Below are 144179 nucleotides of genomic sequence, written 5' to 3' on the forward strand. Positions count from 1 at the left end.
TCAAAAATCAACAAATACCTATTCCCGTCAACACTCAGGAACTAGATGAACGACTATGGCAATTACAGAAGGAGGCATTGTCAACAAATGATGAATGGTTAGATGGAATGGACCTTCCCATCAAAGTACAACTGTACAATCAATCCTAGATGGCCGACTCCGGGACGACTGTGTGCATGGGTTAAACAATCGTTTCTAAACATAGCCTTGGTTGGCTCTACCATGCTTTGAAGTCAATGTAATTTAAACCATTATGCTGTGCAAGAATTGGGTCTTGAGTAAATTACTCAAGGGTTTTTGAGGTCGAGGTTTTATGTTGCAGTTTCCCAAAGAAAAAATCTTGTAGCTTGTGTGCTCTTTGCATTATTGTACTGTGAGGATGCTTTGGCACACTAATTTCCTGATTTGTCTGTATCATTAATGATGGTTCTTGAGCTTTAAGTCGCCATTGGTATCTTGGTTTTTCTTCAATGAAATGTTGTGGTTGAGTGTTTTGAGGCTTAACCCTCCACTGTTTCATCAGTTTTATAGTTTGTGGAGAAGATAAGTGCACCTTTTTGTTCCAAATCCATTTTGTTTTAGGTTCCCTGCTTGAAGATGCTCTTCTTTGTGTTTTGAACCTTGGAATCGTCTTTGGTACAGCAAATGATGTTTTGGACACCCAGATTTTAGTTGGTACCCAAATATGCTGACTCCTTGCATGCTACATGTAGCATTTGCTTGTCTATAGGATGGAGAAGATTGATTGCTTCGTGGTTTGCTCTGTTGGTAACCTCATTTCCATTCCTCTTTGCTTGGTGCAATTGGAACAATGAGTTGCCCGCCTTTAGGTGATAGCTTGAGCTGATTGGTATCCCAATCTGGTACTGCCATGTTTGTCCGCATCCATGAGATTCCAAGAATCATTGTTTCATTATGTGTTTATCTGGTAAGCATACAAATGGATGAGGGCATGAACATCCATGTATTATCACATTTAAGTTGACTACTCCCAGTGTCGGTGTTGGATTCTTAATGCATCCTTTAATAACCAATATTCCCGATGTCAAACACTAACTCGTTGCTTTCTTGTACGTGGCAATGTTTGAAGAGGGAGGAAAAAGTTTAATGTTCACGTGTGATTTTTTGCGAAATTACCTAATAATGCCCTTACATAATCATGAAGAGGGGATTTAACTAATAACATCTCCTCAATGAGTGTAAATAGTGTAGATACTATCAGAAAATCATCAAAAAATGGTGTTTTTGGGTTATTTTCATCATTTTTTCTTGATATTCGGAGTTAATAATGGAGAAATCCACTAAAAAACAATAAATCAGTGTTTTTCAATGGATTTTTCTATTATTGATTTTTCACTTTGCTTTTTTAGCGCGTTTTATTATTTTCTTTGATTTTTTTAATAAACATGTCAAAGACTAATAATAAATAGCAAATGAGCTTAGATGAAGAAACTAAAGATACACTGATGATCAGAAGGACAAGGCAAAGAGGCACAAAAAATTTCAATCGAATCGACGGATGGAAGCAAGAATCCTAAATTAGGCTGCCAAGGCCTACTTTCGCAAATTCTTGCAGAATGAGCTAATGGAATCCAATTGAAGAAATTTTTGAGTCTAGCATAGATTTCACGGCCTAGTAGGACTAATAGGGGAATTTGGAGAAAAATAGTTTAGGAAGCCCGAGGATAGATATTTAAGGTAGTTCAAAATCACCTCATTTTCACTAGTCACTCATAGAGGAGAGAGCTCTCGACCTTCTTCGCGTGCGATTTTCGGAGTCCACATTCGTCCATTTACAGCACCGTCTCACACGAGACATGAGGGGTAAGTTCTAAGCTTATCAATGAACAATTTTATAGGGCCGGGTAGCAAGTCTAGGCAGGAAAAAACCCTAGAAACCTAGCAGTGCACGAAATCCTACGACCCAAAATTGACCATAGCGGCCTGACGGCTTGACCAAATTGGACAAGACTTGAACTGTAACATACCCCTATATAATAGAACATTTCCTTATCACCATATGACCATTTGGCAGGGGTCAGGGGGGGTCCCAAGTAGATAATCTAGGTTTTTGTCATATGCCATAATTGGATTCTGACTTCACGGACAGCTTATAGACAGGGTCTATACACAATGTACCTAGATGGTTTCATGAAAACAATCAAGGCAAGCTCTCAAACAGCAGAAAACAGCTCGAAGGCTGCAAAATATAAAAAATTTGATATATGAAGTCAAACTGACTCCAAATGGGCCAAAACTGGATGGGTAGCATCAGAACTATGTAACGGACAAGTCCATAGCTTCCAAAGTGACCAACCAACTCCACATGTCACCTAGTCATAAAAAATCGGTGATTTCAGAGTCGACAAGAGCACGAAGTGATGCCGACACGACAAAACTTTACCAAATTCAATTTAGGACTTGTTTTAGAAGTATTGAATATATGTAGGTCATCAAATTGTCAAGTCTTGCAAAACAATTGACTCTTGTAAATAATCGTGATTATTTACTTTTGTGCTTATTTGGCTTGAAAATGATCCCTTCTTTTCACCTATCACTCGTACACATCTATTACATGCCACATTTCAAGTATGAGCCAAAATGATCAAGATAAACTTAGAAATTGTCAAAAAATGCACCAAAGTCTTTTCAGTCTAATTTTTCAGTTACCTGTCACATTTTTTAATCCAAATCACCCCATATCTCATACACAGAGTCTACATCATGCCTAGAACCAAGTTGCAACAAAAAAGGCATATTTTGATGCAAAATTTAATAATCGTGATTATTTACTTTTTTGCCAAAATAGGTAAAATCTACAACTTTGACCTTATGGGACCGAAGACATAATGTCCCAAGTCCACTGACCAAGTTTGAGCAAATTTGAATCTCAAAAACTCAAAATCTCTTTATATCTACTGTTTCAGAGTCTAAAAGCCTAAATCTAGCACCTTTTCCACCCAGTGCACTCAAATGAGCCCACACTTCACTCAGAGTACCTAAATGCCATATATTTCAAGCCTATCATGCCAAAAATACAAAAAAGTTGAAAAAAATCCCTAACTGTAAATAATCGCGATTATTTACTTTTGTTGCAAATTTTTGCCTGAACTGCATGATTTTGATCTCTACATGTTTTTATGCATCTATGCATGCTCCAAAACTGATTTGAAGCAAAATGGATATTATTTGTTAGCAATTCAGACTCATGGCATTTCAGAGCAGAATTTGCAGAATTCTCTAACTTTGACACTGTATTCTCTTAACAGGAGCAATGCAAGCTACCAAGAAGGCAAAGAAAAGGGTGTCCCAGAAAGAAAAGTTGCAAGAGTTACCACCTTATCAATTAGATTCGAGTTTAGTGAAGACGGAAAAGGCAACTTAATTGTCAAAAGAATAGCTTGAAGAAAACAACACCATGGTTTTCACTGGCAGGTTCAAGAGCAAAGAAGGACACCAAGTGGAACTGCAAATGCCACCAAAGAGAATATATGATGTAGTTGCAAAGCCAGACACCAAAGAAGCCAACAGAAGGCTAGGCCTAAGGGACTTGTACGACCAAGAACCATGCGGCGTGGATTTCCAGAAGGCATATGAATTATTGTCTACGATCAAAGAAGATGGGTCAGCCTAAATCACTGATCAACAAGGCCAAAAAGTAGAAGTGGTAATCACTAAGGAGATAGTGGTCGAGGCACTGAAGCTGCCTACTGAAGGTATGACGATGCGGGCCAGGGACAGAAAGACATCAGTCACTTTTACCGAGGATACTGCTGCTGCCACCTTTTCTGATCTCATCCAAAGGCAAGTGGAAGAACCAGCTCGCATACCATCAACACTTCCTCTTCTTATCAAACAAACCGCCTCGGTACACCACCCCAAATCATGCGGTTGCGACCACCTTCACCCAAGTATTGAAGCCTACAACCAAGTAGGCAAATGATCATGCGCAATATGTGCTTACGACACTGAAAGGCACAAAGAAAGAAGGCAAAATCATATATCTGGGCATGCCAAAAGTGGTGACAAGAATAGCATATCATGTTATTGGAATGGCCGATAATTTGCCGCCAGCCCCAAATCAGAACACCTGGATTGTGTCTGCTCAACCGTCTCCAAGAACCACTTGTTCAACAAAGAGTGTACAAGTCAAATGAAGAATCTGTAGAAATCTCCCATGAGTCTCATAGCAGTAAAAGCTCGGACGGCGAGGAAAGAAGGGCAAGAATTGAAGAAATGAAAAAGAAAGCAGTAGCCGCACATCAAGAAGAACCTCAGCAAAAGAAGGCGAGATTTGAAAGAGAAAAGCAGACTTATGAAAGGAGCCTCCAAGCTGCAGGTGAGGACCCTGAAAGATGAAGTCCAAGAGATATAAGAGGACCCAGAACCAAGAACCCTACAAGGAAAGGAGTAGAGGATCCCAAGGATTTTCTTGAGTGCATGTATGCAGAAGTAGAAGCCTTGAAGCTGAAGGAAGCTCAAGAAGCTGAAAGGAAAGTAAAAGAGAAGCGGCCGAACAACAAAGACAAGCAGAGGCTACTAAACAAGGTGAGTCACATCATGACCAGGGAGATGTGTCTCCAAATCCCACTTCACCCACTACAGAGCAAGAAGACCGCCCAATGCCAAGCCCAAACCCTTCACCAACTGCTAAACCCAATGAAAGCGAGGAATCAAAGGGAAAAGAGCATGGAAAACAGGAAGAGCCATATTTGAACAACCAAAGAGAACAGAACAAACTATGACCGGATCTTCTACAACAACCCGATAGAATCAGCTGAGGCATCCACGAAGCCTCAAGCAGCAGAATCATCCAAGGCAACCATAACGCCTCAAGGAGGAGAAGTAGAACCCCCTCCACAACCACAAGCATAAACCACAGCACCACCCAAAGAGCCAGATCTTGAAACGGCCAAAACCTCTAGAAAGCCTCTGGTAGAGCCGAAATAATGGGAAACTAATGACGAAGTCATCATGCAAGTCCATGAATATGCCAAGCAGATGCAGTTGATGACAGATAAAATGCGAACAGTAGCACTTAGCCACAGTGCTAAGGCTAGAGAGCTTGAACTTGTGATTGATGCTCTATAAGGAGAGCTAGATGACATGATGAACATTATTTGAGATATCCAAAGACAGATCAAAGAGATGAAAGATGAAGCAGAACAACATCAGCTTGCAAAAGAGAAATAGCAAAAAGAGATGGAAGAGCTAGGAGAGCTTCTAACTAAGTTATCCGATACCTGCAAAAGCAAAGATCAATAGTTGGCAGAAGTAACCAATGAACTTCTAACCACTACTCTGTCAGTACAAAAGATCCAAGTGCAGTTCAATGTAGCAAATGATTCTTTGTTGTACTCCGAGCAAAGGATTAACGATCAATCTACATTTTTGGGACGGATAAGAGAAAACCCTGTTGTCGCTTCAATCAAACGTACATATGAATTCTATAAGACTTTGGAAAAGAGGAACAAGGATCTCAAGCTAGAGTTGAAGCTAGAACAATCGCAAAGACGAGACCTTGCATTGATGCGGCCAAAGAGAAGAGCAACTGCTAAAAGAGATAGCCGAATTAAAGAGAGTCAATCAACTGCTGAGAGAGGGACAACAAGAACATCAAGGAGAAGAAGAAACATCTAAACAACCAACTATCAACATACCCTCAGTCTCATTTGTTGAGATGGAAACACATTCATCAGAAGGGCTAGCAGGAGAGTCGGAGTCGAACTTTCAAGTACCACTCGTTGAAGCTGAGCAAGTGCCCATGATCTAGCTTTCTAAAGTTGAGGAAGATGCACTACAAGAGCAGATTGCCCAGGAAACCTATGCTGAATGGAAAGCAGCAATGGATTGGAGTTGAGAGTTCTCCACTCGGTAAATGTAACTCAACTCACTCCCAACCAAATCAATGCTCAGTGGCATCAGCAATCACTGCCATACCCCTTGATCAAAGTGGAGCTACTATAGGTAAAGGAAAGACTATACAAAGATATGCAGACAGAAGGCTCAAAGGATATCCACCCCAAGTGGAGAAAGAACTGGTTGAACAAGAATTTGAGATATCTAATCTCGTTCACAAGAGCACCTGCAACCCTCCAAAAACACCCCACATTATGTCATGTACCAAGGGTAAGGACATGGCAGGCATACGAAGCACTAAAAAAGAAGAGGCCTACATGGCTGAATTACCGACGCCTACCAGCTCCAGATCAGGAAACACCAACAGGAGAATACATGGTGAAAACCCTGACAGGCACCATGACTTTCTTCAAGAGCCTCCCAGACCTCTCATGTGCCATGCTGTATAAGATTTGCAGAATGCTGCTTTACCTGCATTCAAGCTTTTCACGAGCCTGAGCAAGCCGGAGCACCATGGATGTCTTTCCTCAAAGACAATAAAGGTCTCTGTTATGACTTATGTGGCCAGCCTTCAAAAGAAGTCCTTTACGGCTTCTACGCCCGATGCATGTTTTTGCCCTCTAGCAATATGTTGGCATTTGAGGAAGCATCTATACAGGTTTCTTCACTTGGCGAATGAAGACATTTGGGCCAGTGATAAGTAACCTTACATCCATATTTGTTGGCTATTCAGCCATGAACTTAAAAACAGAGTCACCATGCAGTTCTTGTAAGTTCTTGACAAAGAAAGAAGACTTAGATATGAGAAGCACTACATGTACTTAAAGACTGCCTTACCAACCGCCAACCCAAAGACTACTTCAATCCATGAAGCTGTGTCAAGGAACGACACAGTCGAGGAGGGGGGGAATGTTAGCAACAAGCTAACTCAAATAACTGGGATAACTCAGATAACATTTTTTGGAGCTTTTATTTTGAAAACACTTACTATTTTGATGAATCAGGAATGTTGTAACTCCTACTTTCCAGATAAACAGTGTAATTGATGAGTCGGGGCTACAAGCTTCTAGATTGTATCAACCTGTCTTTAGTTAGAGATCCTAGATTATTAGATTTGACCACAAAAACCTTGGCTAAGGTATAAAAGCCAATTTTTGTAAGTATTTCAAAAAGTTTTGGATAATAGAAACACAGTGTGAGCTAACGGCGCTCACTTCTCTCCTTCTCGTGCTTCCTACTCCCTTCCCGGTTGTCACATTGCAGTGTCGTCTATTGCATTGCAACCGCAGGTAAGAGCTTTACACATTGACGTAAGCATTTCATGGTAATCCGTAGCTTTTGGTGTCACGGACCCTCGGCCTAATTTCATCATAAGTAAGAATTTAAGCTTCAAAATCATAAAATAAGTATAGGCGGGGCATTGGGGCATCATTGCTAAGCATTTAGATGCATTATGGGTCAAAATGACTAAGTCAAAAACTCATTGTTGTTAATAATCGTGATTTTTGCAATTGACCCAAAGTGAGATTTGAGACCATAAGCATGTGTGCTTAGGTCTTATAAACATGTCCTACAAGTTTCGTGACGTTTGGATGTCGTTTGATGCTGTAACAATTATGATTTGTTTGTCGATGAGCGACTAGCTTTTGGTGATTTTTGTCATTTGAGTGTAACTTGAGTTAGATGCGAGTTGTCTATTGTTTTCCAAGATATTGACAACCTCTTGTAGCCTCTATGTAGTAGTCGAGTCAGCTTCGTCCCATGGATTGACAATTATATTCGTGGTTCTTGCTATGTCTGCAATAAGATAGGAGTGAGGTTAGACACCCGTCCCACAACTCAAAACATTCATAACTCGGTACCTGAATAGTACTTGCCATCATCATTTGTGTAAGTGTTATCACCTTCATAAAAGATTATTGCCAACAATTCTACAACTCTATTACAACATAAATGTTCAAATGGTATTTACACAATTGTCATTAGCCTTGGGATGATGACCAACATTATGTTTTAACCCTCTTGAGACATATGTTATATATTAATGATACTACATGAGTATGATTGTATGCATATTTACCTATGTATGTGTGTGTATGCTTATGTGCTGATTGTTTGAGAGTATTTACATGTCTGTGTGTGTGTTGTGCATATCTGTGTGTGCATGCATGTGTGTATTTGTATGTGTGAGTGATTGGAATCCAAAAACCGCCATACGGTAGTTAAAAACTTTTAAATATGCGTGCAAATGTGTGTGTGTACGTTTTTGTTGTTGTATGACCAATCACCTGTGTCGTTATGACAACATACATGCTTCATAGACCGCTTGATATCACATACTCATGTTTGTGTGTGTGTATGGGTGTATAACCACAAGCCCATTTTCATCACATGCGTTCCTTTCCAATTGTGTATATGCGCATGCATTATGAGAGTTGGATGCATTAAAGCCACAATTTACCTTTCGTTTTATGCAGAGGAGTGGGGAATCTATCCGTTTGATGTCTTCCCGATTACAATTGGAGGTTACTGAGCAAGGGTCTTTCTTCAAACCTTCATATGTTGTCGAGAAGGTGTGTGTGTGTGTGTGTGTGTGTGTGTGTGTGTGTGTGTGTGTGTGTGTGTGTGTGTGTGTGTGTGTGTGTGTGCATGTTGCAGCACAAGGAGCCGATATATATATATATATATATAGTGTGTGTGTGTGTGTGTGTGTGTGTGGGAGTACTTATTAATAGTGCTAAGTGCTAAGAAATTGTTTGTGTGTGAGTGCTCCAGAACAAGGCATCGTCATGTAGAGTGTGTGATTCTATGGCCCTATAGTAGGTGTGTTAATTAGTTGGTAACACAACGCAAAGGAGTTTATATGAATGGATATTGAGCCAAGCTACCATGCGGTGCATTTAACGCACCTCCGTGGGGTTTTTCTCTATTTGCGAATGTCCATACACCGAATGCATGTGCCTGTGTAAAAAAACCATTTGCCATATAAGAGTATCACTTATCACTTAACATATATGAAATTAAGATTACAAAGGTATTATCCTTGACACTCTTGGGATTTTCTCATTAATTCAAAGTTTTTCTACATCTTTTGAAGAGCTTCAAAAATAAAGGAAATGTGAGATATTTACTCAAAAATGTTCGACCAAATGTGAGGTTTTTTCCGGGTGGACATGCCAATGGTATAATGCCATAACATATATTTTGTGTGTGTGTGTGTGTGTGTGTTCTCTAGTAACAATATAACATAAACACCAAAGAATTCTTTCAAATTACAAAGGACTCTAGAAACTATGTCAATGAAAAGGTGGTATAATTCCCATTCATAATACAGAACGGACTTTATACATAAGTACAAGAAGAGTTAAGTGCCTGAAGATATATAAATCCACCATCTTCAATCCAAGGAACTTTGAAAACCATAGTTGAGAAGGTAATCGTCACCTACATCCATGGAAACAACACAACTTTTAGTTAGCAATGGCACAATATGCAAGTGATGCATGGGTATCCCACATGTTATAGATGTCACCCAACTTAACTACTTTCAAAGAAAAATAATACTAAAGGTAAATCTAGTTATATATCTAGAGATGGTTTCAATTACAAGGTGGACAACCAACTGGAGCCCCTTGTGCTTTACAAGCTCTCATGAGATAAGGCCGACGACAAGTTTTTTGAGGCAATTTAGCCTCGAAGTGGGCCACATAATCCTTTTTCTTGCCTTTACAGAGATTTTGACATTAATCGCCGCTATTTTTTTAGGGTCAGTGACAGTACTCATACGTGCAGTCAATCTATACCTTGGAGTCACCTATAACATAAAAAGACATTAGTAAACAATCCCAACAACATTTAGTCGGAGTCGGAGACCTTATGTAAGGTAATAAGTGTTAAACCCTATATTCATTATTTATTCACAAAAGCCAGGGATGTGTGCCACAAATGCCCATATTCTCTATGTAATACGCGACCATGTATGCTCCTTATGAGCATCTTAATTTACAACTAAAATTACCATAATTCGCAACCCATCCTAACCATAACCATATTTGGCCACGATCCATTATAACCAACCAGCCATTCAACACATTTAATCAATTATGCCCAAGAACCATAGACGCAACAACATGGACCTTAACTGAACAAGAGTGGAACCCTCAATAACCAACCAAAGTCACATTACCTTAGTATAACCACCACGGCAAAATTACCAAATCATACAAGCAAGTAGGTTACCCCACTATTTAGGGTCATACACCAATCTTCCCCTCTATATAGGTACAGTAGAATAACCACTGTGGCCACCATCAATCATAACCTAGTACACAACCACCCAATCATGGCTAAGTGAGCATAATTTGACGGTATAGACTAAAATTAAGCACGAGTTTTGATTTCCAACCTAGAATCACAGACGGTATAGACCAGATTTGAGCTGAGTAGTAAGCTCAATATTCAACCCAGAATCACCCAATAGAAGCATACCTACTGCAGTAATATATAAAAATCAACCAAATTTACCAGGTCATGGTTTATTACCTACCAGTAGGTTAACTTTATAGGTTCTATCACCAAGTAATAGGTAGGACTTCAATCATCTTATTTTAATCAAAACAAAGATTCAAGTTAATAATCAACCAGTTCTGTAAGAGGAAAGCTTTATTCAATGATTTTTATTAAAAAACCATACCTATGACTAGTTCGTACCCATGCCAAGCCAATGATTATTCTCACCACATAGGGTGACATTACCATATAGTGTCTTTCACCAAGTTTGAAGCTTTTTAAGACACCACCCATTATTGTAGGAGGCTACTTTCCTTCCATGTGAAACAGTCCGAGTTAATGACAAGACCATCTATATGCATCGACACAAAAAGCCCTACATTTTGACAGGCAATCACAAACCAAGGCCTCCAATACACACTATCACACTTTTTTAAGAGTTACCAATAAAAGGAAAGCATTTCCTACAGGAACATAAACCAACCAACCATAGCCAAGAAAAGACTCAGTAGAAGTCACATTATAGTACAAGTATGAGGGATGGTATCATAGCATCAAATGAATCATACCACATCAATTGGACAGTAGTCCATAACTCACCTGAGATGGAGTTGGAGCGGCGAACTCTACAATAGCATGCTTATCCTTGCCTTTAGCCATATACCCGATTACTAAACCCGACACCCTTGCGGGAAAAAAACCTCACACTCTCAAGCACACAGGTACTCACACGCTCATAGAAGCCACACAGTACCAATGCTAAGTGAGTAGAAAACACTCACCTTTATAGTGATGGGAGCCCATGGACATTTCCCTTTACAGTAGTGTGGTATGTCAGCTTCAAGATGAAGATGATACAGCAGTGCCACATCAATAAGTGACCGCATTCCTTCTGAGTTAGTGAGGTGGGCCGAGTTTCTACATAAACCTCATCTCGTAGAGAGAACAGGAGACGGAAGAGATAGAGAGATAAGAGACGGTACAATAATTCAAAGAGCACACAAGCTACAAGATTTTTTCTTTGGAAACTGCAACATAAAACCTCGACCTCAAAAACCCTTGAGTTAATTACTCAAGACCCAACTCTTGCACAGCATAACGGTTTGACTTACATTGATCTTCAAAATATGGTAGAGCCAACCAAGGCTATGTTTACACACGATTGTTTAACCCATCTTGGCAAATGATTATTCTCACCAGGTAGGTTGACATTACCATATAGTGTCTTTCACCAAGTTTGAAGCTTTTTAAGACACCATTCATCCATTATTGTAGGAGGCTACTTTCCTTCCATGTGAAATAGCCCGAGCTAATGACAAGACCATCTATATGCATCGACAGAACAAGCCCTACATTTTGACAGGCAATCACAAACCAAGGCCTTCGATACACATTGTTACACTTCTTTAAGAGTTACCAAAAGGAAAGCATTTCCTAGAGGAGCATAAACCAACCAACCATAGCCAAAAAAGACTTAGTAGAAGTCACATTACAGTACAAGTATGAGGGAGAAAAAAAACCTCACACTCTCAAAGCACACAAGTACTCACATGCGCATAGAAGCCACACAATACCAATGCTAAGTGGGCAAAAAACGCTCACCTTTATAGTGATGGGAGCCCATGGCCATTTCCCTTTACAGTAGTGCGGTAGGCCAGCTTCAAGATGAAGATGATACAACAGCGCCACATCATTAAGTGACCGCATTCCTTATGAGTTAGTGAGGCGGGCCCAGTTCTACAGCAACCTCATCTCATACAGAGAATGAGAGACGGGAGAGATAGAGAGATGAGAGAGGGGAAAGAGGAAGGTAATGCGCAGTATTGCAGCCTTGCAGTAGGTCATAGAAGAGGGCAAAAAATGATAGAGCGAGCCCACCCGCCTTCCTTCATAGCACTTTAATTAGCTACTTATGGTTAGGTGTTTATTAAAGGCACCTCTAAAAATATCCCTACTGGTTTTACTCCACCAATAATTACCCAAGGATCCTTAGGTTAAATATTCCCCAGTTAAAAAACACCATAAGGATATTAACACATTATCCCTAGTAATGTGTGTGTGTGTGTGTGTGTGTGTTTGTTTGTTTATGTATGAAAATCCCCTAGTTTACATGACCCATACAAGATCAATTGTTTTAAATAATATAATATATAACAATATATTAAAACAAATTACAAGAGATTAAATGGAAAACTATGATTGAATTCTCATCAATATTCGATTACAAGATCCAAGTGTAAAACATGATATCCGTACGTAATGAAAAACTACAAGATATAAGACTGTAGTCCGTTAGAGAAGTAGAAGTTGGGTAAGTTGCTGTTGATCCTAGTTAAGTGAGAGAATCAAACTGTTACCTGCCACCATCCACAACAAACACTAAGTTAGTACTTAAAATGCTTAAAGTGGGAAGACAGGTGTCAACACTAGACTCTGGTTGTTATCCCTATCACACCACCCTAGAATTAGCAAACAACATATCTTCATAACACATTGTTTGCTTATTTTAGATCATGTGTTTGATCATGTGCACATCTTATGTACGTGGGAAATCACCTAAGTTATAGGCGTATTTATGTTAGACAATCATACTGTAGTGCCTTGAGAAAAAAAATTTATAAATAAGAATCAAATTCCAGAGTTCTATATACTCCAAAAGAAACCTTAGCACTCGCTTAAAAAAAACCATGCATGATACTATGCCAGACCTTAATACTCGCTTTAAAAGAACCATGCATGATACTATGGGAGAGAGTTACCTCATAGATGCAATAAGGTTAGGCAAGGGTCGGCAAAAGTGGAAGAAACCGCGTGCATAAGCCTGCAAGAGAGAGTTATCTCTCAAAGACATCAAGATCGGCCAAGAGCTAGATAGAGAGCGAGAGAAAGAGAGGGATTATTAGTAGAGAATTGTGTGTGTGTGTGTGTGTGTGTGTGTGTGTGTGTGTGTGTGTGTGTGTGTGTGTGTGTGTGTGCATGTGCATGCGCACATGTGATAAATTCTTGTGAATCATTCTCATCTCATGCATTAGGAGATAACAAGATGTTCTTAGCATGAGCGCACATGTGAAAAATTCATGTGAACCATTCTCATCTAATGCATTAGGAGATAACAAGATGCTCTTAGCTATTATATGCAGCATAATAATAAATGGGTTATGCTAATTGGGGAGGACAAGTAAGCGCTCAATGCCTCAGAGGTTGTGCAATTCCATCCAAAACATATGAAGGTAGGGATATAAAAGTATGCCCAGAGTTCCATACTAGATTCTCACAAGAGAGGTGTGTGTGCGTGTGCATGTGCATATCTAACACGTGTGTCTATGTGTGTGTGTGTAAAGTCATCATCAAACTCAGTGTGCATTTATCCAATCCATTGAAGCCATCATCATAAATTGTTTAGCATGCTATATACTCAAGAAATATATGTCTCCATAATGGGTATGCCTATGTAAGCCATAAAAGAGAGAAAAAATCAAGAGAGAAGACCCAAAGGGGGTTAGAGTAATGTGTGTGTGTGTGTGTGTGTGTGTGTGTGTGTGTGTGTGTGTGTGTGTAGCTACTTTACTTATATAATGTAATGGAAATGGCCTATGAACATTGAGAATAGCTAAATTAAGTTATACATTTTGGTCTTTTAATAATCCTCTCCGGTTAACTCACGTGATATCATACACATTCTAAAAAGTGACCACCCCGGGGGTCCCCCCTCCAAAAGGCTTTAGTATTATAATTTCTCCTATAAAGAGAGACTTGGTACAATACAAGCTTTGTGTTCCTTGAGACCTTGATGGTGCAATGAAGATAGAGAGCTTCATGCACCACAATTATGCCCGTAACTTAGCTAAACGAAAGCTTTAACTTGTCCTCGGCCTTAATCCCAAGACCTCAAACACCTTCAAAGGTGGAGAGAGCTAGGAAGGAATGAGGGTAGGAGAGGAAGGAGAAGCATTCTTATGAGAAAGAAATTGCTAAACCTGTCGACTATTGTCCATATTCCCGTATTCCCATGGATAGACTCGGGTATTCCAAAGATAAAATCCATCGATATACTTTCCCATGGAAAATTAGGGATGGGCAATGGTTGGAGTAATCCAGGTTGCTTCCCTCTATCATACTTGGTCTTTCACATTTTGAAACATACTCTTGTATGTGATTTCCTGTTCTCTCTATAGAGCTTGCCAAAGCTCTCCAAATCCCAACAGGAGTCGTTGCGTGCACGATTGGCCAGGGCTCGGGGTCGGATGCCCTGAGCTCTGATACCACTTGATGGAGCTAGTGCGGAGTGTGCAAGAGAGAGAAGGAGAAGGGGAAAGGAAAGAACACATTACACAGTATGTTAGTGGAGCTTGTGAGAGAATAGCTCTCACACTCCTTATCATCTTTAAGACCAAATAATAAGTGGACGGTCGCCCGCTCAGTCATAACCGGCCACAGGCCTGAAACCCAACAATGTCCTTGGATTGACATATTTATGTTGGTTTGAGTTCTCGCTAGGCTGCATCGTCCAATCACGAGGATCTGGCAACATTGACGGGATGTAGGACTTACACTAGCGGAGGAGGTCGTGGTGAGGTTCTTCTTTACCCAGTGCCCAAGTGTTATAGTTCATTACATTTATCTTTAGGTAGGAGAGTTAGTGAGGCTTGCTGATTTTGCAGGTAGACTAAAGGGCCGTGTGTTCTCTTTTGGTTGCCTTGTAGGTTAGGACGACCTTAGTTGTTGGTTTTAGTGCATTGAGCATTGAGCCTCAATGGAATGTGATCCCGAATAGAAGGAGCAATTAAGGTGTTTGTACCTTCACTTGGGTAAAGTTGGTAAGAAAACATTTTGAACATTTTTAAGCAAATCCTACAAGGAAGAACAAGCATTGCCAATGTGTCAATGTGCTATATCTTTTTAAAATTCAATATTTGATATCCCGTCCTGACACGTGTTTTCAAATGCATGATAGGTTCTCTTTTTAGGTTCAAGACAACCCATATGGCACATTCACGCTAGTGGTCAAATAATCCCAAATTGTGTTGATTTCGCTTTCAAAAATATTTTGCTTCATTCACAGATTATTTTGCAGTAAACGTTGTTTAATTCTCAATCAAGTGGGCCACCAATAATGAATAGAATTATACTTCTTGCTACAAACTCTTGACCATTTTAAACTTGTTCACTCTTGTACAATATATAATCTCATGTATATGTTATGAAAATGTAAATTAAATAATGGTTTTTATTTTTATTTTATCTGGGATATCCCATTCGTGAGAAATATGCTATGATGTGTGATTAATGTGTATTGGCAGATGAGTAGGTGAGAACATGAGAACTCATTCACTTTATAATAAATAGCAAAATATATTTAGCCCTCATGTATCTCTTAGTTTGTAAGAAACCCCTTCTAACTATGCAAACTCTCTTTTAAATAAAGTATTTTCCTTTTTGCTTGAAGCTTCTAAGCTCGCTTTTTGAGTTAGCTAATAAAAGTAATTACATGCAAGAGGGAGGAGGTCACTCGTGCATTGGGGCCAATTGGGACCATTCTATGCATATCATCTTCTTCATCTACTTTGTGTGTGCAACACTTTTGTGTCCATGTATTGCCGCACATAACAATGGTATCATATGATCATGTGAGATCCTTGTTTATTATTGATACATTTGGTGACCTTTTGTTCTTTTTTTCATGAATTCCTAAAAAACAGTTTTGTTGGATACAATTTTTGGACTTCTACGTGCTACTTTTATACGTTTGTAAATGTGAAAGGAGACATCTTGATCAATCAAATGGAACATTGCTAGCCATTTATATATATTTCATGGCTAATCTTCTCCCATAAGAATTGAACTTCCTAGAAATGTGAAAGAAGACATCTTGATCAATCAAATGAAGTACTGTTGCTAAGCATTTAGATTTTCCCATAAGAATGCACTTCCTTACTGACGTGAGTAAGAGATAAGTAGCAAAAGACATGTAATTGCTAACCATTTAGATATACTTCATGGATAATCTTCTCCCATAAGAACTGCACTTCCTTGAAATGTAAGGAGACATCTTGATCATTCAAGTGAATCGTTGCTAACCATTTAGATATACTTTTTGGCTAATCTTTTCCCATTAAAATGCACTTCCTTACTGACGTGAGTAAGAGATAAGCACGGAGATAAGTAAGAAAAGACATTTAATTTTCTCAAATAAGTTCAAATCAAGTAGTCATGTGATCTCATGCTCTTAGCTGTACTATTCAACATCTTGTAGAATGGCCACCTACCTCGCCATGGGCCCTTTGCAATATAGCCTTGTGTGCAAGAACTTTCCTCCAAAGAGATGCCATTTGCACTCAAACATCTACCCTAGATGGGCTTAGTAATACCTATTAAGCAAAGATATTGTGGAAAATGGTGTCTTCACATCCTATGTTGCATGCACATACAAATGCTACAATGCATGACTAAAAGGAATTAACTAGTAACAGCAAGAAAATATTCAAATACAACCAATGGTAGGCTAGACTCACTACACTCAAGCCAATAGGTGGAATGTTTTAGGCATGCAAAGTTTGAGATTCAATACATGCCATAGGAATGCAAGGCTAATATGTCTGAAGTTATAAACTTTGTCCCTCTCATCCCATACTTATTCTTGAGTGCTCATATTAAAACACATCGTTTGTCACATGCTAGGAAAGGTATCGAAATAGTAAGGAGATGCAACTTTGATAATCCTCTACACTTATCATGGCATAAAAATTCCCCCCCCCCCCCCCCCCCCCCAACACACACACACACACACAAAAAAAGAACTTCATAGGTTAGTTCACAAACACACTCAAACCCACTCATGTGCAAAGAGAAAACAACTACTACATAAAAAAATGTTGACCGGTACAAATATTCTTCCCACAGTGACAAAACCATGAAAGTAGGTCAAGGTGCATAGTAAACACTAGTGGGTCAAAATTTTCTATCACAATTGCTACTTTTGACACTCTTGTGTTAGGTTTGAGTGTTTTATTGTTTGTGTGCAAGACTAATCTAGGGGCATGGGTGTGAAATTTCAGGAGGGTGTTTTGAGAAGCTTACTTTTTTAATTTTATAAAACAACCATAAGCGCATGAGAATGTATTGACAAAGAACAAATAAATTACAATTGTTGCCCAACAGAGTGGGCTTGGTTCACAGGGCTAGGATAACTTGACATCTTACAAAATAGTCCCATGACAAGGCTCCGCAGAGAAAAAGGCAAACTATTGCTCCACACATCACAATGTGCTTAGCAAATCCAATTGGGCATGTACCCTTGCCCAGAGGATGTTTGATCTTTCCAGAAGTGATATATAGTTTTCCATTTCATCAAATACTTCATGAAGCTACTTTTTTTAAAAGAAAACTACACTCTCATAAAATTATTATAATAACCTCCCTCGCTCAAAATTATTTTCCTTTGCCTCCAAATCAGCTAGAAAAACTCAACTCTCAGTTGGTTCCCAACATGAGAACATCAATTGTGTCTTCTACAATGCCTGAAAGGTCTATTCCCTGCGCATTTTTTACGCCTATTTTGCCCCAATCTGTCAAGCATAGGTACACACAATTTCATCATCTCTATCTTGTGGGCTCTATCCTATGTGCTTATATAAATATGTTAATTTTTCATTCCATGGAATTTTCTTTGACATGGGCTCAAAGCCTCAACCGTTCCGTTTCTTTGACATGGGCTCAACTGCTCCGCTCAAGTCAGAACTTTTAGAAGCTTACTTTTCACTATGTGTGTAGGCTGTCAGCTAAGGATGGGTTGACCTCGTGGGGTGGAAAAGCTGAGCTTTTATCGTGAGCCAATAAAAAACTCTCTCTTTGCCTACCCTGTTCCCATAGGGCAATGGAAGTTGTTGACTGGGCAGCCACGTCAAGGAAGAGAAAAGCTTTTTCTCTTCTAACCCCCCCCCCCCCGCCCCTCCTTTCTTTTTTAGCACTTCGACCATGACACCTTTCTTCTCAAGACTATGGGACATTGCAAAGGGAGCACATATGGCTGCCGTCTGGTGTGAATACCCTTGTCACTATATGGCACGGCTCCAGCCAAGGGAGATCTATGGTGGGAAAGAGAAGCGGAAATCGCAATGCAATCTCAGCCGTCCGTCGACTCGGTGAACTAGAGGTGAACTAGGGGGTGAACTCGGGGCAAAAATGGTGCCTCAAGTTCACTCCTACTTCACCCCCCTAGTTCACCCTTAGTTCACTCGCCTCGCGGGGTGCGGGTCGAACTCGGGACGTCTCGGTTGCCACATTAATGCCCTACCACCACGCTAATGCGCATCTCTGTGTTGGCATGGCACATGATCACACCCTAGTTTACTGCCCCTAGTTCACCCTCAGTTCACCTACCCCTACTTCACTCTTTTCACCGCATAATCCGTCGTCTGAGATTAAAGCCTCCTCGCACCCTAAATTTGGGCTCTAGATCCCCTCTGAGCCATAGCCGTGCATTCTGATTTGGGAGGCCATTACATGGAAAAATTTTTATTTTCGTATGTTTATTTCTCAAATTGGTAGTCTCTAAACCACAATAAGGTCTTATCCAGAGAGTAGCGATGGCAGGGACACAGGTCCCGTGGCTAACTCACAGCGCACCTTGTCTCCCTCAGCTACTCAGCAGAGCTCGCGTTTGTATCTCTACAGGCTCTTTTGCCCGATTTCCTCTCGTTCGGTTCGATTTACTCCCTGGAAGCAGCTTCGGAATAAACAGAAGTCGTAAAGATTCTTCTCTCTTATTCTCTCTCTGCATCAAAGCGTACTCACAAACCAGCAATGGAGCTCCAGAACAGAGCCCAAACTTGCAGAAGCAGAAGCCGTCGGATGTACGAGTACGCTTTGCTCCTTCTCCAACTGGAAACCTTCATGTTGGTGGTGCTCGAACTGCCCTTTTCAACTTCCTTTTTGCAAGGTGCACTTCTAGTGTCAAGTTGCTGCTTTACTTAAGATGCTAGGTTTCTTGGTTTGGCCCTCCATATTGATCTTCATTTTAGAGCTGGTGCAAGAAGAAAAAAGACTTAGCTCGATTATATCCCTCAGCAGAACTGTGTTGGACATGGGTGTTGGAAAAACTTAGTAGAAGATGCGGGAGTGTAATAGTTCTTGGCAGGGGTACCAACAACACATCAGGACCTTCCATAGCATGTTGGCGCACTTTTAATACAAACTAAATGATTGAAAACTAAGTTGAGACAATAATTGGCACCAGATAGTAAGAAGTTAATTTGATAATAACACTTAATAATGTTTGCAATGGGTTTGTCGCAAGCAATGTAAGGTAACATATTTATTTTTCTCATAAACATGTCCCAAGAAGTGGGACATCAGATAACCGTGGTGATCTCACCTCTTCCACATGTGACATTATCCTCTCATGCCATTTCCCTTGGACTTGTTTCTTGTCGAGGAGCTGAGAGGGGGTGTTAGAGATCAGATTCCTGTTTGGTGGTGGCTTCAGTATCTCCGAGGAGGAGATTAGGAATGGTTGTATCCGAGGTAGATGTACCTCTTCTCGGTAGTGCATTCCATGGTATTGGCCACGTGGTAGGCTGGCAGGAGGCGGGACCCCTGTTCCTAGGGTTTCTTGGGGTCGGAGTCTCGAGTGGTCTGCAGTTGTGCTACTAAATGTGTGTCTTAGGTCACTTTCTTTACACATTTATTAGCATTTTTAGGCCATTTATGGGATCGTGGATTTTTACAGTAGGTAGAGCAAATATGATATTTACCTATACATGCACCCCCCTCCCCCCTTCTCCCTCCCCTACTTTTTTGGCATGTTGAGAGTAGAGCTACTAGTGTTTCACTGTTTTGGGCTACTCTCTCTAGCGTTTTTCTCTCTCTAGAGCGTATAGCATTTTCTCTCTCCCATCGCTAGTGTTTTTTGCTTGTTGCAGATCAAGCCAACTCTCTCTCTCTCAGATCCCTTGTGGTCTCTTTTTCTCTCTAGCACTCCCCTTTCCCCTCCGCTTGGACACCCTACACGGTGGGTTCCCTTGTGGTGTGTGTATCTATGCCCGTTCAGTGGGCGGCAGGAGTTCGATTACTATGAGATCTATTGCAACAGATATGAGATCCATTGGACTGGGTGCTAAGAGGAGGCTTATGTTGGGGTGCGAGTTTTGTTGCATCTCTTATGTGAACTTCCACCTAGAAAAGCCTTATGTGTCAAGCCATGTGAAAAGCCTCTTGTAACCTTTGTAAAGAGAAAGCCACTTGTATTGTGCATTGGCAGCCACCTTTTGTGCTCATGTCTCAAAAGGCTGCCTATTTGTAAAGTCTATATAGAGGCAGGTTCTGCTGAATAATATTAAGCTTCATCATTTGCAAGTTTACTCTATATTGTATTGTGTATTAGTTTCTCTCTCAAGCTCTACACTAACCTCTCCAAGCATGCTTATGCCATGAATGACACACTAACTTATCCACCTTAACCCTACATGTCACAAAGTGATGACGTGGCTACGGACAGCAAAAACCCTAATATCTGCCAGAAACCCTAAAAATCCTTCAAACCCTAATTTTTGCCAGAAACCCTAATTTTCGAAAATCGTGGAGGTGATTTTTTTTTTGTGGAAATTTTGAGCGACGCAAATCTCAGCTTTTTACTATGATTTGGAAGAAAGAGAGAAAAAGAGAACTTGCTTTTTACTGACTCTCATTGAGAGAGAGAGAGAATCTGCTTTTGCTTTCAAGCTTTTGGGGCTCTTCTTTTGGGCATCCCTTGTAATCTTTAAATTAGTGGTGAGGGCCTCACTTCTCAGAGCATCTGAACGCAGAGTCTGAGAGTGAAACCCTAGCCACTCTCTTGTACTTTGATCTGATCAATATAAAAAGAAATACTGAAAGGGGCGCCAGTCATTGGGGCCAAAATCTCTATGCACGGAACTCCGCCGGGCCAGTGTAAATCTATTGTGATCTGTGACTTGTTTTGAAGTGGTTATTTGGTGCTGTCGCGGTTGATTCTTGACTTGGAGAGTCCAAGTCAGTTACACTACAACTGGTATTGGATCAAAATATTGACAACAGCAGCATCACAATGTGACAGAACAACAACGACATATTGGCTACTACAACAACTGGCAAAGAAAAACTACCACGACTTTTGCAAATTTGTGCGGGGGAGAAAATCCTCCAACACACAATGAACAACATGTGCTGTGAGCATTATCTCTCGTGTACCTTACCCTCTATTTGTGCTAGGGGATGCTTGTGTGTGTCTACACCTTGATGTTTTGTGTGCCTATACCCTTCGTGTCTAGGGGAGGCAATTTTGTGCTCAAGGGGAGGCTTGTGAATTGTGCGCTGAGGGGAGCTTTGTGTGAGTGATATGCAACCAAAACCCACATAGGGGAGGATTGCCAAGATGCGAGTTTTGTTGTATCTCTAATGTGAACTTCCACCTAGAAAAGACTTATGTGTCAAACCATGTGAAAAGCCTCTTGCAACCTTTGTAAAGAGAAAGCCACTTGTATTGTGCATTGGCAGCTACCTTTTGTGCTCATGTGTCAAAAGACTGCCTATTTGTAAAGCCTCTATATAGAGGTAGGTTCTGCTGAATAATATTAAGCTTTATCATTTGCAAGTTTACTCTATATTGTATTGTGCAATAGTTTCTCTCTCAAGCTCTACACTAACCCCTCCAAGCATGCTTATGCCATGAATGGCACACTAACCTATCCACCTTAACCCTACAGTTTGCTCGCCGTTGGAGATGCGCCGTTGGAGATGAGATCACCACCCGGCTGATCCTTTTCCGTTGCACCTTTTACAGATCAGCCATGCTGAGTCGGCATGCAACTATTTGACGAGAAAAGGTGATCTATCATTTTTGGGCTTGAGGGTGTCACAAAGTGATGATGTGGGCTATTCAATCAAAGAGAGCTTGTTTAAAGCACTGACTAAACTGGTGAAGTCCATTTCTAGTGGCCAAACGTGATGACGTGGCTGATTATATGGACAATTTGGAAATATCGCCGTGAATCATGGAGGTTGCATGGAAATCTCGGATTTTACTGAAATAAGGTTTTTGGTGCCAACTTTTGTATTTGATGCTTTTTGGGCATGGAGCCTTTAAATATGTGCCTCGGGGACCTCTCTAGCATTTTGGTGTGTAGATTGTAGAGCAGGATCTCCCCGAGATTTGTACCTTTGTCAGAGCAATAAAAAAGAAATCTCGAAAGGGGTGCCAAGGCTTTGGGGCCAGTGCATATGGGAATGGAACTCTGCCATTCCGTGTCTACGGTGTGGATTCTCTCTCTCTCTCTCTCTCTCTCTCTGTTCAATTGTGTTTGAAGTGCTAAAGCTATTTCAATTATGTTCTTCATTTGATACGTGGTGCTCGTTGCTTACAGTGGTATGAGAGCTTTAGTCCTTTGCTGTCTTGACAAGCAAATGGGTTTTGTCAGAAGAGACAAAATTTGCATTTCTTGATTGCACGGAGTACTTGCAATTCCTCCTTGATGAACTTGCGACATCCTCTTGAAAAATTCTCAACATAATCTACCTATTTTGCAAAGCCTCCACAGCTCTTGAACTACATGTTGTGCACTAGATAGCATAAGAGTTTGTTTTCGATAGCCCACATAATCTTCTATTCCTGTGGGGGAGTCTTACGACTCATGGTTGCACCGTCTGACTTCTTACCACAGGTGCCGCCTCCTTTGCCGCCACCTCCTCCACCGCCACATGTATTTCACAATTGGAGCCCGTATGCCTAGTTGTATTATCCACTCCTATACTTGCATCCAATCAGCCCAAAGATTTCAAGTTGGTGGATCTATTTTCCCTTTTCGAGAGTGAAAGATCGGAAGAAAGCATTGCAGTTCCAAGGACTGAGCAAGCTTGCAAGAATATTTTTACTCGAAGGTTTGAAGTACAGCTTCTAGCAGAATGGTCCATGGGGTAACTTGATAATACTGGCCACTAAAAACATAGATGACTATGATCAAAAGCTTTTGGACATCTACCTTTCGGTCTCTTTCTTCAAACTGATAATATTGCAACCAATGTGAGTGCTTCACCATCGGACTACCGTCACCACTTCAAGAATACAGTTTGTTCAAGTAGGTCTACCATACATGAGCTTTACCATACAAGAGCTCATGGACCATGTTGCGGTTGGTTATAACTTGATGAAGGGAAGACTTGAATTCACAACTGGTGACCAACTGACATCTACACAGAATCCTCGACCACAACGTTCAAATCTCGAGATTCTCGTGACACTTCGACTCACCCTCCGCGACCTCGCTTGACTACTTGCCAACGAGATACTCTTCAACAAGAAGGTAGGTACATTTCCTATTTCTGACCCCACAAAGGAGATAAACCTGTTGAGCAACCTCCCGCCGAGAAAGTTAGAATCAAAGTGGGACTTGCTCGAGACATTTATGCAATTCTGTACCCGATGCTTCTAAGGAATTGTGCAGAGCGTATGGAAGAATTCGTGGCCACAAAGCGCTTATCTTCTTTGATTTCGGAGCCACCGAAAATTTCAAGCTCATGGACTTTGAGTATGACCAATTTGTTTAAGGCACTAAGGCAGAGCTGGCTACAAGTGATACTAGTATAGTTGTTCCGCTTATTGGTACTCTTGTCCCCATTCTACGGTACCATGGTAGGGCTGACTTTCACATCATGAAGTTGGGGCACTGCGACGCTGTCACAAACTGCTGACGTGTCAAGCCACTGAAGAACGGAGCTAACCTACATATTCCAGCCGAGAAGCCTAACCCTCGAAGCAGTAGAAGCAGCAAAAGAAGCTTCACCAACTTGCAAAGTTTGGCTGTGTGGCCTATTTTTAAAGGAGAGTTCCCGCTAACTTATGGGACCCGTCCGATGGTGCCCAGAGGGCCTAAAGGCATTAAAACTCCCGTTTTGCACTGCAGTGCCATGTGGCAGATTGTACGGATTTCTGCGCTTTACGTTGATGACGTGGCAAGTGTACGGATTTCCTAAAATCACACTGCATAGGGCTCAGTCTTTGGCACGCCTCCACATGGAGGTGCAAAGTCTAGAGTACCGGCATTATACTGAGTTCAAGCATTATAAAGAAATACCAAAAGGGACGCCAAGGTTTGGGGCCAATGCTCTCTTGGGATGGAATTCCGCCACTCCCCGTCTCGTGTGTCGTGCATCTCTTTCAGTTCAGTAGTTACTGAAGTGCTAAAAGTCTATTCAGTTTGTTCTTTTCCGTTGGCATGTGGTGCCCGTCCCGTGACAATTGAAGAGCGGATAGCATCAAATCCAAATCGCGCCAGGAGATGTCTACAAGACAGCTTTTCGGACAACCTTCGGTTTATTTGAATTTTGGGTGATGCCTTTTGGCCTTACCAATGCTCTAGCGACCTTTAAGCAAATGATGGACCGGATTTTCCGAGAGTACAAATCTTTTGTTGGCACTTTCTTCGATGACATTATTGTCTTCTCGAAGGATGAGGCATAACATAGAGAACATCTGCTACAGGTCTTTCAGGCATTGTGGAATCACAAGTTGGTGATCAATGCAAAGAAGAGTGAATTTTTTATATCAGAGATACACTTTTTGGGACACATCGTCTCAGCAGCAGGAGTGCAGATGGACCCGGCCAAGATTGAGACTATATGTGATTGGCCCGATTTAGGAATGTCCATGAAGTTAGAAGCTTCTTGGGCTTATGTTCTTACTATCGGCGGTTCATTAGAAAGTTTGCAGAGGTTGCTTCCCCTTTGCATATCTTGACACAGAAAGGAGTCGCTTTCTCGTGAGGACCCACAGAGGTGACTGCCTTTCAAACATTGAGACTACAAGACCAATTTTGACTTTGCCGGATTTGCAGAAGTCATTCGAAGTATATTTTGTGTCACAAGACGGGCACCACCTGCCAATAGAAAAGAATGGACTGAACAGACTTTTAGCACTTTAATAACAATTGAATTGAGAGAGAGATGACACGCGACACGGAGTGGTGGAATTCCACCCCAGAGAATATTGGCCCCAAACCTTGACGCCCCTTTCGGTATTTCTTTATATTGCATCAACTCTGTACAAGCCGGTACTCCAGACTCTATACCTTCTCCAGGAAGCATGCTAGAGAATGAGCGCATGGCCTCATATTTAAAGGCCCTAGGCCCAAAAGCAGTTTACATGAAAAGCCTCAAACTCAAAAGCATATGGTGTAAAAGCAACTGTTTCAAAAAGCTGGTGCTGGAAATCAGCCTCCGTAAATCACGGAAATCCGTACAAGTTGCCACGTCAACACAATCAACGTGAAACGCGGAAATCCGTACAGTTCTTCCACGTCAGTAATCAGCGGAAAATCCGGAGTGTCCGTATTACTACCACGTCATCAACTGCACAATTCTTTGTGTATGTGTGTGCGTCTGCTTTATTTCCTTTATGTCACTTGGGCCCCATTGGATGGGATCTCCATAAGCTGGTAGGACTTCTTCTGCTGTCACTTGTTCTTCTTAGGGTTTAGCTGGGACTTGCAAGTCGGGTCATTTCTTTAGTGGCTTGACACACCAGCAGTTTGTGACATCTGCCCTTCTTGAAAGAAAGTAATCGTCCGCGATTACAGCATATCTGCAAAACAACTCAAGTTAGCTCAAATTTTTTTGAGGGACATTCAATTTGCTTGTTTTTTTTGGTTAAGGAGTTGGCTTCTCCTTTCGGCCCTTTTGTTAAGGAGTTGGCTTCTTCTTTCGTCCAAATCGGAACTCTTGATATTCCGGCGTAGTAAAATTAGCCATCACACCCAGACCGCACTGATCTTCCACGGGTGTCTTGATGCACTAAAATTACATACCCAGGCAATCTCATCCAATTAAGAATATTCAGTGGTTGGCACATCACAATGCAACACAAATGCTCACATATGCATGTTACAAGACATAGAAATATAAAGTCGCCGATGAACACTCCTCTCGCATAACCTAACAAGATCCGGGCCGGGAGATATTCAACGACTCCCTCATCACTCGTCCCGCATAACCTAAAAAGGTCCGGGGCCGGGAGATATAGAGGCCTTTTACAACCAAACGCTCTCCAGACTGCAGCCTGCGTCGTTTGTAGGTGCTGAGAGTAACCATTGCTCAGACTTCTTAATACTCCTCCCGCATAACTATCCAGGTCTGGGCCGCGAGTCACAACAACAATATTTTTCAAGCATACAACCAAACGCTCCCTAGACATCTCGTCTGTGTCGTTCAAAGGTTTTCTAACATACAATGAAACGCTCCCCAGAAATCCCGTTTGCGTCGTTCTGAGGTTCAAACAATACCAAAACAACATTTCTCACCACTCCACTCGGGAGTAAAAATCACCAATTAATGAAACCCAGTATCAAAACCAGAGTCAAACATTTTATATCGGCATCAAAACAGGTTCAAAATAGATAGTATCCATTTTAAACAAATTCCAAACAGGATCACCAAACAAGTTCAAACATAACTCAAAATTAAAAAGCAACATTTTAAACAAATTCCAAACAGGATCACCAAACAAGTTCAAACATAACTCAAAATTAAAAAGCAATCTCGAGATTAGCGGAGCTCGAAAAGTCGACTGACTTTCTATCCTGAAACCTTGTAAGGTGCAGCGGAAGTGAATGTTGAACTTTGCTCAAAATGAGTGCTCCGACTGTGCTCAAGGTTCCTTTTACTTTGGGAAGGTGTTACATTTAATGGCCTAGTAACTTGTGTGTAACGGAAAATAGCATGAACATAGTGAGCATTTCATTAGAATAGGTTCCTAATGAGAATAACAAGAGTGCTAGGGTGGAGAGAGCAACAAAAAGTATAACACCTAGTTAGATAGCATGAACAATACTTCAAAAGAGAGAAATTAAGCTATTGATAACAGTTGAGGACCGGATTTACATGGAGCCGGTCCCCCCCTCCAAAAGGCTTTGTAATATGGTTTCTCCCATCAAGAGAGACATTTTACAATACAATTTTTTGTGTTCCTTCAATATTAGCTTCAAGATGGAACAAGGTGGAATCCGTACGCACGTACCTTACGATTCCGTACGGTTACGGTTTTTTTTTTTTTTTTTTTTTTGTTGGGCCATCTTCTCCACGGACCACTCGCGCTAGAGCTTTCAGATTGGGATAATAGGGTGAAAGGGAGAGAGCCTTAGGCTTTTTTAATCGACCAAGATTACAAAAGACTCTCTTTTGAAAGGTATGTGAACTTAAATTTGGTCTAATTTTCTTTTTTTACAAATGGTACGTACCTATCACGTACCTAAAGGTTGGTTCAGTACGGAAGTACGTTCCGTACGTACCTAAACCGTACCGTACACTACGTACCTTTCCACCTTGAGATGGAAGATGGAAACTTCAAGCACTAAGCAAAACACTTATTAAACACAACATCAATTTCCCTCACGGTCTCAGACCCAAGACCTCACACACCTTCGAAGATGGTGAGAGCTAGCGGGGTATGAGAGTAGATTGAGAGTAAGGAGTCGTCTTACGAGAAAGATGTACATCTCCTCACATAATCACTCATATTAGCATAGCATAGCTTAGTAATTAGCATGGTAGAGGAGATGAGCATGCATTGAAGCTTGGCTCTTGGTTGGATTTGCATCACAAAGCCAAGAGTTGTTGGTGTAGGCCTCCCTTCTCACTGTAGGCCTCCCTTCTCACAAGCTTGGAGTAGGTAGTAAGCTTTCCATTAAAGCTTGAGAAGGAGAGAGAGAGTCTTCTTGCTTCACACATGAGTTAGTGTGAGTGTTTATGCAATAATGCCTTGTAAAATTCAGCCCCCTCTCTCTCTTGGTTGATCCCTCTTGCTATTTGCTCTTGCTAGCACCTCATTGAACCTCTCCCAGCTTAGCCAATGAAAGTCAAGTAGCATAAGTGATAGCCTTCTGACATGTGTCCCCGTTTTCCCTTTTGTGAGAGCTTTAGGTAATCAATTAATGCAACTAAACTCTCATTGGAACCTTTGTCTCCCGGCCAATAGGAATTAGGCAAGCCATTGGGCTGTTGAATGCTCATTGGAGCCTTTGGGAGACTGTCCAATAGTCTTCTAGAGAGCTTAATTCTTATTGGTTCTTTTATTAAGTGTTTTTAAATTAATCAAACTAGATTTACTCTAGCCTAATTCTCATTGGTCCACCTCCATGGCCATCCAATAGGATTTGAGTACACCTTGTGGACATCTGGGCTAGGGAGCTGACGTGTCCCTCATTCCCTTTGTGTAAAGGAGCTTGTGAGTGTGCGTGTTTCTCTCTCATCCCCTACTTCCAGGGCTCGCCTCCTCCTATGTAGGAAGCATGAAGACTTTTTGGTACACACACAAAGCATCCAATTTTCCTAGTGTTTGACCTTTGGACACAACCTTTGAATTTTGGAAGTCTTAATGGGCCGAATCTTAGGGTCTTTTAAGCCTATTGTTGCACCTTGCTCTTTTGCAGATGGCCCCCCCTTTGGATCCCTATTTTCCCTCCTTTGGATCCCTATTGTGGCCGGTCTGCCAGCTTAACCAATATTCTAGCTTTTTCTCCCCTGGCACTTCCCTATATTAAATGATCAGTTTAACATGAGAAAATCATTTAGGAGAATTAGATTTAGTTATTATGACAGAAGGGAGAACCTTTCGTCCTTTTATGAGAGAGTGCAAGTGATCACAAACAAAGTGGATAAACACTGTGAATGAAAATGCTGAGAGTGAGAGATAGAGAGAGAAGAATACGACAAGTTGTCAAACCCTCCTCCGAAGTCCCCACTGTCTATGGCGAGAGCGGTCTACTATTGATTGCACAAATCTCTACAATGCTTTGGACTTGCCGATGATGTCGACGACGATGAGGACGACAACGAGACGGGCTGAAATCTGAACACGCTAATGGCTGAAATCTGCAAATCTTTATCTGTTGAATTCCGACTCTATGTTGGTGATGACGGCGATGACGACGCGCTAAAAACGCAAATGCTGAAATTTGCGTTTTCCAGGCTGAAACTGCAAACTACGTTGGATCTGACCGTGTGGCGAGGATATGCTGCGGGAAGGTGAGATCTGCAAGGTTTGGCCCGTTCAATCCAAAAAGGGCGGTAGACTTTACTTCAAACCTTGATTTAGCTTTCGCCCATTAATTTGTCGTCTATTCTACCTATACTTTCAAGACACAACGAAGGGGAAAGGGATACAGGCTGCTAGATTGCACCTGTATGAGAAGACCGACACCAGATTGGCCCCTAACTTAGGCGCCCCTTTTGGTATTTCTTTATTGTTCAAAAGAGGGAATAAACGCTGTGGATCCCTACAAGCTGCCCCACACAAGCTCGGCTGAAGATGTAACAAACTGCTGACGTGTCAGAGCCTAAAGAATGGAAACCCTAATTTCTGCCAAAAATCCTAATTGCTGAAACCCTAATTCTGGAAACCCTAACCCAAAAACCTGCAAACCCTAATTTCTGCCAGAAACCCTAACTGTTGAACCCTAATTCTGGAAACCCTAACCCTAAAACCTGCAAACCCTAATTCTGGAAACCCTAACCCTAAAACCTGCAAACCCTAATTCTAGAAACCCTAAGAAGAACAAGCAACAAAAGAAGTCCTACCAACTTATGGAAATCCCGTCCGATGGGGTCCCAAGTGGCATAAAGGCATTAAAAATAAAGCAGAACACACTCAAAAGACTTTGCACATCAAAATATGATGATGTGGCACCTGTACGGACGTCTCGGAATTCGCGGCGGATTTTTAGGGAAATCCCGAAATTTTAGGAAAGTGATTTTTTGGAGTCAGCTTTTCATATTTGATGCTTTTAGGCTTTGGGCCTTTAAATATGAGCCTTGGGGGCCCTCTCTGGCACTCTTCAGCGCGCAGATTGCAGAGGAGGTGCTCCCCGGCTGTTGTACTTTGCGAATCAGCAGTAATATAAAGAAATACCGAAAGGGGCGCCAAGGTTTGGGGCCAATACTCTCTGGGGTGGAATTTCGCCACTCCGTGTCGCGTGTCGTCTCTCTCTCTCTCTCTCTCTCAGTTTTGTTGTTATTGAACAGTTGTTATTGAAGTGCTAAAAGTCTGTTCAGTCTGTTCTTTTCTATTGGCACGTGGTGCCCGCATTTGTGACAGAGCGCTCATCTTAAGCAAAGCGCAAACAATCATTCCGCTGCACCTAACATTTGGTGACTCTGACAGTTCATGCTCTTCCATCCACTTTGCATCCATAGGCGGATAGTTCTTGAACTTCACCAAATAGCGTCTTGCAACTTGTTCTTTAACTTTTTTGTCCTTATGTGCCAAAACTTGTTTAGGTACCAAGATCTCATCAAGTTCCTCAACTTCTGGCTGATCCTCATCTGGCATATCTTTTGGCACATCGCCCATGAAGGGTCTTAGAAGACTCACGTATTATGAATCTTCCATGCATCAGGCAATTTCATCCTGTAAGCCATATCGCTGATCTTGTCAAGCACTTGAAAAGGCTCATAGTAATGCATGCTGAGCTTAGGAAATAGCCGTTCCTTGCCCTTCATCTTCTTTAACCTTGCCTTTTCGAACCTTAACAGAACCCAGTCACCAGGTGATAGTAGCGTTTCACGACGGTGACGATTAGCCGCCTTTTTTTGCTTTGCATGAGTCTTCTCCAAGGCAACTTTAATTTTCTTATACATCTCATCGATGTTCTCAACATATCGATCTGCCTCAAATATCTTGTCCTTTGTATGCAGAATGGGAGGAACCTTTTTACCGCCTTCAACAATCTCAAAAGGTGCTTTGCCAGTGGACGAACGCACCGTATTATTGTACGCATACTCAAGCATAGGCAAATACTGTTCCCACTTGCCTTTATTATCTGACACATAGCATTTCAGCAGATCTAAGACAGTAGAATTAGCCTCTTCTGACTGTCCATCAGTTTGTGGTAGAAATGAAGACGAGAACTTGAGCGTAGTGCCCATGTTCTCAAACAATCCTCTCCAGAACAAACTGGTAATGCGAGGATCACGGTCATTGATAATCGATTGTGGCATACCATGGTACTTAAACACATTGTACATGAACAAGCGTGCCATCTGATCAGATTTTATCTTCGGTCTAGTGACACAAAGTCTACCATGCATCATCATAAAACCATCTCCGAGGAGGTAGTGCTCGTGATGTTGCCCCTCTTGGAACTGTTCAAAGATCCTTGCAAAATCTTCATCAGTAGTATACCGTTCCTTCATGTCATCTAACTCATGATGATAAGGAATTGACACAACTGAAATTTGTGGCTTTCTTGATAACGCATCAGCCACAACATTCTTCTTGCCTTCCACATGCATAATCTGGAAGTGGAACATGGAAAGAATGTTTGCCTATCGCATATGCTTTTCGGATAACTTTGACTATGTCAAGAAGTATCGCAAGGCCTGATGATCTGTTTGGACAACAAAATCAGCACCTAAGAGGTAGTGTTTCCAGCTAGAAAGCGCATGAATCACGGCCAAGAGCTCTTTCTCATAGACTTGCATAGTCCTCTTTGGCCCTTGCAAAATTCGGCTTTCATAAGCTACTACCCGTCCATCTTGCATTAGCACTGCTCCGATGCTAGTGCCACACGCGTCACACTGGACCACAAATGACTTCCTGAGATCTGGCAAAACAATAACTGGATGTGAAGTCAACTTTTCCTTCAAGAGACTAAAAACTGAAATCTCTTTTTGGGTCCATCTGAAAGTGACCTCTTTCTTTTGCAAAGCGTGAAGAGGCGATGCTATCTCTGCAAAATTTCTGATAAACCTTCTATAGTAGGAACACAATCCCAAGAAGCTTCTGACATCGTGCACAGTTTTCAAGTCTAGCCATGTCTTGATAGCTTCGACCTTTGTGGGATCCATTCTAACACCATCCTTTGAGACTATGTGGCCAAGAAAGTGGATCTCTTCGAGGAAGAATTCACTTTTCTTAGGATTAACAAGTAACCTGTGACTGCGCAACTCTTTGAACACAAGAACACAATGGTCAAGTGACGCCTATGCTCCTCTTCATTCTTGGAATACACTATCATGTCATCGAAGAACGTCCCAACAAACTGTAGATGCGAGCGGAAAATCCGGTCCATCATTCTGTTGAACGTGGCAGGAGCATTTGTTAGCCCAAACGGCATCACTAGAAACTCATAAAGACCAAATGTCGTTCTAAATGCAGTCTTGTGCACATCCTCTGGCCTTATACGAATCTGATGGTACCCCTCTTAAGGTCTATCCTGCTGAAAATTGCAGCACCCTCTAGACGATCGAGAATATCATCAATTCTAGGAATAGGAAACCTATTCTTGATGGTATTCTTATTCAACGCACGGTAATCAATACACATGCGCCATGAGCCATCCTTCTTTTGCACTAGGAGCACTGGGGAGCAAAAGGGTGAAGAACTAGGCTGAATCAGTCCCTTCTCTAATAACTCCTCAACCTAGCCCATAATCTCTTTCTGCTGCGCCGCACTAACCCTGTAGGGAGGTCTATTTGGTGGGCTACACCCTGGAACCAAATCTATCCGATGGTCCTCAGGTCTCTTGCGGCAATTGCGACGGTAATGAATCAGAAAAACAGTCACTAAACTTTTGCAAAAATGCTGACCTTTCTTTATCTAACACATATAAATTTGATTGATCACTATCTGAGACATCACGTGCAAAAATCAAGTACACAGAAAGATGATTCTTTATTACAGAAGTGATAGTAGAAGCAGATACAATAGGGACTGACTCTCCTTTAAGCTTTACATCCAAGGTGTGAGTTTTGTCCCTATGTTGTACAATGATCTTTTTGTTGTAGGCATCCAAGACTCCATGCACTCGGAACATCCACGGGCATGATGCAGAACTCTTCTGTGTCCACATACGACTGAATATGCAGACCCAATTTTCCAATGATGGGAGTAACACACTCTGAGTGGCCAGGACATGCCAACCCTGCCTCTGCTGTGTACCCCATCTCTTCAGCTCTGATGCCCAGCTTCCAAGCTAATAAAGTTGGCTTTTGCACCTGGATCAAAGAAGATGAGTGCTGTCTGATCCCTAACTTTACCCCATGCCCTGCATAACTCACTGGCATCTGTGCTGGGCCTGTCACCCACCATGTCTGGCACTAAACCTGTTGTGGGTTTAGGCTTCTTGGCTTTCTTGTCTTCTTTATCCTCTGAGTCAGTTGGTCTTTTCCTTTGTGGACAATTCATAGCAAAGTGACTAGGCTGCTCGTATATAAAGCATTTGTTCTCAGCCATTAGGACCTTCTTTTCCTCGAGCGACTTGCGCACAAAAGGCTTCCTTTTCTGTTTCTTTGCCTGCGCTCCAGAAGTCCCGGCTGAATCCTTGTCTTTGGTGGGCCTTTTTTGATCCCTGTGACGCATCAGGAGCCGTTTTCACAAAGAGCTTCTTCGTTGAATTTTTCTTTTGTTGCCCTCCTTTGTCGTTGCTCGGAAATCCACTGTCCTCTTCTTTCAACAAGGCAAGACCAATGTTTGCAACTTCCATAAGCTGAGTGAGGGTAGCCACTCTGTTCTTTGTACAGTAATCATGAAGCTCTTTTGGCAACCCACAACAGTACTTCTCTATCTGCTCTGTCAATGGCACAAATCTGTAGGAGGTCACTGAGAGTAACGCTTTACAAAACCTCCTATTGTACTCCAGCAAGATCTTGCATGAAGCTGAAGTAAGCTGGTGCCAATCTGTCATGACGTCGGCTTCAAATTCATTTGATAGCCAAGCAGATGCAAACATTTATCTAGTTTTGTTTCGTAGCAAACAAAGTGATTTAGTTTGTTTGTTTGTTTGTTTTTGTTTTTCTTTTCTTTTCGTGTGTCCTTTGCTTTTATAGTTTTATGAGTGCTTTATTCCCTCTTATAATTCGTGAGTTCAGACTATTCTGAACTTATGAAGGTATATATATAAACATTTGCTTGAAGTAAACCCAAGTGGTGGGTGCCTGTCCTTGCATTAACAATGTCGTCCACCATGTAAGCGCATTGTCCTTTAAGAAAGTGGCAGCTTTCTTGACCTTCGAGGCCTGTGTAAAATTCCCTCCCGCATAAGGTGTATCAAACTGCTGGAGGAAAGTGAGGGCCTTTGTCTTATCCTCGAAACCACTGAAAGTACTGAACTTTACAGCTGCACCACCTTCTTTGTAAGCCTTTGCCTTCTCTAGGGCCCCCAAGTTGTCATACGGAATGGTCTGCAACATGGGCACTGTAGTAGGCATGATCGGCACATCTTGGCCATTCACATTTTGCGTCAGAGGTGCGATATCTAGCTGCTGTCCAGAAAAACCAGCCATGCCAAAATGACCCTGTGGCACCCCAAACTGGCCGTGGTTGCTCTGAAAACCCTGCTGCATGCCAATACTACCATACATGGGGTTTGGCATAATGCCTTGCATACCCCCGAAGACTGTTCCTGGCATGTACGGCTGACTTTCAGGCGCATAACCAGCCATACTTTGGAACACTGATCCACCCCCAAAATACCCAGGATGTACCGTGGGTGGTGGAAAAACTGAGTGCATAGCCTGGTATCCTGTTCCCTGTCCATTCAAGACGGCATGCTGGCTCTGAAAGGTGGCGGACTGAACTGGCATAACCTGTGGAATAGGCGTTCTAGCCACTTGTTCAAGGACGGGAGGAACCTGTTTTGGAGCCCCTGACTCCGCAACATGCGAGTGTTCCTGTCACCAGCGTGTGATTACTATCTATCCTTTTTGTTGATTTCTTTCTTATTCTTTATTCAGTTTCACTTTTTGGAAACACCCCTCGAGAAATCTAACTGCCTTGCATTGCATAGCTAGTGTGGAACTGTTCAGAGGGAGTCCAGGCCCGAGGGTAAGAGAGCACTATGGCTAGACAAGGACTATGGTTAGCCAAAGTGAGGTCATTGACTAGCCAAAGTGGAATCCTTCGCTACAGAGGCTACATTTCAGTTCTTGGTGTGGCTATAGTGTACAAAGAGGGTCGGATGACCTAGAAAGATACAATTGGCAGCATCTCCTAAAATTTAGGGAACTGCTATTTTGGGACCTGAAAATGTGTTCGCGTCATTACCTCCGGAATGACAAGGGGAACATTTTATTACTCTGTCGTGAAGTCAACTAGGCAACCGGTCGGGAGATTTTTAGGCGGCAACCCCGAAACGGGAAATACCGTGTAAATGTGCCAAGTGGCACATTTCTGTGCACTTTCCTCATGCAAGAGAAGGTGGCGCTGAATTTAGAGGGAAGAGGCTCATTTTCAAGCTTCTGTCTCACAGGTTGAGAGATATGGAGTGCTTCCTTTCCCTCTTATGTACAGTGCGGTGCCAGGAGTGATGCCCTGCACGCTATGCACTGCTCTCTCTCTCCCCTATGGCAGTATGTTATGCCCCTCTAGTGGGCTTTTCAATTGACCAATGTACAGTTGCGTGGGTTCATGCGCGATTGCCGAGGCAAGAGCCTCTTGCACAGGTACTGGATTAGCTAGCGGCTAATCCCTCGCAGGTACAGGTGATTCGGAGAGGTTTCACGTGCGAAATCTCGTCCGATTCAAAGGGCAAGTAGCCCTACAGGTGTGGGAGCTCGAGGACTTGCTACGGATGCGACCGGCACGCAAAACGGAGCCCGCAACAGTGAATTACAGCCTGCTGTGTATTTTTGCAGGTTTAGGGTTTTGGCCCTAAACGGACCTAATACCCCCAGGAGGTTCGGGGACGCGAGGGGACCGCTGTACAGGTGATCTGGCGCATTTTCGGGGCAGAAAACAGAGAATTCAACATGCTGCAGATTCTCGCCAGGTTTTGTAAAGTGTCTGAATTCGTCGGGAAAGTCATCCAATGCGTGGGGATACTGACTGTGAAGGGTCCTAGTACAGTTATGTTTCCGAAATCGGGCCAGAACAGTTGAAATTCAGCCAAGACTGTGCGGGGCAGCTCGTAGGAGATCACAGGTTTTATTCCCTCTGTTAAAGAATAAAGAAATACTGAAAGGGGCGCTTAATTTAGGGGCCAGTCTAATGTCGGTCTTCTCATACAGGTGCAATCTAGTAGCTTGTATCCCTTTCCCCTTTGTTGTGTCTTGAAAGTACAGGTAAAGTGGGCGACAAATTAAATGGGTTAAAGCAAATAAGGTTTAAGTCTAAGGTCTACCGCCCTTTTTGGATTAAACAGGCCGGTTTCATGGTTCCATCACCGGGATTAAGTCACTTTTTCCCATAGAAGTGAGCCTTGGTTAGTTTGGGCTTGAAGACACGGGGGATCATAGACCAGACACAGGAAATTGCAATTATGGCTAACAGACCAGATGATGTGACTGAAGAGGTTTCCTCTTCGCAGGGTCAATAGACACATGAAGTGTGTGAGTCTTCAAGACCACCACAGACGGATGATGATATATTCAGGACTCAGTTGGCTACTGCTGTGGCTATGTTCACACAAGTAATGCAGATACCGAGGTTTTTAGCCTTTCTGCAACCTCCTCTTCTGTCTCAGCAAGTTGGGTCATTGGATCATATTCAAAAGCCTGTTAAGGCTCAAGCAGAGGTGATTCATACTGCAGAGTCAATGGAAACACCTGTTCACTTGACGGAGAACTTGCAGTCTTCACAACCTGTGCCTAAGGTGCAAGAACAGGTGGCTGAAATGCTAGTCTTTCAACTTGTACCAGTTAAGCCAACCACTTTTTAGCAGCCTATAGCTGGTTCTAATGGGCAGGGAAGCAACCTACAGGCTATGCAACAAGTCTTCCCACCACCTTCAGTACACCCTTGTTATTTTGGAGGTGGATCAGTATTCCAGAGCATGGCTGGTCATGCACCTGGAAATCAGTTTTATACGCCAGGAACAATGTTCGGGGGTGCTCAAACAATGATGCCTAACCCCATGTATGGTGTCACGGGCATGCTACCAGGGTTTCAAAGCATTCAGGGCCAATTTGGGATGCCACAGGCAAATTTTGGTATGGTTGGAATTACAAATCAACAGCCAAATATGGCATTTCTAGGTCAACTTAATAGTGACCAAGGAACACAGATGAACCCTAACAGTGTTCCCATGTTTCAGTCACTTCCATCTGACAACCTAACGCCGCTGGAGAGGCCAACTCTGTACAACGAAGGTGGCAAAGGTGTGACATTCACGACCTTTACAGGGTTTGATGACAGGTCGAAGGCTCTCTCATTCCTCTAGCAGTTTGACAAGGCCTATGCAAGGGGGAACTTTACAGAGGCTTCAAAGGTCCTCAAGGCAGCCACTTTTTTGACAGGGAATGCGGGACAATGGTGGACAACTTTATTGCTTCAAGGGCAAGCTCCGTCCACATGGATTTACTTCAAGCAGATTTTTGCAGCAGCATGGTTATCTGATGACTTTGAAACAGATGTCATGACAGAATGGCACCAGCTTAATGCTGCCACTTGCAAGAATCTAGATGACTACAATCGAAATTTTTGGAAAGCTCTACTTCCAGTAACTTCCTATAGGTTTGTGCCATTGGCAGAACAGATTGAAAAATACTGTTGTGGCCTACCCCAAGGATTGAGAAAGTACTGCACGAAGACCAAAGTCATTACTTTGACGCAGCTCATAGCGGTAGCAAACACTGGCAATGGTTTGCTCAAGGGAGAAGATTGTGAATTTAATATTGGCGTCAAGGAAGGATCAACCAAGAAAAATTCAGCGAAGAAGTACGTTCCCAATGAGGTTCCTAAAGCGACTCAGGAGCCGGCCAACGTAGGGAAAGGCAAAGCTACGGCTGAATAAAAAAGGGACCAACAAAGAAATGGAAAAGACGTTTTCCTCGCAAGTCGGAAGAGCAAAAGAAGGTCCTGAGGTCAGAGAACAAATGCTTTATCTGTGAGCAGCCTGGCCACATTGCTTACAATTGTCCTGAAAAGAAAAGGCCAGCTGATTTTGAAGACAAGGAGGACAGGAAAGGAAAGAGGCCCATGGCTGGTCTAGTGCCAGATATGGTGGGCGACAAGCCAAATTCAGATGCAAGTGAGCTTCTCAGAGCATGGGGAAAGGTCAGGGATCAAACAGTGCTTATCTTCTTTGATCCAGGTGCCAAAGCCAACTTCATTTTCCCAGAATTGGCTTCAAAGTTGGGAATTAGACCTGAAGAGATGGGGTATACAGTAGAGGCAGGTTTGGCATGTCCTGGCCATACAGAGGCTGTGACACCCATCATCGGAAAGTTGCGCCTACATATCGAGTCCTATGTAGATGCTGAAGAATTTTACATCATGCCACTGGACGAATGTGATGTGTTGCTAGGTATTCCTTGGTTGTTTCGTGTACAAGGAATCATGGATACCTACAACAAAAATTTCACTGTACAGAGCAGGGGAAATACTCATATTCTGGATGTAAAGCTTAAAGGGGAGTCTATTCCCACTGTATCAGCTTCTGCTATTACTTCTGTAATGAAAAAGCATCTTTCTGCGTACTTGGTTTTTGCACGTGAAGTGTCAGATTTTGATGAATCAAATTTATCTGTGTTAGATAAAGAAAGGTCACTGTTTTTATAACATTATAGTGACTGTTTTTCTGATTCATTACCGTCTCAATTACCGCCAGAGAGACCCGAGGACCATGCGATAGATTTAGTGCTAGGCAGTAGCCCACCAAATAAGCCTCCGTACAGGGTTAGTGCGGCTCAGCAGAAAGAGATAATGGGCCAAGTACACGAGCTGTTAGAAAAGGGGCTGATTCAGCCCAGTTCATCTCCATTCTGTTCTCCAGTGTTGTTGGTGCAGAGAAAGGATGGCTCATGGCGTATGTGCATCGACTACCGTGCACTGAACAAGAATACCATCAAGAATAGGTTCCCTATACCTAGAATTGATGATATTCTGAACAAATTAGAAGGAGCAGCTATGTTTAGCAGGATAGATCTAAAGAGTGGGTACCATTAGATCCGCATTAGATCAGAGGATGTGCACAAGACTGCTTTTAGAACAACGTTTGGCCTTTACGAATTTTTAGTGATGCCCTTTGGTCTCACAAATGCTCCTGCTACGTTCAATAGGATGATGGACAGAATTTTCCGTCCACACCAGCAGTTTGTTGGTACATTCTTTGATGACATGATAGTCTACTCAAAGAATGAAGAGGAGCATATGCATCACTTGGCCATTGTGTTCAAAGAGCTACGCAGCCATAGGTTGCTCATCAATGCAAAGAAAAGTAAATTTTTCCTGGAAGAGATTCACTTTCTGGGACACATTGTCTCAAAGAATGGTGTCAGAATGGATCCTGCAAAAGTTGAAGCAATCAAGTCATGGTCAGATTGGAAGACGGTGCACGATGTCTGAAGTTTCTTGGGACTATGCTCCTATTAAAGGAGGTTTATCCGAAATTTCGCTGAGATTGCTTCACCTTTACATGCTCTTCAAAAGAAGGCAATCACCTTTAGATGGACACAAAAAGAGATTTCAGCTTTTAATCTCTTAAAGGAAAAGATGACTTCAGATCCAGTCATTGTGTTGCCAGATCTTAGGAAGTCATTTGTGGTCCAGTGCGACGCCTGCGGTAGTAGCATTGGTGCAGTGCTAATGCAAGATGGCAGGGTAGTAGCCTATGAGAAAGAGTTACTGGCTGTGATTCATGCGCTCTTAAGTTGGAAACACTACCTGCTAGGTGCAGATTTCGTTGTCCAAACGGATCATCAGACTTTGCGATACTTCTTGACACAGGCAAAGTTATCTGAGAAGCATATGCGATGGGCAAATATCTTGTCGATGTTCCATTTTCAGATTGTGCATGTAGAAGGCAAGAAGAACGTTGTGGCTGATGCCTTGTCAAGGAAGCCACAAATTTCAGCTGTGTCAATTCCTTATCATCATGAACTTGATGATATGAGGGAACAATATGCAAATGATGAAGATTTTGCAAGGGTCTTCGAGCAGCTAATGGATGGCCAACGTCATGAACACCATCTTCTCAAAGATGGGTTCATGATGAGCATGGCAGATTGTGTGTCACAAAGCCATTGCGACGCAAAGTTATGGAAGAGAGTCATGTCCCACCGTATGCAGGGCATCGTGGTATCGATGCTACAGTTAAAGCCGTTGAGACCTTCTTCTACTGGCCTACATTGAGAAGAGATGTGGATGCCTTTGTGCGAGAATGCCTAATATGCCAGAAGGTCAAGTTTGACAGGCAAAAGGCACCAGGGTTATTGCAACCACTACCTATTCCATATAAACCATGGGAAAGTATTTCTATGGATTTTATCTTTGATCTTCCGAGAACGCAGACAGGAAACGATGGTATTTGGACCATCATTTGCAGATTCAGTAAGCAGGCTCATTTTATTCTTGTCAGGAAGAAGATAAAGCCAGATCAGATGGCACGCTTGTTTATGAGCAATATTTTCAAGTATCATGGCATGCCACAGTCGATTGTTAGCCACCGTGATCCACGCATGACAAGTTTGTTGTGGAGAGGCTTGTTTGAGAATATGGGCACAACGCTCAAATTCTCTTCGTTATTTCATCCTCAAACAGATGGGCAGTTAGAAGAGGCAAATTCTACTGTCCTAGATCTGCTGAAGTGCTATGTGTCAGAGCATAAAGGAAAGTGGGAGAAGTATTTGCCATTGGTGGAGTATGCATACAATAATACAGTGCATTCATGAACTGGCAAGGCACCTTTTGAGATAGTTGAAGGTGGCAAGAAAGTTCCTCGCATACTGCATACAAAGGACAAGATATTTGAAGCAGATAAGTATGTTCAAGACATGGATGAAATGTGCAAGAAGGTCAAAGTGGCCTTAGAAAAGACTCAGGCAAAGCAAAAGAAAGCAGCTGATTGTCACCGTCGTAAAGTGGTATTTTCACTTGGTGATTGGGTGCTTCTACGCTTTGAAAGGGCAAGGTTAAAGAAGATGAAGGGCAAGGAAAGGTTGTTTCCAAAGCTCAGCATGCGTTACTATGGGCCTTTTCAAGTATGCGACATAATCAATGATGTTGCAGATAGGCTGAAATTGCTTGAGGGTTGGAAGATTCACAATGCGTTTCATGTGAGTCTTCTCAGATCCTATGTGGGTGATGTGCCAGAGGATATGTCAGCTGAAGATCAACCGGAAGTTGAGGAACTTGACGAGATCTTGGTCTTGGAACAGATCTTGGCACATAAAGAAAGAAAAGTGAAAGGCAAGGTTGCTAGGCGTTACTTGGTGAAGTTCAGAAACTATCCACCAATGTATGCTAAGTGGATGGAAGAAGGTGAACTTCCAGAGTCACCAACTGTGTTATCACTTTACCTTGAAGCCTTCGATTTGCAACCTACCTTGACCCCTTGACTTTCAAAGCCACATGGTTTTTCAGTGTGACAATGGCTTTTGAAAGAAATGATGTACATGGTATTTAAAGTGAGCTCAAATCAAGTACATGTTACATGAATGTTAGAGCTGTACAGATTGTCATTTTGGCAATTGCTCTTACGGAAAGTCCAAAAGTTTGGTTAGTGCTATAGAAGTGAGTATTTCTTGTCAGTTTGTCAAGGATACAGTAATTGCTTCTATTAAAGGGTACATGTGTAACTGCATTCTTAAACTGTCGGTTTGGGTATGCTTGAAAGTGTTACGGGATCCAACGTGTACTAAAAGACAATGGCAAAATGCGTAGCTACCATTTTGTCATTGGAAAGTTAATCACTCAAAGCAATGGCAAAGTGCGAAGCTACCACTATGTCATTGGGACAGGGTTCACAAGCAGGCAATACATGTGTCGACGAGGTGTTGAATACACCAAGGTTGACAACGAGCATGTATGTGTCGTACATGTGTTGACAAATGTTGAATACACCAGTGTTGATTGTCAGCATGTACGACATAGATGCAAACGAGGACGTTTGAGATTTCAAGAGGGGGGTATGTCACCAGTGTGTGACTACTATCTATCCTTTTTGTTGATTTCTTTCTTATTATTTATTCATTTTCACTTTTTGGAAACACCCCTCGAGAAATCTAACTGCCTTGCATTGCATAGCTAGTGTGGAACTGTTCAGAGGGAGTCCAGGCCCGAGGGTAAGAGAGCACTATGGCTAGACAAGGACTATGGTTAGCCAAAGTGAGGTCATTGACTAGCCAAAGTGGAATCCTTCGCTACAGAGGCTACATTTTAGTTCTTGGTGTGGCTACAGTGTACAAAGAGGGTCGGATGACCTAGAAAGATACAATGGCAGCATCTCCTAAAATTTAGGGAACTGCTATTTTGGGACCTGAAAATGTGTTCGCGTCATTACCTCCGGAATGACAAGGGGAACATTTTATTACTCTGTCGTGAAGTCAACTGGGCAACCGGTCGGGAGATTTTTAGGCGGCAACCCCGAAACGGGAAATACCCTGCAAATGTGCCAAGTGGCACATTGTGCACTTTCCTCATGCAAGAGAAGGTGGCGCTGAATTTAGAGGGAAGAGGCTCATTTTCAAGCTTCTGTCTCACAGGTTGAGAGATATGGAGTGCTTCCTTTCCCTCTTATGTACAGTGTGGTGCCAGGAGTGATGCCCTGCACGCTACGCACTGCTCTCTCTCCCCCTTATGGCAGTATGTTATGCCCCTCTAGTGGGCTTTTCAATTGACCAATGTACAATTGTGTGGGTTTATGTGCGATTGCCGAGGCAAGAGCCTCTTGCACAGGTACTCGATTAGCTAGCGGCTAATCCCCCACAGGTACAGGTGATTCGGAGAGGTTTCACGTGCGAAATCTCGTCCGATTCAAAGGGCAAGTAGCCCTACAGGTGCGGGAGCTCGAGGACTTGCTACGGATGCGATCGGCACGCAAAACGGAGCCTGAAACAGTGAATTACAGCCTGCTGGGTATTTTTGCAGGTTTAGGGTTTTGGCCCTAGACGGATCTAATACCCCCAAGAGGTTCGGGGACGCGAGGGGACCACTGTACAGGTGATCTGGCGCATTTTCTGGACAGAAAACAGAGAATTCAGCGTGCTGCAGATTCTCACTAGGTTTTGTAAAGTGTCTGAATGCGTCGGGAAAGTCATCCAATGCGTGGGGATACTAACTGTGAAGGGTCCTAGTACAATTATGCTACCGAAATCGGGCCAGAATAGTTGAAATTCAGCCAAGACTGTGCGGGGCAGCTTGTAGGGAACCACAACTTTTATTCCCTCTGTTAAAGATTAAAGAAATACCGAAAGGGGCGCCTAATTTAGGGGCCAGTCTGGTGTCGGTCTTCTCATACAGGTGCAATCTAGCAGCCTGTATCTCTTTCCCCTTTGTTGTGTCTTGAAAGTACAGGTAAAGTGGGCGACAAATTAAATGGGTGAAAGCAAATAAGGTTTAAGTCTAAGGTCTACCGCCCTTTTGGATTAAACAGGCCGGTTTCAGTTCCCTATCATCTTGAGCCACATGAAGTACGTGGGCTTGAGCCTCAACAAGCTCCGTACGCGGCGTAGGTTGCCTATTTTGCTGTTGCATTGGTGGCGCTTGCAAGAACTCCATAAACCTTCGATTCTGCACCAGCTGCGAAAAGACATTCATCGTGGCAACTAATTGAGTCTTGAACGCATCATTCTCAAGTTGCCCAACCCTGTACTATTGGAGGGACATTCACATTGACAGGAGGTACAGACTGACGTGGCCGTGAGCTCTCGTCAATCTCGAAATCCATAGGGATCTCTTGCTTGTCCTTTGAAGAGGAACCCTCTTCCATAATGCCCTTCCCCTTGTCGGCCATAGTGTAATCCCACGTTCCTGCACTCGGTGTCTTTACCCAAAACAACCGAGGCTCACTCTTTGAGGAAAAAGTGATTGATGTCTCGGCAATGGAACCATGTAACCGGCCCGTAGGGCGGTAGGCGTTGGCTTTCACCCGAAATTCTTTACATTAGACACACAGAGTACTTTGCAAAGGTAACCTGTAACGGGGATTAACACCTAAGTACACACACGGCCCGGAAGCTAGAATGCTCCGAGCAGACGCCGACAACATGTAGGCCCCAAAATTGGCGCCCCTTTCGGTATTTCTTTATTCTTTAACAGAGGGAGTAAACCTGTGATCTCCTACGAGCTGCCCCGCACAATCTAGGCTAAGAAACACCTGTTCTGGCCCGATTTCGGCAGCATAACTGTACTAGGACGCTTCACAGTCAGTATCCCCACGCAATAGATGACTTTCCCGACGCATACGGACGCTTTGCAAAACCTGGCGAGAATCTGCAGCACCCTGAATTCTCTGTTTTCTGCCCCGAAAATGCGCCAGATCACCTGTACAGTGGTCCCCTCGCGTCGCCGAACCTCCTGGGGGTATTAGGGTCCGTTTAGGGCCGAAACCCTAAACCTGCAAAAATACACAGCAGGCTGTAATTCCCTGTTTCAGGCTCCGTTTCGCGTGCCAGTCGCATTTGTAGCAAGACCTCGAGCTCCCGCACCTGTAGGGCTACTTGCCCTTTGAATCGGACGAGATTTCCCACGTGAAACCTCTCCGAATTCACCTGTACCTACGGGGGATTAGCCGCTAGCTAATCCAGTACCTGTGCAAGAGGCTCTTGCCTCGGCAATCGCGCATGAACCCACATAACTGTACATTGGTCAAATGAAAAGCCCAGTAGAGGGGCATAACATACTGCTCATACGGGAGAGAGAGAGCAATGTGTAGCGTACATGGCATCACTCCTGGCACTGCACTGTACATAAGAGGGAAAGGAAGCACTCCATAGCTCTTAACCTGTGAGACAGAGAGCAAATGAGGCCTCTTTCCAGCTTAAAAATCAGCGCCCTTTTTTCTGTAGGAGGAAAGTGCATGAAAAATTGACACTTGGCGCATTTACAAGCATTTTCCCGTTCGGGTTCGTTGCTTAAAAATCTCTCGACTGGTCGCCTAGTTGACTTCGCGACAGAGTTGTAAATTGTTCCCCTAGTCATACCGGAGGTAATGACGCGAACACATTTCACGGCCCAAAATAGCAGTTCCCTAAATTTTAGGAAATGATTCCGTTGGGCTCCCACTAGTCGTCTGACCATCTATCCTCATTGGGACCGCATCCAAAAGTGCAATGTGGCCCAACTATTAGATACTTTCCGTTGGTAGTCACACCTTGACTTTAGGCCTTTATTAAGTTCACTCCCTAGTATCCACCAACTTGCTAAGTGCGACGGGGGGACCTATATGATCTTGCTCTGAGCCTAGACATCCTCTTAGTATACGAATTCCGGTGCCGACCACTTCCCGTCTACGGGTGAAACTACCGTTCACATTGGCCATACAATCTCTGACCGTTTGCTACTTCAAGAAGAGGGTCTTAAAAATAAAACAAAACCCATTGGAAAGAAACCGACAACTAAAGTTAGCTGTTGCCACGTCCTCGTGACATAGTTAACAGCTGTCATTTCCCCGTGACACCAGCAATGGCAAATACATAGCCACTGGTAGATTTCCTTGTATCCATGTCACCTGCCATGTCTGCATCACAAAATCCCTGCAACTTTAAGTTACTTTTGCCATAACAGATACACTTTGATTGTGTACCTTTCAAATATCTCAAAATGCATTTGACAGCTTCCCGATGCGCTGTACCAGGATTCGACATGTATCGACTAACAACTCCCACTGCATAAGTAATGTCGGGACGAGTGGCAACCATAGCATACATAAGAGAACCACAAGCTGATGCATGAGGGATTCCCTTCATTGCTTTCAATGCCACCTCATCCTTTGGGCAATCTGCTTTGCTAAGCTCAGTGTATGGAGGTAAAGGTACCCCAAGAGACTTAGCATCAGTCATATTAAATCTGTCAAGTACTTTTGCAATGTACCTTTCTTGAGATAAAAACAACAATTTCATCTTTCTATCTCTTTTAATACGCATGCCCAAAATATGCTCTGTATCACCCAAATCCTTCATAGCAAATGCTGAATTTAGCTTATGTTTCAGGGCATCAAGACTAGTCTTATGTTTCCCGGCAAGCAGCATGTCATCAACATAGAGAACAAGTATGATGGGACTATTATCTTCATCCCTTTTCGTATACAAACAATGATCTGGATGGCTGCGTGTAAAGCCTTGAGACAGCATAAAAGTGTCAAACTTCTTATACCACTGTCGTGATGATTGTCTCAAACCATACAGAGCCCTTTGCAGTTTGCATACAAGTTCCTCGCGTGTAGGAACTACAAAACCTTCAGTCTGTTTCATGTATATATCCTCTTCAATGTCACCATGCAAAAGTGTTGTCTTTACATCCATTTGATTCAATTCCAAATCAAGCACTGCAACGAGAGCAAAGAGGACACGTAAAGTTGTAAGCTTTACAACAGGAGAAAAGATTTCTTGAAAATCAATTCCTTCTTTCTGTGCATATCCTTTTGCAACCAATCTTGCCTTGTACTTGGGTTTTTCATCCACGATCTTAATCTTGTATACCCATTTGTTAGGAAGAGCCTTTCTTCCTTTAGGCAATGGCACAAAATCTCAAGTATCATTTGCATACAAGGATTTCATTTCCTCTTGCATCGCAAGCTCCCACTTATTGCTTGACTCACATGATTTTGGCCTCTTTATATGTAAGAGGTTCACCCTCATCTGTCAACATTACATGATTCAAAGAGGGGTTAAATCTCTGCGGTTGCCTTCTCAAACGAGTTGACCTACGTACCCAATGATCTACATTCTAAGGCAACGGTTCTACATCATAAGGCAACTCATTTTCAGCTCTATCATGTTGCGGAAAATCATTTTCAGCCAATTCAGGTGGCTGTCCATCTTCATTAGGAGCATCAAAATCATGTCCTACCTCTTCTGGCTTAAGGTTAACCGGCTGATTACAATTTCAGCTTGCGGTAATGCATCACGAGGCTCTTTTTCAACATCAATGGGTGGCACGGAAGGCTGAAATCTCACTGTTTTCTTGTCAGCATCATATTTTGTAGCATTCTTAAGCAATTTTGCCTCATTGAATACTACATCTCGGCTGCGTATTACCTTTCTAAACTGTGGTAACCATACTCTATAGCCCATTTCACCTTCTTTCCCATTACCTAGGAAGACTCCTTTAATGGACTTCATATCAAGCTTTGTTCTTAAGTCATTGTGTACATGAACAAAAGCTTCGCAGCCAAATACTCTCAAATGATCATAAGAGGCAGGTTTGCCAGACCAAACCTCCTCTGGAATGTCATTTTTCAGCGTACTATTAGGAGAGCGATTGCAAATATGAACTGCAGTTTCCAATGCCTCCCCCCAAAACTCTTGGGAAAGATTAGCGGTGGACAACATGCAACGCACTCTCGCATAAAGTACGATTATACCTCTCAGCCACACCATTAGAAGACGGATTAAGGGGCTGTCAACTCCCTTTTAATCCCATTTTTATCAGAAAAACGCTAAAATTCAGCAGATACATACTCTCCTCCATTATCAGATCTGAGACATTTAAGCTTAGTACTCTTTTGCGTAGTGACAAAAGCATGAAACTTCTTTAAAGCATTAAAAGTCTCACTCTTACTTTTCAACAAATGCACCCATCCTTTCCTAGTACAATCATCAATGAATGTAACAAAATACAATGCACCACCAAAAGACTTAACAGGCATAGTGCATACATCGGAGTGAAAAAGATCAAGAGGATTAGCTTTGCGAGAGACACTAGAGTAATAAGAAGATTTCTTTTGCTTTCCATAAAGACAATCGTTACAAAAATCCAAGTTTTTGCCTTTTACATCAACTCTCTTCAGAGAGGAAAGCACATCAATACTCTTTTGGCTCATATGGCCAAATCTCTTATGCCACAGTTCCGTGTGTGAAGCAACTTTAGCAACAGCAAGAAACTTGCCAGGCAAAGCTTTGCATCGAAGATAGTACAAAGTACCTCTATTAGACCCTTTTGCAATAAGCATAGAGCCCTTAAGCAACTTCCATGAACCCTCAGCAAAGATGGTAGTATAACCATGTGCATCTAACTGGCCAACAGATAGCAAACTTTTCTTAATGCCTGGTACAAACTTGACATCATTTCTTAACCATTGTTAAGAGCCAAACGCATAGTACCCATTCCCTCAATATTGCAAGCAAAATTATCACCAAGGTACACCTTGCCATAATTGTCTACAACATATGTAGCAAAACACTCCAAAGATGGAAACACATGGAATGAAGCACCAGAATCCACTATCCATGACTGGGATAGGCCATCATTAGCATTGAGCAATGCATCAATGACATCTTTCTTCAAGATAAGCATGTCTTTTGCATTAGCTATCACCAATCAAGATTTCCTCAACGTCTGACAACTCCTCAATGACCACACTAGAGGATACATTTGCATTCTCAGCATCCCTGGAGGAATCATTTGCTGATTTTTCCCCTTTCTTCTCATCTTTCTTCTTCTTATCTTGCGTTTCCTTCTTCCGTTTCTGCTCTTTCTTGAAATACCTTCAATCGGGTTTCTTGTGACCCTTTCTGCCACATTGATAACAAGTGACATCCTTATCCTTTGTCTTGCTCTTACTTCTATTTTGAGTCCTGTTGCCCGCATCACGCTTGTGATTTCTTCCTCTTGCATTGTAGGCAGAACTGCCACCTTCCCCACTAGACTTGCGTCTAATCTCTTCATTGAGAATAGAACTTCTCACATCGTCATACGTGAGGGTGGGACTGTTGCTCAAAGAGAGAACCAAGGTTTCCCAAGTATCTGGCAATGTCATAAGCAAGAAAATAGCTTTCAACTTATCATCGAATTGCTGAAGCTCACTGTCCTGCATCTGACTCAACACACCTGTAAAAGCACTCAAATGCTCAGAAGCTGACTTTGAGTCATCAAGCTGCATATTCACCAACTTTCGCATCAAATGCACCTGGTTCACAGGCGTGGTGTTTTCATAATTGGACTTTAGCTTTTGCCATATTGCATAAGCAGAGTCCAAACTCTTGATGTCCGTCAAAACGTCATCATTGATAGCCATTTTGATGTAGGCCATAGCCTTCTTATTCAACTTGGCCTACTCTTTGTCAGACAAACCTGGCGGCTTATTCTCTACCAATGCATCTTCACAATCCTTTTAAGAAAAGGATACCTTGCATGCGTTCTTGCCAAAGGTCGAATCCTTGACCATCGAACCGTTTGATTTTTATCAAACTTTTAGTGTCAGATGCGGAAGAGGAAGAAGCCATTTTAATTCAACCACAAGTGTGTATACAAGAGAGATGCAATAGGCTGAAAATTTCAGCAAATAGGAGCACCCACAAGACTTTGTATACGATAGACCACAATTTCTTTACATGAAACTGTCCAAATCTGAAATTTCAGCCGAAAAGTGCAATTTCAAGCACCTGTACTCAGCTTTTCACTCAATTTGTCACGACAAACATCAATACATGTGATCCCACAACTTTGGTACACCTGCGTATTGCTGTTTTGACATGTTATAACCTGTAAATCACCTGTTTTGACCTAAAAACAGCCAAATAGCCTGTTTTGGGCTGTTTTGACAGTTTCGGTGACGTTTTCGACTCCGGAAGCAAGGGGCTTTGCGATGGAAGCGAAATTGATCGTGGGAGAGCAATTTTAACTCGCTGTCTAGCAAACTACACAGGGCTTTTTTGAAACCCTAGGGCTCTGATACCAGTTGAAAGCGCGAAGCAGAAGGTACCTGTAGGTGCGCGTCGCGATGTAGTGCAGGATTAGGGCAAGAAGCAGGAGGCGGAGTGCAACAGAGAGGAAGCGCTAGGGGTCGAAGCAGGGAGAGAGATAGAGAGCTCACGTTTTTGGGGAAAACTTACTTTTAAAAACTCAATAAGTGAGTTTTGGGTTTTCCCACTTTTATTATAAGTGACTTTAAAAAAATGTGTCCAGGTTCATATTGAACCTGGACAAAGTATAAAAATGTACAAAAAGGGGGTTATTTAGGCCTTTAACCCAACATGTTGAACTGAAGTTCCTGCTGCCTCTTCTGCCAAAAAGTGCTAGTGTTAGGTTTACTTATATACTTGCTTGCTAAAATTGCCCTACCTAGTTCCCAACAAAAGTCACTTAAAAATAATAAGTGAAAAATGTCAAAAATAGGGAAAATAGATCTATGCACTGTAAAAATGCTCCTGATGGGTTCTGATGGAAATCTGATGGTCATGCTGTGTGCAACCAGAGGATATGCATCTACTCTTAAGTGCCTGGACATGCACGGTCTGCGAACAGACTCACAAAAGTGCCATAACACTTTCTAATCTAGACTGACTTGACCGAACCGAACCGAAACGAACTCTAGTCATGAAGTAGCTTGCTTGTCCACATGCACATAGGGTTAGATGTTAACGTGACAAACCTGCACCAAATTAGGGTTACATTCCTTCCATAAGGTCACAGACGACCACATCATGGTTCTTCAGCTCTTGGACAGACAGTGTTCCTGTGGCGGTGATGGTAGTCCCAAGACATAGCAGTCTCACCGGACCTCCAAGGTCATCAACTCGTAAAGAGACATTTACTGAGAGATGTCGAGAAATTTAAGTTATAATCTGCTAGGGTTTCCATGGCAAGCATTTCAGGATACCCCACTATGCCAGAAGTTGCACTCCAAAGGAAGATGTCAGAAACCATATAACTTCGGACAAAATTTTTCTTGAAAGCTGGCCAAGTCCTTAGGGTGTGCGGCTTGGTAGCTATAGATATTAACATCTGCATGGCATTGCTTCTGAGAAAAATAGTGACGTGAAACAAATCTGGATCCTTCTCTTGCAAGTGATCTTTTGGCTTATGCCTTGTACGACATGAGCGATGAAGACGGGGGCGTGCCCGATGCGCGATGTATGAAGGGTGGGAGTCTCTAATATGCACGGGGTCGGGTCTCAAAGGTACTTCAAATAAAATTCCATTAGTCTATGGTTTGCTTTTGCTCCTCTTTGGTAGGACCGATATGCCGAGGTCAGGTCCGGAAGATACTTCAAATAAAATTCCATTGGTCTCTGGTTTGCTTTGTCTGCTCTTTGGTAGGACCGATATGCGTTCAGAAAAGCACACGACTGATGCTCTGATACCACTGTCACAAGACGGGCACCGCGTGCCAATAGAAAAGAACGGTTTGAATAGACTTTTAGCACTTCAATAACAACTGAATTGAGAGAGAGAGAGAGAGACGACATGCGACATGGAGTGGCAGAATTCCACCCCAGAGAGTATTGGCCCCAAACCTTGGCGTCTCTTTCGGTATTTCTTTATATTGCATCAACTCAGTACAAGCCGATATTCTTGACTCTGCACCTTCTCTAGGAAGCATGCCAGAGAAAAAGTCCCCGAAAGCAGTTCACATGAAAAGCCTTAAAGTCAAAAGCATCTGGTGTAAAAGCAACTGTTCCAAAAAGCTGGCGTTGGAAATCAGCCTTCGTAAATCGCGGAAATTCGTATAGGCTGCCACATCAGCATAGTCAACATAAAACGCAGAAATCCATATAGTTCTTCCACGTCAGCAGTCAATGGAAAATCCGAAGCGTCTGAACTGCTGCCTCGTCATTAGCTGCGCAATTCTTTGTGTGTCTGTGTGGGTTTGCTTTATTTTCTTTATGTCACTTGGGCCCCATCGGCCCATAAGTTGGTAGGACTTCTTCTCCTGTTGCTTGTTCTTTTTAGGGTTTAGGCCCTTTGGCCGGGATCTGCAAGTCGGGTCCGTTCTTTAGTGGCTTGACACGTCAGCAGTTTGTGACATTGTGATGCTTGTGGTCGTAGTCTGGGTGCAGTCTTAATCCAAGAAGGCCATGTCATTGCCTATGAGAGCCGATTGTTTTCAAGGCCGGAATTGACATCATAGATATATGAGAGAGAGCTTTTGGCGGTTATCCATGCTCTTACTGAGTGGCGACATTACCTACTTGGAGCCGATTACGGTCTTCACAGATCACCAGAGTTTATTCTACTTCGTGTCACAGAAGTAGCTATCAGAAAAGCAGATGTGGTGGGTGAACATCTTGTCACAGTTTCACTTCCCGATTGTCCATGTGCTGGGACAAAAGAACTTGGTGGCAGATGCTTTGTCCCGGAAGCCGTTGGTCTTGGCTATTTCCGCGATACATCATAGAAGCGTCAAGGATATGGTCGATCAGTATGCCACAGATCCAAATTTTGCAGATGTATTCGGTCAAATACAGAATGGGGAGGTAGCAGCCGTATATTCCATTCGGGATGGCTACTTGATGAAGAAAACGATGTTGTGCATTACACGGCCGTTGAGGGAAAAGGTTATAACCGAATGCCATTGTCCACCATTTACGGGTCACCGCGGCATTGATACCACCTTGAAAGGTGTGAAGAGATACTTCTTTTGGCCGACACTCAAGAAGGATGTGGACGATTTTGTACGCAGATGCTTGTTATGCCAGAAGGTCAGCTTTGACAGGCATAAAGCACATGGATTGTTACAATCTTTACCCATTCCCACCCGCCCATGGGAAAGTATTGCTATGGATTTTTGCTGATCTCCCGAAGACACAGAGTGGGCATGATTGTTCTGGAGTGTTATTGACAGATTTAGCAAGCAAGCTCATTTCATTCTAGTGAAGAAAACAGTCAAGCCGGATCACTTAGCGAGACTGTTCATTGCCTAGATATTCAGATTACATGGCATGCCTGAACAATTGTCTCTGACAGAGATCCCTGATTCACGAGTTTGTTTTGGAAGGCTATTTGGAAGAACATTGGCACACAGTTGCAGTTCTTGTCATCTTTCCAGCCGCAGATAGATGGGCAATCTGAGATTGCAAATTCAGTCTTACTGGATTTGTTGAAGTCTTACATATTGGATCAGAAGACTCAATGAGAAAGGTTTTCACCTTTGGTGGAATTTGCCTACAATAACATGATTCACTATTCGACGGGAAAGGTGCCATTTGAGATTATTGAAGGTGCTCCGAAGGTTCCAACCTAAGATTTTTGAAGCCGGCCAGTACACGAGGGACTTAGACACTGCTTTTGCCAAGGTTTGGGAGGCTTTAGAGAAATCTCAGGAAAGACACAAAAAGGCAGCAGATGGACACCGTCACGATTTGAAATTAAAAGAGAACGATTGGGTGCTCTTACGCTTTAAGAAGGCACGCTTGAGAAAGAAAAAGGGAAAGGAGCGGCTTTTTCCAAAGCTTAGCATGAGATACTATGGACCTTTCTAGATAAAAGAAAAGATAAATGATGTCTCCTTTAGACTGCAGCTTCCGATACTTGGAGAATTCACAATGCTTTTCATGTGAGTCTCTTGAAGCCTTTTAAAGGCGATGTACCCGATGATGGGGAGCAAGATGAGCAACCTGAAGTGGAGGAAAGCGAGGAGATACTCGCTCCAGAACAAATACTGGCACATAAAGATAGAAAGATTAAAGTTAAAGTGATAAGGTGGTTCTGGGTTAAATTCAAGAATCATCCCGCATTGGATGTGAAGTGGATGGAGGAGGAGGACTTGGCAGATACTCCTCAGATTGTGAACTTTTACCTTAAAGCATTCGGTTTAGCATAGTCTACTCCAATAGAACCCCAATTTCAGCATGACCAAATCTAGTGTAGCGGGTATGCACAAGAGGGAGTCACTCCTCCTTTGTCGACAGATTTTCCTGATACTTTGATTTGATATATAGTCACGGATGTCCCTTTGGGTTTTAGGGATACTGCTGAGCTGACAATATTCTATTGTATGACTTTATGAACTAGAATTCTCGACAATGAAAATGATACTGATTGATTTGTACTTGACTTGTTTGAGTGCAGGAACTAATAGACGAAATGATTGCAACATTTCGGTCTAATAAATCTCTATAGACCTGATTGCAATATGGATTAGTTAATCGGGCATTTGTGAGGTTCCGACTAGATCTAGATGCGATTGCTAAATATGTTGCCGATTTAAATGGTCTGAGATTTGGAATGATTTTTGAATGTGATTTGTAATGTGATGTCAAGTGATGTGACTATTGATTGGTACATGTGCTAGATGTCTTGTTCCTAGTGCGTCGGTACTAACAGTCAGTGTCTCGTAAGACAGTTTATGGCCTCTGTCTATTTTGCAGGCGTAATTGAGGGCGATTACAATGCTTTCAAGAGGGGGGTATGTCACAAATGGGTGACGTGGCATGGCCTTGGACACACTCACAGAGTGGGGCAGAAGACCGGACATACACCCAGACTGACGGCAGTGACACGTGGCAGCTATACGGCAGGCTTGGATTTTCCGCCGCAAGTCCTGCTTACATGCTGACGTGGTAGGTGTACGGATTTCCGCTTTTTACAGTGATGTTGTACGGAATTTCTGCTTTTACGCTGGCTGATTTTGAAGCTTTTGGATCAATTGCTTTATTTTGAAAGAGCTTTTAAAAGAGACTTCTTTTGGGGCTCTGCTTTTGGGCATCCCTTGTAACCTATAAATAAGTGGGCAAGACCCTCACTTCTCAGAGCATCTGGACGCAGAGTTTGAGAGTGAGAACCCTCCCACTCTCTTGTAGTTTGAACACAGCTTAATACCAAAAGAAATACCGAAAGGGGCGCCAATCTTTGGGGCCAATACCTCTAGGCACGGAATTCGGCTGGGTCGTGTCGAATCAAGTGTGAATTGTGTACTGTCTTGAAGTGAATCTTTGCTGTGTCGCGGTAGAATCTTGACTTGGTGTGTCCAAGTTTTATATAGCCAGGCAACGTTTCAAAACGCATGGGAGAGAGCACCACCGACAGGAGCAAAGGGAACAGGGCGCCGCCGACAGCAGAGGGGAAAGTACACGGGCAAGCTAGAGAAAACGCTGGCGTTTTGATATGCCACTGCAAAGGGTGGTGGATGCTGACAATGAGATCTCTTCCTCTTCTCTTTACTTTGCAGCTGCGCCTCCACTAAGATTCTTCATGCAGGAGCTACACCAAGCTCTGATATCATGTCAAAGTGTTGACGATGCGGAAGCGTAGAGACCAAAGAGAGAGAGAGAGAGAGAGAGAGAGAGAGAGAGAGAGAGAGAGAGAGAGAGAGAGAGAGAGAGAGAGAGAGTCTCCTAAACCAACCAACCTTGGCAATGAATAATTGAAGTGTATACAATGGAGGCAAGGGGTTGCTTATATAGCAATCCCAGTAAATTGCCCTACCCAAGACTTTGACAAAGAAGTAAAATAAATATCTAAAAGCCAAACTAAATAATGGGATCACATTAGGCAGTTCACTGGAGATGCCAAAACTTTAATACCCTTGGACACCTATATATTGGGCCAGGGGATACACACTTCCACACCTCATCACACAGAGATCATCTGGTCATTGTGTATTGGGTCTCCTGCTCATGATAGTCATTGGGGGACTGATCGCCCCCTCTTCACCATATCTCTAGCGTTTGTGGTCTCTCTCTCTCTCTCTCTCTCTCTCTCTCTCTCTCTCTCTCTCTCTCTCTCTCTCTCTCGCTTCCGCACACGTGCACACACATTGAATGAGTCTGTTTAAATGTTATGGTCATGTGAAGGGTCAGCGTCTTGTCATATTGTTTGATTCATGCAGTATGCATAATGTGATTAGTGACTCTCTTGTAGAAAGAGTCCGCTTGGAGGTTAGCCTGACAACTCCTCTCGAGGTGTTTGATATGGACTCTCTCATTACACAAGAGTGCCTCAATGTGTTATTCACTCTTCAGTAAGCTTCCTTCCGTAGAAGATTTGTTGTGTCTTCTCTTTTAAGATGTGATATGATTTTGGACATTTGATGGTTTCGTGAACATAACCCTCTCATTGATTCGGCAAACAATACGCTGACTCTAAATGCCAAAAGTGACTCCCATGATCGTGCGTGGTGAGGAGGGTTTTCATTCTTTACCTCTCTTTTCTCATGTGCATGCTCAAGCGTGAATTACGAAGTGGAGAGCAAGCGGCATTCATTTATGCCTCTCCAATCACTCAGAACCTCAAGGCTCCAGAAAGGTATTCAGGTTTGTTTACCAAGCATGAGCACCTCTTTTTGCAGGATGATCTTTCACCCCGTCTCCCTCCCGAGTGGCCGGAAGACATCGCATAGAACTCACGGAGGGTGTCACAAGACGGGCACCGCGTGCCAATAGAAAAGAACAAATTGAAACAGACTTTTAGCACTTCAATAACAACTGAATTGAGAGAGAGAGAGACGACACGCGACACAGAGTGGCGGAATTCCACCCCAGAGAGTATTGGCCCCAAACCTTGGCGCCCCTTTCGGTATTTCTTTATATTGCATCTATCACAAGACGGGCACCACATGCCAATAGAAAAAAACAGACCGAACAAACTTTTAGCACTTTCATAACAATTGAATTGAAAGAGAGAGACGACACGCTACACGGAGTTGCAGAATTCCACCCCAGAGAGTAATGGCCCCAAACCTTGGCGCCCCTTTCGGTATTTCTTTATATTGCATCAATACAGTACAAGCCGGTACTCCAGACTCTGCACCTTCTCCAAGAAGCATGCCAGAGAATGAGCCCTAACCTCATATTTAAAGGCCCTTGGCCTAAAAAGCAGTTTACATGAAAAGCTTTCAAACTCAAAAGCTTTTGGTCCAAAAAGCAATGCTAAAAGTTACCAGCGTAATTTACGGAAAGCCGTACAACTTGCCACGTCATTAGCTAGCACAAATGCGGAAATCCGTACAGCTTGCCACGTCATCATGTCAGCGCAATTTTCGAAAACTACCACATCATCAGTCTGTTACATCTCCCCTTCTTGAAAGAGAGTAATCGTCCGTGATTACAATATATCTGCAAAACAACTCAAGTTAGCTCAAGAATTTCCAAGGGACATTTCGAGAGACAATCAGTTTGCTCTTTTTATTAAGGAGTTAGCTTCTCCTTTCTGCTCTTTTGATCAAGAAGTTAGCTTCTCCTTTCAGCTGTTTTGATCAAAAGCTTCTCCTTTTTGCTCTTTTGATCAAGGAGTTAGCTTCTCCTTTCGTCCAGATCGGAACTCTTGATGTTCCGGCGTAGTAAAATTAGCCATCACACCCAGACTGTACTGATCTTCCACTGATCACCCATGCAATCTCATCCAATTAGGAATATTCAGTAATTGGCACATCACAATGCAACACAAATGCTCACATATGCATGTTACAAGACATAGAAACATAAAACCGCGGATGAACACTCCTCCCGCATAACCTAACAAGGTCCGGGTCGGGAGATATTCAATGACTCCCTCATCACTCCTCCCGCATAACCTAAAAAGGTCCAGGCCGGGAGATATAGAGGCCTTTTACAACCAAACGCCCCCCAAATTGCAGCCTGCGTCGTTTGGAGGTGCTGAGAGTAACCACTGCTCAGACTTCTTAATACTTCTCCCGCATAACCATCCAGGTCCGGGCCGGGAGTCACAACAACAATACTCCCCCGTAAATAACCACAAGGGTCTGCGCCATGAGTAAAACAAAACAACACTTTTTAATCATTCAATACCCCCCGCAAATAACCACAAGGGTCCGGGCCATGAGTATGAACAACCATTCTCAAACATAATTTCTCACTACTTCACTCGGGAGTAAAATCACCAATCATTGAAACCAGTATTAAAACCAAAGTCAAACAATTCAAATCGACACCAAGACAGGTTCAAAACAGATACCATTCATTTCAAACAACTTCCAAACAGGATTACCAAATAAGTTCTCGAACAGATTTGAAATTTAAAAAGCAATCTCGACATCAGTCGAGCTCGAAAAGTCGACCGACTTTCCATCTTGAAACCTGTACAAAAAATTAGGGTTAGGTTCCTTCCAAGAGGTCATAGCCGAGCATAGCATGGTCCATTTGCTCTTGGACAGACAGTGTTCGTCTGGCGGCGATGGTAGTCCCAAGACATAACAATCGCACTGAACCTCCAAGGTTATCAATTCAAGAAGAGACATCTACTGAGAGATGTCGAGAAATTTCAAGATATAATCTGCTAGGGTTTCCATGGCAAACATTTCAAGATTCCCTTCTCTGCCAAAAGTTACACTCCGGAGGAAGATGTCAGGAACCATATAGCTTCGGGCAATTATTTTCTTGAAAGCTTGCCAAGTCCTTGGAAGTGTGCGGCTTGGTAGCTATAGACATCAACATGTGCATGGCACTGCCTCTGAGAAAACAGCAGCTCGAAACAAATCTTGGATCCTTCTCTTGCAAGTGATCTCTTATGGCTTATGCCTTGTAGGACGAGCGGTGAAGACGGGAGTGCGCCTGATGTGCGATGAAGTAAGGGTGGGAGTGGTTAAAGGCCCTTGGCCTAAAAAGCAGTTTACATGAAAAGCTTTCAAACTCAAAAGCTTCTGGTCCAAAAAGCAATGCCAAAAGCTACCAGCGTAATTTGCGAAAATCCGTACAGCCTGACACGTCATCAGCCAACGCAAAATGCGGAAATTCGTACAGCCTGCCACGTCATCATGGTAGCGTAATTTTCGGAAACTGCCACGTCATCAGTTTGTTACAGCATCAACACAGTACCCGTTACTCTGGACTCTGCACCTTCTCCAGGAAGCATGCCAGAGAATGAGCCCTAACCTCATATTTAAAGGTCCTTGGCCTAAAAAGCAATTCCAGTGAAAAGCCTTTAAACTCATTAGCATCTGGTTTAAAAACAAAGCCAAAAAGCTGCCAGTGCAATTTACGAAAATCCATACAGCCTGCCACGTCATCAGGCAGCGCAAAACGCGGAAATCCGTACAGCCTGCCACATCATCATGCGAGCGTAATTTTTGGAAATTTGCCATATCATCAGTTTTCGCGTGTGTGCGGGTCCTGCTTTATTTTAATTGTTTATGTCACTTGGGGCCCCATCTAATGGGGTCCCCATAAGTTGGTAGGACTTCTTCTTCTGTTACTTGTTCTTCTTAGGGTTTAGGCCCCTCGGCCGACTTCTGCAAGTTGGCTGCATTCTTCAGGGCTTTGACACGTCAACAGTTTGTTACAGAGGGGGCACAACCAGTCAGCAAGGCTCTCTACCGCTTGAACAAGACTCAAGAAGAAGAGTTAGAGCGGCAACTCACGGAGTTGGTGGCCAGAGGATTCATATACCCTAGTGTAGGTCCTTTTGCTGCTCCTATTTTACTTGTTCGCAAGAAGGATGGTTCGTCTCGTTTGTGTGTTGATTACAGGGCTTTGAAAAAGATAACCGTCAAGAACAATTTCCGATGCTTCACATTGAGTATATCCTCGATAGGCTCAACGGGGCAAAGGTTTTCAGCAAAATCAACCTCAAAAGTGGATACCATCAAGTAAGGGTATGTAAAGGCGATATCTACAAGATCGCCTTTTGCATAGAGCAAAGGCAATGGGAATATGTAGTTATGGCTATTGGATTGACAGGTGCCGTGGGTACATTCAACCGTCTCATGGTCGGTCGTTTTGGAGATATGATCGGCGTATGTGTGTTTATCTTTCTTGATGACATTCTCATATTCTTTGCATCGTGGGAACAATATAAAAAAGATGTAGAAAAGGTTTTAGTCCGTTTGGATAAGTTTTAGCTGTACATTGAAGCTAAGAAGTCGAATTTTTTCTAACTGAAGTTACTTATTTGGGTTATATCATTTCTGCAAAAGGTGTCAAGCTTGATCTTGCAAACGTAGAACAGGTTCGTAATTGGGATTTTGCGCATAGAGAATTTTGCATGCATTGTTGCATCCATGACTGATGTTTCGAAAGGGATAAAAACTCGTCGACAACGCGTTGTTTTGCCCGAGGCAGCCGTTGAGGCTTTCGTAGCTCTCAAGGTTGCTGTGACCGAAGCGCCGCGTCTCGTCTTTGCCTCTAGGGATGGCCCCTTTGAGGTATGGACGGATGCGAGCAATGTCGCCATAGGTGCTGTGCTTCAACATCATAGTCGTCCAATTGCATTTCTAAGTTGGAGGAATTATTCAGTTTATGACAAAGAACTTCTGTCTGTCATTCACCCTCTCAAGTATTGGAAGCATTTTCTGTATGGTAGAGAGTTCACAGTTCGCACACATCATCAAGCCCTCAAGCCGCTCCAGTCTATGCCTAATGTACATTGGAGTGATCGCCAAGCACGGTGGTCACGGTATTTTAAAGCAATTTGATGGTTTGATCGAGTATGTGACTGGTAAAGCTAACCTTGTTGCAAATGCGTTAAGTCGCAAAGGAAAGATTTTGGCTCTTGAGTCAAGATCCACAGTTTCTATTCAGGTTGTCTCTTTCGATAGCATGAAGAATCAGGATGCAGATTCCGAGTTTGGTAAGCAATGGTTGCAGGGTCTTGCTTTCCAAGGGCCCAACAACTATCTCATTTGTGAAGGTTTGTTGTATTTTCGTCACCGTCAATGTGTGTTGCCCTCTTTCAGGACAACATATTGCACGATACTCATGACTTTCTCACAGATGGGCACATGGGAATGAACAACATTTTGGAAAAAATAGAAAGATTCTTTATTGGCCTAAAATGCGAAAAGATGTGTTTCGTTATATCACACAGTGCACCATCTGTCAGAAGGTAAAAGCCCTTAGGGGTAGGTAGCAGGGTCTCTTGATGTGTTTGCCTATTCCCGAAGGACTTGCAGATCACCCCTAGCGTTTTGCAACTTGTAGATCAGCCCAGCGTTTTCAGTCTCCCGCAGTCTGAACCAGCAAAGCATGCCAGTGGTTTTCGTTTTCAGCCATCGACACTTGCAGATCAGCCCATAGCCTCGTAGATCTCACCCTTCTCGCAACAAATCTTCATCATCCCTTCAGTTCAGCCAGCGTTTCCAATTCAGCCCGCGGATTTCGGATTTCAGCACCTAGCGTTTTGCTAGTTGTCATCGCCGTCATCACCATCGTCGTCGTCGTCGTCGTCGTCGCCGACATAGTCCCAGTTCCCCGCAACAGATCAGCCCTTCCAGATTTCAGCATATCAGCCCTAGCGTTTTCAGTTTTCAGCCCGTCCTCGTCGTCGCCATCATTGTCGTAGACATTGTCGGCAAGTCCATTGCATGTAGTCCATTGTACCAGATTTGTGCAATCGGAAGCATAGACCTCTCTCACCATAGAGAGGGGGGCCCTTTGAAAGCCCAAAGAATTACAACAATTCAGTGGCGATTGCGTGATCAGAAAGCAGGAAGATTAAGGAGAAGATCAAGCAGGAAGTAAGCCCTCATGCTGTCCATGACGAGAATCATGTGATTTGTTTGCGATCATTGTACTTGCACTCTCTCTCTAAGAAGAACGAAAAGCTCTCCCTTCCTATATAAAAGGAACCCTTGAGCACAGCTCAAAGCATTGATCCTCAGCACTATCAACATGCACTTCCGCTGCACCTTACATTCACTTTTATAACTTGTAGCAACTTATAGGTCCTGTCCGATGGGTTAAAAGGACTAAAGGCTAGAAGGGAGCGTAAAAAGGGTTGATGTACGGACCCGCGATTCACGCTGCTGATGTGGTTGACCATACGCATTTCTGCGAATTATCATTTACGCTGTTGACCTGGCACTTGTAAGATTTCCGGGATTTACGTTGGCTGCTGGAGTGCTAGCTTTTGGGATCCAGATGCTTTTAGACTTGAAGCTCTTCATGTACATTGTGTTTGGACCAAGGCACTATAAATAAAGTGCCAGGGCCTCAATCTTAGGGAGATACGCTTGGAAACATTGCTGAGACGAGGACACTCGGACATTGTACTTTGTGAAGCATTAATAATAAGGAAATACCGAAAGGGACGTTAGTCTTTGGGGCCAATCTCTTTGGGCGTGGAACTTTGCCGTCCCGGTCGTCTCTGTCTCAGTTTTGTTCAGTTCTTTTAGTTTACTCACTTGTGTTGTGGTAGATTCCCGACTTGGAGTGTCCAAGTTTGTTATAGTATGTCACAAAGTGATGACGTGGCCTTTCCAACTAAAGAGGTTCTATTTAAAGCGCCCAAAAGGACCAAACTGACGAGGACTAGTTCCAGTGGCCAAATGTGATGATGTGGTTGACCGTATGGACATCCTTGAAATCACGCCGTGAATCATGGAGGTTGTACGAAAATCCCGGATTTTATGATAATAGGTTTTTGGTGCTAGCAATTTTATTTTATGCTTTTTGGGCCTAGGGCTTTCAAATATGAGCCTTGTAGGACCTCTTTCGCATTTGGGTGTGTGCAGATTGTAGAGTAGGATCTCCTCGATAGTTGTACCTTTGTCAGAGCGATATAAAAGAAATTTCGAAAGGGGCGCCAAGTTTTCGGGGCCAGTGCATTTGGGAGTGGAACTCCGCCACTCCATGTCTACCTTGTGGATTCTTCTCTCTCTCTCTCTCTCTCTCTCTCTCTCTCTCTCTCTCTCTCTCTCTCTCTCTCTCATCGACTTTGCACCTTATGCCCTCGTCAAGTGCGAGAGAGCGAGTACCACACACTACTTGAGTGCTCAGCTTTTGACCACATTAGGTCCTCTTTTCCCCATATATTCAGCCATGAGCTCTCCCTACATACCTTCCTCTCCCAACCACAATGTGAACTCTCTATTGCGACGCTCATTTCAGCCATTTTTGAGCATCAAGAGTCACTTATGACCTCCACTCACACCACGTGACATGTTCATTTGGTCCCATAGGCCATATTTGACCTCCGAGGACGATAATGGAACTCTCTCTCTCTCTCTCTCTCTCTCTCTCTCTCTCTCTCTCTCTCTCTGTGTGTGTTCAGTTGTGCTAGAAGTGCTAAAGTTTGTTCCAGTTTTGTTCGTTTCAACTCGCACGTGGTGCCCTTCGGTTACAGAGGGCGTGTCAGATGGGCCCTCTTACCCCCAAGTCAGCTTCTTAAGAAATGTGGCCAACTGCAAAAGTGGCCGTGGGAAGCATTTTCATGGGGTTTGAATGCTGACGGTCAACATCAAACGTGGACGCACTACCAGCTGGCCATTTTCAATCGATGAGTAGGGGCAGCCTACTTTTCTTAAACCAAGTGTGACCCCTCTACGGCTGTCAACAAGGAAGAGGTACGAGACTTGGGCACCTGCCCTAGTGTGACAGGGCCTTAGTATTGGACTATTCCTATCAGCTAGAGAGCTCATTGTACGCTGTTTGTATTATTCAATAAAGTAATTCCACCAAGGATGTTTGTTAAGGGGCCTATCTTAAGCTACACCTTCAAAGAGTTGTGAGAGGCACATGAAAAAGCTCTTCATTCTTTTTGTTTCAGTACTCAAGAGCACAAATATTGAAGCTGCCTTTATATCAGATAATCTTGCAAACAGGACAATTGCAATTGCTCTGATGAATCTGTTTGTTCGCACCAAAGCTAGCAAAGACTGTAGGAACTTAGAAGCTGTTAGGGTTTGGGTAGTAGAATTTACACTAATTAGCAATGCTTAGAAAGTAGGACCTAATTGAAATCAGGTTTTCTGTATGATGATTTTAAGGCAGATCAAGAATAGGGTATATGCTACTTTTTCTTCCTTGTGTTTTCTGACATTCATTCTCCTCCATTGATTTTCCATGTTCAGATCTCAAGGAGGAAAATTCATCCTTCGGATTGAGGACACTGATTTAGAGAGGTCAACTCGTGAATCAGAAGAAGCGGTGTTGCGCGACCTTACATGGCTTGGGCTGGAGTGGGATGAAGGTTAGTGGGTATTCACTCAAATTTTGTTTGTATATTGCATATACTTCACCAAATATAGGACCGTGTAAATTTGCTTAGTCACCTATCTCAACTAGTTGATCATTTATTCATCAAATTTTTTTCGTTGGCTTTAGAAGCTATGGGCAGATAAACAGCTGTATGCTCTTTGTGATTAGGTCCAAACAAGGATGGGGGTGTGGGTCCCTACCGGCAGTCAGAGAGGACTAGCCTTTATCTGAAGTATGCAGAGCAATTAGTGGAATCAGGTCATGCATACAAGTGCTTTTGCACTGATGAGGCAAGACTTTCTGCATGTTTACGTTTCTCTTATACCTTCCGTTTGCTGAAGGCTGTGAAGCTGTGCGTGTGTTTTTAGTTCGAGGAGGGTGAATCTTGGGAAACTCAGTAGTAGGATGTGAGCAAGATGCTCTTCCATCTTGTATTCTATGAAACTTCTCATCTCCTATGGTTGCAATCTTCTTATGATGTGCATCAGGAGCTTGAAGCCATGCGTGAGGAAGCCAAAGCCAAGAACCTGCCCCCAAAGTATAGTGGCAAGTGGGCAAAAGCCAACAAGGATGAAGTTGAGGCTGAACTAGCTAAAGGTAAACCTTATACATATCGGTTTCGCGTTGCAGATGAGGGCAGTGTGAAAATCAATGATTTGATTCGGGGAGAGGTATGTTTCAGACATTTTAAGCAGTTTACAACCACCTGTTTAATGAAATCTATCTCTGGTTGCGCTCATCGCCGCTACTTCTGATAATCTTTTAAGGTAGTATGGGCTCTGGATACTCTTGGGGATTTTATTATATTAAGAAGCAATGGACAACCGGTCTACAACTTCTGTGTGGCTGTTGATGATGCGACTATGCAAATTTCTCATGTTATTAGGTAATAAGGTTAATAATAACCAGTCCCTTTGCTACGATGCCTTTGATTTGGATGCTTCTTACAGTGTATTTTGTCAAAACCAACTTCACTCACTAAACAGATTGTTCCAAATAAACCTCTCTTTGATTTGATGATGTTAGTTATTCACTTCCAACCTAGGTCGGTTTATATTCTCACCATTTTGTTGTTTTATTTAGGGCAGAAGAACACCTCCCCAACACTTTACGCCAGGCGCTCATATATCAAGTAAGTCTGTCTTTTAAGAATGAAAATGTGGCTTAACTCTCACCATGCATGTGTGGATCGCAAGGCTACATTAATTATACCAAAGCACAACCTATGTTACAAAAGCTTGGGCATAGGTGGTCAGTACAATAATTTAAGACACAAATAAAGCTGGTACAACCATTGAAGAACCAAGGCTTTACGGACAAATGAAGGCTACAAACTGAGAAAAAACCTCTTCTTCAGGTGGTTTAAAAAATCCCTTGACAACATACAAAACAAGTGTAAAAGGGCAACAAGAAAGGTTCTGAAAGATGGTCCCTAAGAAGATCTGAACAGAGGTACCATAACCCACAAAAACTAGGAAGACCAGCCCCAAGATGAGAAAAATTGTTATGCCAAGGGATACAAAGCTGTGCTATAGCTTGCCAGGATGAGAGAGAAGAAGAACTAGGTAGACAGAAATGAAATGAAATGAAATGTAATAATTAACTTCTTCAAAAGGCCAAAATGACCTATGAGACCAAAAGGTTACATTTGGTGAATCTAATACCAGGTCTGGGTACAAAAAGTACAAAGAGCTGAAAAGAAAATAGTGGGTAGGGGTGGGGTGAAAGCTGATACACGGGGAATACAAAGGGGTGAGCTGATACAATGGAGCTCTCTGACAGTCGAGGCATCATATACATATACATCAGTATCCAAAATCAATGTCCTCCAAGGTAGGCACTCTGTCGGGACGGCTCCTATGTCACGCCAGTATGGTATGGATCCTCTGTCGCAGTCTGCGTCGATGTTGAGAGGGCCCCCTCATCCGTGGGTGATGGGACCTCAATAGAGAGTGGACAGCGGAGACCATGCACATTTCATGTACACTAGCAAGACATTTCATACATTTGACACATCAATGCTGCAAAATACAGAACATCTCAAGGGTCAAGACTTTGACTCCATTATTACCAAATGTTGTACTATTGGATATAGAGAAATGCACACTAGCAAAGTCTAGGTAGTGACACACGTCTTTGTCTCATGAAAGTAACAGAATTTGCAAGATATCTGTTGTCCAACTCAAAGAGAGTCTACATTGTACTATGTACACATGTGAACTTCCAATCTTAACGCCGTCATCAAGGTCATTACGCTTTCTATGGTTGAGCCAGACAACCTCATTAGCATGTCCTCAGGCAGGGTGAACACGTAGACGAATACTCTCGTGTTGTCTTTTTGGATCTGTAGTAGCAGGGTGTTCGAATGGGATACTACAGGCTCGACTCTCGAGGTTGGGGCTCGGGGACGCGGTGATCCAAGAGGCACATTGTCTAGCTCTCTTTGCAACTATCTTCTGTCTTCAAAGCATTGAATGAAATGTTGCATTCTATAAGCAGGAGTCTCCATCTATGCAACCTATTTTCAATCCTCATCCGCACCTTGCACACCTTGAGAAGCACAAGGTGCCTAGGAGAGAGGACCTGGAAGGCTTATGGAAGCAGGGCGACCCTCAAACTAGCAAAGTATGCAAAGAAAGTGGACCCCCTATCTAGCAAAGCATGCAGGAAAGGACACTTGTTGATACATGCAAGTCAACTGGAGTCTATGCATGGCAAGTAGAGTCCATGCATGGCAGGTGGCAGTTCATGCAAGCCAATTGGAGTGCATGCATGGCAGGTGGACACACATGCAAGGCAGGTGCACCAAGCGACCATACATCAATTGGGTGACTCATCTGCAGCTAGAAAAGGGCATTTTCAGCCACGGCGCTTCCACTCACAGACACTGCTAGCCAGGCAGGAGACCACATGTCCACCTTGCTCAGTTTAAACTCAGATAGAAGAGGAAAGTGTAGACATTTGGCACATTTGTTATGTTTAAACTTTAAAGAGACACACACACCCATCTCTATTTAAAGGGCTAGATAGCCGGTTGTACTGGTCTTTGGCGCACACACTCGCCCGGTCCGTTGTCTTATAAGCAAGTTGCCATCTCGAGTCTCTCAAGACTATTGTACTGTCACCGGCGTGTGACTACTATCTATCCTTTTTGTTGATTTCTTTCTTATTATCTATTTACTTTCACTTTTTGGAAACACCCCTCGGGAAATCTAACTGCCCTACATTGCATAGCTAGTGTGGAACTGTCCAGAGGGAGTCCAGGCCTGAGGGCAAGAGAGCACTAAGGTTGGACAAGGACTATGGTTAGCCAAGTGGGGTCATTGACTAGCCAAAGTGGAATCCTTTGCTACAGAGGCTACATTTGAGTTTTGGATGTGGCCGCAGTGTACAAAGAGGGTCGGATGACCTAGACAGATACAATGGCAGCATCTCCTAAAATTTAGGGAACTGCTATTTTGGGACCTGAAAATGTGTTGGCGTCATTACCTCCGGAATGACAAGGAGAACATTTTCTTACTCTGCCGTGAAGTCAACTGGGCAACCGGTTGGGAGATTTTTAGGCGGCAAACCCGAAACGGGAAAATGCTTGTAAATGTGCCAAGTGGCACATTCTGGTGCAGTTTCTAATGCAAGAGAGAGTTGGCGCTGAATTTGAAGGGAGGAGGGGCTGTTTTGCAGAAATTGTCACAGGTTAAGAGCTATGGAGTGCTTGCTTTCCCTCTTATGTACAGTGCGGTGCTAGGAGTGATGCCCTGCACGCTACGCACTGCCCTCTCTCTCCCCTTTGGGAGTATGTTATGCCCCTCTAGTGGGCTCTTCATTTGACCAATGTACAGTTGTGTGGGTTCATGCGCGATTGCCGAGGCAAGAGCCTCTTGCACAGGTACTGGATTAGCTAGCGGCTAATCCCCCCGCAGGAACATGTGAATTCGGAGAGGTTTCACGTCAGAAATCTCGTCTGATTCAAAGGGCAAGTAGCCCTACAGGTGCGGGAGCTTGAGGACTTGCTACGGATGCGACCGGCACGTGAAACGGAGCCCGAAACAGTGAATTACAGCCTGCTGTGTATTTTTGCAAGTTTAGGGTTTTGGCCCTAAACGGACCCTAATACCCCCAGGAGGTTCGGGGAGGCAAGGGGACCGCTGTATAGGTGATCTGGCGCATTTTCAGGGATGAAAATAGAGAATTCAGCGTGCTGCAGATTCTCGCCAGGTTTTGCAAAGTGCCCGTATGCGTCGGGAAAGTCAGTCAATGCATGGGAATACTGACTGTGAAGGGTCCTAGTACAGTTATGTTGCCGAAATCAGGCCGGAACAGTTGAAATTCAGCCAAGTTTGTGCGGGGCAGCTTGTAGGAATCCACAACATTTATTCCCTCTTTTGAACAATAAAGAAATACGGAAAGGGGCGCCTAAGTTAGGGGCCAATCTGGTGTCGGCCTTCTCATACAGGTGCATTCTAGCATCTGTATCCCATTCCCCTCTCTTGTGTCACTATAGCGCAGGTATAATAGATGACTACTAATGGGTGAAAGCTAAATCAAGGTTTGAAGTAAAGTCTACCGTCCTTTTTGGATTTAACAGGCCGGTTTCATGGTTCCATCGACGGGATTAAATCACTTTTTCCCATAGAAGTGAGCCTTGGTCAGTTTTGGGCTTGAAGACACAGGGGATCATAGACCAGACACAGGGAATTGCAATTATGGCTGACAGACCAGATGATGTGACTTAAGAGGTTTCCTCTTCACAGGGTCAACAGACACATGAAGTGGGTGAGTCCTCAAGACCACCACAGACAGATGACGATATATTCAGGACCCAGTTGGCTACTGCTGTGGCTATGTTCACACAAGTAATGCAGAATCCGAGGTTTTTAGCCTTTGTGCAACCTCCTGTTCCGTCTCAGCAAGTTGGGCCACTGGATCATATTCAAAAGCCTGTTAAGGCTCGAGCACAGGTGATTCATACCGCACAGTCAATGGAAACACCTGTACACTTGACGGAGAACATGCAGTCTCCACAACCTGTGCCTAAGGTGCAAGAACAGGTGGCTGAGATGCCAGTCTTTCAAGCTGTACCAGTTCAGCCCGCCACCTTTCAGCAGCCTATAGCTGGTTCTAATGGGCAGGGAAGCAACCTACAGGCTATGCAGCAGGTCTTCCCACCACCTTCAGTACACCCTGGCTATTTTGGAGGTGGATCGGTATTTCAGAGCATGGCTGGTCATGCACTTGGAAATCAGTTTTACACGCCAGGAACAGTGTTCGGGGGTGCTCAAACGATGATGCCTAACCCCATGTATGGTGTCACGGGCATTCTACCAGGATTTCAGAGCACTCAGGGCCAATTTGGGATGCCACAGGCAAATTTTGGTATGGCTGGAATTACAAATCAGCAGCCAAGTATGGCGTTTCCAGGTCAAGATAATGGCGGCCAAGGAACACAGATGAACCCTAATAGTGTTCCCATGTTTCAGTCACTTCCATATGACAATTTAACGCCGCTGGAGAGGCCAACTCCGTACAAAGAGGGTGGCAAAGGTGTGTCATTCACGACCTTTACAGGGTTTGATGACAGGTCGAAGGCTCTCTCATTCCTCCAGCAGTTTGACAAGGCCTATGCAGGGGGAAACTTTACAGAGGCTTCAAAGGTCTGCAAGGCAGCCACTTTCTTGACAGGGAATGCGGGACAATGGTGGACAACTTTATTGCTTCAAGGGCAAGCTCCGTCCACATGGATTTACTTCAAGCAGATTTTTGCAGCAGCATGGTTATCTGATGACTTTGAAGCAGATGTCATGACAGAATGGCACCAGCTTAATGCTGCCACTTGCAAGAATCTGGATGACTACAATGTGAATTTTTGGAAAGCTAATCGAGATAGCAAACATTGGCAATGGTTTGCTCAAGGGAGAAGATTGTGAATTTAACACTGGCGTCAAGGCAGGATCAGGCAAGAAAAATTCAGCCAAGAAGCACGTTCCCAATGAGGCTCCTAAAGGGACTCAGGAGTCAGCCAACACAGGGAAAGATAAAGCTACGACTGAATCAGAAAAGGGACCAGCGAAGAAATGGAAAAGACGTTTTCCTCGTAAGTCAGAAGAGCAAAAGAAGGTCTTGAGGACAGAGAACAAATGCTTTATTTGTGAGCAGCCTGCCACATTGCTTACAATTGTCCTACAAAGAAAAGGCCAGCTGATTCTGATGACAAGGAAGACAAGAAAGGAAAGAAGCCCATGGCTGGTCTAGTGCCAGATATGGTGGGCGACAAGCCAAATTCAGATGCAAGTGAGCTTCTCAGAGCATGGGGAAAGGTCAGGGATCAAACAGTGCTTATCTTCTTTGATCCAGGTGCCAAAGCCAACTTCATTTCCCCAGAATTGGCTTCAAAGTTGGGAATCAGGCTTGAAGAGATGGGGTATACAGCAGAGGTAGGTTTGGCATGTCCTGGCCATACAGAGGCTGTGACACCCATCATTGGAAAGTTGCGTCTACATATCCAGTCCTATGTAGATGCTGAAGAATTTTACATCATGCCACTGGACGGATGTGATGTGTTGTTAGGTATTCCTTGGTTGTTTCGTGTACAGGGAATCATGGATGCCTACAACAAAAAGATCACTGTACAGAGCAGGGGAAAGACTCACATTCTGGATGTAAAGCTTAAAGGGGAGTCTATTCCCACTGTATCAGCTTCTGCTATTACTTCTGTAATGAAAAACCATCTTTCTGCGTACTTGGTTTTTGCAGGTGAAGTGTCAGATTGTGATGAATCAAATTTATCTATGCTAGATAAAAAAAGGTCAATGTTTTTACAACAGTACAGTGATTGTTTTTCCGATTCATTACCGTCTCAATTACTGCCAGAGAGACCCGAGGACCATGCGATAGATTTGGTGCCAGGCAGTAGCCCACCAAATAAGCCTCCGTACAGGGTTAGTGCGGCTCAGCAGAAAGAGATAATGGGCCAAGTACACGAGCTGTTAGAAAAGGGGCTGATTCAGCCCAGTTCATCTCCATTCTGCTCTCCAGTGTTCTTGGTGCAGAAAAAGGATGGCTCATGGCGTATGTGCATAGACTACCGTGCACTGAACAAGAATACCATCAAGAATAGGTTCCCTATACCTAGAATTGATGACATTATGGACAAATTAGAAGGAGCAGCTATGTTTAGCAGGATAGATCTAAAGAGTGGGTACCATCAGATCCGCATTAGATCAGAGGATGTGCACAAGACTTCTCTTAGAACGACGTTTGGCGTTTACGAATTTTTAGTGATGCCCTTTGGTCTCACAAATGCTCCTGCTACGTTCAATAGGATGATGGACATAATTTTCCGTCCACACCAACAGTTTGTTTGTACATTCTTTTATGACATGATAGTCTACTCAAAGAATGAAGAGGAGCATAGGCGTCACTTGGCCATTGTGTTCAAAGAGTTACGCAGTCATAGGTTGCTCATCAATGCAAAGAAAAGTGAATTTTTTCTGGAAGAGATTCATTTTCTCGGACACATTGTCTCAAAGGATGGTGTCAGAATGGATCCTGCAAAAGTTGAAGCGATCAAGTCATGGCCAAATTTAAAGACGGTGCACGATGTCCGAAGTTTCTTCGGACTATGCTCTTATTACAGAAGGTTTATCCGAAATTTCGCTGAGATTGCTTCACCATTACATGCTCTTCAAAAGAAGGCAGTCACCTTTATATGGACACAGAAAGAGATTTCAGCTTTTAATCTCTTAAAGGAAAAGATGACTTCAGATCCAGTCATTGTGTTGCCAGATCTTAGGAAGTCATTTGTGGTCCAGTGCGACGCCTGTGGTAGTAGCATTGGTGCAGTGCTAATGCAAGATGGCAGGGTAGTAGCCTATGAGATCAGAATTTTGCAAGGGCCAGAGATGACCATGCAGGTCTATGAGAAAGAGTTACTGGCTGTGATTCATGCGCTCTTAAGTTGGAAACACTACCTGCTAGGTGCAGATTTCGTTGTCCAATCGGACCATCAGACCTTGCCATACTTCTTGACACAGACAAAGTCATCTGAGAAGCATATGCGATGGGCAAATATCTTGTCCATGTTCCACTTTCAGATTGTGCATGTGGAAGGCAAGAAGAACGTTGTGGCTGATGCCTTGTCTAGGAAGCCACAAATTTCAGCTGTGTCAATTTCTTATCATCATGAACTTGATGATATGAGAGAACAGTATGAAAATGATGAAGATTTTGCAAGGGTCTTCGAGCAGCTAATGCAAGGACAACGTCATGAACACTATCTTCTCAAAGATGGGTTCATGATGATGCATGGCAGATTGTGTGTCACAAAGCCATTGCGACGCAAAGTTATGGAAGAGAGTCATGTCCCACCGTATGCAGGGCATCGTGGTATTGATGCTACAGTTAAAGCGGTTGAGACATTCTTCTATTGGCATACATTGAGAAGGGATGTAGATGCCTTTGTGCGATAATGCCTAATTTGCTAGAAGGTCAAGTTTGACAGGCAAAAGGCACCAGGGTTATTGCAACCACTACCTATTCCAGATAAACCATGGGAAAGTATTGCTATGGATTTTATCTTTGATCTTCCGAGAACGCAGACAGGAAACGATGGTATTTGGACGATTATTTGCAGATTCAGCAAACAGGCTCATTTTATTCTTGTCAGGAAGCCAGATCAGATGGCACGCTTGTTTATGAGAAATATTTTCAAGTATCATGGCATGCCACAGTCGATTGTTAGCGACCGTGATCCACGCATGACAAGTTTGTTCTGGAGAGCCTTGTTTGAGAATATGGGCACAACGCTCAAATTCTCTTCGTCATTTCATCCTCAAACAGATGGGCAGTCAGAAGAGGCAAATTCTACTGTCGTAGATTTGCTGAAGTGTTATGTGTTAGAGCATAAAGGAAAGTAGGAGCAGTATTTGCCATTGGTGGAGTATGCATACAATAATACAGTGCATTCATCAACTGGCAGATAAGTATGTTCAGGACATGGATGAAATGTACAAGAAGGTCAAAGTGGCCTTAGAAAGGACTCAGGCAAAGCAAAAGAAAGCAGCTGATCGTCAGCGTTGTGAAGTGGTATATTCACTTGGTGATTGGGTGCTTTTACGCTTTGAAAAGGCAAGGTTAAAGAAGATGAAGGGCAAGGAAAGACTGTTCCCAAAGCTTAGCATGCGTTACTATGGGCCTTTTCAAGTGTGCGACATAATCAGTGATGTTGCATATAGGCTGAAATTGCCTGACAGTTGGAAGATTCACAATGCGTTTCATGTGAGTCTTCTTAGACCCTATGGGGGTGATGTGCCAGAAGATATGCCGGCTGAAGATCATCCGGAAGTCGAGGAACTTGACGAGATCTTGATCCCCGAACAGATTTTGGCACACAAAGAAAGGAAAGTGAAAGGCAAGGTTGCTAGGCGTTACTTGGTAAAGTTCAGAAACTATCCACCAATGGATGCTAAGTGGATGGAAGAAGGTGAACTTGCAGAGTCACCAACTGTGTTATCACTTTACCTTGAAGCCTTCGATTTGCAACCTACCTTGACCCCTTGAGTTTCAAAGCTACATGGATTGTCAGTGTGACAATGGCTTCTGAAACAAATGATGTACATGGTATTTAAAGTGACCTCAAATCAAATACCTGTTACATGAATGTTAGAGCTGTATAGATATTGAGTTTGGCAATTGCTCTTATGGAATGTCCAAAAGTTTGATTAGTGCTATAGAAGTGAGTATTTCTTGTCAGTTTGTCAAGGATACAGTGATTGCTTCTATTAAAGAGTACATGTGTAACTGCATTCTTAAACTGTCGGTTTGGGTATGCTCGAAAGTGTTACGGGATCGAACGTTTACTATAAGACAGTGGCAAAATGTGCAGCTACCATTTTGTCATTCGAAAGTTAGTGACTCAAAGCAATGGCAGAGTGCGATCACACGCAGGCAATACATGAGTCGACGAGGTGTTGAATACACCAGGGTTGACAATGAGCATGTATGTGTCGTATATGTGTCGACACGTGTTGAATACATGAGTGTTGACAGTAAGCATGTACGACATAGATGCAAAGAGGACGTTTGAGATTTCAAGAGGGGGGTATGTCACCAGCATGTGACTACTATCTATCCTTTTTGTTGATTTCTTTCTTATTATCTATTTACTTTCACTTTTTGGAAACACCCCTCGGGAAATCTAACTGCCCTACATTGCATAGCTAGTGTGGAACTGTCCAGAGGGAGTCCAGGCCTGAGGGCAAGAGAGCACTAAGGTTGGACAAGGACTATGGTTAGCCAAGTGGGGTCATTGACTAGCCAAAGTGGAATCCTTTGCTACAGAGGCTACATTTGAGTTTTGGATGTGGCCGCAGTGTACAAAGAGGGTCGGATGACCTAGACAGATACAATGGCAGCATCTCCTAAAATTTAGGGAACTGCTATTTTGGGACTTGAAAATGTGTTGGCGTCATTACCTCCGGAATGACAAGGGGAACATTTTCTTACTCTGCCGTGAAGTCAACTAGGCAACCGGTTGGGAGATTTTTAGGCGGCAACCCCGAAACGGGAAAATGCTTGTAAATGTGCCAAGTGGCACATTCTGGTGCAGTTTCTAATGCAAGAGAGAGTTGGCGCTGAATTTGAAGGGAGGAGGGGCTGTTTTGCAGAAATTGTCACAGGTTAAGAGCTATGGAGTGCTTGCTTTCCCTCTTATGTACAGTGCGGTGCTAGGAGTGATGCCCTGCATGCTACGCACTGCCCTCTCTCTCCCCTTTGGGAGTATGTTATGCCCCTCTAGTGGGCTCTTCATTTGACCAATGTACAGTTGTGTGGGTTCATGCGCGATTGCCGAGGCAAGAGCCTCTTGCACAGGTACTGGATTAGCTAGCGGCTAATCCCCCCGCAGGTATAGGTGAATTTGGAGAGGTTTCATTCTAGAAATCTCGTCAGATTCAAAGGGCAAGTAGCCCTACAGGTGCGGGAGCTCGAGGACTTGCTACGGATGCGACCGGCACGCGAAACGGAGCCCGAAACAGTGAATTACAGCCTGCTGTGTATTTTTGCAGGTTTAGGGTTTTGGCCCTAAACGGACCCTAATACCCCCAGGAGGTTCGGGGACGCAAGGGGACCGCTGTACAGGTGATTTGGCGCATTTTCAGGGCTGAAAACAGATAATTCAGCGTGCTGCAGATTCTCGCCAGGTTTTGCAAAGTGCCCGTATGCGTCGGGAAAGTCAGTCAATGCGTGGGAATACTGACTGTGAAGGGTCCTAGTACAGTTATGTTGCCGAAATCAGGCCGGAACAGTTGAAATTCAGCCATGTTTGTGCGGGGCAGCTTGTAGGGATCCACAACATTTATTCCCTCTTTTGAACAATAAAGAAATACGGAAAGGGGCGCCTAAGTTAGGGGCCAATCTGGTGTCGGTCTTGTCATACAGGTGCATTCTAGCATCTGTATCCCATTCCCCTCTCTTGTGTCACTATAGCGCATGTATAATAGACGACTAATAATGGGTGAAAGCTAAATCAAGGTTTGAAGTAAAGTCTACCGCCCTTTTTGGATTGAACAGGCCGGTTTCATGTACTGCTGAATTTTATCTAAAATTTAGGGGCCTATTGAGGGGTCAGTGCCGTGTAGGAGAGGAACTTTGCCTCTCTGTTTACGTCCATCTTTTCTTTTTGTTGACGTCAGACCCTTGTTTTCGTGGCTACTTTAGCCATAGCTAAATTTTAGCTCTAGAGGATTGCATCTGGCAATTTGTGTCGTGGGGTGTATAAGCTCACTTTGTATGACAAGTGTGGGCAGAATTTTGCAAATGCAGTTGTGGATTCAAAGGCTGTTGTTTCAGATGCAAAACTTTGGCAATGCACATTTTGGGCATTTGAATTTTGTTAGTTTGTTGTGTTTGCAAAAATGTGATATAGTTGCTTCTTTGCCGCCTCTTGAAGCACCTGTGAAGCATGTTTGTGAAGACTGGATTTGGATAAGTGTAGCGTTCGAAGTTTCCAAAGGATGGTTTAGTTAGGGCTACATGCAGATTGCAACTTGTCCATAGTAATGTTTGTGGGTCTATGTAAACTCTGTCCTTAGTCAATTACCTATTACTTCAGGCATGCATGGGTGTATCTGCTTAAAGCTAAGTCCGAAGTGTTCATGTGCTTCAAGCCATTTGTGGCTATGGCTGAAAATGTCTCTAAATGTACTATGGACACCCTCCGTTCAAATCGAGAAGGGGAGTATATGTCTCATGAGTTTAATGCACTTCTGGCTAGTCATGGGATAAAACACCAATGTACAGTGCCATATACACCTCAACAAAATGGTGTTGCTAAAAGGAAAAACACGTCGCTAATGGAGAGGACACTTTGTATGGTCAAGAGTTAAGCTTTGCCACATTCAGTTTGGCTTGAGGCCATCATGTGTGCTACTTTTTTTTTCCGAGAAAAAGATCCTTCTATTAGTTAATGAAAGCTGCCCATAGGGCTACAACCACCTCTGCAAGAGAGGGCTACAACAAGCATGATGGGGAGACTCTCCCAATGAAAGAACAACATATATACAATGAGGCTAAATCAAGGGATGGGAGGAGGGAAAAGCCACACAGGTGGTCGGTAGTGCCATCTGAGCACACCCTGGACAATGGAATAGAAAGGCCCAGGGCGCCAGAGTCGAAGGAAAGCCTCGCGGCGCTCCCGCATGCGGTTGGAGCTGCCCTGTAGTCCCTCAAGCTGTCCTCAGAGAGTATGGATCAGCTCTAGCCAGAAGTCACGAACAGTCTCTGTTGGCGGCACAGAGCGGGCCTCAAAAATGCGGAAACAGCGGGCCCGCCAAATGAACCACAGTGTCAAGCCACTGATGAGCTCCCAACACTCCTCTGCCAAAAGGCTGCGAAGAACTCAACTGTGAGGCCCTCCTCCTGCCAATGACGTGCTGCAGCGGGGTGGGCCTCTCTCTGTGCTGCAAGTATATGATGTCCAAGCCGAACAGTGTACTGAAAGAAGGGGACTCGTGGGTGCTCTGCAGAAGAGAAGGGGTCCCTCCATAGCCACTCACCAGGATCCCACTGTACTCGTGCTAGTGGACAACACTCCCAAGCCCATAGCCTCGAGTGTCGAGTCTCAAGAGCTGCTGGGTCAGGGTCAATGAGGCAAGTCCTCCCACAAATGCCCACAATTCGGATCCTCTGAAAACAGCACTCTGCTACCTGCGGGGCCTCTACTGCAACTCGCTGTAATCATCCCCCACCCTGAAGCTCAAAGAAAAGGGCTTGGACAGTCTCTGAGCACGCCCTGACTGAAATGAGAACCTCTTGTCCTGTGAAGGCTCCCATCCACCGTGGTGCTATTGGCTCGAGAGGCGTGAGCCACTCAGTTGGAATTGACTCTGAGATGTCCTGATACATGCTCTGCACCCCTCTCATGCCTTGCAACTGGAAACCCTGCACCTCCTCTGACAAACCTGTGAACTCTAGCCAGTCACCTAGAGAGCGCGCTGGACTTGCTGCAATGGGGCCTCTCTGAGTGCTAACCATGGGGTTCCAGACGAGGGGCTGCCGTAGGCGCTCCTCCGTGCACATCTGCTGTCGCTGCTCCAGGCCACGCCGCAAGAGCTCCCAAGAACGAAGCAAACTCATAGCGAAACGGTCCTCCAGTCTCCTTCTCAAACCAACTCGACGCATCTGGTCGAAGGTTGCCAAGGGCCTCCTGACCGAGGCACCCTGGCACGAAGCCTCTGCAACAAGAACTCCTTCCAGGGCTCCTACCTGGAAGAAGTCCTCTGACTATGAACTTCCCTAGAAGGGCTTTGCTCTGCTGTGCTGGATCAATGATCCCAAGCCCTCCCTAAGAACAAGGAAGCGTGATGACCGACCAAGCCACCTTGGCTCGGGCCATCTGAGTGTCACGTCCTGACCAGAGGAAGTTCCTGATCAGCCTCTCTACCTGGCTGATACAAGAACTCGAGAAGATCCAATTGGAAGTGATGTACCACATAGTCGCCAACAGCACCTGGTTGGCAACTACTACTCTGCCAGCCAGCGAAAGTCGTGCTGAGCTCCAATGTAACAGCTTTCTCCTGATGGATAGGAGAAGAGGAGCAATCTGCTGCTCGGGAGACAAGTCCAAACCAACCTGACAACCCAAGTACCGAATTGCAGTCCTTGGGGGAATCCACCTGAAACCCTCTCTTGGCATCCAATCTGGCACAGGAGCACTACCAACCGAGAAAGCCACTATCTTTCTCCAGTTGATCTGTGCGCCCGATGCACAGCAGAAGGTCTCCAAAGCCTGCTCACATCTGTGAAGATTGGCATCCTGGCCATCTAAGTACAAGGCTGAGTCATCGGCAAACTCAACATCCAGTAGCTCCTCTCCCGGAATAGGGAGTGCTAAGCCCTGAAGACCAACCTGCTGTGACACCAAAAATCTGCTCATCGCCTCCGCATAGAACAGAAAGAGAAAGGGGGCAAGAGGACAACCTTGTCTGACCGAACGTGTGAGCATAAAGCGCTCACCTCTCCCCCCTGCCAAAAGCACCTGACTGTGAGCCTGTCTGTACAAAGCTGACACCCCTCTGATCCAAGCATCTGAGAAGCCCATCCTGCTGAGAGTGCCCTCTAGAAAGTCCCAGTCAACTCGGTCGTATGCCTTCTCAAAATCGAGAAGAAGAATCACAAGCTCCTCACCACGGAGCCGTACCAGGGCAGAGGCCTCCCAGAAAGTAAAGATGTTGTCAAGGATACTGCGTTCCTTGACGAAACCTGTCTGAGTCCCATGTATAAGGCTCTCTAAAAGTGGCTGAATCCTCAAACTCAGAGCCTTGGCAAGAATTTTGTAGGCTGAGCATCTACCCTAGCGTTTTTTGCATCAGTAGACCAGCCCTCGTGGTTTTGTTCAGCAAATCAGCCGGCGTCATCACGACAGAGCGGATCAGCCTAGCGTTTTTCATTTGCAGAACAACTGGCATCAGCAGGACCAATTTCAGCCCTAGCGTTTTTGGGACAACAGAGCACCTAGTTTTTTGCAGTTCCTCCGCGACGGAATCAGCAGAAGCATCAGCGTTTTCAGTTTTCAGTTTTAAGCCTTTAGCACTCGCAGAAGAACCCCCGAACCTCGCAGATCTCACCTTCCCGCAGCAGATCCTCGCCACACAGTCAGATTCCACAAGGTTTACAGATTCAGCCCAAAAAACGCAGATTTCAGCATCTGCGTTTTTAGCGCGTCGTCGTCGTATCGTTGCCGTCGACATCGTCATCGACATAAGAGTCAGAATGGAGCATAAAAAGATTTGCATATTTCAGCCCTTAGCGTTTTCAGTTTTCAGCTCGTCTCGTCGTCGTCCTCATCGTCGTCGACATCGTCGGCAAGTCCGAGCATTGTAGAGATTTGTGCAATCATAAGTAGACCGCTCTCGCCATAGAGAGTGGGGCCTTCGGAGGAGGGTTTTACAACGTCTCTAGTGTCGTATTTCTCTTCTCTCTCTATCTCTCAGTCTCATGCACTTCCATTCACAGTGTCCATTCACTCTGTTTGTGTCCATTGCACTATCTCATTAAGAACGGAAGGCTCTCCCTTCCATAAGAAAAAGGAACCTTGAGCACATTTCGGAGCACTCATCTTGAGCAAAGTTCAAACATTCATTCCGCTACACCTTACATTGGTATCGAAGCTTTGGCACTGTTCTGTATCACTCAAGGAAAGAACCACATAATTTTTTTTTGCTTGTTGCGGTCGCACGAACCCAAGTTCGCTTGGGCGTGTCGATTCCTAATCGTGTTTTTGAAGAGTGATAGGAATCCAAGGAAAAAAGGGCTTGTCCAGTCTCCCCTTGTGCCTCTTTTCACTCATTGAGAGCGGATCGTGCACTTAGCGGTCGGCCAATCGATGTGAGGTGGGAAAAAGAAACCTTGGTGTGAGCAAAAGGCCGCCAAGGGGTGCGCCCGCGGAAAAGAGTAGAACGTTGGTGAAGAGAAGATCCTTCTGAAACACAGATTGCAAGCGAAAGAAGAACCTCAAGAACTTCAAGAACCCAAGACCCTCAAGAACCAAGAACCCAAGACCCACAAGAACCAAAGTTCCTCGTGCACTTAAGAACCAAAGATCACAGTGCATGGTGATCACCCAAAGCGGAATGGATACTTGGCATGGAGGTGATGGGCATGAAAGTAGTGAAGAAGAATTTCCTCACCATGGAGGTTTTCTTGACCCTCCCCCCACGCCATCCACGGCCGGGATTGCACAAAATTTTGTGGAGGCGATGGTCAAGTCGATGTTGGAGATGATGACACAACAGCATGAAACGACTCGCGTTGCGATGTCACAACTAGAAAGAAAAGCAGAACAACAAGAAGCGACTCGCATTGCTTTGGAACGCGAGCGCGATGCACGAAAAGAAAGAAAAGCACAAAGAAAGGAGGAAGCCGAAGCAAGACCAGCGGCCTTGGAGGCCGATCGTGAGGTTCAAAGAGACTAACGCACTCAAGAATTGGTTTGACAGGTTCTTGCCTCGAAGTCCGAACCAGCCAAAGATGTTGGTAGTTCCTCAAGCGGCGCAAGCTGTGATTCGGACTCCAACAACCCAGTCACAGAGAAGTTGACTTTCAATAAGTTTGATGATAAGATGGATGCTACGGTTATTCATTCTTGGTTGCATCAATTTAATGCTTATTTTGCGACAACTAAGAAGACAAGAAAAAGCAAGGTTTTGAGGAGAGCTATGTACCTTGCCGATGATGCCATCAATTGGTACCACGCATGGCAAGAGGCACAGTAGGCCGCACACCTAGAGGAAGCCGACGAATTCATGCGCCTTTCCTTCAATTGGGCTGATTTCCAAGACAAGCTCAAGGCGCGGTTTATGCCACCTCAGTACCTCGCACGATTGAAGGACGATTGGCGCGCTCTCAAGCAAAATGGTATGCCAGTTATGTCTTTCTCTAATCGTGTTTTGCAGCTAGGTACCCAATTACGCAAGTCGGATGATGAGCGCAAAGAGGCATTCCTTTATGGATTGGACGAGTATATCAAGTACGATGTCGAGGTGCTCGATCCAATCGATCTCAACAAGGCGGTAGCGATTGCTCTCGCACAGGACATGAAACACAACAAGGGAAAGCCTAAGGAGACCAAGACTTCGACAAGTACCTCCCAGACTTCTGAGAACCCTTAGAATGATAAGGACGGTAAGAATGGTAAGAACGGTAACTCTTCTAACCAATCTTCCAACAGTCTCTCAGAAAAGAACTCTTCCAATGAACCTAAGGGTAAAGCTAACACAATTGCTAAACCTAAGTCCACTCCAGATGAAAAGGTAGCACAAGGAATTTTAGGAGGATACATCACGTCGAAAGAGCAAAGCACTTATTCTAAGTTAGGTGCAGCGGAATGAATGTTTGCGCTTTGCTCAAGATGAGTGCTCCGAATTGTGCTCAAGGTTCCTTTTAGTTCTTATGGAAGGGAGAGCCTTCCGTTCTTAAAGGAAAGTGCTATGATTACAGACAAAGTGAATGGACAATGTGCATGCAAGTGTATGAGACTGAGAGATAGAGAGAGAAGAGAGATACGACACCAGAGACGTTGTAAAACCCTCCTCCGAAGGCCCCACTCTCGTCGGCGAGAGTGGTCTACTTATTGATTGCACAAAGTGGTACAATGACGATGCAATGGACTGATGCAACCTGTGACTATGTCGGTGACAACGACGACGGTGATGACGACGACGACTTTAGGGCTGAAATCTGTGTCTTCTTTCTGCTGAATTTCGGGGCTGTTTTGGTGGCTGAAAATGACTGTTTTGGCTGCGTTTTTAATGGCTGAAAAAGAGGTTCTTCTGCAACCAACTAGGGTTGAATCTGCTAATGTGGGGGATGCTGAAAACGCTGAGCTTTCTGCTGCGGAATGGGCTGAAAACCAAAATGCTGGCAGATCTGGGAGTTTCTAGCAAAAACGCTAGGCAATTTGGAACTACTGCTGAAATCCAAAAACTCTATGGATCTGGTGATGACGGCGATGATGCAAGCTGAGAACGCCAAGGCTTGGTGCTTGATGCGGTGGAAAACTGCTAGGGACAGAAAACGCTAGGCTGAATGCTAACGTTAGTGAAAAACGCTGGCCTTTCTTCGATGCTACAAACTGGAAAACGCTGGGCTGAGTATGGCGAGGATGGAGACCAAAAACGCCAAGGGTACTGATGGGGGTTCCTGTTCAGAAGGTGGCTGTTGAGCGGGAAGCTTCTGCTGCCTCTTCTGCGATTTAGTGCTAACTTGGGTCTGCTTATATATTAACTTAGCAAAATTGCCCTACCTACTTTTGTTGGAAAGTCACTTAAAAATAATAAGTGAAAAATAGCAAAAATAGGGAAAATAGGCTAAATGCACTGGAAAATTCCCCTGACTGAATCTGATGGATTCTGAAGGGAATACTAATGATCATGCTGTGTGCAACTAGAGGATTTGCATCTACACTAAGTGACTGGGCATGCACGGTCTACGAATAGACTCACAAAAGTGCCAGATCACTGCTAAATCTAGACTGACTGTCACAAAGTGATGACGTGGCGGACAACAAAAACCCTAATTTCTGCCAAAAACCCTAAAATTCCTGCAAACCCTAATCTCTGCCAGAAACCCTGATTTTCGGAAATCGCGGAGGCTATTAAATTTTTTTATTTTTTATTTGATAATGATGAGTGACGCAAATATTGCTTTTTCTCTACAATATGAGAAAGAGAGAGAATGCTTTTGCTTTCAAGTTTTGACTCTCTGTGGGAGAGAGAGCAATTGCTTTTGATTTGAAGCTTTTGGGGCTCTGCTTTTGGGCATCCCTTGTAACCTTTAAATTAGTGGTGAGGGCCTCACTTCTCAGAGCATCTGGACGCAGAGTCTGAGAGTGAAACCCTAACCGCTCTCTTGTACTTTGATGATTGATTAATACAAAAAGAAATACCGAAAGGGGCACCAGTCTTTGGGGCCAATATCTCTAGGCACGGAACTCCGCCGGGCCAGTGCAAATCTATTGTGATCTGTGAATTGTTTTGAATTGGTTATTTGGTGCTGTCGCGGTTGATTCTTGACTTGGAGTGTCCAAGTCTGTTACAGTGGTATCAGAGCACGGCCGATTTCTCTTCTACGGGAAATTCGATCCCCGAATTTTTTCCGCGGCACCTATGGCTTCAAGAATGATCGGTCGACTCCCTCTGCATCTGGAGATGCGGGCTGGGATCACAACGAAGATTCTCGCAGAGAGTATGGCCCGCCTTGGCCTACTTAGGCGGAGCGACGAGAGATAGAGCGTCGCCAGTTGTGATGCAACAAAGATGATGCTCAATTTTGCCAAGGACCCGAAGATGGCAAAATATATGAACCAGACCTCTTTGGAAGAGGTACAGATGGAGTGGCAGAGAACCACAACACCACTCCCGAAATCTGCTTTCAAGAAACCTTCTGATCCCAAACAATATTCAGAGAAGGAACTAGAAGAGGTGGTTGATGCACGGATTGCTCAGCTTTTTGACACACAGAAGAAAGCCAAAAAGCACGGCAAGAAGAAGAAGAAAGGCAATGACTTCCCGGGATATTTGGGTCGTCGGTTGACATTTGACAAGGCAAAGAAACTGAAGAAGCGTGTTCGATTTGAAGGAGTACCCAGTTCTTCTTCTTCTTCTTCTTCTAATAGTTCTTCTAACTCCTCGGATTCGAGCGAAGAAGACAGAAAAGGTAAAAAGCGAAGCAAGAAACAAAGCTTCGGAAAGGGCAAGAAAAAGGCAAAGAAGGCTACATCTCGCCCAGAGACTGACAGTCCTACTGAGGACTCTTCTACATACAGCTCAAATTCCGATGACGGAAAGTTTTATGCGAACAAGAAGAATTTTTACAAAGCCAACCAGTATGACTTTCTCGAAGATAAAAGCAAGAAAGTCCGAGAGTTTAAGGAAGGTGGCCACTCGATCAAGTTTGATACTTTTCAGGATACCCAGATGCTTCGAAGGCTTTGTCTTTTATACAGCAGTTTGACATCGCTTTCGCGGGAGGACGCTATTCAGAGCACTCCAAGATTCGGAGAGCTACCTCTTACCTTAAGGGGAATGCTCGTACTTGGTGGTCCACGCTTCTTTTAAACAGGAGTGCGCCAATTAAATGACTGAAATTTGAAAAGCTTTTTGTTTCTTCTTGGTTGACGCAAGAATATGAACGAGATATATGAGCTGCTTGGAACCATCTTCGGATGACCAAGAAAGATACAATCAATGCTTATTGTGAAAGATTTTGGAGCTCTTTTCTACCCGCCTCTTCATTCAAGAAGATCTCGTTCAGAGAACAGATTGAGCGGTTTACCTTGGGTCTACCTACAGAGATCTGAGATCACTGCTTGGAACAGAAGTCAACTTCTATTCAGGAGTTGATGAGTCATGCGAAGCGGGGCTTTGCCATTCATTCTGGCAGTCTGACCTACCTCACAGATGAGGCCATGACACAACGAGCCGAACAGACTTCTGGGAATGAAAGTAGAAAGAAAAAGAGCAACCTAGAGAAAAAAAGATGCACGACCCAAGCTTACTCCTCAGGAGAGAGCTCGCTTCATCCGAGAGGGGAAGTGCTTTGGATGCAGGGAACATGGACATATCTCCGCGAAGTGCCCTACAAAGGCACAGAAGGAACATAATCATAAAGATGACCACAGGTCTGAGAGTTTGAGAGCAACTGAGGAATGTGGCAGAAAAGGCAGATAGAAAAGCAGAACTGGTACCACATGGCGTGGGACCTGTACCGAATCTAATGAATGAAAGTACAAACTTTGCTGCTTTTGGGGCAAAGTGAAGGATCAGCAAGCTTTTTTGAAGGAGCCAAGGCCAACTTCTTTTCACTTGGAATTGGCGGCTCGATTTGGAAATTACGCCCAACAGACTGACGCCATAGGCGGAGGTAGTTCGACTGGCACCCGGATGGGATGTTGCCATTACACCGAGCATTGGCAAACTTTGTTTGCAATGACAGGGGTGTTCAGGGCACGCGAATGACGTTCTACTCGGGATCCCTTGGTACCACAAGAACTACGCTGTGGTTGACTACCGGGCCGAGAAAGCGACTTTGATAAATGAAGGGCTTAGAGATTGTACTTGATGAACTACAGTTTCTTACTCATTCTTTTGGGAGAGAATTGAACGCTAGATAAAGTTTGAATATGTTTTGACGTGATCAAAACAACGCCAAGATTTTTCTCCACACTCATGTCGATTGCTTTTCAGAGGGCCTGAAGATCAAACCATTGATCTGATACCTGGAAGCACGCCACTGAATCGGCCACCTTACTGTGTGAGCCGAGTACAGAATGAAAAGATTATGAACCCAGTGAAAGACCTCTTGGAAAAGGGTCCTATCCAGCATAGTACTTTACCGTATTGCTCTCCAGTGTTGTTGGTTTTGAAGAAAGACGGATCTTGGAGAATGTGCATCGATTATAGCGCTCTCAAGAAAATCAGCATCAAGAACAGATTTCCGATTCCTAGGATCGATGATATACTCGACAGGTTACAGGGATCCTCGTGCTTTAGCAGGATTGACTTGAAGAGTGGATATCATCAGATCAGGATAGCGCCAGGAGATGTCTACAAGACAGCTTTTCGGACGACTCTTGGGTTATTTGAGTTTTTGGTGATGCCCAATGCTCCTGCGACATTTAACCGGGTGGTGGACATGATTTTTTGAGAGTACAGGCTATTTGTTGGCACTTTCTTTGATGACATCATTGTTTTCTCCAAGAATGAGGTAGAACACAGAGAGCATCTGCTTCAAGTCTTTCAGGCATTACGAGATCACACGTTAGTGATTAATGCAAAGAAAAGTGAATATTTCCTACCAGAGATACACTTTTTGGGACACATTGTGTCAGCAGCAGGAGTGCAAATGGACCCGGCCAAGATAGAGACTATCCGTGATTGGCCCGATTTGAGGAATGTCCATGAAGTTAGAAGCTTCTTGGGACTGTGTTCGTACTACAGGCGGTTCATACGAAAGTTTGCAGAGGTTGCTTCCCCTTTGCATACCTTGACACAGAAAGGAGTACCTTTTTCGTGGGGACCCACAGAGGTGATTGCCTTTCGGACATTGAAAGAGAAATTGACTACGGGACCTATTTTGACTTTGCCGGAGTTGCAGAAGTCATTCAAAGTATATTGTGATGCTTGTGGTCGTAGTTTGGGTGCGGTCTTGATGCAAGAGGCCATGTCATAGCTTACGAGAGCCGTTTGTTCTCTAGGCCGAAGATGACAGCACAAATTTATGAGAAAGAGCTTTTGGCGGTTGTCCATGCTCTTACTTAGTGGCGGCATTACCTACTCGGAGCGGATTTTACTGTTTTGACAGACCATCAGAGTTAGCGCTACTTCTTGTCACAGAAGCAGCTTTCGGAAAAGCAGATGCGGTGAGCGAACATCTTGTCACAGTTCCACTTCCAGATTGTCCATGTGCAGGGACAGAAGAATGTGGTGGCAGATGCTTTGTCTCGGAAACCGTTGGTTCTGGCTATTTCCGCGATACATCATAGGAGCTTTGAGGATATGGTCGATCAGTATGCCACAGATACAGATTTTGCAGATATTTTCACACGGATACGGGATGGGGAGACAGTAGTTGGATACTCCCTTCGGGAAGGCTACTTGATGAAAAAGACTATGTTGTGCGTTACACAGCCGTTGAGGGATAAGGTTATGACTGAATGCCACTGTCCACCTTTTACGGGTCACCGCGGCATTGCTACCACCATGAAGGGGGTAGAGAGATACTTCTCTGAGCCGAGACTCAAAAAGGATGTGGAAAAGTTTGTGCGCAGTTGCTTGGTATGCCAGAAGGTCAAGTTTGACAGGCATAAGGCACAGGGATTGTTATAGCCTTTACCCATACCCACCCACCCCTGGGAAAGTATTGAAATGGATTTCATTTTTGATCTCCCAATTACACAGAATGATCACGATGATTTTCCGATTACATGGCACCTCTGAGACGATTGTCTCCGACAGAGACCCCAGATTTATGAGTTTGTTTTGGAAGGCAATTTGGGAGAACATTGGCACGCGGTTGCAGTTCTCGTCATCGTTCCACTTGCAGACTGACGGGCCATTTGAGATTGCCAATTCAGTGATTTTAGATTTATTGAAGTCTTGTATCTCGGATCAGAAGACTCAATGGGAAAAGAACTTACCTTTGGTGGAATTTGCCTATAGTAACACGATACACTCTTCGACGGGGAAGACGCCATGTGAGATTGTTGAAAGTGCTGCGAAGGTTCCATCCTTCCTGAGCACGAAAGATTAGATATTTGAAGCGGATGAATATTCGCGAGATTTGGATACGGCTTTTGCCAAGGTTCGCGAGACTTTGCAGAGTCTCAAGAACGACAGAAAAAGGCAGCGGATCGCCATCGTCGCGACTTGAAATTGAAGGAGGATGATTGGGTGCTCTTACTTTTGAGAAGGCACGCCTACGAAAGAAAAAGGGAAAGGAGAGGCTTTTTCCAAAGCTTAGTATGCGATACTACGGACCTTTCCAGATCACTGACAAGATAAATGATGTCTCCTTCCGATTGAAACTGCCAGATACTAGGAGGATTCATAATGCATTGCATGTGAGTCTCTTGAACCCTGTTAAGGGTGATGTGCCTGATGAAAGGGAGCCTGATGAGCAACCCGAAGTGGAAGAAAACGAGGAGATCCTTGTTCCTGAACAGATTTTGGCACATAATGATACGAAGAAAGGTAAAGTCCGAAGGCGGTTCTTGGTTAAATTCAAGAACTTTCATGCATTTGATGCGAAGTGGATGGAGGAGGAGAACCTAGCAGATACTCCTTGGATTGTGAAACTTTACCTCGATGTTTTGGTTTAGCATAGTCTACTCTAAACGGAACCCAGAAACTCAGCTTGGCCGAAGATTTGGTGCAGTGGGATGCACAAAAGGGGAGTTACTCCGCTCCTTTGTCAACAGATGCCTCGATTTTGATACTTAAGTCATTGATGTCTCTTTGAGCTTCAGGGATACTGATAGCTGACAATATTCTGCTGGATGACTTTATGAAATAGAATTCCTGATTATGATACTTATTTGTTCTTGACTTCTTGTGAGTGCAGGAACTGATAGACGAAATGACTGCAGCATTTTGGTCTGATTGATCTCGAATAGACATGGTTGCAATAGGGGTTAGTCAATCGGACATCGATGAGGTCCCCATTGGACCTAGATGTGATTGCTAGCTACATTGCCGATAAATCATGGTCTAAGATCCGAATGAATGTTGAATGTCATGTGATGTCCTGTGATGTCTGGTGATGTCCTGGGATGTCGTGTGATGTGACTGTCGATTCTGTACATGTGCTAGATGTGTGTTCCTAGTACGTAGGTACTAACAGTCAGTGTCTGCTAAGACGGTTTATGGCTTTTGTCGGTTTTGAAGGCGTAATCGCGGTCGATTACAATGCTTTCAAGAGGGGGGTATGTCACAAAGTGATGACGTGGCGGACAACAGAAACCCTAAAATTCTTGCAAACCCTAATCTCTGCCAAAAACCCCGATTTCCAGAAATCGCGGAGGCTATTAAAATTTTTTATTTTTTATTTTGAAAATGATGAGCGACGCAAATATTGCTTTTTCTCTACAATATGAGAAAGAGAGAGAGAATGCTTTTGCTTTCAAGTTTTGATTCTCTGTGGGAGAGAGAGAGCAATTGCTTTTGATTTGAAGCTTTTGGGGCTCTGCTTTTGGGCATCCCTTGTAACCTTTAAATTAGTGGTGAGAGCCTCACTTCTCAGAGCATCTGAACGCAGAGTGTGAGAGTGAAACCCTAACCGCTCTCTTGTACTTTGATGATTGATTAATACAAAAAGAAATACCGAAAGGGGCACCAGTCTCTGGGGCCAATATTTCTAGGCACGGAACTCCGCCGGGCCAGTGCAAATCTATTGTGATCTGTGAATTGTTTTGAAGTGGTTATTTGGTGCTGTCGCGGTTGATTCTTGACTTGGAGTGTCCAAGTCGTTTACACTTACTGGACTGATCGAACCCTGATCATGCTGTAGCTTGTCCACGGACACAAAGGGTTGGATGTGTCACGTGACATCCCCTCCTTTTCAAAGTGAGATACTGGTACCGAACTGTATGGCGTGGACGGAGATCGCCAATAGCATCCGGAATCCTAGAAGGGGCTCTTTGTCGGCCCACTCTGATGTGTGGGTCGTGCGGTACTTGAACTCCATAAAGGTCTGCAACGCTTGCTTCTTTGGGCCGCGCCGAAAGCGACACAAAGTCTTCTGTGGCTCCTTCAATGCTTCAACTTCATCTAGAGTCATGCTTCTTTCTTCTTCAAGAATCTCCATGGCTGAAAATTCCTGAAACCATTTCCAACACAAAACCATGAACATACCCATTCCATGTAAAGTGAAGGGAAAAAATCTTGTCTTCGCTAAAGACTGCGTCTGCAATGTAAATGAACGTAGAGACGGAGTGACAACCCGTTCATCAAACACATGCAAACAATGAGATCGAATCTTTCGCTTATGATCTAGAGCAATCAACTGTGGCAATTCACAACGGAAATGCCCATGTTTGGTGCTCATACTTTCATGTGCTCGTTCGGAAACTGTGTCATGCCAAGGAAGAGACATGGAATGTGACTTCCTTACATACATACTTTTCAGCTTTTCATGAAACATCCGCATACATTCGTGTTCATCCATGAGTGAAACGTGCTCAACATACAATATGTCATGCCTAGGAAAAGGGATCACATAATGACGCTGACTAAAATACAGGAAACGATCACGAATGAAACACTCGTACAATGTGAGGGTGCTTTGGACCTAGGCTCGAGAGCCAAGGTCGGTTCTGTCTGAGGGGGTTCTTTGGACCTAGGCTCGAGAGCCAAGATCGATCCTTCGTGATTGATCGAATTTGCAACGAGGTTAGCTTCGCTAGAAAAAGCATCAACTCACACATACAACCTTGTGAACAATCACATCTTGATCATGCAAATCATCACGCTCGTGAGAAATCACATCTTGATCATGCAAATCATCATGCTTGCCATTGGCATCCAAATCATCATGCTTATCATTGTCATTCAAATCATCATGCTTATCTTTGTCATCCAAATCATTGTGCTTATCATTGTCAATCAAAACATCATGCAAGTCATTGTTAATCAAATCATCATCATGCTTCACACAATCATGCAAATCCTTTGTATCATGCGTTGGAGAAGAAGAGACTGAGAAAGTCTCCGTCTCTTTAATCTCTTGCATCTGTGCCGGCACGTGAGACAAGAGTCGCAAGAACTCTTGCATGTTTCGGTCGCACTGTTCTTGTCTTGCCTTTCTTCCTGCTTCTCTTTCTGCTTTGTCTGCGTTTCATTTCTGCCATTCTTTCTGCATCTCTTGCTTCGCGTTCTAAATTTTCTTTCAGAAACAATTCTACTCCTTTCTACGGGCGCACCCCTTGGCGGCCTTGCGCTCACACCAAGGTTGCTTTTTCCCACCTCACGTCGATTGGCCGGCCGTTAAGTGCACGGTCCGCTCTCAATGAGTGAAAAGAGACACAAGGGGAGGCTGGACAAGCCCTTCTTTCTTGGGATTCCTGTCACTCTTCAACAAAACACGATTAGGAATCGACACGCCCAAGCGAACTTGGGTTCGTGCGACCTCAACAAGCAAAAAAAGTTCTTGTGGTTCTTGTGGTTCTTTCCTTGAGTGATATAGAACACTGCCAAAGCTCTGATACCAATGTTAGGTGCAGCGGAATGAATGTTTGCGCTTTGTTCAAGATGAGTGCCCCGAACTGTGCTCAAGGTTCCTTTTAGTTCTTATGGAAGGGAGAGCCTTCCGTTCTTAAAGGAAAGTGCTATGATCACGGACAAAGTGAATGGACAATGTGCGTGCAAGTGTATGAGACTGAGAGATAGAGAGAGAAGAGAGATACGACACTAGAGACGTAAAACCCTCCTCCGAAGGCCCCACTCTCGTCGGCGAGAATGGTCTACTTATTGATTGCACAAAGTGGTACAATGACGATGCAATGGACTGATGCAACCTGTGACTATGTCGGTGACGACGACGGTGATGATGACGACGACTTTAGGGCTGAAATCTGTGGTCTTTTATCTGCTGAATTTTAGGGCTGTTTCGGTGGCTGAAAATGACTGTTTTGGCTGCGTTTTTAATGGCTGAAAAAGAGGTTCTTCTGCAACCAACTAGGGCTGAATCTGCTACTGTGGGGGATGCTGAAAACGCTGAGCTTTCTGCTGCGGAATGGGCTGAAAACCAAAATGCTAGCAGATCTGGGAGTTGCTGGTAAAAACTCTAGGGCAATTTGGAACTGCCTGCTGAAATCCAAAAACTCTATGGATCTGGTGATGACGGCGATGATGCAAGCTGAGATCGCCAAGGCTTGGTGCTTAATGCGGTGGAAAACTGCTAGGGACAGAAAACGCTAGGCTGAATGCTAGCGTTAGTGAAAAACGCTGGCCATTCTGCGATGCTACAAAACTGGAAAACGCTGGGCTGAGTATGGCAAGGATGGAGACCAAAAACGCCAAGGGTACTGATGGGGGTTCCTGCTGAGAAGATCATTGGGGTCATTGCAAATGCATTTGGTGATGTATACTTGATGTGAGGTCGTTCTATGCGTTGAGTTTGACATGCTCAATATGTCATCTTGCTGAAAATTTTACTTTTGAAGTAAATTACAGCATTATATTTGCTCTTGCAAACACTTTTACAGTGTATATTTGCATTTGCTTTTGCGGTACAGTGATTGTACTTCCTGGCTGAAAATTATCAGTTTTTGTTTTGCCTCATTATGGCTGACACTTCGTCATCCTCGGACTCTAAGAGCCTCTTTGAGATCCGTAGGTTTGATGGTACATATTTTGATTTGTGGAAGGATCGCATACAGGGCATTCTTTTCTTGAAAGAGTGCGATGATGCATTGTTTGCAAATAAGCCAGAGGGTATGTCAGATGCAGATTGGACTAAGCTTAACAGGAAAGCCATTACTTACATCAAGATGGCTGTGACTGATGATATCCTTGTTGACATCAAGGGACTTGACACAGCTATGGCTATGTGGGATAAGCTTAAAGCTACTTATGAGAATACGACTCCTGTAAATCAGGTCCATCTCATGAGGAAGCTTGTAAGCTTAGAGCTTGATGAGTCCAAATCTGTCTCTGATCACTTGAATGCCTTTGGTGGGATTTTGAGTCAGTTGAGTGATTCAGGTTTGCAGGCTTTTGAGGATGATAAGCTCAAGGCTATTTTTATACTTATGACACTGCCAGAGTCTTGGGAAGCATTGGTTGTTTCTTTGAGTAATAACTCCAACTTGACCTATGATGGTGTGCGTGGTTCTATCCTCAATGAGGAGATTAGACGCAAGTCAAGTGGGAGTGGCAGTGGATCAGCCTATAATGTGCTAGACGCAATGAAAAAAGGCAAAATGTTGCAAATAAGCAAAGAAATCGCAGCAAAAGCAAAGAAAAACAGCAAGACATCACTTTCTATCAATGTGGAAGAAAGGGGCATAAAAAGCCCGATTGCAGGTATTTTAAGAAAGAGCAGGAGCGCAAGAAGCAAATGAATGCAAAAGGCAAGAAAAATGACAAAGAGGGCAGCTCTACCCCTAAGGAAAGTGAGCTTGAAAAGGCAAATGTGATCTCTAGTGTTGTCATTAAAGAGATTGATGAAAATTAAGACACTAGTGATCTTTATGTTGCATCTTTAGATCCACATGTCATGACTAGTTGAGGATATGCATATCACTAAGCATGATGTGATAGATGCTTTGCTTTCTACTCATGATGGCCTGTCACAATCTTGGATTGTTGACAGTGGTGCCTCTTTTCATGTAACTCCCTCTTTGGAGTGTTTTACCTCATACACTGTAGGAAACCTTTGAAAAGTGTATTGGGCAATAACTATGCTTGTGACATTGAGGGAGTTGGCACCATATACCTGGCACTTGATGACACACTCCCTGCGCTCAACAGATCCAGTCCGGACCTCATAGATACCCGATTGACGAACCCCTATTGCAACCATGTCTTTTCGAGATCATTTAGACCAAAATTTAGAGTGCTCTGAGTAATGCCCTCCTGCGAAAGCGATGTCAAACTGCTGTACAAAAGACAAAGCCTTGGAAGCATCTCTATATCCAGAAAACGTGTCAAATTTAATTGATTGTCCACCTTACTTAAACCCTTGGAGTTTCTTGCTTTTGTCTTCCAGAAAGTCATACTAGTTGGCTTTGTAAAAATTCTTCTTCTTTGCATGAAAGTTGATGTCATCATAGTCTGAAGTGTCTGAAGAGGAGTCCTCTGTAGAACTGTCACTCACGGGGCGAGATTTAGACTTCTTTGCCTTTTTCTTGCCCTTTCCGAAGCGTTGCTTCTTGCTTCGCTTTTTGCCTTTTCTGTCTTCTTCGCTCGAGTCCGATGAGCTAGAAGAACTGTCAGAAGAAGAAGAAGAAGAAGAAGAAATGGGTACTTCTTCAGATCAAACACGCTTCTTCTGTTTCTTTGCCTTTTCAAAAGTCGACTGACGACCCAAATAGCCCGGGTAGTCAGTGTCTTTCTTTTGCTTTTCGTCTTGCTTTTTAGCTTTGTTTTGCGCGTCAAAAAACTGAGCAATTCGTGCATCCACCACCTCTTCTAATTCCTACTCTGTATACTTCTTGGGAGCAAGAGGTTTCTTGAGAGCGGGTTTTGGGGGTGGTGTAGTGGTTTTCTACCACTGCGCGTGCAGTTCCTCCAAAGAGGTCTTGCTCATATATTTTGCCATTTTTGTGTCCTTGGTAAAATTAAGCATCATCTTTGTTGCGTCGCTGATCAATCGTTGACGCTCCATCTCTTGACGCTCCGTCGGAGTAGGCCGAGGCGGGCCATACTCGCGTGAATCTTCGTTGTGATCCCCTCCCGCATCTTTGGATGTAGAGGGAGTCGACTGATCCTTGTCTGAAGCCATAGGTGCCATGGAAAAAAAAAAATAGGGAACGGATTTCCCGTAGAAGAGAAATCGGCCGTGCTCTGATACCACTGTAACAGACTTGGACACTTCAAGTCAAGAATCTACCGCAACAACACAATTAACCACTTCAAAAACAGTTCACAGTTCACAATTGATTCGACATTGGCCCGGCGGAGTTCCGTGCCTAGAGATATTGGCCCCAAAGACTGGCGCCCCTTTCGGTATTTCTTTTTGTATTAATCCGAGTTCAAAGTACAAGAATGCGGGCAGGCGCTCACACTGAGACTCTACGTCCAGGTGCTCTGAGTTATGAGAGGCCAACCCGCGTATTTAAAGATTACAAGGGATGCCAAAGCAGAGCCCCAAAAAGCTTCAAAAGCGGAAAATCAAAAGCTTTCAAAATAAAGCAAAAGCTTTCTCTCACAAGCTTTCTCTCACAAGCTCTCTCTCTTGAGCCTTCAAAATAAAGCAAAAGGAGTTCTTTCTTCTCTTTCTTAGGCTTTAATAAAATAAAGCAATCCAAAAAGCAAAAGCTCCAAAAGCTACCGCAATCTGTTGCCTGTCCATGAAACGCGCCGCAAATCGCGGAGGTCCGTACATGCTGCCACGTGTCAGTACGGACGCCACGCTAACAGTGCCACGTGTCATTCTGCCCGTAATTTCTGGGACTGCTGCCACGGGTGTGTGTGTGAGTACTAGGCAGCCACATCACCGGTTTGTGACAACTCTTGCAGATCAACTTGCATAAAGTGCACTCCTTTAGCAGTTGTATTCTCTAATTGAATAATATAAAATTAGTACCAAAAGGGGCGCGAGGCCAATGTATTTGGAAGCGGAACTCCGCCGCTTTGTGTCACGGAGTTCTAGTGTGAAAGTTTCAGTTCTGTTCATGTTTCTATGAGTTTACGTCTTGTCAATGCCAAAGGGCTCGAGGCCAGTGCATCTGGAAGTGGAACTCGGCCGCTTTTTGTCACGGAGTCTAGTGTTAAAGTTTCACTCCTGTTCATGTTTCTGTGAGATTGCCGTCTTGTCAAGCGTTTCTCACCTTAAGCCGAAGGGGATGTTATGTTCACATAGCTCCATGTGCCATGTGGACATGCTACTACATCATCTTCAGAGCGAAGGTTTGCCTTTTGGTTTAATGGATTTTCTATCAGCAACTTTATGAGCTTAGTCACGGGACTTGCATGTCCAAACAAGTTTATTAAATCAAATCTTTTTAATATGGAACCCTCTTGCATAAATGGTTTGTACAAGGTGTTTGATGGGTGTTATTACACTTTGTTGGGCAATCATCGGCAGCATGACATAAGACCCAGCCATGTACTAGCTTTAGCCTCTCATCTCGATTGTATGAGCGACAAGTAGCCGGTCCTCAAGGCACTTTTCCTCATGTAGCCTATTTTCAGGCGCCCAATCCTGGAGCCTCATCAGCAGTTTTCCTGCCCTTCATCCTGGCCTTAATAAACTTCCATTGCCTGCCCATTACTGCCCTCAGCCATGGCAATTTGCAGCAGCTACATCAGCTCATCTCTACCCATGTTTTGGGACATGTAGGCAACCCCTGCTTTCTCCCATAGAATATCTATCATCTGATTGCCCATCTGTTCATTTTTGGCGATCATCAGTGCAGCCATATCTGTGATTTTAGTAGCCAGAAATCAGCCACGTTTATCCTCACACTTGGTGCACACATAAACCCCCAAACATACCCTTCTGGTTGCTAGACTGAAAAGTTAAAGATTGCAAATGGTTTTGTTTGATTGTGCTGGAGCATGAGGATTCCTAGAATGCCAGATAATTCTCCAAGGACATAAACGAACCCTGACAAGGAAAGCACAGTCAGGTACAAGGGCTTGTGGAAGTATGCTAAACAATGAAAAGTATTTTCTGAAACGCTGGGATGGAAGACGCCATTGCAAACAAGGCAACTGTGATTGTACACCCACAGGTTCAGGCATGCACACATGCACACACACATTACAGGACATGCATGCTTGCTCACATGTATTTTCAATGCTTTCAGCTTCATTGCATGTATGTCAGAATTTTTGTTATTGAATTTTGGTTAATTTCAACCTGCTAATGTCGCGGTAAATCTGTCCAGCCATTTCTTTATTTGAAGGCGACAAATTTAACTCTACCGAGACTCTACTGAGCACGGAGTGATTTGGGTAGACTACGTTTAAAATGTCTTATCCTCAAAATATTAATGATTGCCATCTACAAATGTGAAACATTCGTCCTGTCTTGTACCAGTCAAGGGTGGACCGTTTCGTTTGTGCGTTGAGACTGTGCTTTTGGCTGGTTGTGAATCCTTTTTCCTTTGGAAGATTTGCTGGTTTCTAATTTTATTTTATCTCCAGCTATGTTCATTTCAACTGGGGCAAAATGTAATTTTCTCTGCAATTTGAAGAGGGGACTTGTGGTTATATGTTCTGCTTTATTGCTACCAGTATTGGCTGGCAAGCTACTTTTAACCACACTCACATGCTACTTGACCCTTCGAATTGCAGGCCTTAGGGTTTCCAATGCCTAAGTTTGGGCACGTTTCCTTGATCTTGGCTCCTGATCGAAGCAAGTTGTCCAAGCGGCATGGAGCAACGTCTGTTGGACAGGTGATCCATTTAAAGTCTGGCTTTCCTTTTCATGTGTCAAGAGCTGAAGTGTTATGACTGGTATTCCAGTTCAAAGAAATGGGTTTCTTATCCCAAGGAATGGTAAACTACCTTGCTCTTCTTGGATGGAATGATGGAACTGAGGACGAAATCTTTGCGCTAGATCAACTCAGTATGTCCTTTCCTAGAGGCCAAAATATTTGTCTTTTTTCAAGATGGCAGCACGATCTGACGTTATTTATATGAATGTTTCAAGTTCTGCAGAGTCCTTTTTGAACATTCTTTAAATTACTATGTTTAATTTTTACAGTTGAGAAATTTTCAATCGAGCGTGTAACTAAAAGTGCGGCAATTTTTGACAACACAAAACTTCGGTCTGTCCTACTCAGCAAATTTCAGTGCAGTTACCAAGTGTGCTTGAAAATTTTAATATGTTTTTGGGATATATGCTTGTTTTGATGTCTGGTTTTTGGTGGTAAATAGCTGGATAAATGGACAGCATTTGAGAAGCTTGCCAGAGAAAGCTCTCACTCAGATGTGTGGAGAATTTTGGGAAAAAGCTAGCCTCTTAACTGTGCATGAAGGGCCCTTCGTGGAAGTAAGTATACCAAGGTATGTCTGCACTCCAATGTGCACTTTTGTGCATGTAGGGGTGTGTGTGTATAAATGTACACGCAATATTACTGCATCTGTAGGTATGTACGGTTTGAGTACGGATGTATTACTGTGTTTGTCTGATTATGGACTGAATAATTGTGTAGTTAGATTACTTTACTTGTGTTCATGCAATGGCTGAGTGATCGGAGTGATTGCGTGCATCTTTCTCCTAAGTCAAGTATCATGTACATATGTTGTGTTAACTATATGTGGAATATGGTCGAAGGCTTAAATTTCACAATTTTTGAGACACTTACCTCTTGTTTTGATCTGAAGGCTTTGTTGGCATTCTTTGATACTTTTGTACTGATAAAGCTGTCCTAATAGTCCGTGTCTGTTTGAGCAGGATGCAGTCCGTGTGCTTAAGGGTGGCCTGGAGGTGGTTTCAGATGCTGGAAAAGGGCTGAGTGATTTATTGTCTTATCCTTTAGAGGAGTCTCTTTGCAGGTGGGTTCTTTTCCATCAAGCGTCCAAAATTAGACTTCTGCTTCCTCTCACTCTCTTTCTTTCGAGTTTGTACAGCCCAGAAGTGAAGGAGATAGTTGATGACAACTTGAGAGAAGTGGCGGATGCCATTCTTACAGCCTACGACAGTGGCGATTTGCAAAATGCAATCAAAAGTGGGCATGATGAGTGGCAAAAGTGGGTGAAATCTGCAGGAAAATCTATGAAGAGGAAGGTTTGTACATATACACCTTGATACTAATGCAAAACCTATTGAATGTGTAGAAGAACAATGATCATCTTGCATCGGATATGGGCGGCTTTTTGCAGGGTAAAAGGCTATTTATGCCCATCAGGCTTCTCATTACTGGAAAGAGGGCTGGCCCGGACATCGGAAGTGCTGTGGAGCTTCTTTACAAAGCAGAAACCAGCGGCGTTGTTCATGCCCAGGCAGGTTTAGTTACAATAGCTGAGCGAATGAAAAGATTAAAGGAAGTAGAGTGGGACAGTGTGTCGGAGAAGCTTGCATCTACTGTGAAGGCCCCTGAAAGTGCCACCGTGCTAGCACATTGATTCCCAGGAAGATGTCCTTGAGATGGAAAGCACCCATTTTTTCTCGTTGGTTCCTTGGAGTAGTGTTGGGTAGGTTAAATGTAGTTAGTTTTAGAGTATTGGTTGAGAACTCGGCCAGATTTTCCAGTTTACCCTGGCTGAAGCTTAAATGTATAATTTGGGTATGTAATTGAAGATTTGTGAATTTTGTCATTTTGAGCATTGCAAAGATTGAGAAGATAACAATGTGGCTTACTGTACTTGTTCAACAATTCTCCTGCTTCTATTAAGTCCTTTTGTGCACAAACAAGTGTCAGCCTACTCCAAGTCATTTCATAGCTTTATGGGCCACCTACAGAGGCCATCCAGATTTTTAAACCATGTGTGTGCTGGCTTTCGTTCGGACTTTAAGCCATGCATGACTAATGCCTTCTTAATTTTTTAGTAACCATGCTACCTCCCGAGACATTGTCCATGTATTGTGCATTGTATTTCTATAGTTGGTGTTGCATCTCGTAGTCTCACTTCATAAATAAGCTGAAGGGGAGAATGCTGGTTAGCTTGCACTCAACCCTCTCTAAGCATAGCTTGAATAGTATGATTTGATGGATGCAAATCTCTCTATAGCAATACCATGCAATTCTTAGTAGGTCCAATAAAGATAAATTTCTAGTTAATTTATATATCAAATTGTGCATGATCGAATAAAAAGGAAAGATGAATAACTTCGATTTAAATTCTTGTATATGCATCGAATTGCGTATGATGTTCAGAAAAAGAAAATAAGAAGATCAATAAACCCATTTGATTCTTACATGTATATTTATTTTGAATGTGATGCAAAAAAGAAAAAAAAAGATCGATAAATCCAACATAGATATATTTTTATATGAAAATCAAATTTATGCACGAAAAGCAATTTGAAGATTCACAATGAGAAGTCATACATATGAATTAAAAAAAAAAAAGCCCTTACCTTTTGGAATTGAAGTGTCAACATTCCAAACTTGTTTGTTATATATTTTGAAGCATAAAGTTATAACAATTATATGTTTTGCTTAATCACAGATTTTCTTTGTATACGAGTTACCTGAAGCAGCAAGAGACAAAAAATGTCTCATGGTTATGAAGAATAAGTAACCATGCTCATATACCATGTTGATAAAATGATGAAAGAGAAGAACAGAGACGCAATACAAAGAGATTGCAACCCAAAGTGTGTATAATACTTACAGTAAATGATGTACATGTAGAGGGGACCTAAGCGCTATATACTGAGTAGCTTCATATATAATCCTTCACATGGAGTAGCTTCATATATAAGCTCAACAATAGGGACTTGGTTGGTTGAAGGGTCAATGTTCATGTCCACTTCTCTCTTCATGTACAGGGCTTGCATGGTCTAATTTTTTAGGTCGTTCTCTTCCTTTGCGTGATAATGGTATCAAAGTAGGTTAAGATTGCTTTGTGTTCTCATGCATGATTGTAATTTTCATAGTGGTTTTCTACAAGGAATTGTTAGGAAATAAGACGTAGCTAAATAGATAATTGAGTAGATTACTTAATGGAGAGAGACAGATTTACATACACGAGATTATAAAGTAGAGAGAGAGAGAGAGAGAGAGAGAGAGAGAGAGTACACACGATATACGTGGTTCACCCAATGTGGGCTACTTCTACGGGAAAGCAGCCACTCAATGGCTTTAGTACTTCAAAACAAGAAGTAGTTTACAAAGGGATTATACCCTTAATGGAGCTCCCGTCTTGCTTCACTCTCACCACCTCACACTTACTTTGTTGCATCAACTTCACACTGTGAAATGTGTGTAGAAATGGCCTCCTTTTATAGGCCAAAAGGGCTGCCCTCTCTTATGAAAGACAGCCATGTGTAGCCGCCCTTGTGCGAATAAGTCCAAATCGGACCCTCCAATCCACCCATGTGTGGCCGTCCTTGAGAAGACAAGTCCGCTTTTGAATTCGGCCACCGACCATTGACTTCCGACCACCGGCTATCGGTCAACCGACTGGTTGTTTTCCGACCACTTTCCGGCCGCCGTCCGGCCATAATATTTCGATGAAAAAGAATATTCCGACGAAGAAAAAAGTCTCGGGGGCCTCTGAAGTTGCCCCTGATTTTTGTCCGTGAAAATTTTGGTTTCCGGTGAGTGATTTTTCTTCACGCACGATGGCTTCTCCTCATAACGGGGGCCTTACAAATGTGCGCTTTTACCACAGAAATTTACAAAGGGTAAATCAAGCTCCATACTTAACAGGAATGGATCCTATAAGAAATTTTTGCATTCAAAGAGTATCTTATTTAAGTAACCTAGGGTTTTACTCTTTTTAAAATTATTTACAATGTGCATCTTTCTTTACCTTTGCTAAAATTAAACACTTCTTGAACAATTTCTTTATTATGTGTAAGGTACTGTATAAAGACCCTTATACTTACAGTGTACATTTTTCTTTACCTTTGCTAAAGTTAAATACTTCTCGAACAATTTCTTTCTTGAGAGTGATCATTCATCACTTTTGATATTTTTTACTACTATCATCACTCTAAGACTTATCTTGGACCCACACTATGGAATTCTTTTACATGTGAGACATGGCTACAAATTTGCGTCAACTTTTTGTGTCTAGATACTTCTTATGCTGCATATAAGGCATGATCATGCAACTTCATTAAGTACTACTCAAGTTTGTTTCTTAATGAAATCTAGTTTTAAACACATATGTGTGGTGTGCTTGTGATTCCATATCAATTTTGACTAAGTTTTGGTGAGGAAATGTCTTTGCATTTCTCTCTTTAAGTATGCAAGGCATGCATATGAATTTACATTGACAAACACTATGTTGTTGCCCCAAAGATATTTCTCTTGATGTATGTATGTCGTGCCTACAAATTAACACGAAAATCTAATCATAATTTTTCTAGTAATTCTTTTTCTTGCTACATGCAAGACATCACTGGTGGCCTCCCTACAATAAATTTGGTACAATATTTGCTGATGCTTTGATAGCATCACTCGCAAGGCATGTTGAAGTAAAAGTAAAACTTGTTTCTTATTATCTTGAGATGGAAGCTTTCTTGATTGCTAGTCTCTATTATCCAACTGTGGTTACGGTTCTTGTTATATTGACTTGATGTGCCTACTCTACAAATTCTTGCAATATGATTATGGTGCAATGGATTGCTAAGCTAGATATAAAAAAGAAGGTAAATGATAAGACAATTGAGTTTGGTTGATTGGCCCTTGCTAATAGGACCCTCGACGTGTTATTCATGGATAAACCAACAAAATGCCCATCATTTGCAAAGAATAGACAATCTTCACTGTCATTGTTAAATATTAAATAGGTCTACACACTATTAGTGGTTTGAAAATTGATGCCTATTGAAAGAAAATAAAAGGTAACAAGAGAGTTGAGAAGGCATGTACCTTAGATGTTTCATAGTAAGGAATGGAATGTGCAAGTTTGTGAGCCCATTCAAGACCAAACTTATGAGGCAATATAGAGAACATCTGAGAGGTCATATATGGTAGATATCCCCCTCTATATTCGATGCACAGAGTAACATATAGCTGAGAGGTCATATATGGTAGATATCCCCCTCTATATTCGATGCACAAAGTAACATATAGCTGCCTCCTCAGGAAAATTATGCATCTAACTCTCTCCCTTAGACTTGCAATATTTTGTAAATGTTTTTATTCTAGCTTTCTTGAACAAAGAAAATGGGGCAAGTAATTGATCCTGTAATACTTGAGAAGCAAAAGAGGACTTGAACTCTTGAAAGCACACACACATGCACGTGCATGTGCACGCGTGTGTGCGTGTTCACACACACAACAACAACAACAACAACAACACGTGCATGTGTTCATGCACATGCATGTGCACGCGTGTGTAATTGATCCTGTAATACTTGAGAAGCAAAAGAGGACTTGGAACTCTTGAAAGCACACACATGCAGGTGCATGTGCACGCGTGTGTGAGTGTGTTCACAGACACAACAACAACAACAACAACAACACAATGTTACCAACGAGCATAAGCTCTAAGGGTACTAAAGAGCATGAGCTCAACAAGATCGTACTTAATAGCCACTACGAGTAATTGCCTCGATTGCATTTAACATGCATCAACACATGGGTTGACCCAACAACTAAATGCTATTGAAGCCCATATGAGGAGCCATACTCCACATGGGAGAAACATGATAAAAAGAAAACTGTATGTGATGGACACGCAACTTGAGTACCACACATCTACTATCTCTCTATCTCTATCTCTAGCTATAAACCAATGACAAAGACAACAAAGTTTGGATACATTGAATATTTGGCCAATTTAAACGACTAGTCTTCTCAAGGTGCAAGGACATTTTCAATACAAGGAAAACATGTGAAAAACACATTGTCATATTAGTTGCTGCTCTCTCTCTCTCTCTCTCTCTCGCATGCGTGTGTGTACAAACACGTGCATGTAGACACACAAATACAATCTAGTGTGTGTGCATGTCCATAAATTAATCACTCTTGGACCCTTTTTCCATATATTAATAATGTGGCATCACCATATTTTTGGGCCATGCTCCACATGCTCCAGGCCCCACCTAGGATGCCATGTAGATAGGGGTGTTCTCACACATTCATTTTTGGGCTGGATCGAAGCCCACGATCCCAACAGTATAAAGTCCCTCCCTAACTCCCCCCCGGTGTGGTCTATTACAAACACTTGCAAAGGTATCAACACCCATCAATAGTAATTACATTGTACCCACCTACTCGATGCCATTAATTAGTTTGTTTCTTTCAATCTAATTTTTTCAAAGGTTTCTACTAGTGAGGTCAACCACAATCCAACGATGGATGGCAATGAACAACACGAGAGAGAGAGAGAGAGAGAGAGAGAGAGAGAGAGAGAGAGAGAATCCTGTGTTTAACCCCCACTCTGGCTCACTGTCTGTGCCCAACCTATTCATCTGTTCTTCTGATTGAGCTTATCACAAAGAGGTATAGTTTTATTCCATTCTACAAAATGTGTAAATGGAGCTTTTTATTACGCTCCAATCACACGTGATATAAAGGTGCACCCCCCAAGAAAGGTGCTTTCTTTTAATTAAAATTCTCAAGCATAGTACCATATTTAAAGGAATTCTACTTCGGAACATTTGTTGGGATTGGCAAAACAATTGCATGTACATGAAGCAATGAATATAGCATTATTGTGCGAGTGTTTTATGCTCCATAATAGTACATTGAGTATATAGATTGTGATAAATTGCCCCTTACATGTTGAGAAAAAGGCATTGTGCTAAGTGGTGGTGAGGGGAGTTGGGAAGTGTAAAACTGATTCCCCGTCTTAACACATGTAGAATGTTACAATAAAGTTTTGCAAGGCATAAATAAAGCCAAGCTAATCAAGAATGCTTTGAGAAACAGATGACTCAGAGAATGAAAGTAGGTGACACATTTGAATAGTTTACATTTGGGCCATGGAGTTCTAAGCACAAAGAATCAAAGATATACAAATGTTGGCTACATTTAGGAGTAATGAGGATGAGGAGTGGAGGAAGAGCGTCGATGATGGGCGGCAAGATATGAAGGTCCTAATTGCTCTTGCGCTTCTCTGTGTAGCTTGCCGTCATTGGCCGTGGTTGTGGGCGGGCTAGGACTACGTTCAGCCTCATCCTCTTGTGAATATTGCTCCGTGTTTAATCGACCTGAGTTCGAATCCTGGAAGCTGCTAATTCTTGAGACCTCCATGTCCTCTCTCTGCATTAAAACATGGATAGAATATAAGCTCAATCATTACTACAGATAGCCATCGCCGCTGTAAGAATTTGAGATAAACGGACGTGATGAGGGATAGAAGAGGGCGATTAACGGGGGATTGTGAGAGAAATCGGTTGTGGGCGATTAACTTCAATTGTGGGCGATTGTGACAACGCTCAAATGTGGGCGATTGTGTGAACAATCAAATGTGGGCGATGGATTTGTGGGCGTTTGTCAAGAACAATCAATCATGGGCGATTGTGAGGACATTGAATTGAATTGATTGATGGGCGATTGTCAGAAAAAAGAATTGACATGAAAACGCAAGCTGCAGCTGAGAATTATAACGCATGGGGGTGCAATATACCTGGCGGCAGCATGAGAGAGTAGACGGAGAAGTATGGTCAAGGTCGCCAGCTTGGGCGCAGTCTGGGACCAAAGAATGTTGTTGTTGCAGAAGCTTGGCTACTAGCACTCCCAAGATGATCACGTTAAACGATGGAGACCACATTTACACACACAGTTCTCTCTCTCTCTCTCTCCACCCACAGCGCTTCAGCTCTTATTGTGCAGAATTTCCTGTCCCTCTCTACTTTAGCTCCTCAAGTTTTTATGCTCCTGAATATTCTCACCTTGGAATATCCCCCAAGGCTTCCTTACGGATACAACACACACACTTCCCTGTATAAATTTTAACTCGGTGGCGCATAAGCCGCCCCAAACTAGAAAGAGCGCGTTTTGATTAATCTCAAGAGTCAAAAGTAGAGAAAGCAACTAGAATGAAACAACATGGAAAAGCAATAGAAAATTTAAAAAATGTGGAGGCTATGTGTGCGTATGCTTTAGGAAGACTTGAATAAATATAAATAAAGGGATAGATAGGCTACCTATAGGTGTATGTATTTGCTATGCGTGCAAGATAGTCTCTAATTGCCACCTCAATGCCACAAGACTAGTTCTCTTTGGCAATTCAAACCAGCCGACTTAGAGGTAGTTCACGTGGAACCATGGCTCGCAACGGGCTGCCGGTTGGCAACCAGCAACTACTCAGTTCCCATGAAAAGCGAAAATTCTGGAAATGCATTGAAAAATGGAGTATTTTTCCTCTGCGAAGCTCAAAAAGTGAGCAAAGTTTTGTCCTTTTCCATGGTTTCTAGCCTGCTCCACCTCCTCCCCTAGGAGCAGCATCGCAACCGGTTTGCAACCAATTGCTAACTTTTTCCTCGCAACACCTCATGGGAACCAAACTGGTTCGCAACTGATTCGCAACCAGTTGCAAACCAGAGCTCCATGTGAACTGCACCTTAGGAGGGCTTCCATCGGAGGAGTCACCCCCTTGATATATGAATGGTGATGTGGCAAGGGGGAAATCTTTGGGTGGGCTACACAAGTGTAGCAATGTGTTATACATGTAAGGTGGATTTGCACGGGTTAGAGGTTGACCCCAATCAGCCCATGGTGTGTAGCATAGCATTCACACGTGCTCGAGTAGAGAGGCAACGTCGAATGAAGACTTAGGAGATCCCACTTTGCCAAAAAAAACAAAGTTGCCATATGAAGTCCTCGTTAACCAGCAATGCACTGTAGGGCCTACTTTCCCATAGAGCTCGCATTGAAGAGGAACACGAGTTGTGGCACAATTCAAACTTTGAAATGGTTGTAGGTGGTGAATGGGCTTGCCATGTGGTGAGATCCCAACACGTGTAAACGCTCAACTAGGCAACAACAACGTTGGCGACAAAGTTAAGCTAGAGTGTAGAGGATAGGGATAGCACCCCGCGTAAGAACATGCCCTAAGAAGTAGGAAGAGAATGATGAGATGCGATGGGACTCTTTGATGGGGTGACTTTTGAAAATCTAATTGCATCTCAATTAGTGGCCATTCCCATGGCAAATCTCATCGTCAAGCTTATTCAAAATTCCACCTTGTTGTGAGGTGGAAAAGGTCCTCGTCACGTTGAAATCCTCCATTGGTTCTGTTGAATCTTGGGCCCATTTAGACACATGGCAACTTTGCTAACCAATGGCTCCATTCAATAAGAAACTATTCCATAACTTGCTATCATCAGTTCTAATTTTCACCTTAGACACGATGTTTGTGGTGATCCTTTGATCACAGCCTTTATTATTTACTTTATTATTCTGATTTTGTAAATCAACAAACCCCAACCCCCCCCACCCCCTTCCCCCTTCCCCCCTTCCCCCTTTTCCTCATAAGACACCTTTTTGTTCTTGAAATTATCATAAGAAATACAAAAGTGGATTTTTTTAAATGTTGGTTAAGCCATGTACACTAGAGGCTTTCTTCCTAAACTTGTAACTTTCTCAAAAAATTAACTTAAAATCCCTCGTGTAAGTGTAAATGTGATACACCTACATACCTGTAATTTTTTTATTTTTTATTTTGCAAAAACAATGGTGAGTAAATTATATTGACAACCACAAAAAATTACAACTTCTTGCCATGCTCATGTCGAACCATGACGTCTCTAAGAGGTCACTAATCATTGGCTAGTAGGGGAGCCACCCACGGGCAACATAGGGTCCTTATCAATGAGAGTCCATCATTGTGGTGCCAATTAGCGTGATAGTCCCCCTGCTTTCTTGTATTATCTCTGTGAACTTGGCTGTTTCCGTAGTGTTGTCAAATAATTGACCATTCCTAGCCTTCCAGACCTGTTTGAAGTAGCATAATCTAACAACTTTTGTTGTAGTGAAGAGGAACACTAGTTGTGGCTTTTACACCTACATACCTACAATTCTAAAGCCATCTAAGAAAGTTGGGAGCATATAAAGAAACCAAGGTGCACTTGTAGAGTAACTTTGGTGGAACGAGGGTAGAACCTAGCTTATGAAAGTATAAGGCTCTCTTTAAATCCTTTTTTTTTTTTTTTGCAAAACTCACAATATTGAGTGGAGAAATAGATTAAGAAAACAAAAAACTTATAATAAGAGACATGCTTCCCTGAGCCATGGCATCAACAAGACGTATATAATAACCAATTCAGATACATCAGCTGACAAAGGGTGTCACCCTATCACGTATCGTCCATAGAAAAGAGGAAATCTAAGTGAGTTTGTGGTTGCCACCAAGGAGATAACTCTGCCACAACAAACCCCTTGGTTGCTAAGACTACCCAACGGATCATAATGCCACATAGAGAAGTAACAAATATCACTTTTTTTTCATCCTTCTTTTTAACAGGCTGACCGTTTGGGTCGTAGCACCTAAGATGCTTACTATATGGCTAACAAGGTCTAACTTCTGGTTCTACAGTCCACTTGAATTATTGTCGGCCTGGATGGATTCATTTGTCATTTGAACCCCCTCGACGAGATTGATTGGCGGTTTTGATTTCTCTTGCATCTCAAGTGATGGAAACCCAGACTCTGGTTGCTCTGGTTTCTCCTGCATCTCATAGAAGGACAACCAAGCTTTGGCTCCTTAGGTTTCTCCTCACCTCGGTTCATTTCAATTTTCCATGCCTCCGATAGCTAATGCTGGCTTGTTAGAGCTTGAATGTGGCATGGTATCCCTGAACACCCACCTCCACATAGTCCTGACTGTTAGACCATGGGTAGTACCGACCTCATGAGAGTTATAGCAGGCATTGGGAAAGGAAGCAAAGATTAGTTCTTGCTGAAAGGCACCAAAGTCTCCCATATGCAGATCAAGGTATTTGGGTATGGGCTTGCTTATACCCACAGAATGCACATCTTAACATCCAAGCCTGAACTAACACGCTACATCTTCGAAATAAAAGATCCTTGGCCCATCAATAACATCCACATCTTCGTGGAGCTAGAGAGGAAGGCTTTTGAATGTGACCCACACTGGGAAAAAGTTCTTAAACTCTTCATTTGGACAGAAGTGCGGCATCCATGGCCCTAGCATAGACAAAATAGGAAGCCCTCCAGACACAACCTCCCAGATCCTGAATTGTGTGTTCAGACACTCTGCCACATAGAAACCTTGGCCGATATAGCAGCAAAATGGCTAATCACATTTTTACTATTCGTCGCCACTACCACCCAGTCCCACAGTCCCTAGGTAGACATCCGTCGACCCAGAAAGTACAACACCACCAAGTGTGAGCAACAGTCCCATGGGTAGACATCCATCGACCCATATAATACAACACCACCACATGTTTGCAATAGGATTCAAGACTCTATAGAGCTAGCTCATGAGCCATAATTTACTGGTCATTCTAGGATCTCTATCTGACATGATGAATGCTGGCAATCCATGGTGTTTGAAAATTTGAGATATGAAGAGAGTTTCCATTTGGTGTGCCTTGATATTATTTTTGACAGAAATAAAGTGTGCTTGCTTGCTAAACTTGACAACTATTGTCCATACTCCCGTATCCCCATGGATAGACTTGGGTAATCCAAAGATAAAATCCATGGATATACTCTCCCATGTTGAATTAGGGATAGGCAATGGCTGGAGTAATCCAAGGTTGCTTCCCTCTATCATACTTAGTCTTTTGGCATACCACACATTTTCAAAAAATACTCTTGTATGTCTACTTTCATGGTGGGCCAATAGAAGTACGCCTCTACTTCTCAAAGAGTATATTGAATGCCTCTATGCCCCGCATAGGGAGGATCATGGGATTCAAGGATTTAATATTTACGTAATTACGTCAAATTTTGTGTGATCACAAGGTCTTATTGACACATTTACATGATCACAGTAAACATAATCACACAGAACCCGGTTAATGGTGACCTGCAAATCCACAAAATTTTCACCGAGCTTTTCAGTATCTTCGGTGGGCCCGCCGAGGTTCATCATTTTCCCTACGGGCCCGCCGGGGATACTGAAAAGCCTGGCGAGCTGTCAGCGTTATATATACGCGGGCTCGATCGGGCCCGCTGCGTGTATTTTCATCTTGCTTTCATCTTCTGTGAGAGAGAGAGAGAGAGAGAGAGAGAGAGAGAGAGAGAGAGAGAGAGAGAGAGAGAGAGAGAGAGAGAGAGAGCGCTTGCGACCACCTTTGCAGGTACGTCGAGAGGAGAGAGGAGAGAGGGGGTCGTGTGGGAGATTGCTCTGCATCGCAGTGCGCCGCAGCAGCAGAGTACCTGACCACACGATCCGGGTATGTGTTGTGTGTGTGTGTATGCATTGTGGGGTAGCGTACCTTTTGTTGTAGTGCATGGCAGTAATAAGGTACCTTACCACACAATGGGAGTGTGTGTGTAAGTTGTTCTACGGAACAATGTGTATGTGTTGTGTGTGTGTGTGTGTGTGTGTATGCATTGTGGGGTAGTGTACCTTTTGTCGTAGTGCACGGCAGTAATAAGGTACCTTACCACACAATGGGAGTGTGTGTGTAAGTTGTTCTACGGAACAATGCTTATCACGGGGGCATCACCTTGGTGACGCGGGGATGATGGCGTCCTTGTGGTAAGTATTGGCTTACTGTTTGGATACTACGTCGGTAACGCGATGAATCTAGTATCCTTATGGTAAGCCAACTTCCCTTCCCCTTTCCCAAAAAATATATGGGCATCGGTCGATAACGCGGCTATATGATGTTCGTATGCAGACCATTGTTTTTTCTTAGATTCAGGCGGCACTCGATTAGTAACGCGGCTAATAGAGTGTCGTTTGTTAGAAGCATATGTTTTTGCATAAATGTGGCGTTCAGGTCGTTGACCCGGCCGTACAAACGTCATATAATTTGTATGTGCATGTGCAATTAATTTTTTAAGTATTAAGTATATGAAATACTTGGTCGGTAACGCGGCTGTGAAGAGTATTTCATATACAAAATGTATGAATTGTTAACGTCATATAATTTGTATGTGCATGTGCAATTAATTTTTTAAGTATTAAGTATATGAAATACTTGGTCGGTAACGCGGTTGTGAAGAGTATTTTATATACAAAATGTATGAATTGTTTGATTTTGTTGTTTTTAACTGTCCATTTGAAATTGTATACTAGCTAATAATATTCAAAAGAATACTTTATTCATCAATCATCGGTATTTTAAATGTTCCATTTATATAGAATACTTTATTCATCAATCATCGCTATTTTAAATGTTCCATGGATATAAATTACATGTAAAATAGTATTTGCACACAAATTGCATGTTTAATATTCTTTTTTAATCTTTTTAAAGGACTCTCAAGCATTATCGTTATTTTTAATGCTTCATTTACATAAATTCTCTGTAAAAAATCTAAATGCACACAATTTGCATGTTAAATATTCTTTTGTATTTTTTTAAAGAGCATCAATTATCATCGTTTTTTGATTGCTACATTTACATAAATTCCATGTAAAAAAGTGTGTGAACACAATTTGCTAGTCCAATTTGTATACTTCCAATGTTTTAAATGTTTTTGATGTTTTTAAGTTGGTGTGTGCTTTGTTTGAATTAGTATGTGCGCATGGAAACAAATATAAGTTAGAAATTCAATATATGCTGAAATGTGCCAGACTATTAACATGTATTGTTTGATCTGAATTAAGTTCTTATAAACCAAGTCTTGTTTGAACTGCTTTTTACACGTGTAACAGATTGCAATTTTAAGTGAAGATTATTTTCAATTTTTTTCAATATTTCCTTGCACATTTGTTAAAGTCTTCAAGTGGTGGGTAAGAGTTTACTTGAGATAGTGTGAGAGTGTTAGTGTCATTCGCAACCATAAATTTGTATTTGATATGCTGTTTTTTTATTTTCCAGTACAGCCAGATCAAAAGAAATGTATTATGTGTGCCATTCGTAAAGAATGTGTTTTGGCAATATCATCATGTGCAGCTGATCGCATACATCAGATTAGTGAAAGTGATGTCTACATCAAAGACATCACTAGCGCTATATGGGAGAACACAGAGTGCAGGTTGCGACTTGAAGGCCAATACAAGTTGTTGCGTCCAGCTGGGATACGAGAATTTGACCCCCACCACAAGGTCAGGACAGTCTTGGGCAATATGAAAGTATGTTGCAGAGACTTAAAGGAAGATATCCCACCTGATTGCGACATGTCAAAATTAGAGCTTTGGAATAAATTGTGGAAAGAACAGAAGGTAAAGATGAAGCGTGTGAAAGCGCATGACCAAGCAGCCTTACCCAAGAGATTGAAGATGGCCTAAGTTGCACAAGCAGCTTTGGGAGGTTGATCCGATGCCAGCGGCACCGGCACAATCATGCACACTGTTTGAATGCAAAGTACGCTCATCTTGTTGGCATCCCTAATGAAGCCTTGGTAGAAGGTATGAGGATTGGAACAGGCTCCTTTGGTGTGTGCACATTGTACACCATCAAAGGCATCTCATTTTTTCTAGACCACATTACATATGTGGGAAGATGTTACAAGGGAGGGAGTGAGGCAAAATTTGATAGCTTTCAAACAGAGCAAGGAATACAAACGCTTCACCTCTCCATTGTAAGGTGCATTGGGTTTACTAAAGAAGCTTCTTGGATCACGATATTCCCATACTACAATGGGGGTACCGTGGGCGACATGATGTGTCGCTTATCGTTCGCTTCAGACGACACATGCACAAGCTACAACATGGCTGGAGGTCATTTGCCTGTAGCAAATCTTCCTGCAAGCGAGATAGACACGCTGCGGATCAAAGCAGTGATCGAGAAGATGCCAGCAATTTGTCATGCCTTAATCGACGGCGTTGCAACTGTCCACTCGACCGGTATAGTGCACAATGACCTGCACCCGTTCAACGTAATATTGGACTTTACTTGCGCCAATAAACCCCACGTTGGCATCACTGATTGGGGTATGATGCTCAGAAGACCACCTAAGTGCATAGCAAGTAATTATCTGCATCCAAGCGCACAGTTGAACGAAGCAGTTTTGAATGCACAGAGAGTAGGGAATGCCGAGATGGCTAAGCGACCGTGGATTTCTCTCGAACTATACAATCCACGGTGCACAGATGCATACACAAAAGAGACCGACATTTATGCATTGGGCTACCTATTCAACATGCTGGCAGATTTTTGGAGTGCAGCCAGAAAAGTTTATTTTCCAGAAGAAGTTTTTCACCACCCGGATGAAGATGTTATGAGGGCTATTCGAATTAAAGTAGATTGTTGGATGAAATTAAAAGAGCGGGACCAAAGAAGGAATGCTTTTGACGTGTTGATATTTTTCAAAGAACATTTAAAGACAGACCCTAAGCCTGTCCGACGTCCACTTGTTGAATTTGCACCATCATTTTATCAGATTTAAACATTTCTATGATATACATATGTCTTGTCCAGTGTATTCTTTTTTTTAATTGAAGTGTATTATCTGGTTTGAAGTGGTTCACCTAATTCAATTACCTTTAGTCATTTCAAATTTGTCATTTATATGTCAGTATTTCAAATTTGCCTTGTGGTTCAATTAGTCGCATTTGTTGTGGTTTGATTTAGTGAATTCCGTATAGTGTCCCAATGAGTGAGAATATATATTTTCCAATGATATTGAATATTTGTCTATCTGATGACTGCAGATGTAAGAGAAAATAGCCAATCAAAAACAAGATATTGGCACCCAATCACACTGCCTGATGATCAACAACAAGTGGCTGTTAATGCATTTCAGCGCATGAAGTCTCTGGCACACGGCATGTCAGCAGAACAAGCGACGCGTACTGCTCGTCGACTCTCAAAGTGGGCAAATCCAAACCATATGCAATGGAAAGAGATCAATAAAGAAGTGACAAAGAACATGATCAAGATAATATGTCCATGTGAGGACGCAGAGATCAAGAAAGGAAGGTGGAAGGTTTCGAAGTGCAACCATGATGCGATCAAAGATAACGTTGAGAGGATTTATTTGGAGGTTTATGGCCATCCCCTGCACAATGCAGATTGTGCGCTATATTTTGTAAAAATGTTATATGTTCACTTTGTGCAACAGCAACCAATAGACTTCTCGTCAAAGGAGACAACTGTTGCCACTCATGATTTAAGGGAGAGTTGTGTCACTTTCACCCGAGATAAGCTGGCATTGATAGTGGAAGGCACCGACCTATAGTTAAAAAGATAAAAGGATATATACACGACACAGTTGACAGAGAAAGATGCATAAATAACACGGCTTTCTATAGCCACCCAGACACCGCAACCCTCACAAGTTCGGATGGAGAAAAGCATTCATCGCTTAAGTTAGGACGTTCAAAATTTGACACAGCGAGTGAATCCAACACTTGTACAAGGGACACACATCAGCCACCTTGTCTTGCATCCGGAGTTGGTCCCCTCATCTACTTCAGATGCATCCTCATCTTCCCAATGTCCAGTTTGCTACAAGAATTTTGATGGATGGAGTGGATACTATACATTGACATGTGGTCATTATTATCATTTAGTTTGTCTTATTTGTTTGATGCAAAACAGTAGTCGATGCTTAATCTGTTTACAAGATATTCCACAAGGAATATATATTATGTTTGGCATGTAAAACCAATATAAATCCAAGCAAGCACGCCCAGATACCCCTAGCACAATTAGAAATCTGTTTGATGAGCAAGATGTTGCTTCAAGGCAACACAATTGAGATCAACAAACTATGTAGTATCACGACAAACTATGTACTATTGCGAATATGAAGCACTGTAATTACTCAAAACACATTTGAATACAAGGTTCTTTACAATGGTTTTTGACATTTACTCATTCTACTCTCAAGCTATATTGAATCAGTTGAGTTGTTATCTGGTTCTAAGTTTGAGTGTTGTGGTTCTCCTAGTAATTCAACCTCCACATCTATTATCAAATTCTCTTCTATTTCGTCTACAGTGTATGGAGATACACCAACATTGAACTCTTCTTCATCTTCGTTTTGACAACCATACAACCAGGTTGGTATTTCCTCCTCGTAGCCAGCACTTTCGATGTGATTCAGTATCTTTTCGTTGCAATACATATACACTGATTTTTCTGCTCTGTCTTCTAATAGTCTGTTGCAAATAGTACTGTGAACATACTTGTACATACTCCAGTTTCTCTCTGAACTTGAGTTTGTTGCACATTGTGCGAGTACTTTCATTGCAAGGGGACTTAAGCTAGAGTAATGCTCTCCACCATTCATCACCCACCAATTCCATGCAGGTTGCTCTTTTTCCATTACCTGTACAAAATCATTCGTAAAAGGACCTTCTTTTAATCTAAATGCACTTATTTCTTTGATGCAATCAATTTGGTCCCGACGTTGGAGTAGAACGTGTTGACCACGTGATAGAAATTGCCTACTACCACCTTTGTATTGGACATCATATCTAAATTTCAATACTCTGGATCGAGCATGTAAGCCATGCTATGGAGTGGACTATGAGCGCTCTTCCATCTTGCATGAAAATACTTAGCCAAATTTTTTTGCTGTTTGCCAGAGAATGGTAATCGCCACTCCTTTTCTACTACAGACTCTTTCAGCTCTTCAGGATTTTCAAGACTCTGTTGGACTGACCACCATGTCATCCACACTTTGCCCAAGTTTGGTGCCCTTTGATCAAGATTGCGGATCGTGAACATAACGGGCATCATTACATGGTATGCATCCATTACACTCCTCCACCAAGCAACCTTTTTTACATTGCCATGTAGACATGTAATTTTATCTTTCACTTTTTCTTTCTGCTCAAGCTGCCATTCATCAAAGGCTGCGCAATTAAATGTGTCAATCACATCACTTTTATTACGCAGAAGTGATTCCAAGGTATAAAAGTGTGTGCAGAACTAAGTTTTAGCAGGAAGTTTCAACATCACTGACACGCGCATCCTATACAAATTGAGCACTCTTTGTCGTTTCAAGATAAATTTCACAACCTGACGTGCTGTATCAATTATTTTGGCGAACCATGTGGTTTTTTCGCTAGTGTACCAATCTTTTAGCACCAAGTTCAAGCTTTGCGTATTACAACCATTGGCAAAAATGTGTGGAAAGAACTTCTTTATTAATTTACTGGCGTTTTTACAATTCTTTGCATTGTCCATGACTACTTGAACGACATGTTCAGCACCAATTTCTTTAATCACATTAATCAAGACCTCAAAAATGTATTTGCCACTTTTAATTGCACCAGAACTATCAATCACCTTTATAATTGTTTCTCCCCTTGGACAAACCAACATAACATTGATCAGCGGTCTTCTCTGAATATTTGACCAGCCATCACTCACAATCGTACATCTTGAAAGCAAAATATTCCCAAGTATTATTTTGTCAACACGCTCTTTGACTTCGATGTAACATTTGTCCAAGAAAACATTTCTTATTGTGTGATAAGAAGGAGCTGAAAATCCTGGACCAAACTCATCGATTTTCTTCCAAGCAGCCTTCCAATGATTGCTGTTTACCATGACCAAAGCACTTCCAGTAAAGAATATTTCTTTGGCGAGTGCTGTTTGTGCTTCTTCTAGAGACTGCACTCGAAAGCTTTGATGTAATGATTTTTGACGCATTTGACAAAGTCCACCTTCATTGTGACGTTTAAAAGGAACACTGCCTGTAATTTCCTCTCCTTACACAGGTTGTTCTCCAAGGTTAGTTGGTGTCACTACAGGATCTGCAGAGTTAATATTTGGATCTGGGAACTCTTGACTCGAAGGCACACAGCTATATATCTGTTGTCTCTTGCCACCCTTTTTGGCGAGCTCTTCTCTCAAACGCTTTGCAACTGCAGGTGCCCAAGAATGTTCACATTTCTTATAATTGTTTTTAGCTCTAGCCGATCCCTAATACGTGGTGCACCACCTGATTTTGTTGTGTGACAAAATTTACATTGCGACTCCATAAATCGTCCGCATATGTTGTGAGCATAATTCCACTCTTTGCTAGAAGCTTTTTTATTCTTTGGCTTTTTCGTACCACTTGTGCCCACATTTTGCTCCATTGCGTTTAAATTAAAACTGAAGAGAAAAGAACAAGATGTTCAGTTTTTGAATTTTTTTTCTTATTTTCAATATATATTATAATTTAAAAAGCATTCAATATAAAAGTAACCATGACGCACAATATGAGATTTGCAATGCACGCTAGTCAATCTACCTATCGATCACCTATATTGTGAGCAACCATACACATTGCAATGTAGTCTATGCATGGCATAATAACTATAACAATGCTATGAATCTCTCTATGCAATTATTACTATAATGATTATTTATATGTCCACTTTGATTTACAAACAATAAGACACATCTAATTTCATTTGCTACAAAAAAACAAACGAAGCAATAAAATATATGATTAATCATTTCATGCACTAATAATCTATCATAATACATAATGCACTCTCTGTATAAACCAATGCATGATACAAATAAATCTTCAATATAATCACTCAATTGAGGACTACTTGTACCCATTGAATGATTGTAGCCCACCCATGCAACCAATTCAATATATAAAAGCTATTTTAACCCAATCAAGGATTATAGCTCTTATATTGTAAATCAACTCAAATGCAAGACTTCAAGGATCTTTATATGCCCGGTACACTAGTAGAGGACATCCGACCCTTGACTATTGACTCGTCATTTACATATGCTCATCTTCTAAGACCAATTACAGCCCTCATTTGGACAAATGGCTTCTTCGCAATGAGCATGACTCTCCAAGTTTTCAGTTGTTTTGGTTTCGTACCTTAATGTCGGTAAATGAATTGAAAATTTTTAGAAGCGGTTACCGAATGAAGAATCACGTTCGGCCTAAAAACAGGACCTGTGACTCTGTAACCTTAGGTCAATTCACAAGGAGATGACTATACCCGGCACTCGGATACACTCCCCAAGGATTTTCCTAGCTAAAAGATCGGGATTAGCACACTATTTACTATATATAATTACTCCCTCAATGATTTTTCATTTTCTCGGCGGGCCCGCTGGGCTACTGCATATACCCGATGGGCCCGCCGAGAAAATTCAAAAGCCCTACGGGCCCCGCAAGGAATGAAAAAGCGCGGAGGGCTAACCGGCTCTATAGGTTTTTGCAGGTCAAAATCAAAGTCACGTTAACAATTAACATGATTTTTTTGTGTAAATACTAGAGTTATTTACGTAATCACCCGATCGTGATTACGTTAATGAAATCCCTGATGGGATTCATACATGACTTTTGGGAGTGGGTAACACATAGCCTATTGCCATGGAGAAGATAACCATCATGCAAGGTGAATGGTTCCTCTTTCTTCCCCAAAGCAAGGACTGACATTATGTGTTTAAATTCAGGGTCAGTAGCATACTCATCTATCATAGAAGATAGATCACTGTGAGTTGCTATAGAAACCACATTAACTCTTGGTCGTCGTGAAAGTGCATTGGCCACTTGATTGTGCTTACCAGCAATGTGAGCAATATGAAAATAAAATTACGAAAGAAATTTTCCCACCTCATTTGTTTGTTGAAAAGCTTGGTTTGCGTCATGAAGTACTTGAAACTTCGATGGTCTGTTTGTAATATAAATGGAGTCCTCAATAGATAGTGCTTTCATGTGTCTAGAGTATGTAGAATAGCTAAAAGCTCTTTTTCGTATATGCCCAAGACTCGTTCATTAGCATTGAGTCTTCGGCTCTCATATGCTATGGCATGCCTTCTTGAAGCAAGACTACTCCAAGGCAATCACCACAAGCATCCAATTGGATCTCAAATGGCTATGAGAGATCCTAAAGCATAAGGACTTGTTGGGAGGTAAGCTTGTCTTTGAGCTTTTCAAATGAATTTTGCGCCTTAGCAATCCATGAGTACTTAACGTTCTTCTTTGTTAATTCATGTAATGGTCTTGTTATTTGAGAGAATTTTTATATGAAGCATCTATAGTATGCACACATACCAATAAAGCTTCTTGGTTCATGTAGATTCCTTGGTTTAGGCCATGCTTTTATTACCTCCAACTTTGATGGATCCATACGGATACAATCTTGAGAGATAATATGACCTACAATTTCAATCTCTTGAAGGAAAAATTTTCTTTTCTTTTGATTGATTAAAAGCTTGTTCTCCCTCAATGCTTGAAAAATCAACAGGAGATGTTGCTTGTGTTCCTCCAAGTACTTGGAGTAGATGATGATATCATCGAAGAACACTCCATTGAATTCGCGGTAGGGTCCTAGGTACAAGATTGAATTTCTATTCAGCTTATCATCCGCAAACGGATGGCCAAAGTGAGATAGCCAATCTTATGATACTCGATGTACTAAAGACTTATGTTACAGAAGTAGATCAACGCTCACAATGGGAAAAGTAGTTATCCCTTGTAGAGTATGCGTACAATAATATTGTCCATAATTCTACGAGAAAATCACCTTTCGAAATCATAGAGGGAAGACCTAAAAGTCCCTTGCTACTTAAAGTACATGGGAAGATCTTCGCTGCCAATGAGTATAGCCGTGACCTACAAGAATATTTCCAAAAATTAAGGAGGCTATATCCATCTCTCAAAAAAGGCAAAAAGCTATTGCTGACAAGCACAGAAGGGCCTTAACGTTTAAAGAAAATGATTGGGTCTTACTTAAGTTTCCCAAGGCTCGATTGAGGCAAACGACGGGCAAAAATTCTATGGGTCATCAAAAGTATTATGCTAAACTAACAAAAAGATACTATGGTCCTTTTCAAATCTTGAAACCAATCAATGAGATGGCTTATCAACTCAAGCTACCCAACCATTGGATCATACACAATGCTTTTCATGTGAACCTACTTAAGCCCTACAAAGGAGAGACACCAAGTGAACGAATTATTGAAGACCCTCCCAAAATCAAAGACCAAGAAGAGGTGCTACAACCCGAAGATATCCTTTGGCATGAAGACAAGGTACTATGACATGGTAAGATCATTCGGCGATATCTTATTAAATTCAAAAATTATCCTTTTGAAGATGCTATCTATGGATGCAAGGAATACATCTTAAGGATAGTATGAACCTTGTCAATGCTTTGAATGCTGGATTGAGTAGGTAATTCTTCCATCGGGCATAAATTTATGTATGGTTTCAATCCTAAGGCTACATTACAGTAAGAAAATGTACATGTTTCTTTTAAATGATTGATGTTTTTGTCTTGTAAGACTAATCATCTTTTCATTGTGCACAAATTTAAATAGTATGCATGCTTTGAATCATGTTTGTGATGATGACGTTTCTCAAACACCAAGTAGAATTTGTCACTCTACTTTGGGAGAATGAAATGGACTAAAGAGTAGACATGCTTGGAGCAACTATGTCCAAGCACCAAATGGATTAGTCATCCATCTTGAAATAATGTCGTAGGGTAAAAAGGGATTTTCTACCCGCTAAGAAACATTGACTAATGACTAAGGCTTTATCTCTTCTACCTCATAGTCGAGGATGACTATGATTTCAAGAGAGAGGTAATGTCATAAAATCTAATATCTAATAAACCCAAACGATTTTCTCATCTTAAATTGATCATTTAACGTGGGGAAAAAAAAGGGAACAAGGGTTAAAATATAGACATGTGCTTACGGATCTATCTCAACACGGGGCCAATGGTAAAGGGGTCCAAATGAGAGATGATCCGTCAAAGAGCAAGGTTAGCTAATGGAGCCTCAAGACCTTAGGGTTAGCTTCATTAAAGACCTCCAATAGTTAGTGTTAAAAGTCCTTTGAACTTAGAAAAGCTAGGGATGTGCTTAAAGTGGATTTGGTCTAGTGTGCAACATGCCATCAACATAGAGCACAATGATCACAAATGCATCATTCACACGCTTGACATGCAGAATGCTTGAGGTGCTTGTTATGCTTGCTGACTTTAAGGTGCTTGAGGTGCTTGTTGTGCTTACTTGCTAAGGTGCTTAATGACTAAGGTGCTAAGGTGCTCCACGACTAAGGTGCTTGAGGGGTTAAGGTGTTCAAAAGTCAAAGTATATCCCTACTAATGAGGGGGAGAGCCCTCTTTGTAGAAGCTAGAGAGAGAACACACACACCCTCACACAAGGCAAGCTTGGTACAAAGAAAGCAAATAGGACACTTATCAAGCTCCTCTTCATGTTGCCCTCATAGTGTGCCTAAAGCCTATTGGTTGACCTCCCAAGGGGTCCAATGATAATTTAGTTAATTTTTTATTTTTTTTTTGCATTTATCAAGTCCTCTCTCAAAGGGGAAAGGGGGACACTTGTTCCAAGGCTACCTTTGTTGCTTGATATGCACTAAGCATGTGGTTGTCCAAGCTTGAGGAGGTCCAATCAAGTGCAAGCTAGTGCTGGAAGAGGGGGTCGACCAAGGCAATGAGGGTGCTAGATTGGGGGGGGTATACTCTGAAGTCGCGGAGCGGAGCGTGGGTCGACTCTCTCTCTCTCTCTCACACACACACACAGTGAGCTTACACAGTACAGTACGCAGAGAACTGTTAGAAGGGTTATCTCCCAATACCTTAGTATTCACAAAGTATAAGTTAGTATATACAAAGAGTTAGAGGGAAGTGAGTTAGGCGGGCGGCCAACCATATCCGCATAAGAGGCCACTTGGGATTTAATCCCAACAACCTCCCACTTAAAGTCCAATGTGGCACTTTAAGTAACTGTAAATCTATGAACATAAATGTACAAAGATTTACCTGGCTGCCATCTATCCAATGCCCAATAACTCACGACAATGAACAAATCCCTCTCCTGGAAGTCCCTTTGTGAGTAGATCAGCAGGATTGTCCTTGGTGTGGATCTTCAGCAGTTGTATCTGCTTGTCTTCAAGTACTTCCCTAATGAAGTGATATTTGACATCAATATGCTTAGTCTTCAAATGGAACACTGGATTCTTTGCCAATTGTATAGCACTTTGACTATCACAATATAACTCTGGCATATCTACTTTGATTCCCAAGTCTGCAACCAATCTACCAAGCCAAATAGCTTCTTTGCATGCCTCATTTGCTGCAACATACTTAGCTTCTGTAGTAGACTGCGTAACACAATCTTGTAATCGAGATCGCCATGATATGGCACCTCCAGCCAATGTAAAGACATAGCCTGATGTAGATCTCCTCTTATCCAAGTCTCCTGCATAATTTGAGTCAGTGTATCCTCTGACACTCAAATCCTGACTATCATAGCATATGAGCATACTCTTTGTATGTTTTAAGTATCTCATGATACCTTTCACTGCCTCCCAATGTTTCTTGCCGGGATTTGACATATATCTGCTAACCACTCCCACTGCAAATGCAATATCCGGACGTGTAGCAATCATTGCATACATCAAACTACCCACTGCAGACGCATATGGAATCTTATCCATTTCAGCCTTTTCTTCCTCACACACAGGACAATCTTGTTTGCTAAGTTTCACATATGGTGGCAATGGAACACTCAATGCCTTTCCCTTCTCCATATTGAAACGTTGCAAAACCTTGTCAATATACTCTGTTTGAGATAACCAAATCAACTTCTTTGATCTGTCTCTCTCAATGCGCATACCAAGTATATGACTTGCCTCACCCATGTCTTTCATGTCAAACGATTTTGCCATCTTTGACTTCAAAGCTGAAATTTCTTCCAAGTGTTTGCCAGCAATCAACATGTCATCCACATACAAAATAAGGATCAGCCAAGTGCCATCCTTAGCCTTCTTTGTATATAGACAGTGATCGAACTCACTACGTTTGTAGCCTTGAGAAAGCATAAACTGGTGGAACTTATGGTACCATGCCCTCGGTGATTGTTTTAAGCCATAAAGACTCTTTAACAACTGGCATACCAAATGTTCCATGCCTTTCTCAACAAACCCTTCTAGCTGCTGCATGTAAATTTCCACATCTAAATCACCATGCAAGAACGCTGTCTTGACATCCATTTGGTGCAACACCAAATCCAATATAGCAACCAATGCAAGAAAGCATCTCAATGTAGTCATGTTGACCACTGGAGAGAAGACTTCATCAAAGTCAATGCCTTGTTCTTGCTTAAAGCCCTTGGAAACAAGCCTTGCTTTGTACTTTGGCTGACTATCATGAGCGGTGATCTTATACCTGTAAACCCATTTACAAGGTAGAGCCTTTTTGCCCTGTGGTAATTTAACCAACTTCCATGTCTGGTTTTTATGCAGAGCTGTCATCTCTGACTGCATGGCCAACTGCCAATTTTTCGAGTCAACCACTTGTAATGCTTCCTTGTAACAAGATGGTTCTCCGCAATCTGTGAGCATGACATAATTTAGAGATGGCACATAACGATCAGGTGGTTTGGAGACACGCTCAGAACGTCTCACCACAACTGATTCTGCCTCTCTAGCCACTATAGGTTGTTCCTGAGCGTGACCATGCTGTCTTGATGTGCTAGCACTAGGTCCATCTTCCCTGAAGACAACTCTTCTGATCTCCTCTGTCTTCTCTGGCTTAGCGTGAAACTTGGCTTCATTGAAATGCACATCATTGCTACGAATAAGCTTTCTGGACTCAGGATCCCAAAGCCGGTAACCCATCTCGCCCGATTCTCCGTAGCCAAGAAATATACACTTCTTGCTCTTTGGTTCTAACTTATTTCTGAACTCCTTAGGAATATGGATATAAGCTTCACAACCAAAGACTGTGAGATGCTTATACAAAGGTGCCTTGCCTGTCCATAGCATCTCGGCCACTGCACTCTTATCGAGAACCCTACTAGGAGACCTGTTGATCAAATGGACTGCTGTAGCCACTGCTTCCGCCCAAAATCCATCAGGCAACTCAGCATTTGACAACATGCTTCTGACCTTCTCTTGTATGGTCCTATTCATACGTTCTGCAACCCCATTCTGTGAAGGATTATATGGTGCAGTAAGTTCCCGCTTAATCCCTTTTGCTTCACAAAAGTCTTGAAAAGCTTTGGAAACGTACTCTCCACCATTGTCAGTTCTCAAGCACTTCAGCTTCTGACCACTCTGATTCTCCACCAGCTGCAAGAATGTCTTAAAGACCTTGAGCACCTCATCCTTGTGCTTCAAGAAGTAAACCCATACTTTGCGAGAATAGTCATCTATGAATGTACAAAAGTACGCTGCTCCCCCTAGTGACAAACTAGGCATTGGTCCGCATAGATCACTGTGTACAAGAGCTAACCGTTCGTCCCTACGATTCCTCTTTGATCTGTGCGGTTCCTATGTTTGCTTACCATAAACACAATGCTCACAAAACTCGAAATCTTGAAATGAAAAGCCAGGTAAATAACCATAATGAGAAAGTATTTCCATTCCTCTTTTTGACATATGTCCCAACCTACGATGCCACAGTGACACACTTGGCTGCTCAATCACATTAATTACATGGTTTTTAACCTCTGAAACATGTAAAGTGTACAGAGTTCCTGACTTGCTGCCATGTGCTACAGTCATCGAACCTTTGGAGATCTTCCGAGCGCTGTTCCCAAAAACTGTCACATAACCCGCATCATCCAACTTCCCTGTACTAATCAAGCTCTTTCGGATTGCTGGAACATGTCTGACATTCTTGAGCCATAAAGAAGAGCCATTCTGAAACTTCAACTGCACATCTCCCACTCCAAGTATGTCACAAACCTGCTCATTGCCAAGTCTGACATAATCTTTAGTAGCCACATATGATGTAAACCACTCTTTGTGCGGAGAAACATGTAAAGATGCCCCTGAGTCGATAATCCAATCACTCATAGCATGTCCATCCTCTGCAGTCAAGAAAACAGAATCAAGATTGCTTGTAAGGAAGATGTCACCAGCTGCTATACCAGAATCACTGTCTGAACCGGATCCTGTGACATTCACCTCTTCAATCTTCACTGAACTCTTCTTTTCATCTTGCTCAGAACTCTTTGTTTTTCCTTTTTCTTGTTTCCACTTCGTACAGTCTCGCTTCATGTGACCCTTCTTGCCACAATGGTAGCATTCTATGTCATCCTTTGACTTCGAATCACGAGACTTACTTCGGTTTTGTGCCTTCTTACCCTTCTTCTCTTTAAACTGTTGTCTCCCTCGAACGACCAAAGCACTATTGCCTTTGCCTTTGTCAATGTTCTTCTTGTTCACTTCCTCTGTGAGCAAGCTGCCTTCTACATTGGCACTTGTAAGACCTTCTGGCGCGACAGAATTACTTAACGCTGTACGAAAAGTATCCCAACTGTCTGGCAAAGTGATTAAGAGAAACATAGCCTTCACTGAATCTGGAAAGACTATCTCCTGTGCTGTTAACTGGCTGAAAATTGTGTGAAATTCATTCAAATGATTTGACATGGCTGTCCCTTCCTTCATCTTCAAATCCACCAATTTCTTGAGCCAGTAAATCTGAGAAGCAGCACTTTGTTTCTCGTACATACCACATAGCTTTTGCCATACGCCATACGCTGTAGTCTCTTCTGCTACGTTGAAGTAAACATTTTTTGCCAGTGTCAGCATGATTGTGGAACAAGCTAACTCGTCAAGCTCTTCCCACTCATCTTCAGTCATACCTTCTGGTCTCTCCCCTTTGAGCTTCAGTGGCTTCACTTGTTTTTTCTGCACCAAAACCTGCCAAATCTGCTTCTTCCAGAATGGAAAGTTTGTGCCATCCAGCTTCTTTATGTTGTAAAGAGTCTCACTTTGAGAAGATGCCATATCTGCCAAACTGCTTACTCCTGAGAAAAATCCGGCAGAGTTTCCCCTGTAAACTGGCCTCTGTACACAGTAAACAAGCTGTAATCAACAAGCTAAACACCTCTCCTCAGGAACTGTCAGTATTTTGAAAATTTTTGACAGAGTCTCCCCTGTAAACTGAGCTCTGGGAACCAAAAGATAGCTCAAAAAACAATCATAAATAGCTGACCAGTGACAAATCTAAAAATGTCTGTAATATGTTGTCCTGTAAGCATACACTGTCTCCTCTCTGGGCGATGACAGAACCTGTATCTGTCTCAAGACTGAACCCTGAACAATGCCTCAACGGCCTGACGCATAAGATGCAATCTAGTGTCTACACAAAGTCATACATGGTAAGGGATAAAAGTCGCCGAAGAGGATGCGTGTAGAGGGGAACTCCAGCAACCTAATCCACCTCACACTGGGTAACCCAGCCCCCAGTGCTTGGCTTCAAAAAACCTCACACACGACCCTCTCAGATGGCTCAGCAAACTGCCCAGAACTAGCATACATCCTATAATAGACCAATCACTGTCCTATGACCGCTGCGGCGGTCTGTCTGCTAGCGTGACTCACAACTAGCAGACCCACAATCACAGTACATCAATCTGCAATACATGCCAGTGGTGTCAAGCCGTCGTATGGCCACACCTCCCCTGGAACCTGGCAAGCACAAGAAGTAACAATGCAGACTGCAATATATATATCTGATGATATATATGTGTACCTGGTCTATAGATGATGCTCTGAAGACTAATAAGTGATGTATGTCGATGCCGATATTGATGTCGACCACCTCCTGCTTGCGAATCTACACAAGACGGATTTCTTTGCGGCTGAAATCTATCTTCTGCTGTAGTGCTCAGAACGAAATTCTGAGGGCATAAACGGCTTCGAAAGGGGGGTAAAACGCTAGGTCGCCTGGTGGAATCGCTCCCGGAATGCCGAGTGTGAATTTTCGAACTCCGGATCCAGAATCTGCCGGAACAGTGCGCGCGCGCGATTGCGCAAAACCGCACTGAACCAAGGCTCTGATACCAATTGAAGTCGCGGAGCGGAGCGTGGGTCGACTCTCTCTCACACACACACACAGTGAGCTTACATAGTACAGTACGCAGAGAACTGTTAGAAGGGTTATCTCCCAATACCTTAGTATTCACAAAGTATAAGTTAGTATATACAAAGAGTTAGAGGGAAGTGAGTTAGGCGGGTGGCCAGCCATATCCACATAAGAGGCCACTTGGGCTTTAATCCCACCCCCCCCCCCCCCCCCCCCCACCCCCCCCCCCCCCCCCCCCCCCCCCCCCCCCCCCCCCCCGCCCCCCCCCCCCCACACACACACACACACACACACACTCATTATGTGAGGTGCAAAGTGCAAGAGCTCCATCTCCTTCTCCAAGCTTTCGAGAAGATGAGAGCGTACACCAACACTCTTGGCCATGGAATGCAAATCCAACCAAGAGCCATGCACCAATGCTTAAGCTTGCCATCTTCTCCATCTTCATTACTATGCTATTATGTATGCTAAGCAAGAAGAGTGATGATAAGTGAGGAACTATTTCTTTCTCCTGCAAATGTTTCTTCTTTCTCTTCCCTACCCTCATTCCCCGCTAGCTCTCTCCACCTTTGAAGGTGTTTGAGACCTTGGGACTGAGGCCGGGGATGGTTAATGATTTTTACAAAGTCTATGTTATGCTCGTGATGCATGAAGCTTGCCATATTCATTGCATCACCTAGGTCACAAGGAACGCAAAGATTGTATTGTACCAAGTCTCTCTTGATGGGATAATCTATAATACAAAAGCCTATTGGAGGGGGGCCCGGCCCCACATAAATCCGGTCCTCAACTGACGTCATGTTCTCTAAACTCTCTCTCTTGCAAAAGTATTGTTCATGCCAAGTTAATTAAGTTTTATGGTTATGTTGCTACTACTAATTAAGTTCACCCTCTATGTTCTCAAAGTAGTCTCACAAAAATGCTCTCTAATTCTCCTAATTCTGCTATTCTCAACGTTCATAGGCCATTTTCATTACATTTAGAGATAAGCCTCAAGCATGGAATACCAAATGTTCCTCTCTCTCTCTCTCTCTCTCTCTGCGCCTATGTGTGTACCCTGTGTGCATAGGCATGCCCAAGGAAACATACACACAGAGGGTGTGTAGGTAAAAGTTTTAGAACTCATCTTCTCCACATCCTTTGCACAAGGAAACATACAACATCCTACAAAATAATCAAATGAAATAGAGGGTGTAGGTCTAGGTAAAAGCTTTGGAACTCACGTCCTCCACATCCTTTGGGTTGCTCCTTGTCCAAACCCTATCATGAGCCTGTAGATCAGGAAAAACAAGGAACGATGTACCCGTATTAAGGAATTGGAAGGGAAGGGGGGTTTTGGGGCACCGGCAAGGAGCTCTCGGCTCCACTCACCGTCCTACCCACAGTCTGAGGCGCTCATGCACTCAATGTATCCCTAGCAGAGTGCATGTGGCCACAAAATAAGGAGAAGGGGGATGCAACATGGGCTACTGAGAAGGCCAAAGAGAGTTCTCAAAGGGAGGGGAAGGCCATGGCTGGGGAAGGCCCATAGTTCAAGGTGGCCCCCATATGAAATATGATAGTGGGTGTGTGCAGAGTCCTCGAGCTGCGAGGAGTTGGATAGCGGAAACAAGACGGGAAGTGCTAGCAGACCCTGACGTGTCAACTTGCAGGAGGCATGATCTGCCTTCGTATATGTGCTACCAAGCTTTGGCCCCTGCCCACGTGAGTCTTACCACGGACCGAGCGAGTTTTTCCGAGCAAAGAAAAACCCGAGCAAGTGTTTGTACGCAATATAGTACATTTTATCATCAACAAAATATTTATTATTTGTTATATATTGATGCATTACAACAAAAAGAGTTTTCACTGGCTAAATTTGGAGGATTTTAGTGGGAAATTAGGTAAAAATCCTTTTTTTTGTTAAGATATTCAATGTTCTTTTTTCCATTGGTTCCTACAAAAGGTTTTGGTGAACACTTCCTCATAGGATACTCTCTCTCTCTCTCTCTCTCTCTCTCTCTCTCTCTCTCTCTCTCTCAGAGGATAGAGGATCCTTGGAACACCATTACTTTTCAAATCATAATCAAAACTCCTATTAACTATTTTAGTATTCAGACCTCCACTCACAATTTTAATTGGTCTGGATCTTCCAATCATTCGGATTGTCTTGCTAGAAAGTGAATATTTATAGCATGACTCCATCAATGCTGATGACTAGCTTGTCGTATGGCTATGGCACATAAAAAAGAAGCTAAATTATAAACTATTAGATAATGGATCGACCTAAAACACCAGTCACTAGGCAACATTTTTCGCCCAACGCAGTAGTTTAAGTCTTCTGGTGAAAACTGGCTTAGACAAAGTAGACAACCCCATCCAACCAGACTTTTAGCATGGTTAATAATCGAGCCACTTACAAGACAATAAGACAAGACCTATAATTCTCCATTGCATGTACATCATTCCTCACAATTGCATTGGTATGATCAACAAACTTTTGGAGGCACGTTTGCTTTATAGAGTTAGGTATGTCTATGGCAATGAGTTTGCCCTACTGCATAACATCTTTAACAAGCCAATCCAAGTTATCAGATGAGATAGCATAGAGAAAAGGAGAAAGTGGTCACACTTGTCTTATGGATTTATACAATGGCCTAACATTTGTAAGAGTACCATTAATTGGAATTCTAGCTGACATATTCCCAAAAATAATGTGAAAAAGAATCTGTCCAAACCCATATCATATAGACTTTGAAATATGAACTCCCATTCAATTCTATCATAGGCCTTATCATACGCTCTGTGGCCAATTGTTTGTGAGAAGATCTTTTTGAAGAGAGTTTTTTGCAATTTTGCAGTGCAATGATCAACATCATATCTAATAAGCAATGAATTATTATGCTCTTCAAATGTTGTATGCTCGTGCTAGTACTACTACTTGTAGTCAGCTGAAATAATGGCAGGTGCAGGAATCATAACATAGTAGTGCAAGCTCGTGCTCATGCCTCCTGCTTCTTCCCAATATCAGATGGCCAATTAGCTCTCGCTTCCTAATTGCACTTGCATGATTTACTACTTGACTTCTGTTGCAATGCTGCTTAATCTCCTTGGAACTACGTCACATTAACCAATTCTTGTGGACACCATATTCTGCGTTAAATCGGTCATGAGAGATGAGAGGCCAACAGCCCGATAGCATCGAAATAAAAATGAGTTGACAAGTAGGGACTCAAGTACTTGAGCACTTCTAACACCTTAACATTATCTCGCCCAAATGCCTTCTTAAGGGGAGGATCACATTAGATTTGCAATTTCTCAGTACTACTCTGGAGCTTGTGAGCCTTGATGTAGTCCCATACTCTCTTGAGGGCATCAGGCCTCGTGGTCTCCGAGGTTCGCAAGATGGGAGCGAGAGGCTGGAGGAGACCCTATCAAGGATCTGAGCGCCACCTCTTGGGCTCGGGAGTGATTTTGAGTTCGACAGTGGGCACTTTCTTTCTCATCTATTCATCAACTCATGCAAAACGCAGAGCAGTCACACACTAGACTAGGGGCAAGATTCCAATCGATGGGAAGACGAAGGGTCGCGATCGATGGCAAGAAGACAATGAGCGATCAAAGCTGGCACCTGCACATACAATACCCATACTATAGCAACAAGGCTGCATGATACAGCCGAGAGCACTGGACAGCCTGTACCAAAAAGCACCTGCATGGACCAGAAGAGAGAGGTAGAGGTGATGGCGAGGCAACTTTACACAGCTTTCCGGCAAGAGAGAAAAGTGCTGACGAGATGGGATGACTGCAATAGCACACACAGAAACCCTCACTTCTCCTCTCTCTCTCACTCTCACTCTCTCTCTCTCTCTCTCTCTCTCTCTCTCTTTTGGGGCGTGCCAATTTCCTGCATGAGTTGAAATGGGCTTAAAAGTTCAATAGTATGACAAAAATCCACAACCATCAAGTATCAATCTTTCTAAATAAAGACAATATCGGATGACTCAAATGCTATAATAATACATTGGGTACTTTAATGTGTAAATTCTGCACAAAACTCATGAAGGTTTTACCAATTATGAGAGCTCTGCCTTCAGCTCACCGCTTGCTTTTAGCTCCAGAATGATGTCGCACCCTCCTATTAGTTCACCATTGTGATAGAGCTGTGGATAAGTCGGCCAATTAGCATACTTCTTAAGACCTTCTCGAACTTCATTGTCACCAAGAATATCAAAGGTACCAAAAGATATACCCTCCTCTTGTAGTATGCTTACCACCTTGGAGTTGAATCCACAACGCGGCGATCAGGAGAACCTTTCATGAAAAGCGTCGTGGGCAATGAATTTATCAAACTCTTTAGTCTACTTTCAAGACTTTCTTTATGGACCACACATTTCTCCATCAGTAATTCCTTCAGTTCCCCGCTCTTATACATCTTAGTGTGACAATATCACAGCCACCAATATCACAGCCACCAATGAATTCACCAGCAATATACAACTGAGGGTACCAATTAGAGAAAGATTTGAGACCTTGCCTGACTGCCTCATTCTCTGCAAATGACTCAGAGGCAAGCAAGGGTGAGCTTTTGCAGGAAAAGCTAAAGAGTCTTGTTGCCTCCAAGACAGTGGTGTTGTTCATGAAGGGCTTACCCAATGAGCCAAAGTGTGGATTCAGTCGCAAGGTTGTAGAGATTCTGAAAGATCTTGGCATCAAAATTGGAAGCTTTGATATTCTAGACATAGCAAAACCATTCATCCTACTTGCATATCTAATTTCCTCTATTCCTGATGTCTTCTTTTGACCACATCCACGGCCTATAAGCTCAGATACCTTTTGAGCCAATTCATCTGGTTTGGCACCCTCCAATTATTTACCAAGACTCCATTCTTGAAAAAGACAAATAACGGAACAGTGGAGACATTGTAAGCCTCTGAGACATCCGGTTTCTCTTTTGCTTTAACCCTGAAGAAATGGACAGTGGGATTGTCGGAGCACAGGCGGGACACCATGACGCCCAGAAATGAAGAGCAGTCGAGCCCTTCCGCTGCAATACCTCATCCAACTCCGCTTTGCTGCATAAATCCTTCAGTTCTGCAGCCATCTTCGAGCTCGGAGGACTTCTCAGAATTGCCCTCTCTCTCTCTCTCTCTCTCTCTCTCTCCCTCTCTCTCTCTCTCTCTCTCTCTCTCTCTCTCTCTCTCTCTCTCTCTCTCTCTCTCTCTCTCTCTCTCTCTCTCTCTCTCTCTCTCTCTCTTCTCTCTCTCTCTCTCTCTTCTCTTTGAGAGACAACTTTAACATATTTTTCAGAATTCAATATATACAATACAGAAGCTCGATTCACAGCTCTTACAACAAACGTGAGCCTAGAGTCGTTATCTTCTTCCATGCGTGATGAGCTAAAAGAGAGACCCAGATGACCCCGAGAGTTGCATGAATGCCGAGAAGAATCCGTAGAAGAACGTACAATTAGGGGGTTTCTCACACCAAGAGAAAGTCCAGTACCCTCGGTGCTAAGGCGATCATCACAAGAGAGCAAGCCCAGGATGGGCAACAGCCATGATGGAAGTTGCAAGTGCACCTGCTGTGCCGCTGGCTCAACCTTCCTTGACTCATGTTCCTCCTTCAAAGCTCAAGAAACCTTCATCTTCTCAGAGCCAGCAGACCTGCAGCGGGCCTAGCACTAAACGAAGTGGAGGAGCTGAAAGATTCGACACGCAGGTGTTTGAAACGAGGGCCGGTGTAACGAAGGTTGACACGGCTGCCATGGTGCCTTCCAAGCACTCTCTGCGTGAGGGCAAAAGAGATGAACGAGTGTGTCCTCTCTCTCTCTCTCTCCCTCTCCTCTCTCTCTCTCTCTCTCTCTCTCCGTCTCTTCTCTCAAAAAAAAAACAAAAAAAAAAAAAAAAAAAAAAAGAAAAAGTCTGAAAGAGCGCGCGCCGGTGCGCGCTCTTTCAGACAGTTTTTTTTTAGAGAGCCGGCGCAAAGATGAACGAGTGTGTCCTCTCTCTCTCTCTCTCTCTGTCTCTCTCTCTCTCTCTCTCTGTCTCGGAAAAAATAACTGTCTGAAAGAGCGCGCGTCGGCGCGCGCTCTTTCAGTCAGTTTTTTTAGAGAGAGAGAGAGAGAGAGAGAGAGAGAGAGAGAGAGAGAGAGAGAGAGAGAGAGAGAGCCGGAAAAAAATACTGTAGAAAGAGCGCGCGTCGGCGCGCGCTCTTTCAGTCAGTTTTTTAGAGAGAGAGCGAGAGATGAGAGAGCGAGAGAGAGAGGAGATGAAGAGAACGACGAGAGAGAGAGTGGAGAGAGAGAAGGGGAGAGTGAGAGAGAGAGAGAGAGAGAGGAGAGAGAGAGAGAGAGAGAGGTGAGAGAGAGGAGAGAGGAGAGAGAGAGAGAATCTCGACAGTAACATCAAGTGTTAGGTATAAATGTGCATGCTACAGTGTTAGTGATGATGCTCATGCTGGTGGCATACATGAGCAGCGTTGCTAATGGTGAGGCGGAGGAAGTGGGTGCAAAATTAGCGACTGGGGCAGAAGCAGGTGAGGAGGCCGACTCTCGAGTCGTGGGCCAAGAAAGGAAATTGAAAGGGTATACAAGATGAAGGGCGGCTACACCATAAGAACGGGGGAAAGGACAAGGGTGGCTCGGGCCACCCTCACTAACTCAGCCGTCCGAGCGCGTTTCTTTTTGGTTTTGAAATCTTCCAGACGACGTACTTGTGAAATAAATAATATGGTGTCTGCACTTGGGTGTCAAAATGTGTTCGGAAATGTTCACCTTGAGGGTGTTTATGCTTCTAAAAAAAGAAAAAAAAAGGAGAGAGACAGAGAGAGAGAGTGAGAGAGAGAGAGAGAGAGAGAGAGATGGAGAGAGAAGCTAGGAGAGAGAGAGAGAGAGAGAGGAGGAGAGTGAGAGAGAGAGGAGAGAGAGAGAGGAGAGAGAGAGAGAGAGAGAGAGAGAGAGAGAGCGAGAGAGAGAGAGAGAGAGAGAGAGAGACAAGAGAGAGAGTGTGAGAGAGAGAGAGAGAAGAGAGAGAAGAGATGAGGAGAGATAGCTCTTCTGTGCCCTAATCATCATCGGCCAATCACCAGACATGGTTCGGGGTTAGGCTTACAGTGCAAATAGAGGATTCACCAATGCGCTATCGAGGAATGTTCCATGCAACATCAACGATAATGAAAGAGGAAGGACCAATAGCGGTCTACAAAGGTTGGTGTCCATTGTTATTGGTGAGATCCGTACCGTGTATCGTGGGTTTGAATTTTGCGCGTATATGAATCCTCAAAGACTGGTTGTTGAAGAGGAACATAGCAAGCAAGCCTGAAAAAGATGCTGAGGTGATTTGAGCGTCCTTATAAAAACTTGGATGTGGAGAGATGAGTAGGTACAGTGGGCCAGACTGTGGCAGATGTGGTACAGAGAAGGATGTGATCAGAGGGTGGAGAGAGATGCTACTCTCACCTCCACTGCATCTGGTTAGTATTAATAAAAGCACTGGTTCAGTACACTGGGATGATTGATGCTTTTCAGAAGACTGCTTGCAATGAAGGATTTGGAGCCTTGTACAAACGCCTGATTCCCAATTTTGTCAAGGTTGTTTCTTCTATTGCTTTGTTGTTTGTGACATATGAGGTGATGAAGGATCTTCTTGGAGTCGAATTCCAATTGTCAGATTCAGTGAATATGCAATCTACAAAAGCAATAAGGTAGAAGAGATTATAAATGGACAAACGATTTGAAAGCACATTGGCCGTAGTACTGGTTTGTAAGAGTCTCTAATTTTTTTAAGAAGGGAAATTTAAATGATAAGTCCGAGTGTGCGCTAGTAGGGGGGCCCCAATCACTTTTACTCTTTTATTACTGAGAATCAAGAAAGATACCTCCAATTGTAAGAGCTGCCATTCCCTGAAGCCGTTAGGGCTACCAATTGTAGGAACCGGTAGCTGCCAAGAGAACATGTAAAGAGGTGGTAGCAAAGACATACGTAGAGGAGCTTTTGCGGCCCTTGGTGGGGACCGATCTCAAAGTGTGATTGTGCTCTGCAAGGACAAAGCCATAGGTGCTCTTATGGTCTACATGATGAACAAGGTCCATGCCTCGATGAGCAGACGACTGAAGAGTACAAAGGCTATGGCGAAACCAGCTACTCTCATGATCATGCCGCACTAGAAGGCCAGGGAAGGAGAAGGCTGGTCCATTTTTTGTTGGGGGCTTTAAGCCTCGGGCAGCAAGCTGTGGGTGCTGGGACGGTTAGCCCATGCTTCTTGGTTCTGGTCGGGGCAGGCAGAGATCGATTCCTGCATAGTTTTGCCTCATGTCACGAGGTAGTACTGCTGTGAGTATCCTAGCTGGAAGAATCTGCAAAGTATCTACCTATTAAAAAGAGAAATGGTCCAGTAGATAAGTTCAGGTGTGCGCTAGTCTGATGCTTTCATATATATATATATATATATATATATATATATATATAGAGAGAGAGAGAGAGAGAGAGAGAGAGAGAAAGTGTGATTTAGCAGCAACGCCTCTCCGGAGGTCTCCTTTTGTTGCCTCTACCCGTCCCCAAAAGAAGTTCTGAACTCTTGCCTTGCAGGAGCGCGTGCTCTCCCTCCCCTGCCTCACTTAGTCCAACAATCACCACGATTCTTCACACTGGATGCTTAATTGAGTTGGGAAAAATCTACTCAAGCCGCAATACCAAAAATGATGGTGCGACAAGAGATTAGGTTGGGCTGCGTCAACATGCAGAAGCTCTCCTTGTGCCAGAGTACAAGGTCGCATGGCGCACATCAACACAGATATGTTGATCCTGTAGCATGCACAATCTCCACCTCCTCAGCCTCTTCCCTTCCAGCCTTCCCTGCCCATATATGATCCCCTTCTCCTCTCTCTCTCTCTCTCTCTCTCTCTCTCTCTCTCTCTCTCTCTCTCTCTCTCTCTCTCTCTCTCTCTCTCTCTCTCTCTCTCTCTCTCTCTCTCTCTCTCTCTCTCTCTCTCTCTCTCTCTCTCTCCATCTCTCTAAAAAAAGTTTCACATCGGCGCGGGCTCTTTCAGAGACTTTTTTTAAAGAGATTGAGAGAGAGCGAGGAGACAGAAAGAGAGGGGGAGGGGTTGAAAAAAAAAACTTAAGTTTAGTGTAATCCCACCTACAAATTTTGAGATTTAGCTCTAAATTTAAAATTTGAAAATGAGAAAACCTACAAAATTTAGAGCAATTTAGCGTCATTTGGTGTAAAAACCTTCAAATTTAGTTAGTTTACCACTAAATTTCTCATAGATAGGTTTGCCAAGTTTTCAAAACAAAGTTTTTTTGGAGCGCTGGTCCCTGCCCATACGTGAAAGAGTCAGTGTCTCTTTCAAAGAGATTTTTTGAAGGGTTTTGTTTATACTATACAATTGTTGAAAATGACGACGGTTGAACTTGAAGACCTTCTTGCCTAATCTATTGTGAGTTTCCTTGCCAAACTCCTTCAAAACCAAATTTGTCAATGATTAGGGACCCTAAGATTTACCTTTCCTAGCCAACAGTACAGTTGTCTGAATGTGGCACAATGTTGTTTGTTGTAGCACAACCAACCTCCCGGTTACCCCTTGGAGGGGGTTACCTTATGCGGTGCTAAGGACCGTTGCCTCGGCCACTCATTCTGCAAGAGGACAGATGCAATGCTAGACTACCATCCATTTGAATTTCTATGAGGCATTGATGGACATACAACTCCCAAACAATAGATAGAGTACAAACAAAAATGGAGGGCTAAGCTGCATTAGGAAAAGCATTTCAAAGGACTACAATGACAATCATACACCATGCCTGTAAGAAGTGTACTCATCATAGGGGCATCACATGTTGGGTGAGTAATCTGGGTCAAGGCATGACAGACAACTCAGCAGAGTAGGAACCCTGAGCAGTCTAGGAGCTTTGAGCTATGTTCATATAGACATGGAAAATTTAAGAGAAGGTTTTTACACTAAATTTTCTCTAAAGTTTGTAGGTCTATTCACCTTCTACTTTGAATTTTGAAGATAAACTCTCAAAATTTGTAGGTGGAATTACACTAAACCTAGGTTTCTATCGATATGGGTAGGTGAAAGAGAACTAGCATGTGGACAAAGTTTTCATAATAAAATTGTTCATAACTTTATCAACCTTGCATACTCTTCTATCAAAGCACTCTGTATAATCCCCCACCATTACCACCTCCCTTGACACATTTGCGCCACCACCTTTGGCAACACCACTAACTCCCCTCCCCTTAAAACAAGGCTACCTATGATGGTGTGATCCAAACTTTAATATATACCATGATGTGGATTTTCTCAATAGAATAGCCTCATTTCAATAATATAAGCATTTTCAAGTCTCCACCATTTTCTCTAGAGTAACTTAAAATGCATAGTATGTTATTGTACATCAACCCACAATAACTTGAGGTAGAGCAAGAGAGAGGAGAAGAAGAAGAAGAAGAAGAAGAAGAAGTGAAGAGAAGCTCAAGCTCCCAGACTCTCCTTATTCATGAGATTTGCTCGAGTTGCAACCACCTTACTCTTTTAGTGTGAGTCATGTGGTCCTACATGTAGGGAGGTAGGAATAGGAGATCTATATCCATTGGAATCATGGTGCCACTATTAACAAAAAGGATCAATGGTGGTAGAAATGAGCTTCCAATATCTGAGGGCAACTAGTTCCAAGAAGAGGAATATCAACATGCCATTGTATGGGTTCCAATTGTTCTACCCCATCAAAGGAAACATTCTACCAAACCCTTGTTCAAGGGTTTTTTTTGTCAAAAATTTGGGTCGTTTTACCATTAAAATTAGGTGTAATCTTGTTTTAGTTTTTTTTTTGTTGTGCTTGAAGTCACCTAAAAAATCCTCTTTGGTTTTTGTTTTGTATAGTGTGCCTCGGCTAGTCTTTCTCATTTTAGGGATTGCTCGAAAAATCTTGCTCGATATTTGAGATTCGTCAATTTGTTTGTTGCTTCGCGCTAGAAGAAACTGCTCATTATTTGGTGTTTCTCCATTGTTGCTATTAGCATACGGAAAATGTGTTTGCAAAAAAGCTCTAGTATTCAATCTTAATGTGTAACCAAACATTTAAGCTTAGTCTTTTTGTTTTTGGCAAAAAACTACATGATGGATGTGTTTCCAAAAACTAACAAAAAACCTATGAGTGCGCTATGACTATGTTGCAAAGGGTGTTAAAAAATTCATAGGTTTTGCTCGGCTTATGGTTTGCTCGGTTAGGTTTGCTCGGATTTTGGGATTCCTCTGCCCACGTAGGCTGATTTGTTTGCCCTACCCTACCACGTGAGAAGTGTTGTCTGTGTTGTATGTACATTTTGCAAGGAACGCTTGCACAAAGGTTCATACTCCATTTAGTGTGGGTGCTGCCACTTGGAAAGGAGTTCAATCATTTTAATATATACACATGGTAGTTATAAGTCTCTCTCTCTCTCTCTCTATATGCCCCTCCCCCACCTTCGTTGTCTCTCCTTCTGTCCCTCGCTATCTTCTGTCTCAAAATGTCTCCTCCTCTCTAAAGTGGAGTACGCATACCACTCTGTCTATCTCTCTGTGATCAGCCCCTTAATGTTGGTTTTCACACTAAGCAAGGGAAGGAATCATGCACACATATACAATCACACAAAATCCGCATTGGATTTGCACAATAAGCAAATCTAGAAATTTTGTTTCATGCACAAACATACAATGAAAATCAGCTTGGATGCTATTGCAGAATTATTGCATGGCTAGCTCTTTGGGTAGGGAGTGAAACAAAGAGGTACATGACGCTCCTCTCCTAGTGTAGGCTTTATGTAATAAAAAAATAACATGAAGTTTTCAAACGTATGTTATCTAAGCAAACACAAAGCTCATCGCTAAACACTCACTCAGAATCAACACAAAGCTACAAATCTATGAGAGGCAATTTTTAAACAGTAAACCAAAAGCTTGAAGACTTGGAATATACAAAATATGCTCTACAACTTTGTGGAAAAAAAACATTCTTCATATATGGTCTTGCTTTCACATTGATACAATATTTTTCTCAGCAATGCTTTCATGCTTTCAGTTCCTACTCTTAGCAACAAAAATTCTCCTTTTAATCTGCAAGGACAAAAATTGAATGTGTTTTGCCAATGTTAAAAGAGAAAAACAAAGCCTCAGAAAGGGTGAAGACATGAAGGGAGAGAGAGAGAGGGAGATAGGTGGGAGTGTGTTTCAGCTCTTGTGCATGTGTGTGTGTTGGGGAGATGGTGGTAAGCGTGTGCATGCAGTAAGCATAGTAGAGAGGTGGGAGTGTGTTTCAACTCTTGTGCATGTGTGTGTGTGTGTGGGTGTGTGTTGGGGGGAGATGGTGGTAAGGGTGTGCAGGTAGTAAGCATAATAGAGCTCTCTCTCTCTCTCTCTCTCTCTCTCTCTCTCTCAACTCTTATGGCTCTTGACTCTCCATTGTGACTTGTGGCATTTCACGTCATCTTCCATGACAACTCTTGAGGAGAGCTTGAGCAATAGTGATGCATGCCTCTCCGTGCACTTGCATGTGCCCCACTGTAACTACGTGTAGTGCTAACCCTTGTGAGTGTAGGCTCAAAAAATGCACAGGTGGAGGCAGCACGACAACAACATGAGAGAACAGCTGTAGAGCCATGCCAATCTTTGTATGCTGTCGGAGCACCTACTCTCTCAACCTTGCCGCATTAAACACTATTGCTTGCTTGGATCGGTAGTAGCCCATCGTCCATGCAATAGGGCCGTCTCTCTCTCTCTCTCTCTCTCTCTCTCTCTCGTGAAATAAACGAGTCTGCTTTTAGAATTAAAGTGCCTTTGACCTTTAGACATTAAAACACAATACGATTAAATAACTCCCCCTCCCTCCCTCCTCGTCCGACCGCATAAATTCTCTCTCTCTCTCTCTCTCTCTCTCTCTCTCTCCCGCCAGTGGCATCCAAGAGTGCCACGTGTCAAAAGGGAGGGAGGGGGGGGGGGGGGGGAGGGGGGCGGGGAGTGATCCCTCCCCCCATTATCTCTCTCTCTCTCTCTCTCTCTCTCTCTCTCTCTCGCCTGAGCAGTTCAGGTCCACCGTAACCCTAGCATCATCTCCCTCAGCCCCCCTTGGGCGAAGGGCTGCCCTAGGGGAGGCGTTAAGCTTGAGCCTAGCCCCCCTCAACAGCCCTAGCTCTGTGGCGAAGCCTGCCCCAGCCCCGCACAGTTAAGTGGTTCCAGCCCCTGCAACAACGGACTCAGCCCCTGTGATGGCCTCAGCATTGGCCTCGGCCCCTGGCTCGCGGCGCCCGCCAGTAGATCTCCTGCCCTACGAAGTACAGCAGCCTGCGACGCCCGCCAGGAGACCCCCTGTCCTGCAGGTTACGACACAGTAAAAGAACAAGAGCTTTTTCAAAGGTTTGTTGAAGCTTTTAGCATTCATAAAAGCTTTAAGGCGTTTTCGGCACTTGCTTTCGGCCTCAGCCCTGCGAAGTACAACAGGTTGTGGTGCCGGCACTTGTTTTCGGCCTCAGCCCTGCGAAGTACAACAGGTTGTGGTGCCCTTCAGAAGATACTCGGCCGAGGACAGGAGTTCAAAACTTCTTCAAAGGGTGAAGCCTCGAGCTTTCTCAAAGGCTTTTCCCTCCGGAATTTGCGAGTCAGTGGTCGGTTCCCTTCGATCTCCTCAAGCACAGGGATGGCTACTCCAAAGACCCCCGCCAAAGCAAGACCGAGCTTTGCAACAGTACTGGCAGCCCCTAGCAAACTTGATCGCATCACGCAGTTGCAAGCAACTCTTGATCGAGTCTTGGAGGAAAACTTTGAACTCAAATCTCGCCTGAGCAAATTAGAAGAACAATTCAACTCTATGGCTGACCTCACCACCGACAAGGTAAAGGAGGTAGAGGCAAAGGTTATCCAAGTTCACTCAACAACCATCGCCCAAGTAAGGACGTGTGTAACAAAGGAAATCTCCGAACAAAAATCTCAAGAAGATAATGCCCTCAAGGTACGCATCGGTGGGCTCCCCTTGCAGTGGTGCAATGTTGAGGACACCCTTGAAGAGGCAATCATCAAACTCAACAATATTATTGAGCCAGTCAACATCAAGTCAGAGAATGTCGCTTGGATCAATGACACACATCGTCATGTACGTCCCGAGCATTGTGTCCTTACCTTCAAGAACAAAGAGGAGCGGGTAAAGTTTTTACGTCAATCCCGCCTTCTCAAAGAAACCAAGCTTTGGATTGCAGAAGAACTGACCATGAATCAACTCAAGAGTAAAGCGAGCGAGCTTAAGAAGGTGCATGAAGCGCGTAAGCAAGGGAAATGGGCAGTCTATCTAGGAGGCAAATCGATCATCCAAGATTTCTGAAATCCCAAACCAGCTCTCTCCACAGCCGACCCTTAGGTTTTTGCTTGTTTTCTCCTTTTTTCCTACCCTACTCTCTTGATGGACCCTCAGTCCTTAACTGATATGTATCAGCCCACACTGAGAATGAATCGTTGTAATGTCTGTGTTTTTGGTCCCATAGGTCATATATGACCTCCGTGGACGTTAATCCAATCTATCTATCTATCTGTCTATCTATCTATCTCTCTCCCCCCCCCCGCTAGTGGCATCCAAGAGTGCCACGTGTCAAAAGAGAGGGGGGGGGGGGGGGGGGGGGGGGGGAGGGGAGCGATCCCTCCCCCCATTATCCTCTCTCTCTCTCTCTCTCTCTCTCTCTCTCCCCCCTCGCCAGTGGCATCCAAGAGTGCCACGTGTCAAAAGGGGGGGGGGGGGGGGGGGGGGATCGCTCCCCCCATTATAGATAGTATGAAATCTCCATAGATTCAATACCATGTGTGCTCCATGGTGTTAATCACAAGGATAACTGCCTTGCATTGACGTGGAATTGAGCTTGGCTTAACAGGATCAGAGCCGAAAGCCTTTTGCATTAATCATTGCACCATGATGCGCTGGGTGTTCAAAAAAAGAGACCTTGCCCCTCGCCTGTGTGCATTGCTCTTTGAGCTCCTAACTCCTCCAAGCTTTGCGTGAAACCTATATACCCCCTTTTTGATCCCATTTTCCATCACTCCTCCCTGCACGCCACTTGCACCCCCCGCCCCAAGCGGACCTTCTTTTCGTTTTCTTTATGTTTTTCACCCAAAAGCAAGTTATCTTGTAAGATGCTAAGTAATAAAAACGCTACGATTGTCTGCTCAAAAATTGTAACCTTTTGTACTGAGACGACCTGAGAGATACCCCTCCCCAGGGGTCTATGCACAAAATATATAATCTACACCTTATACAATTTTCAATAAACATCATAGTTGGGGAAGCGTTTGCATAGGGGAGGAGTTCTCAGCGCTCGACCAAGCATGGAGTTTAGGCCATGAGCAGATTGCATCTAGAGGCACCTAACAACTAGTGCTACCCTTGAATGGGTGTTATGAATGAAAGCGTACTCAAGAAAAATATAACATTGTGGAGGATGAATATATGTGTACACCACTTGCGGGGAGAGAGAGAGAGAGAGAGAGAGAGAGAGAGAGAGAGAGAGAGAGAGAGAGAATATAGTGGAGGATGAAATAAAGTGCACAGAGACATGAGAGAATTACAATAGAGAATCTTAAAATGCCCCATCTAAATGAAACAGACAACCATGCATTAGTGCAATGACATAATTTGGGTATACCATAACATCAAAAAAGAATATGACAAAATCACTAGCAGAGCATCGAACCCTCTATAGGGATCAACCGGTCCACCCATCCACTTTCACTGTACTACGGACAGAGAGAATTTCACTTTGCCAAGAGCGAGCCAGAACACCTCCAACCTACCTGAGCTAGACATAAGCTAAGGCCGCTTCCCCTCCCTCGAGGAGCCCGAGCTCTGAAAGGATCCCAAGTACCAGTAGGTGGTAGGGTATCAACACCAACCATACCATTTTAGGTGCCATGTATCTTTGCGATGCCTAGCATCAGATGTTTAGGCAAAGACAAGGAAAAAATCCCCGATGCGTTAGCCGTGTAGGTCGTTCAACCCCCGACGCACTAACGTGTAGATGAGGCTAACAAAAAGAACAAGACCTAGTCAACACCCCCGATCTAGCAAAGCCCCAGGTCAATGACCTTTTTATCTAAGGCTAAGCAATGTAGGTGATCCTAGTCTTGTAGCGATGCTGCCATGAGAAACATAACATGTAAGTCCAATCACAATAGCACCTTCCATATGCACAAACAATCTTTTTCAAGCAGTTAGACTGTACATGTCTCTACCCTTACACGTCTACCATAAACCATCCAAATCACTTCATGATCTAATCCCAAAATCATAAACCATAATCCAATCACATCACACAAGTGAGCACTCCATTCAACTCGAGTGAGGCACAACCAATCCTGTATAACCACTTTAGAACATAACATGGTTGCAAAAATTTTGGCAGCATAACCATATCCACAAAGAAAACCAAGAGCCAGACTGGATTCCACCATAAAATCACAACCATAATCTATGGGGGATCTTAGCCCTTAACCACAAATCATATTCACACTGAACCAACTCCCACACTTGGAGTTTGACATATCCACTACAATCAATCGGAGTCCACACACATGACCCTTAAGACACGGGCTTCACATGCATAAAATAAGTCCAATGAGCAACTAAAAAGGATATAAAAATCCAAATTTGACAACATCTAATCATGCAAAGTTGATGCATCATATCTACACTTCACCTCTCTAGCACATAGAGCTAATTTTGACCTAGAAAGGTGGAAAGCAATAATACCCATGCACATGAGGCATCCAAATCTATCTGCAAGGTTCCATACACCATATGATATCATTCCATCACGATAAACATGATGCAAAACAACTCCGACCTTTAGGTAGACCATAAACCATAACTTCACACATATAAAAAAACAACTTTTTGTCGTATTCAGGAGCATACATAACATGAAAATGAAAGTGTTTGGTCTCAAATCAATGCATCAAGCTTAGCATGCAAGAGAGCGGTGATGAGAGCTACATAGAGGTTTTCACCACGAGAGCTTTTGAAAGAGCGTGTACACCGTGAAACGAGAGAGGAGATAGTAAGCAAGTAGAGAGAGAGTATCCTTCTTCTTCTTCTTCTTCTTCTTCTTCCTGTATACGAGAGAGAAGAGCTTATGGAGATGGTGATGAGAGCTTGCAATCCTCCTTATAATAGTAGGTAAGTATTGCCTTGCGGTAGTAGACGCAATAGATGACAATGAGAACTGAGCACTCCCTGCCAATTTATAGGCACTGCAGCAAGCCAGAGTGATACCCAAGCCAAAAACTAGCACTAGATTTTTAGCCCGGAATAGCTGCAAGCTTTTGGGAACTTTGCTAAAAATATGGCTTGACTTTTGGTGGTCAACTCTCCCACTTACCATTCAATTTTTAAAGTAAAACTGACCAATTGAACAGTATCCGGCCAACTAATGAAACCTTGACTAGACTATGCCGCACCGTGATGTCTCGACGTAATTATGACTTTTTTGTACTAACCCTATGTATTTATGGTACTGCTTTCTATAAAAATAATTCTTGTAAAATATCATTTAGTATTGTATATTCTCTCGGTGGTCATTTTTAAATCCGACGAAGATTGAAAATAATATTTTTATGTTCAAGTCATCCTAAAAAGCACATTGCTCTTCAAAAACGTTGAAAACCACGAAAAGCTAAAAATAGCATAAAAAGAAAAAAAAAGTAAAATTTTGAACGATTGAGCCAACTGGAATAGAAAAGAAAACTTTCTTTTCACTGAAAAGCACTAAAAATAATGGAAAGCTAAAAATAACGTGAAAAGCACTTGAAAAGCAAATTTTCATAAAATTGAACCATAGCTTTTTTGGAGCACATAAGTTAAGGATTCGACCCTGCTTTTTGCAAAAAAGCACCTAAAAGCATAAAAAACATGAAAAGCTAAAAATAGCGGATTTTGTCAAAATTGAATGAAACGTCCATCTGGCCTACTGGAACATGAAAATGACTTTGTTTTTTACTTTAGAAACTTACAATACTGTCAATCAAGCATCCTAAATTGAAATTTGACAAAACAGACATTAGAATCTGGTTTACTTATTTTCAAAAGAGGCCCAAAATTTGGGGATCTTGTTACCATATACATGTGGTAGTGATGTGTGTGAAGACACTAGGACCGCCGGGGCATTTTTTCCCTCTTTAGGAGGTTTTTTCGCCCGTGCATTGTATATACGCCCATCACTCTAGGGCTATCTATCTTTCAATTGCACACTAAGTAACACACTCTCTATTGTGTGCCTTGAGCTTCCTTCGTCTTCTCCAAGCTGTGTGTGTTTCTCTGCAACCCTAATTCCAACAATTGGTATCAGAGCAGGTCACGTCCTCCCGGGCTTAGTCGCCAGCTGCTCCAGCACACGCCTGCTCACTTTCTCCGATTTCAGTGAGCTTTGGTGAGCGTTCGTAGGTCGACAAATATTTTGGGCAAGCTCGAAGAGCTTGGTCTGCTCAAAATTTTGATTTGGGCTCATTTCGGCCTCCGTTTCCACTACAGGAAATACTGCACAGGCTATTTCATCATTTTGTGCAGAATTTCTGTCAGTGCTGTTTTCTGCATAACAGGTGCCTTATAGTCTTCTACGGTTTGTGCTATATAGCACAGGTTGTTCCCGCTCCGTTTCTCCTATTTTCGGGCAGTTTTCACATCAGGTGCAACATTTACCATG

At 43.1% G+C, this 144179-nt stretch overlaps 2 protein-coding genes and 1 pseudogene across 4 annotated transcripts; 1 reads left to right on the forward strand and 2 right to left on the reverse strand.

Moving 5' to 3' along the window:
- The first annotated feature begins 18891 nt into the window (after nt 1-18891).
- On the forward strand, nt 18892-98354 carry ERS (glutamate tRNA synthetase). 3 transcript variants are annotated; one of them, XM_086492663.1, is made up of 13 exons: nt 18902-19306; nt 63708-63826; nt 64003-64124; nt 64323-64505; nt 64602-64720; nt 64918-64966; nt 96345-96446; nt 96516-96618; nt 96757-96820; nt 96930-97044; nt 97450-97550; nt 97626-97782; nt 97878-98354. In XM_086492663.1, the coding sequence occupies exons 1-13, from the start codon at nt 18954-18956 to the stop codon at nt 98118-98120; spliced, it is 1830 nt and encodes a 609-aa protein (XP_086348789.1). In that variant the 5' UTR covers nt 18902-18953; the 3' UTR covers nt 98121-98354. The 3 variants fall into 3 exon arrangements, with proteins under 3 accessions (XP_086348791.1, XP_086348789.1, XP_086348790.1); XM_086492665.1 differs by lacking the exon at nt 97878-98354 and having other exon boundaries at nt 18892-19306; nt 96930-97058; nt 97626-97762; XM_086492664.1 differs by lacking the exon at nt 18902-19306 and having other exon boundaries at nt 63700-63826.
- A 5200-nt stretch (nt 98355-103554) lies between these two features.
- On the reverse strand, nt 103555-104448 carry LOC147432919 (uncharacterized). Its single transcript, XM_086491676.1, has 2 exons — nt 104250-104448; nt 103555-103882 (listed from the first exon to the last, which is right to left on the reverse strand). Exons 1-2 carry the CDS (start codon nt 104391-104393, stop codon nt 103652-103654), a joined length of 375 nt encoding a protein of 124 aa, XP_086347802.1. The 5' UTR covers nt 104394-104448; the 3' UTR covers nt 103555-103651.
- Nucleotides 104449-129493: 25045 nt separating this feature from the next.
- Nucleotides 129494-130566, reverse strand: LOC147432920 (monothiol glutaredoxin-S11 pseudogene; annotated as a pseudogene).
- Nucleotides 130567-144179: the final 13613 nt, after the last annotated feature.

The sequence above is a fragment of the Adiantum capillus-veneris genome, chromosome 20, assembly GCF_014529385.1.
Source record: "Adiantum capillus-veneris isolate H3 chromosome 20, ASM1452938v2, whole genome shotgun sequence".
Lineage (NCBI taxonomy): Eukaryota > Viridiplantae > Streptophyta > Polypodiopsida > Polypodiales > Pteridaceae > Adiantum > Adiantum capillus-veneris.

What these genes read in the sequence shown, in the direction of transcription:
- ERS (XM_086492663.1), top strand. Translation starts at nt 18,954, where the DNA reads ATGGCAGGGACACAGGTCCCGTGGCTAACTCACAGCGCACCTTGTCTC. An exon ending in GCCAGGCGCTCATATATCAA is followed by an intron (nt 64,967 to 96,344) that starts GTAAGTCTGTCT and finishes TTCGAATTGCAG; the next exon opens with GCCTTAGGGTTTCCAATGCC. An exon ending in CTTTGCGCTAGATCAACTCA is followed by an intron (nt 96,619 to 96,756) that starts GTATGTCCTTTC and finishes TAATTTTTACAG; the next exon opens with TTGAGAAATTTTCAATCGAG.
- LOC147432919 (XM_086491676.1), bottom strand. Translation starts at nt 104,393, where the DNA reads ATGTGGTCTCCATCGTTTAACGTGATCATCTTGGGAGTGCTAGTAGCC. An exon ending in CTCTCTCATGCTGCCGCCAG is followed by an intron (nt 103,883 to 104,249) that starts GTATATTGCACC and finishes GTTTTAATGCAG; the next exon opens with AGAGAGGACATGGAGGTCTC.